The sequence below is a fragment of the Mirounga leonina genome, unplaced genomic scaffold (genome assembly GCF_011800145.1).
Source record: "Mirounga leonina isolate KUSES-001 unplaced genomic scaffold, KU_Mleo_1.0 Mir_418, whole genome shotgun sequence".
In the NCBI taxonomy this organism is placed as follows: Eukaryota; Metazoa; Chordata; class Mammalia; order Carnivora; family Phocidae; genus Mirounga; species Mirounga leonina.
In genome coordinates, this window is record NW_023270739.1 from 9,101,167 (window position 1) to 9,243,075 (window position 141,909).

Consider the following 141,909-nt stretch of genomic DNA (forward strand, 5'->3'; position numbering starts at 1 on the left):
TGAGATAGCACTACCCGCCTATTTGAATGGCTAAAAATAAAAGGACTGCCCCCACCCTGTTGTGACTGTAAAGCAACCAGAACTTTTACTTTCTGCTGGGGAGTCAGGAAAGGATCTGAACCTGATACCGTAGGGGTCAGAATATGCCACCTGGAAATATGCCACTTTGCATAAGGTTTATTTTGAGCTAAAGACAACTGAGAAACAGCAAATGCCAAAAAAAAGGCGATCTGCCTTCTGCCTTATTTGCCTAAAAGCAGGCTTAGACTCATAATCAGCCGAGATGAATCCAGACTCTTAACAGCTCAGAGATGGCACCCAGAGGAATCAAAACAATAAGCCTTCGTGTATTAACCCTTATCTTCCCTAAATTTCCCCCAAGTATTCACCTGCTTGCTGCCCCTAACAAATCAACCCCTTTTCCTTTGCTCACTTCTCTGCAAAGGTACTTCAAGGTTGACCCTTGAACCACATGGGTTGGAACTGTACAAGTCCACTTATATGGGGATTTTTTTTTCCTCATAAATACAGTACAGTACTGTAAATGTATTTTCTCTTCCTTATGGTTTTCTTTTTTTTTTTTAATATTTTATTTTTAAGTAATCTCTGCGCCCGATGTGGGGCTCGAACTTACACCCTGAGATCAAGAGTGGTACCCTCTACCGTCTGAGTGAGCCAGGCGCACCTTCCCTTTTTTTTTTTTTAAAGATTTTTATTTATTTATTTATTTATTTGACAGAGAGAGACAGCGAGAGAGGGAACACAAGCAGGGGGAGTGGGAGAGGGAGAAGCAGGCCTCCCGCTGAGCGGGGAGCCTGATGCCAGGTGCGATCCCAGGACCCTGGGATCATGACTTGAGCCGAAGGCAGACGCTTAACGACTAAGCCACCCAGGTGCCCCTGGGTGCCCCTTCCTTATGATTATTTTAATAACATTTTATTTTCTCTAGCTTACTTGAAGAATACAGTACAGAATACATAGAACATACAAAACATGTTCATTGATGGTTTGTGTTCTCAGTAAGGCTTCTGGTCACCAGTAGGCTATGAGTAGTTAAGTTTTTGGGGAGTCAAAAGTTATCACGGATTTTCAGCTGTGCGGGGTGTCCCCGTGCCTCAGCTGCATTATTCTTTGTTGAGATGCTATATAAGCCCCAGTTCCTGGACTCTTTTCAGTTACTCCTCACTGTTTCTCCCCTGTGTGTGTGTGCTCTATGTGTTAATCAACTGTTGCTTGTTAATTTGTCTTTGTCATTTTGATTTCTAGGGCCCTGGCTCCAGAACCTAGGAGGGTAGAGGAAACTACCTCTCCTACAGTACAGCCACTTTTGAAAAGAGTTGGCAATTCCTTTTTTTTTTCCCTTAAGATTTTTATTTATTTATTTAACACAGAGAGAGAGAGAGAGAGAGAGAGCACAAGTAGGCAGAGCGGCAGACAGAGGGAGAGGGAGAAGCAGGCTCTCCGCCGAGCAGAGAGCCCGATGCGGGGCTCTATCGCAGGACCCTGGGACCATGACCTGAGCCGAAGGCAGATGCCCAACCGACTGAGCCACTCAGCCGCCCCAAGAGTTGGCAATTTCTTAAGAGACCAAACAAACACCTGCCATACAACCCAGCCACTCCACCCCTGGGTATTTACCCACGAGAAATAAAAGCGTGTTTCATCACAAAGACTTGTATACCTATGTTCACAGTGGCTTTGTTGCTAATAGTCCCAAACTAGAAACAACCCATATGTCCATCAGCAGGTGAATGGAGAAACAGCTGTGATATAAACATACCCTGGATTCCCAGCAGTGAAGAGGAAGAACCACTGTTCCATGTAACAAGACACATGAATCTCGAAATAATAATACTGAGTAATGGAAGCCAGATTAAAAGAAAAAAATTCTTACTGTCTAATTACACTTATGTAAAATTACATATAAAACGAATACAGGATTTTACAAAATTCAGCGAAATGCAAGCTAATCTCATCAGATTGGTGGTTACCTAGTTGGAGGGGAGATTACAAAGATTACAAAGGACCGTGAGGTCGGGCTCAGTGCTCAGCGTGGAGTGGGCTTGAGATTCTTTCTCCTTCTGCTCCCCTTCCCCCCACTCATGTGCACGTGCACACAAACACACTCTCTCTTTCTCAATAAATAAAATCTTTATTTTAAAAAAAGTTTTTTTTGTTGTTGTTTGTTTTATTTATTTATTCATGAGAGTCAGAGAGAGAGATAGAGAGAGACAGCAGCAGAGGGAGAAGCAGGCTCCCCCGTTGAGCAAGGATCCCGACGTGGGACTCAATTCCAGGACCCTGGGATCATGACCTGAGCCGAAGGCAGACGTTTAACCGACTGAGCCACCCAGGCGACCCTGATATTTTTTTTTTTAATTTTTTTTTTTTAAGATTTTATTTATTTATTTGACAGAGAGAGAGATCACAAGTAGGCAGACAGGCAGACAGGCAGAGGGAGAGGGAGAAGCAGGCCCCCCGCTGAGCAGGGAGCCTGATGCGCGACTCGATCCCAGGACCCTGGGATCGTGACCTGAGCCGAAGGCAGACGCTTAACCATCTGAGCCACCCAGGCGCCCCAATAAATAAAATCTTTAAAAACAAAACCAAACAAAGGACCATGAGGAAACTTCTGGGAGAAGTGAATACAATCATTATCTTGATTGTGGAGATGGCGTCACAGGTATATTTAAGTCAAAACTCATCAAATTAAGGGGTGCCTGGGTGGCTCAGTCAGCTGGGCGTCTGCCTTCGGCTCGGGTCATGATCCCGGGATCCTGGGATCGAGCCCCGCATCGGGCTCCCGGCTCGGTGAGGAGCCTGCTTCTCCCTCTCCCTGCCGCTCCCCCTGCTTGTGCTCTCACACACACACCCTTTCTCTCAAATAAATAAATAAAATCTTTAAAGAAAAAAAAAACTCATCAAATTATATATTTTAAGTATGTAGGGTTTGTGTCAATTATATCTCAATAAGAAAAAGAATAAAGTTGAAAAACAGACTGAGTCCAGGCTTTCCTGAAGTTTCTCCCCCCCACCTTATAAGCCCCTCACTGAGCTTCCTGTGCCCCAGCCGCCCCCCATTCCAACCGTGAGCTCCACGAAGGCAGCAAGGACGGCACGGGACCCACTCTCTAGGCCCAGAGCCCAGCATATGGCAGGCAAGCACAACAGATTTAACCAATGAGGCTTGAACTCCCCACCTGCAGTCACATAGCTCACCTGGGACTTGAGGCCAGGTGTATCTGTCTCTTGTAGGGGAGAAAAACATTTACTTTCTTTCCTTCTAGGTTCTTAGGCTGATTTAATAATTACATGGACATAAAACAGATTAACTGGAGAAAAACAAATTTAATTTTGTACACATGAGAGCCTATAAAAATACGGGACTCAAAGAAATGACCAAATCAGGGACGCCTGGGCGGCACAGTCGGTTGAGTGGCCGGCTCTTGGTTTCGGCTCAGGTCGTGGTCTTGGGGTCATGGGCTCAAGCCCCACGCTGGGCTCTGTGCACGCGTAGCATGGAGTTGGCTTGGGACTCTCTCTCCCTCTGCCTCTCCCCCCGCCCCCCACTCTCATGCTCATGCTCTCTCTCTAAAATAAATAAATAAATCTTTAAAAAAAGGGGGGGGGGGGAAGAAATGACCAAATCAGGCAGCTTTTATAGCTTTCAGACAAAGAAACAATAAATTTGTGAACAATTGACAAGCCAAGGAAGTCCGGGTTTGGAGTAGTTACTTGGGGGAAGTAACAAGCTTTATTTATGCAGTCTTCTCTGCCTCGGATGCCCTATCTCTGGCAATAAGGATGCCTTCTACTTTCCTGGTACAGGGAGGGCACCTTTCACATGGGAGACTTATTTCCTGCTTTCAGGGGGGACAAAGGAGATTCAGAGCGTCCTTGGCACTGGCTGTTTCTTAAGTAACTTTAACTCAGAATAATCAATATGCCGAAGTGGCATATTTTGGGGTGGCATATTTTGCTCTCCTTCACCTTCAAGCACACTCAAGTTCTATAACAAGCCGCTGTCTGGAGACCCTGGGTCCGGGGCAGTGAAGGGAGTAGAAAGAGCAACATCTTTCTCAGGCATTGTCCAGCTTCCGTTTTCCCAGATCCATGTGACTGACGACCGGGGACCAGACCAGGCAGCCGTCTGGACTCTGGAGAGTTCAGGCTGTGAGGACAGCCTGGTCAATATGGAGCCTGACTCCAGCTCCAAGACTTGGTTCAATCTGGTTCAACAGGATCAAGGCACTTCTAGGTGATGTAGACGGGTTAAAGCAATGAACTCTAGAAGAGATTGCAAGCCCAGGATCCATGACTTACCACACGTGTGTACGTCAACTCCCTAAGCTTTATTTCCTCATATGACAAATCGATAAGTAATAACAGCATCAGCTCCAGGGAATGTGGTCAGGATTAAATTAGTTTTAACATATGTAAGAGGCTCACAATGGGGCCCAGGGAAGAGGAAGCCTTCGCTAAGCATTCCTCCTTCTGTTTGGTTAGAGAGTGGCATCCAGTTCCCCTTTCCGGATTCCGCCAGAGCCTTTTTCCTACCTAGAAACTTCTGGATGGCTCACTAAAATCTCACAAACCTTGCTCTCATTTGGGAGTTCAGAACCTCAGGGTCCTTGGGGGCGCCTGGGTGGCTCAGTCGGTTAAGCATCCGACTCTTGATTTCAGCTCAGGTCGTGCTCTCAGGGTCGTGAGATTGAGCCCCGCATGGGGCTCCATGCTCAGCTCCAATCTCAGCTCTGCCTGAGATTCTCCCTCTCCCTCTTCCTCCACCCCGACCTGCTGCTCGCTCTCTCAAAAAACAAACAAACAAAACCCCACCAGAACCTCAGGGTCCTCATCTTAATTTTTTTCTCAATAAGTAGACTTCCTTGAAATAATTTCAAATGTCCAGAAACGTTGCAGGGATAGTACATAGAATTCCTCACCTGGATTCACCGGGTGCTAACATTTTGTCACATTGTTTTTATCATTCACTCTCTCTCTCGATTATAGATAGACACACTCTCTTTTATATACATATATAAATATATTTCTGGTTTATTAGAGAGTGAGTTGCAGACATCATGCCCCTTTGCCCCAAATTCTTTAACATGTATTATGCCAGAGTACAGCCTCTTCTAACCACAGTACAATTAGTACGATTATAAACATCAGGGACCCTAACTTCAGCACAAATACATTATAAAAAGCCTACATTCAAAGTCATCAATTGGGCGCCTGGGTGGCTCAGTTGGTTAAGCGACTGCCTTCGGCTCAGGTCAGGATCCCGGAGTCCTGGGATCGAGTCCCGCATCGGGCTCCCTGCTCGGCAGGGGGTCTGCTTCTCCCTCTGACCCTCCCCCCTCTCATGCTCTCTCTCTCTCTCTCAAATAAATAAATAAATACTCTTAAAAAAAAAAAGTCATCAATTGCCCCCCAACTGTTCTCCCCGCTGTCTGGGTTCCAGTCCAGACCCCGCATTGCGTTGAGCCGCTCCGCTGCTCTGCTGTCCACAGCCCCCGAGCCTCTGCAGAGAGCAAGATGGAGTCACTCACGTCCAGCAGATGTCCTTGCAGCAGTGACGCAAGCCATTAAGGGTACGGCAGCTAAGAGATAGCCTGAGACCAGATCAGCTGACACCCCAGAACTGATAACAGGCAGAAGTACAGTGGGTCTGCGGGGGTCCGGGACTGCTGAAATCCCTCTAAAAAGGGAGGAGTTTGGCAGCACATGGTCAGACCCCTCAGACATGACCCCTCTAGGTCTGACCACTTAAAAAAAGCAGCTGCCACCAAAGGTTCCGCCGGATTGAGCAGGTGCCCAGGACTGACCCAGGCGCCACCCAGGTCTTATCTCCCCTGCGTGCCCACAGACTGACTTCACATTTGGTTCATTAACTTCCTACCCACTCTGTTATCTTGTTGACTGTGTGACTTGTCTCGTGTTCTGCTTTGCGGGCCGGTAAGAAGCCAAGTCAATCACGTCTTCCAATGCCACTGACTTTGGAATCCTGAACCTGCTTTATAATGATGTTAATCTTGCTTTATGCCTGAATAAAGCTGACCTCATGGAAGGACACAACTCGTGTCTTTCCCAGGTGCTGGTGACAACGAGCTTGTGGCTGGGAAGATAGGAAGGGGCTGCTTTTTGCACTGGACCCCCTGTTTGAGTAGATGCCCGCCGCTAGGTGGGATCACACGCCCACCTCGCTGGGCTGCCGGGTCTGCAGAGCCGGCCCTCGGAGGCGCTGAGCAGGTCGGGGTCCCTAACGTGAGGCTGGGGAGGCCGGCGAGGACCCGCGGAGCAGGTGGCGGGGGTGGAGGGAAGGACGCCGGCTCTGCGGGGACGCGGCCGCCTGCGCGACCTGGGGGCCCCGGGGAGTCGCCGCCTCCGCCGCCGCGGCGGCCCGGATTTCTCCCCAGGGGAGGGAGCCGGAGCACCTGAACCGTGACTCAGCGAGAGCGGCCCTCGGACCGTGACTCAGCGAAAACAGACCTCGGGACCGTGACTCAGCGAAAACAGACCTCGGGACCGTGACTCAGCGACAACAGACCTGAGATCGGGACTCCGCGCCGAGCCTGCCGGCGTGACTCAACAGGAAAGGGCGGCAGGGGTGCGGGGCAGAGGGTTCCTCAGCGGGAGGCCGTCCGCGCCCGACCCCTGCCCCCAGCGCCCGCCGAGCTCAGCAGCCACCAGCGCCCGCGGGGCCGGGCCTCGGGGAGCGCGGGAGTGGCAGGTACGCGGGCTACCTGAGCAGGTGACCTGGCGCAGGTAACTCAGCCCGTCCCAGCGTCGTGGGCAGCGTGGGGACGGCTGCGGCGGCCTGGGGGGTCCTCGGCCCCGTTGAGTGATCCCACCACTTCCTTCTGCCCAGCTCAGCCAACGCTTGGCTGCCTCAGTGTCCCCATCTTCAAACTGAGGGGCAGAGAGAAGCTCCCTTCCCCGGACGGCATTCCGTGGGTGTATGTTTATACTTTAAATAATCCATTTTTATCCCCTAGTTAGAAGACGCTGCCCGGCCACTGTACTGCACTGAAGTCTATGATCCCCAACCTGCAGACCACTGTTGCTAACGTTCTCGTGTATTTGTTAGGATTAAAAAAATAACCAACTCTATCATGCCCACAAAGGAGTATATTCTACAGTATGATTCTGTGCAAGGAACAGTGATAAGGGGAACATAGCTTATGAAGTAGCTCTTTCTCTTTTTTCTGTGCAAATTCTATATGATTGTGATCCTAATGTCTATGGTATACCTTTGTCTTCCTTTGTTTCATTAACACAACTGTTTTCCCAAATTGTAACAGGGCCCTTGTAAGCATTATCTCAAAGGCCTCACAAAAATCCATTCAGGAGACATTCATTCATTCAACACGGTATCCCGCCCGAGTGCCTGGGGCCTACTGTTAAACCTTTGGGTTGCTTCCTATTTATTTTTTTCCTATTGAAGGAGAAAGATAAGGAGTATTTAAAACAGTCTCTGGCTTTCACATACTAGGGGAAGGGCGTTTTTCATATCAGAGAATTGTCTTTTTTTATTTTTGAACATACGTTGCTTGCTTTCCCCTGCTCCCCAAGATCTGGATGGAAAGGTTAAAAACAAAGGAGGAAGAAGGGTGGGCTATGAGGGACTTCTGAGACCAGGACCTTCAACAGATGCTGGAAAGCAGGTAAACTGACTTCTCCCTGAGGCTTACCTAGGGTTCACCATACTTAAGGGGGCCACAGAAATGTTTTAATTTTAATTTCTTTTAAAATCAGAAGAAAACAGGGGTGGCCTGGACGGTTCAGTCAGTGCCCGTCAGAAACCTGACTCTTGGTTTCCGCTCAGGTCATGATCTCAGCGTCCTGGGATTGAGCCCCAAGTCGGGTTCCCTGCTCAGCAGGGAGTCTGCCTCTCCCTCTCCGTCTCCCTCTCCCCCTGTGTGCACGTGCCTCTCTCTCAAATAAATAAATAAAATCTTTTTAAAAAAAAAAATCAGAAGAAAACAAAAGAATACAATAATAATAAATATAGAATAACGAATCCAGTTGAGAGTGTATTCATCTCTATACTACTTCAGTCCTAAAATGCTATTTTTAATTTTAGTTATTTAGTTTTTTATTTTTTTAAATGGAGGAGAGGGTCCTCAAAGACAAAGGTGCCTTGGGCCCATGAAAGTCAGAATGCATCCTTGCTGGTAAGCTGGGGTCTAGGATGAGAAAGTGAGCAGTAAGAAATTGCCAGGGGTGAGAAATGGCCCGTGGGCTTGCCAGCAGAGGTGGCTGATTCTAGACTCCTAGTAGCTACCTGGGTGGTGCTCCCGGCAGTGGTCCTTCACTGCAAACCCTCCGTCAGATCTGCCATTCACCAGGGCTCCGATGGGGTTCTTTGTGGGAATGAAGGAAGAGGCCCCCAGAGAAGAGATGGAGGAGGGGTCCGAAACCGGCCAGGGGAACAAGGGGGGCTTGCAGGACAGTGAGCTCCCTGGAGGGTGGGTAGGGCTGGGACCTTGGCGTTTAATTTTCCTTTTCCTTTTTCCTAATTAAAGGGAACACCAAGAACTTGGGGGTACCATGGAAGCACACACTGGGTTACAAATCGTATAAAGAACAGCAAAAGGAACATCTTCAGGTGAAGCGTTTCCTGCATTTTTGACTATGGGTTTAGATGGAAAACCAAGAGCAGAATTACTGACTGGGCCAAGCATAGAACTAACTAATTTTAAGGCTTTTGGAGTCTTGGGGCGCCTGGCTGGCTCAGACAGCGGGGCATGTGACTCTTGATCTCGGGGTTGTGAGTTTGAGCCCTACGTTAGGGGTAGAGATTACTTATAAATAAGCTCTTTGAAAAAAAGACTTAAAAAAGATTTCTTTATTTATTTGAGGGGGGACAGAGAGTGTGGGGGGAGGGGCAGAGGGAGAGGGAGAGAGAGAAGCAGACTCCCCACTGAGCATGAAGCCTGAGGCAGAGCTCCATCCCAGGACCCTGAGATCATGACCTGAGCCGAAATCAAGAGTCGAATGCTCAGCCAACTGAGCCACCGAGGCACCACCTCCCCCAAAAAAGGCTTTTAAAGCACAAACAATGAATCATGGAACACTTCATCTAAAACTAATGATGTAATGTATGGGGATTAACATAAGAATAAAAAAAAAAGGCTTTTAGAGTCTTTTGCCTAATTATGGGTAAAAGTAAATGACTACTTTTTGTAACTTTATTTCTCATGTTTCTATAGTAAATACGACTTTTGCCACTGGGGCTCAGAGTCGGGGCAGTTTGCTTTTGTTTGAGTGACAGCCGGGAGGAAGGACCACCCCAGCACTCTGCGGGATGATGTGCTGTTTGGCTGCAAGTGAAGGCAGCGAGGGGTCTGGGACTCACCCCCTAAGGTAGGAAGAACAGGCACTGGGGCTTCAGGAAGAGGCCTTTTACCTTGTACCCAGGGCTGGGAGGAGCCCTATCACAGGTTGGTTGGCATGACTTTGCCCCTGAGCAGCTGACTGGGCAGTTGGGTGTCCGTGGCGTGTGTGCGTGGGATGGCGCGGGGTGGAGGAGGGTGGTGGGGAGAGGTGGCAGGAGTAGATGAGAAGGTTGGTGGTGGTCGAAGGTGAAGGAAACGCTCTCTCTCTGTCTCTCTCCTGGCAGGTGCCTGCAGCAGCCCCCTCCTGCCCGGAGCTCAGCCTCAGTGCTCCGATTTCCTGAAAAGCCCTCTTTATGCCCCTATGGAGTTTGGGGTGAAGCTCCAGGGAGCCTGAGGGTCTGTTATAGGCAGAACTGTGTCCCTCCCCAAATTCACCTGTGGAAGCCCTAACCCCCAGTACCTTTCAACGTGATTGTATTTGGAGATGAGCCTTTACAGAGGGGATGAAGTTAAAACCATGCTCTTCGGTTGGGCCCCGATCCGGTCGAACGGGTGTCCTTCTAGAAGAAAGACACCCGGGCGCATGCACAGGGGGAGGACCTGTGAGGACACGCCAGGAAAGCTGTTGGCAAGCCAAGCAGAGGCCTCGGAAGAAACCACACCTGCTGACATCTAGACCTTCGGCCTTCAGAAGTGTGAGAAGATGAGCTTGTGATCGTCTGAGCCACCCAGTCTGTGGCGTGGGGTCACGGCCCGTGGCTGGCACACGGACACTGGGCCCGAGACTCAAGCCCGGAAGGACCCCTGAAAGAGCAGCCTCGTTCAACTTCTCCTTCCTCTCCTCTTCTCTCTCCCTTTTTATTTTGAAAAAATGCCAGACCTACTAAAAGGCTCAGGACGCAAACAGGACACTGCATGCCGGTACACCCTTCCCTGGGATCATGCCTTGTCGGGAATTGGCTCTTTTTGTGTGTCTCTCTCCTTTTCTCTCTCTCTCTTTTTTTTTTAAGATTTTATTTATTTGACAGAGAGAGAGACACAGCGAGAGAGGGAACACAAGCAGGGGGAGGGGGAGAGGGAGAAGCAGGCTTCCCGCCGAGCAGGGAGCCCGACGCGGGGCTCGATCCCAGGACCCTGGGACTGTGACCTGAGCCAAAGGCAGATGCTTAATGACTGAGCCACCCAGGGGCCCCTCTCCTTTTCTCTTTTATTATTATTTTTCCAGAACCATCTGAGAGTACGTTGTGGACATCCTGACACTTCACCTGTAGGAACAAGGACACATCCGCATTGTTATCATCACAGTAAAGACATAAGGCTGACGCCTTAACGTCCTTTACTTTACTGTCACACTTTCCCAGGGATCCCCCAAAAACAGTCCATTGGAGGACCCCCAGAATCTAATCAAGGTTCATGCCCTCCTTTTTGCTGTCATGTCTTAGGTCTCTCGTGGCATTGACTCTGGAAGAATTGTTTGGAAGAGACAGGTTAGTTGCCTTGAAAATGTCCCATGTTTTGGATTTGTCTTTTTCCCTCACGGTGAGATTCTGGTGGAACATTCCTGGACAGAGTCCTATATGGTCATGTTGCGTCTCCTCATCGGGTGGAACCAAGGAAACTGAAACCCAGCTAGTTGGTGGCAGAGTTTAGATGCATTTCAGTACCAGATTATTATTATTTTTTAAAGATTTTACTCATTTATTTGAGAGAGAGAGAGAGCGCAAGCGGGGTGGGGAGGGGCACAGGGAGAGGGAGAAGCAGACTCCCTGCTGAGCAGGGAGCCCAAATGACACAGGGCTCAATCCCAGGACCCTGAGATCATGACCACAGCGGAGGGCAGAGGCTTAACGGACTGAGCCACCCAGGCGTGCCTTCAGTACCAGATTTTTTATTTGCCTTTATCAAGCCTGTGACTGATTGTGTAGAACAGGAAAAGCGTCTTTGTGTCAAGTGGGGGGTGTTCATTAAACAAAGGAAAACAGAATCTATTAATATAAGCAATGCTGTTCTTCCTTGTAAAGCCTGGTGGTTAAACACACACGTAGGACACAGCTTTGAATCTCATTTGTAATAAGCCATGTGACCTGAATAAGTCTTAACGTCTCTGGGCCTCGGTTTTCTTACCTGTGAAATGGGGATAATAATGGTACCTACCTCCCAGGCTTGTGGGACATGAAATTATCCATGTCAAATACTTAGCGTGGTGCCTGGCTTGTAATTAATTGCCCAATAAAAAGTAATTATTCTCATGGATGTGTTTTTATAATTATAATGATTGACAAATAAAAGTGCCCGGCCTTATCACTTCCGTGCTTCCCCACTCCCGGAAGCAAGTGAGCAGGAACTAGGTAGAGGCAGATAAGAGTGGGCAGGCCATAGCTTGAACTTGAGGGAGCCCCCGCTAGGAGGAAGGATGTGGCCTGAAGCCTGAGTGTCCCAGGATTCTCCGCGGGGCACAAGACTCTGGGCTGCACACTGTGGACCCTGTGAGTGGTGTCTGAGGAGCAGCCTCTTTCCCCAGAGCCCCTGGAGGGGGGTCATTCTCCATATACCCCTGGTGAAGGATGGGGTTGCACTTCCTGCCTCCCCTGGGGGAGGAGGAATCATGTCAAATTTCAGGCCTGAGCATCCTGTGGCCAGTGTCAGACCCTGCACGGCTCTTGTCCTCTGGCTTGGAACAGGCCATTCGGATGATGGCTTTTCCCCCTGCCTGGGTCCCCAGGTGTCTCTCCCTGCCAGCCCGCCATGGACACGCGTGTGCACAAAAGACCACCCTTTCCTGGGGATGTCGTGTCCAGCACGACTACAGTCAGTAACCCCGTCTTGTATGTTTGAAAGTCGCTAAGAGAGCAGATCTTAACAATTCTCATCACAGGGGCGCCTGGGTGGCTCAGTCGTTAAGCGTCTGCCTTCGGCTCAGGTCACGATCCCAGGGTCCTGGGATCGAGCCCCGCATCGGGCTCCCTGCTCGGCGGGAAGCCTGCTTCTCGCTCTCCCTCTGCCTGCCAGTCCCCCTACTTGTGCTTGCTCTCTCTCTCTCTGAAAAATAAATAAAAAAAAATTTTTTTTTAAGATTTTATTTATTTATCTGAGAGAGAGAGAGAGCATGAGAGGGGGGAGGGTCGGGAGGGTCAGAGGGAGAAGCAGACTCCCTGCCGAGCAGGGAGCCCGATGCGGGACTCGATCCCAGGACTCCAGGATCATGACCTGAGCCGAAGGCAGTCACTTAACCAACTGAGCCACCCAGGCGCCCAATAAATAAAATCTTTAAAAAAAATTCTCAACACAAGAAATAAAAAAGATAACTCTGTGAGGTGATGAATGTTAACTACATTTGTGGTGATCATTTCGCAAGGTATGCATATATGAAATCATCGCATCGCGCCCCTTAAACTAGTATAAAGTTCTAGGTCAATTACATCTCAATAAAACTGGGAGGGAAAAAAAAGAAACGCTTTGTTATTGGAGCAGTAGAGGGGGGAGGCTTGTTTATGACCTCAGCATCACCCAGCCCACCCGCCTGCAGCCCCTCAACCATGCTGCTCCCTTCCCAGCTTCCCCCCTTCCCTTCCCTTCCCCCCAGCCCCGCCCCCCCCGCCCCCCCCCCCCCATGCCTCTCACCTTGCCCACCTGGCCACCCAGCAGTCCGCCTGGTGCTTCCAAACCTATCTGGGAGGGGCCTCGGTTCTGCCCGCCGCAGCGGGACCCCCCCCCATCTTACAGATGAAGAACCAGGGCCCACAGAGCGGACAGGGAGAGACGTGGGGTCAGGATTAGACCAGGGGAGACAGGATGTTGGCGAAGGATGGAGCCCGTGGCTCACTGTGTGTCTTCCCCCGACCCCCCCAGAGGGGAGCGGGTCTGTGGCTGACCGGGGTCCCCCCTGACCCCCCAGCCTGCCTGGCCCGGCTGGCTCCTCAGGTTTCCCAGCGAGCCACACGGGTGAGCCCACCTTGCCGCCCATGGCAGGGCTCCTTCAGAGGTTCTCTGGAGGATTGGAGTGGGTGCTGGGTGGCCCCCCGAGAGTCCAGACCTTTTTGGTCCCCGATGAGTTACTGGGGAAAGTCCCTCACCCTCTGGGCCACCTCCAGGTCCTCTGTCAGGAGGGCCGCGTCGGAGGCCTCCAGGGGCCCGACGGGCAGCGTGAGTGAGGGAAGCCAGTGGGGCCCACGTGCCCCAAGTCAGGGGCAGTTGGAACTCAGCTCCAGCCAACTCTTGGCCACGTGAGACATCCCCTTTTATTTCTTTTTTCTTTTTTAAAAAGAGATATGAGAAATGTCACGTTGGTTTTCAAACACTGGCAATAAACTCCATTAGAAAAAAAAACGCTCCATGGGCGTCTGGGTGGCTCAGTCGTTAAGCGTCTGCCTTTGGCTCAGGTCACGATCCCGGGGTCCTGGGATCGAGTCCCAAATCGGGCTCCCTGCTCGGCAGGGAGTCTGCTTCTCCCTCTCCCACTCCCCGTTTGTGTTCCCTCTCTTGCTGTGTCTTTCTCTGTCAAATAAATAAATAAAATCTTTAAAAAAAGAAAAAAGAAAAAAAACCGCTCCAGGACTTGAAATGGCCTCCGGCGGCCAGTTTGAGGCCTCTGGGGTTTGGGTTCCCCCAGCTCTCCGGCTGCTTTGATTGCTTGGTCTGTGATTCCTGGGGGGGGGGGGGGGGGGGGGGGGGGGGGGGGCCCCCGGGGGGGTGGGGGGGGGTGGTTCCTGCCCCCCCGTTTTTTGGCGCCCCCCCCGGGCGCCCCGGGGCCCCCCGGGCGCGGGGGGGGGGGGGGGGGGGGCACAGACTTCATCCTGCCAACGCTGTGTGTGCCGAGCGCTCGGGGGACCAGTGTCATCTGCGCTGTTGTCATCATTCCAGCCGAGTGAAGTCTTCAGGGACGGGTCATCATGGTCCAGTCCCTTGGGAGTTTAGTGGCTGGTCTGGGTTTCATGGCGACTGGAGCCCTGCTTCGACTAAAGAAGAAAAGGAAAGAAAAATCTGCTCATTCCTTGGGTGTCTGGGAAGACAAGGGCTGTGGCTTGCTCCTCGCTGAGTCCTCAGAGCCTAGCACAGAGCAGGGCAGGGTCACAGCGACGGCAGCCCCTGCGGGGACAAGGCCGGACGGACGCTGGGAATACTGAGCCCGGCCTTCTGAGCTGGGGGAACAAGACTGAAGAAGGCAAATCAGGATCAAAGAGGGTGGGGTGTGTCTGTTTGCCCTAACCACCAGTTCGATTTTTTTTTTTTTAAAGATTTTATTTATTTGAGAGAGAGAGAAAAAGAGAGAGCGAGTACATGAGAGGGGGGAGGGTCAGAGGGAGAAGCAGGCTCCCTGCCGAGCAGGGAGCCCGATGCGGGACTCGATCCAGGGACTCCAGGATCATGACCTGAGCCGAAGGCAGTCGCTTAACCGACTGAGCCACCCAGGCGCCCTCGATTTTTTTTTTAAGTGACCTTTAAAAAGGTTACTTAAGTAATCCAAGCCACACAGCTTGTAGGTTGTGAAGCCCAGAGGTGGTGGTTTTTTTGTTTTTTGTTTTCATTGTGGTAAAATACACATAACACAAAATTCACCATTTTAACCATTTTCAAGCATGTAGTTCAGTGGCGTTAAAGACATTCATACAATTGTGTGACCAGCACCACCATCAGGCTCCTGTACTTTTCCCATCATCCCAAACTGAGACAAAGTACACATTGAACAGTATGTCAGTTAGAGTTTATGGCTTCATTGATGGGTTGGCGTTGGTGAAAAGGGTTCCCATAGGAGGTGGTGAGTGTCCCATCACTGGAGGCACGCAAGCCAAGACTGACTTAACTAGCAGAATGGCACCACCAGTCTATGACTGTGAACTTGTCCTTACCAGGTTTCTCTTGGAGGGTGAGACAAAAAGCCTTACCTGTTGCTGAGGTGAGAAGTTTTGCCAAGTGGGGGGTTTTTGTGTCCCAGGGGACATGATTTGACCTGCACTTTATCTGCATTACAAACAAGCTGCCCAATAATGAGGCTCCGTTATATCTCACACATCCCCCAGTCACACATCAGACCAGTCTGGGTCCAGCGCCCAGATGTGGCAAGTTCATTCATGCTCCTTGCCCATGCCTCGCCTTCCAGAAACGTCGAATAGCCCCCTCCACTTCTGCAAGGAGTAGGAGAATATGTAGTGTATGGTAATCTGAGGGATAATGTTGGTTTTCTACTCCACAGCCTCCCCCCTTCCCCTTGATGACAAGACTCCCAAGTTGTTCAGGATTCAGATGAAAACATGCTCAGGGAAGGTGGGCCCAGGGCCAGGGCATGAATCAGGATTGGTCTAAGGTGTGGACGCTAAGCTATCTTGTGGTTTATGCCATTCCTCTTTGCCAGCACAGTCATGGAGGTGAATTCCCAGATGGAGGAATGACATGGTCAGGAGGTTTGAAGTGACTTGTCTTGAGCTGAATCCTGAAGGGTGAGTTAGTTAACTGGGGGCCGGTAGGGCAGTTCTAGAGGGCACAGCACGTGCAAGGGCTCTGTGGTCAGGGTGTGAACTGTCTGAGGTGTGAAAGCCAGCCTCTGTGTGTAGAGTGCAGAGACCTGGAATGTGGCAGGGCGTAGACACCCCCTGACCCCCACCCCAGGGCCTGGGAGGCCAGGCTAGGAAGTGGGTCTCTAACCTGAGAGCAAGTGAAGGGTTTTAGGTGTGTGAGTGTGTTGGGGTTTGGTGTGGGGGTTTTGTGAAACCCGGTCAGATTAGCCTTTTGACATTTATTCTGGCTGCGTGTAAGGAAGGCGTTGTGGGGAGGGCAGAGTTGATGCTTTAATCCCCTTGCTTCACGCCAAGTCCAAGTCTGAAGCCCTCTGAAGATCTCTCAGAGCCTGGATGCTGACGTTTTCACCACTTCCCCTGCCCCCACGGCTCCTGCTTCTTCCTCAGTGATTCTGCTGGTCCTGTGCTGACTCAGATGTGAAACTTCACCCCTTCTCCATTTACACAATCCTACTCTTGACAAATACTTGTGAGCAGAGGATTTACTAAAGATCCTGAGGTCACAGAGACACTTTCACATGGCAACTGCGATAGGTCTGTTCTTCCGGACCTTTTGGGGATACCCTGTTCCCTCCCCTCCCCGGGTCTTCCCTGCATCCTCGGCTCCTCCTCCCCTCTCGCAGGTGGTTTTGGAAACCTGGGATTCCCTGTCACAGGCAAAGTGGTTCCAGTCCCCCCAGCCTCCCATCCCCACGCTTACACATCCGAGTCATCGTTCACAAACCTGAAGGTGACAGACAGCGGTTCACTTTCTCCCACCGCTGCCTTCATCCAGGCCCAGCCTCCTGTCCGCAGCCTTTGTGATGCCTCAGGCAGTTTTGCTAACTTTCTCGTCACTCACAAACTTGACAAATTCCCTTCCCAAGCTCATCCTCCTCTGGTTTGACCCCGCCCACCTACCTGCCCCTCAGTACTTTGGGGCCTTGCTGGAGGGACATGGGGGGTCGAGTGCCTGCTCCTTCGCCCGCCTTGGCTCTGTCCTCCTCCGGGTCCCTTTCTTGTCTGGTGGGCTGTGGCAGGGAGGAGGGAGACGGAGGGGCCTCTCATCAGCAGGGGCCACCCTGGTTCTTGCTGCGTGACACCCCTCTCTGGCGGGCCCTTGATGTCTTCTGTGTGGCCGGTGTCCATGCAGGCTCTGGATGGACGGGGGTGGGGGCGGTGGGGGAGTGGAAGAAGGGATGGTTCCATCTGCGTCTGTGCTGGTTGAATGGACCGCAGGGCAGGATGAACGAGGGAGGGAGGTGGGGCTGGAACAGATGCTCTGGCTGGCTCAGCCTAGGGGGCTCGACCACCCCCTCCTGGCCCCCCAGCTCTGCTGCAGCATCGGGAGACAGCCCAACGCTGTCTGCTCTTGACCCTCAGCTGGTCAGCCACGGCCAGGGCCACGGCCACGGCTGAAGGGCTGGTGGGACAATAACTGGGGGGCGAGGGAGGGAGAGGGGCTTCCTGCTGGAAGTTGGGAGGCTAAAAGCCAAGATCCCCAAGTGCCGGGGAGGGCAGGGCCAAGGGGAGGGAACCAGTAGCTCATCTGAGAGTCAAGGTGCCCAACCTAGAGCCAAGTTTGCAGAGTGGAGGGACCAGTGCAGAGGCCAGGGTGGTCCGGACAGGTGGTGTGCGATGAAGAGTAAGGCCAAGGCCTGTGGCAGCCATGGTGGTGCCCCGGCCAGGGTGAGCCCAGCTGTCCTCAGCTCCTGCCAGTGTGGGTCGGGGTTCTGGGTGGGTGGGCCCAGTGGGGCTGGACGAACGTCCCTAGTTCCCAGGGACAAGGCGGCCTGGAATGTTCTGGCTGGAAGGAGAAACTGCCCGGCGAGCCACGCAGGACACAGAGTCCAATGACGATGCATACTGGAAAAGAAAAATATATTAATGCCTCCATGCATTGTAAAATGTTTTACAGACAACAAACCAAAACGGACAAGAAAACTTCCAAATCCAGGGTCCTTGGTGGAGAAGTCTACGCCCCGCTGGGCCAGTTGGTCTCTGGGCTGTAACATTCTGGAGGAATCTGGTGCAGGGGGAGGTGCCAAGGAGGGTTTCTGCACAGCAACTTCCAGTGCCCTTAGCCCCCCTTCTTGCTAGGCGGGTCCGGTGGGAGGTCTGCACTCTAGTCCCCCCTCCCTGCAGGTGACCAGGAAGCTTCTCCAGACTCCATGGTGCAGTCCCGCTCCCCAGCTTAGGACCCCACCTGCATTTGCCCGTGCAAGCATGCGCACACACACACACACACACACACACACACGCTCACACACATTGTGCCTTTGCTGGCTCCCAAGCAGCCCCAGCCCTGGAATAAACTGCACCTCACCCCTACTCCCGCAAGGACCCTTTCTCCCCAGAAGAGAGCATTCAACAAGGCCTGTCCACTCCCCAAGCTGTGTGACCTTGCTCTGGTCGGCTGACCCTCCCGAGCCTTACTTTTCTCCCCTTTAAAATGAAGAGTCCTTTTCTTTCCGTCTCAGGAGCCTCAGGAGCGGCAAGGGCAGGGTCCCACTGCCTCAAGTGCATCCCAAGGGCAGGGAGCATCAACAGCCCCCTGGCCCTCCTCCTCAGTGGACCAGCTGCTTCCGCTTTCTGGGGGCTAGCTTGGGGTGGGGCCGGGGGTTGGGTGCCAGCGTGTTCCCAGCTTGGGTTTCACTTCCCTCCTGCCTCTGAGAGAGCGGGCCAAGCTCCCCAGTGGGCACCCAGCATGCTAGCGAGGGGGGATTGCCCGGGGACCTTGTCACTCAGAGCCACCCCGCCTCCCACGCCTGCTGCTGACCTGCCCGGCAGGTGGTTCCCCAGCCTGACTCAGGAGCCCCAGGCCAGGCTGGAACAAGGTAGCCTCCAGCCACCTTGCCCTGGGTGGGGAGGCAGCGCGGTGCCAAGGCAGGCCCCTCCCTTCCCTGGGCCTCTGTTTCCCTGTCTGAGGCCCTATCACAGTGGCCCCGCCGGCTGTGACTCTTATTATCAGGGATTTGTGGCCTGGGTAGGTATGGACTTCTTCCCGGTATCAGCCAAGTCCAGAGGTGCCGCGTGAACATGGGGCCAGACTGGACAGTGGGGGAAAGAGGAGTGGGGTGTGGAGTGGCCTAGGGCGGGGGCAGGAAGAGGCCACAGCCCTGAGTCAGAGGAGAGGGGAGAGGATGCTTCCCCAAGTGGGGTCCTGTCCCGGGCTAGGCAGGAGCGAACCCTGCAAACTCACGGTCTTGGGTCTGCTCTAAGACATATACTGGGTGGCGTGGGGACAAGGACAGCCCATAGCCCAGGCTCCATGTGGGCACCTGTGACCTCCTTTCCTCTACTCTCCCAACCCTAGTCTGCCCTTGGCCCCACTGGCGGCTCCTTCCTGGGCTCTCAAGGCCAGTCTGGCTCAAGGATGGCCCTTCGAGCCACCCCCACTCCTGTCCCAGGGGAGGGGGGCAGGGGAGTGGTGGGTGTTCCGCAGGGTCACCCTTCTGCAGAGCCCGTGTCCCCGTGCCGAGCAGGTGGGCCTGGGAGAATGGCCCGGGCCTGGAGGGCTCGGGTATATCTGACCTTGCTGGGCTGAGTGTGTCCCACCCCTGATTTAGTCTGTGAAGTCCTAGCCCCCAGGCCCTCAGAATGTGACTGTATCTGGCGATGGGCCTTGAAAGAGGGGATTACGGTTAACTGAGGTCATGAGGGTGGGCCCTGACCCGACCTGGCCAGACATTAGGACACTGCACACATAGGGACCGTGGGATCGCAGGGAGGCGGCGGCCCCCAGGGCGGACACGCACACCTTTGCTGTGGTTGAAGCTCCTCAGCCTGTTGTCCTTTGTGAGGACGACCCTACTTAACACGCCGCCAACGCAGGGCTTTGGGGGGCTTTCTGACACAGGAGGTAGGCAGAGGCAGTTTGGGGGCGGAAATTCCAGAACCGCACAAACGTTCGGATGGTTTGTGGAGACAGTGGGGACGTGGACGTCACTTCAGAGAGGCTTACTCGGACCATCCTTCTTAGAAGCAAACGTCCTCGTCGTTCTCCTCCTGCTCCTGACCCAACAGTGGGTTGGAAGCCAGTAGATGGGGATGGGGCCCAGCAAGGCAGGCGGGGTGCGGGGTTGGCTGCCGCAGCCCGGAGTGGGGTGCCGGGGCCTGTGCAGGGTGAGGAGGGGTCTGAGCAGGGGCTCTGGGGGGTCCAAGCAGGGTGAGGAGGACGCCTGCGGGGCAGGGCAGTGGGGGCAGTGGGGGCAGCGGGGGTGGGGGGCCAGGTTCCGCTCCGTTGAAGGAAGCAACAGACAGGGAAGGGAAGGCCGGGAGGAATCCCGCGTGGCTGGATTGTAATCGGAGAGGCCGGTGTGAACGCGTGCGTTTCTGCGCGCACAGGCAGAACCGGGCACACACCATCTGAGCTGCACGCCCCGTCCGGTGGGAAGCGCGGGGCCAGAGCGCCCCGTGCTTTGTGGGAGGCACCGGCAGCTTCTGTGGGCTCAGAGAGGACAGGGCTATTTGCTGCCCCCCCCCCCCCATTGGTCTCATCCAATCCTTCCCATAACCCTGTGAGTCGGACGGAAGGAAAGGGCTGAGGTCCCTTGTCCAGACCCACAGAGGATCCTTCGCACTGGAGCTCCCAGCCCCGCACCAGTCAGAGACAGTGTCCTGGGGCCGGAGGCAGAGGGCAAGGGAGTTTGCGTGGTTTGGATTCGGGGACAAGGACCCTTGTGCGGTGGCGCTGAGGGCGGGGAGGGGGCAGTGCTGGAACTGGCAGCCACCTCGCCCCTCTCGGGGTCAACACCGGGATGGAGGAGGGCCGCCCGGGCGGTGGTGGACCCTGTCCCCACTTGCGGCTGCAGGCCCGGTGCATGCGGCGCTGCTGCCATCTCGTGGTCACCCTGGGACACCTCCCTGAGCCCCCGAAACAGGCGGGGGGCGGCGGGGTGGGCTCTGCAAACCACCCACCGTCCGCTGAGCACGCACGGCCACCTGGGGTGGCAGCCCAGGCCCGTGAGTGGCACAAAGGCACCGTCGCAGGAACTGGGCTTGTCCTGGAGGCAGCGAGCGCCCTGGAGAGCTGGGGTCCCTGGAATGACCCGGGAGCCCGAGGCCCAGTGCCCCTGGCGGGGTGTCGGGAGCAGAGGCTGTTCCGGAAGGAAGGGGTACCCCCGTGGCAGTACGTAGGGGGTACTTGGACAGGGGCTGGGCTACTTGTCGTCTCAGTGAATCCTTACCACAGCCCCCCGAAAGAGCAGCGGCCACAGTCCGTTTTACAAGCGAGGCAACGGAGGCACAGAGAGGCTACTAATTTGCCTAAGATCACAGAGCTCAGGAGCAGCCCGGCCTGGATCTGCGGTGAGGACGGTTGGCGAGGCTGGATGCCGACACTGCGCTGAGGGACAGGTAGGGAGGTCAGTGTCGAAGCCCAGGGTGGGGTTCTGGAGGCCCCGGGAGGCCGGGAGGGAGCGCGGCGGGTGGAGGCTCTGCCGCAGCTCTGGGGTGTGCTTGCCACAGCCCCCAGGGGCCGCCTCCTGGGAGCCCCTTCCCCTGCCAGCGGGCTGGGCTCCATTCAACTTCCCCGTGTCCCTGGCCTGGTGCCACCTTCCGAGGCAGCTGGGCCCAGCAGGAGCGGCTGCTGCCTCATTAATCCTGTCCCACCGCCCCCGTGGCCCCCGCCGGCCGCTGGTCCTCTTTCCTGGGGGGCCGCGCGACTTCCGGCCGCTGCCGAGTGACGGCCCGGAGCCTGGGCCTGGGCCTCAGACACAGCCTGCTGCGGCAGCAGCGGGCTCTTGGGGGGAGGCTGCCCTTGGGGGGGTCCCCCCAGTGCTGCCCCCTGCAGGGGGAGCCCAGAGACCTTCCTGCCGGGCCCTGCCACCCGCCCCGGCTCACCTGTGCAGCCTCAGGCCGTCCCTGGCCTCCCAGCCCTGTCACTGCATCAGTCTCCTTCCTGCATGCAGAGCAGCACGTGGTGCTTTTGTATTTGTCTTTGTTGCCCCCTTCCCTGCCGAGTGACCCACCGGCCTGCCACCAGGCCGGTCACCTCATGCTCCCAGCGCTTAGAACCACGCCCGGTGTGCAGCCGGCGCTCGGGGGATCCCACACACAGGAAAGAACCAACAACTTGGCCGCTCTAGCCATTAACTGGGCCACGAGCCCCTGGCGCCAGCCACAGAAGGTCCCCTGGGCTTCGGGGCCTGGATCCCCATAAAATCACCATTCCCCACAGGGGACCCCTGAAACGGTGCTGTCACTCACCTGGGGGACAGATGAGGGAGGAGGCAGGCAGTGGGGGGTGAGTCGGGCAGGGAGGAGAGGCAGCAGTGCAGAGGACTCTTCCATTACTTAGTGGGTGACTAGGCAAGTCCTTGCTTCCCTGAGCCTCAGTTTCCCCACCTGTAAGCAGCGATCAAAACCATCGACCACACAGGGCTGTCGTGACTGTGGAAAGGCCCAGGCTCCGCTGAATGAGGTGGGGAGTGCTGGGGGAGCTGCAGGGGAGAGGGAGGGAGGTCAGGCCTGGGGACAGAGGTCTGCGAGCAGCACAAGGATCGTGTGTCCCCCGTGCCCTGCCACGTGAGCGGGCATGCGTCTGTGTAAGTGTGTGTGGCCGTCAGCGGTCCAGCCAAGCCAGGAGCAGGGCAGTGGTCCTCTATGGTTGCCATAGGACTCTTGTCTGACCCGCAGCTGCCGCCGACCTCGGCCACGCAGGGGCCAGCCGGAGAAGGTTCGTATGCCGCTGGAGGTGAACTTCTCCCCGCGCGTGGAATCAAGCACACAGCTCAGCTCAGTGCCCGACGCCGGTGGCCTGCCGTGTTGTTGCTGGCCGCCAGCAAGGAGGGGGCCTCTGGAGACCATGTGCTGGCGCGAGCGCGGACCCAAGGGGGCAGCGGGGCTAGCGACATAAAGCCGTCCGGGGCCATTCGGAGGAGGCCAAAGTCGCCAACACCTGGTCCCCTCTGAGTGCTGGGGCAGGCTAGGATGGAGGGGGTGCTGATGCCCGAGGGGAAGCAGGGAGAAGTGGCCAAGCCAAGCCACTCTGGCTTCCTCCCAGCTGTGAGTCAGAGCAGCCTAGCCAGGGCTGGCAGGGCTCCACACCTTGGCCTGGGGGACACGTGCCCGAGGACTAGCCCGTGTCCAGGAGCCCCTTAACACCTTGTTTAAAACCAGAGCCTTCCCGTTGCCCAAGCTCACGCGCAGCTCAGATGTGCAGGAGGCAGGAGGGCAGCTCGAGTCTGGACCAGCTGAGCCTGGTATGAGTGGATGGCGAGGGCCCAGGGGGCCTCTAGCTCACCGAAGCCATCCGACCAGGCTGATGGCTGGCTGCCCGGGGCAGTGGCATAGCTGCTCCCCCCTCGCCCCCAAAAAGAGGTGGTTTAGGTTGGAGAAAGAAATCAGATGTAGGGTGCGGCTGCCACCCGCCTCCAGGCTTGGCTTCTCTGCAAGCTCTGAAGCCTCGCCCAGACAAGGAGACCCCCGCCTCCCCTGCTCAGGGGATGGACAGGCCTAGGGCTGTCCCTGGAGTTCCTCGCCCCACCTCCACCTGGAGGGCTGGCAGGGCCCGGTCTCCTGCTTGCTCAGCTCCAGGCCACCCCTCACATCATAGGTGCTGCCTCCCTGTCACAGATGGGAGCCCGTGGGCTGCTCAGAGGCAGACCCGGGCCACACCCAGGCCCCCCTGGACCCCGGCATTCTGACTTGTGCTCTCTCCCACAGGCTGACCTTTCAGGCAGGTCAATTGCTCCACCAGAGGGCTGGGCTATGAGGGTCCAGCACACGCCTTAAGCACTGACTCTCGGGGAGCCTGGCGTGGAGATTCCAGACTGGGAAAGGTGGTTCCCCAAGACCTGGAGCTCTCAAGCTGCCATGTTGCATGACCGAGTAAGAACGGACACCCTACGCCTGGCCTGTGGCTCAGCTCCCCGAGCTGTGTGCCAAGTCACCCAAACTGAGCCTCAGTGCTGCCATCTGGAAATTGGTGACAAGGTACTGATGCACGAGGAAACGCCCAGTACACGATCAACGACTGCATCTCCGCCATGTTTTCTGGGCCGGGGCAGCTCACGTGACCCACTGAGTCAGACTCAGCATCTGTAAGATGAGATGCTAACTTTACTTCCCCCGGCGTTTCGTGACACCTCCACGAGCCCACGTGGATGCCCGCACTGTCTACACCTGCTCCCACGTGCCTCTTGTTGCTAGGCAGGAGCTGGCCTGAGGGGGCATGGCAGGGTGGAGGTGCCCTTGGGATGGAGGGATGCCACTCAGAGAGCGGTGCGGCCTCCTGGCAGGGCAAATCGTGGCTGACCTGCCCGTACCCGGTGACAGGTGTTGCTGGATGCCCCGTCCTGCTGCTCGTCCTGTACCATCTGCAGGTGCCCGTCTCCTGGACGGCCCCCAGCCCAGCCCAAAGCAGTCCCCGCAAGCCACTTCCCAGCTGGAGATGAACAGAGTCACTAGCAGGGTGCTTTTCTACCTTTAATTGGGGATACAAAAGGCACCTCTCCCAGTACGAGGATCGATCAACAGGTGGGTGGGCCCAGTGCCCGGTGGAGCCCTGCCCGGGAGGAAGAGAGGAAGGTTGCAGGAAAAGGCAGTGGAGGTCGTGGGGGGTCACAGGTGCTCCAGGCAGCCCCAGACGCCTCCCCTTTGCGGCCTGGGGAGGTCTCACCCCCACCATATGCAGCTTCGTACCTGGACAGCGTGCAGCTTGGCAGCCCCCTCAACAGCTAGCCAGAGCCCTTGGGCTCCACGAGGCGGGTGCCGGGGAATGGCCCAGGGCCTGTGACAGAAGCTTCTGCTGTCCCCAGCCCCCAGCCGAAGCCTCGGCTGACAGTGTGGGCCCCTCTGGGGATGGGTCCAGGGAGGGGATCACCCAGGGCAAGGAGTCACACCGGGGCGACCAAGCAGTCAGCCTGTCACAGGACCTCCCACTTCTCAGCAAAGTAGTGGTCGGTCGGGGTAGGGAAGGAGGCAGGAGTCGGCCGAGATTCCAACGTGGAACTGACCCGTTACCCCAGTTCATCCAGCTGCCTCTCCACAGCCCAGGCAGCGTGGCCCAGCCACAGCTGGGTCAGCCCATACTTGAGGAGAGAAGGGGATAACAAGCCATCCTCAAAGCAGCCTTAACACCGAAGGAGGGAAAGAAGCCCCGGCCAAGAGGTGCGGGAGCAGCAGGGGCTTGAGCTGCAGGCGCCAGGCCCCACGCTCATAAGGCAAACAGCTTGTCCTCATCTTTCTCTTGGGTCTTCTTTCGAGGGGCAGTGCCACGAGGGGGCCCCGGGGGCCCTGGGGGCCCCTCGGCCGAGGGGCTGGAGAGGTTGGGCAACCGATCAGCTGCTTTGGCCCGTTCTTCCAGGAACTTGTCAAATTCTAGAGGAACAAGAGAGGGGCTGAGGGTGGGTTCTGAGGCCCCGGGGTGGGGGGAGGAGGGGCAGGGGGCTGGGGCCTTCTACCTTCGCTGGTGACGCCCTTGGGCTCCTCTGCGTCATTCCCCTGAGAATGCAGAAGGAGGCAGAGGTTAGCCAGGGTGGTCCTCCGAGGCAGGCACAGGCTGCTGAACCCCAGTGGGCCAGGCTCAGGCTCTGGCTGGGCCCAGAACCTGAACCTCAGCCCACCCCTTCCTGAGCTGCAGTCTTAGGTTTTGCCTGACTGCTCTGTGCCTCAGTTTCCTGCGTGGCAAAATTGGTTGTCGGGAAGCTAAAATGGAATATTACACAGAACGCCAAGCCCAGTGTGTGGGGTGCCATGGGTCCTCAATAAACACCAGTTCCTTTCCTTCCAGTGTGTAGAGGGTGGACAGACTTTGCCTTGTGGTGGGAAGGGACCCAGAAGCGGAGACCACGCAGGCTAAAGTTGGGTGGGGGTGCCTTGTGCCACCACCCGACATGGACCCTTGCCTGACCTCAGGCAGAAACACGGTCTTGGCCGCCGGCAAAAGGCAGCCTCTGGGCCTGGGAGCGCTTTGGTCTTTGCTGCCCAAAGGTGAGGCGGCAGATGCGGGGGAAGGAGCCCTGGACGGGAGGGCTGAGGCTGGTCACCCCTTCTGATCCCTGGGGGCCGCAAGGCTCTGCAGACAGCCTGGGCCCCTGCTTCCTCCTGGGCTCAGCAGGCCTCCTGGCTGCTCATCAGCCTCCTGATCTGTGATGGGGCTGCCGGTGGTTTCTCTCGGACAGGTGCTGGAGGGCTCCCCGGGCTGGTGCAGGCGCAGGGCGCAGCGTGCTCACGGTTACCCTCAGCCTGGCCTGCCTTCCCTCCAGCCTGCCGAGACTCCCGGGGACGCGCAGTGGTGGCACGCTCAGAAAGGGTCCGCTCCAGCAGCTGTGAGGCGTGCAGGGCCCAGGCCCTCCTCTGAAGGGAGTGCCCACCAGAGGGTGGGGGGAGGTGTCCCACGCTGATGCTCCCCTCCCCACCAGCTGTTCGCCCTGCCCCGTGACAGTTACTTCCTCGTGAGACGAACGGGAGCCCGCGGTCAGCTGGGTGAGGAATATGCCTGAGCCTCTGTTCCTGGGCTGGGCGGGCCCTGGCTTACCACGTCCGTGGACAGCCACTGCTCGATGTCCTCCATGAGGCAGGCCTGGGTGACAGGGATCTGGAAGGAAGGGCAGAGGGTGAGGCAGTGAGGGGCAGAGCACTGGGCGCCAAGATGGAAGGCCTCAGCAGCTTGGAGTCCACTGGCTGGCGGCTTACAGCTGTCACCCCCCCCCCCCCCCCCCATGAAATGGGGCCACACACCCTTCTGGGGAGGTCAAGATCCTGGTAGCCCCTCTACCATGGCTCCTGCCAGCTCCCTCCCCTGCTGGGCTGGGCTGTGGGCAAGGGGCTACAGGGCCACTAGGCTAGGCAGGGCACAGGGAGGGGGCTCCTAACAGCTGGAGCACGGACATGAGAAAAGAACGCCCCCCCCCCCCCCGCTGCCTCATGCCAAGGGCGCTGAGGTGGTGCCGGGCATCAGGGCCGGGCCTAAGCACAGCTGCTCAGGAGCATCCGATGGAAGAGTATCTGAAGCCCGGGGAGGGGCCGGCCATCAGGGGTGGGGTAGGAACGGCTGCGGGGCTGGAGCAGCCAGCCTCTGTCCCCGCGGCCCCTCTGCAGACTCAGAGCTCCCGTGTGAAGGGGCGGAGAAGCACCAGAGCGCAGGGATGTGCCCAAATGACCAGACCAGGCCAGGCTGGTGCGCTCAGGTGCTGGGGCTACTCACGGGGCCTTTCGCTTTGTGCTGCCGACGCACGGGCTCTGCCACAGAGCCTCGCACACAGCGGCGGGGGGCTTCCGTCTACACTGGGAGAACCCAGTGGGGGGGGGGTTTGGGGACAGAGTCAGAGACCGCAGTCTGGCTCGGTCCGTGACGCGGAACCTACCTGCCAGGCCGCTGCGGGGATGAAAGGAGGGGATGGAGAGAAGGGCTCGCACAGAGGGGGTGCTCGAGAAGCCCTAGTTACTATCCCCCTCCTTCAGGCAAGAGAGGGAGACTGACAGTCCTTCCCCAGCCAGGCGGGCTCTGTCCCCAAGCTCTGTCCCCGGCACCCGAGGAGAGCCCGGAGCGGAGCAGAAGCCCCCTTCCCAGCAGCGGCAGCGGCGGCGCGTGCTCTGGGCTGCCCACACCAGCCCCCTCTCCCCCTCAGCTCTCTGCTGCCACTCAGCCCAGCACCGGCGAGCCCCAGTCACCTCCCGGCTGCCAGACGGGCCACCTGGGCCTGGCTTCTGAGGCAGGAGCCGGAAGGGGGCACCGAGGGGCCGTGGAAGCAGGAGCAGAGGGGGTGGGACAGTGCCGATGCTGGGTGGGGGGGCACCCACAGCACCCCTTGTTCTTCTCTGCGTCTCACGGTCCTGCCCCCGCCAATGGCACCACTAGGTGGGACCCCTGCCAGTGGCAGCCTCCGCTCTCTGGGCTGGCCGGCCTGGCCTCTCCTCACCATGCCTTGTCTCCTCATCCAGGCACTGAGGCTCTTCTCACTGCTGCCTCCCATCTGGGTGAGGAAAGGTCACGCCGAGGGTGGTGGGAAGGGCAGGGCCAGGGCCGCTGTGTGCTGGCAGCCTTCTCCACCACGGACGCCCCTCTCGGGTCGGCAGGCCGATCACTGCCTTAGGAGGCCGTGCGCGCAAGTGTCTGGGTGTGGGCGTGCACGTGCGTACGCACACCTGTGCAGCTGCTGGGGCTGTGGTGGCAGTTGGCGGGGTGGGGGTGGGGGGGGGCAGGAAGCAGCAGAGGGTGTCTCACTGTGGGATGAACCACAACGGCCCTGGGACCCCAGGGTCCTGAATACGCTGGGCAAAGCTTCTCCTCCCTTTCCAGAACGATCCTGGGGGCGGGCCTGTGCAAGCCCAGAAGGGTGGAGTAGGCAGCTGTCAGCCCGTCTGGTGGTTCTGCAGTGATGCTGATGGGTGTCCCAGGATTAGAACATGGGCTTACCCAGTCCCCTCATGTGTATCGATGGGCAACCGGGATTCTCGAGGACCCCAGAGATGACTGGTGCAGAGACAGGCTAGAGTCCTGCCTCCCCGACCCTGGACAGACCGGCCTGGAGCCAGGCACTCGCTGTCCAACACCCCCGCGACTTGTGGAGCCCGGGGGCAAACCCTGGCTGCCCCCAGAGCTGGAACTGGATGCCACGCTGCACCTGGCTGCTTGGAATCACAGCCTGACAGCTTGGTGGGAGAAAGCCTTACCAGCACCCAGCCAGACGTACCCACGTCGGGAGCAGGTGTGTAGGGACAGTTTTAAGAACACCATACCCTGATCTAATGGAAGCCGCTTAAATCTCTCGAGGGATCAGCGAGGAATAAGCAATCATTTAGCAGCTTCTGCTCTTGTGCAAGTGGAGCTGTGTGTATGTGACCTCTTTGGGGCCGTGAGGCCGTGTTGGAGCTAGGAGACCTGGGCTCTAGTTCTTGTCATGCCCCCGACACGTGTGCCCCTGAGTCGCTGTGTGCCCTGGGCCAGGGACATCTGTCCTGGGCAGCAGCTCCTTCATCTGCCACTGGAAGGGGTTGGCTATGGAGTTAGCCTCTGCGCATGAGAGGCCAGGTGGCCCGAGAGGGAAGAGCTTCTAACAGGCTTCCAGAGTGTTTGGATTCATCTGGATTCCGGGCGCCAGATTTTCTGGAGTGTTCCCCCCTGTTCCTTAGAACTCTGCAGGCCATCTGGGGCTCTTACTACCAGCTCCAGCCATGGAGCCAGAAAGACCAATGGCCGTGAGATCTTGGCAAAGGACCTCGCCATGCTAAGCCTCGGTTTTCCCAAACGTAGGTGGGGGTAACCACCCAGCAGCGCTGGGAAGATCAAACGCCTCCCTACGTGCCAGGTACCACGCTAAAAATGTTACACCTGCTGCCTCCCCTGACCTGTCTCTGGATCTCAGTCTTCTCACCTGTCAAAGGGGATAATAACACACCCTAAGGGTTTGTGTGAGGACTCAGAAAGGGGGATACGTAGAGGGTCTGGCACAGGGCACCGGCTGGACAGATGCCCGCTTACAAAGGAAAATCACGGAGGCTCTGAGACACGGGTGTGAATGCGCTCTGCTTGGAGCTAGCCACACAGCACGCTCGGGGGACGTGTCACGTTCTAGCTGCTCCTGCCTCCACAGAGTACCACGTCTTGCTCTGCTCTCACTTGGGAAGGCCTCCTGAGATGCTGGGGACGCCTTTGGTGAGGCTCTGGGACGCCCCACCCACTGGCATACTGGGCAGCTTCCGCCTCCTAGCTGCTCTCCCAGCCTCCCACGCTGGATCCTTCTAAAATGGACAGATAAACCTTCCCTCTGCTCAAGACTGACCATGGCCTCCACCTCACACAGTGCTCCTGGCTGTCAGAGGCCCTCTGGTCCCTGCTGCCTCTCAGGCTCTGTCTCCCGTCACCTAGTCCCACCCTGGCCTCAGAAACCTGTGCTGTGCCCGGGCCTCTCCTCTGCCAGCCCTTCACCCCTGCCTCTCCGATTCCTGGGCCCTGCCATTTCTAGCTGCCTCCCAAGAAGCCACTCTGTCCACTTACTGGAATAGGAACTCTCGCCGCCCCAAAGGCATCCAGAGACAAATTCAAAGGGACGAGAACCGGACCTGGAGTTCTTGCCAAGGGGGAGGGGCCACCCAGAGAGCGCGCTCAGTGCCGGGCACGTGGCTCTCACTCTGTACGTGGCCAAGCACTTCGAGGGAACTAAAATGGTGCCCCTGGATGCCTCCCTACAGTTTTAGGGTCTGTCCTCTGGTCCTCTGTGTCCACACTCCTGCCAACAGCGGGGCTCTAGAGAGGCGGTGAGGTAGAGTGTTGACGGAGCTCAAACTCTGCCAAGCACCTTACACACTCCCTGTCACACATCCTTCTGTAAGCCACTGTACAGGTTAGCCGCGTGCCTCAGGACACACAGCCAGCAAGCCATGGCGCTGGGACGGGAACCCAGGCTGTGGGAGTCCAGCTTCCCGGCCCAGACCCAGGTGCATCCGAGTCCTTGCTCCAACCCTTCCTTGCTGGGTGAACTTGGGCAGATGACTTAACCTCTCGGAGCGTTGCCTCCGCTGTGTGATGGCAATTACCACATAAGCGGCAAAGGGCCCAGCACACGGGGCAGGGACACCGGTGGGCAAGCATTCCTTGGCTTCCCTTCTGGAAAAAGTGGCCGCAGGACCCTCTGCTTACCGCTCCAGTGTTCTGCTGTCGGGCATCCAGGGCTCCCGCCAGACTATCTGCTGCTTGGGGGGCTTCGTATTTCACCCTGAAACACAGAAGCCACCGCCACCATGAACACTGCCCTTGCTGTTCCAGGTATGGCGGGATCCAGCTGGGGCCTAAGGGAGGGACTCCGAAGCAGGACAAAGCAAAGAGGAAGTCGACGCTAGGGCACTCTCCTCTCTGTGGGCTGTCTTCTGCTGTGCTGGAAGCCAGTCCCCAGGGAGGGCGTGCAGGAGAACCCATGACCCGAGGACGTACAGGATGTGCCCTCCCCCCAGCATCTCATGCTCTCCTTGCCTCCGAGCCTTTGCACACACTGTTCCTATAGCCTGAAACGGCCTTCCTGCCTCTCATCCCCGAGATCCAGCCCTGAGCACCCTCTGCAGAGTTGCCAGCCACCACGCATGCGTCCACAGTGCCTGGCACACCCCTCCAGGATAGCGGTTAGCACTGCACGGTCTCCCCATGAGACCGCAGGCTCTGGAGAGCAGGCACCGGGTATGCTTTTCTCTGCCCCACCCAGGGCCCTGCTTCCGAAAGGAGCGATGGCACAACAGCGAGCCTCAGCCAGGCTGGTGGGCCAGGCCAAGTGCCAGGGGCTCTCTGGCACGGCCCGTGTGCTGCCTGCTGGGGCCCGGCGGGCAGGCCACCCTTCTGGCTGCAAATCCCACTGGACTCATTAGCTTCCACCCACACAGCGGCCTCACAGTGCCCCAAACTCCATGGCAACCGTGAGCTGCTGGTCCCTGAGCACCGGAGCTTGGGAGTGCAGACTGCTCAGACTAAAGACGCAGCTCATAGCCCAGGCTGCCTCTGGTCAGTGGGCAGGGCTGAGCAACCTCACTGAGCCAGGCCAGCCTCTCAGATCTGACCTGGCTGTGGTGTGCAGAGGGCATCCCTGGGCCCTCGGAGGCCCACTGACAGTTCCCAAAGACAGGGCAAGGTGGGGAGGCCAAAGGTCATTCAAATGACCAGAATGACCACTGGGGAGCCACGGGCAACTGCTGAGGGGATCCCTTAATCCAGAGCTTCCCTTGGCTGTAAATCCTGGCTGCCCAGAACTCAGTCCTGGGTCCTGAGCAAAGGGCTGAGAATACCAAGCAAACTGCTTCCCCTGACAAGCCTGTATGGGGCCAGTCTTGAGAAGCTGAGGCAAGGGGCTGGTTTGGGCTGCTGAAAGCACCTCCCTGAAAACACTGTCCCCAGGAAAGGACAGAACCCCAGCTCTGGTGCAGAGGGGTCAGATCTGAGTAGAGCAACAGGGACCTCTGGGGGAAAGTTAAGGGTGGCGAGTGATCACAAGAAATGACAAGTCCCTGAGGTTTTATCAGGGATCTTCCCTGCCTGCCTTGGAGGGCTTGGTGTGTGGCCTACAGTGTAGTGGGGAGGTGGGTCGGGCTGGAGACGGTTCTGGAACCAGCAGCCTTGGGCTCTCAACCTAGTGCTGCCACGTATCAATGGCCTGACTTGGGGCAAATGACCCAGCCCCTCAATGCCAAGGCTTCCTCCTCTGATCAGATCATGTAAGACTCTGGCACACAGTTGCTCATCAAACCACAGGGGTCCCTTCCCCCTCCCAGGCCTGCCTGTGGGGCATGAAGTCTACCTCTTGGCCACAGGACTGTCCGGGCCACGAGGACTGATCTAGGGAGTAGGAACTCTGCCGTCCTGAGGGGTACAGGCAGGGGGCTGTGTGTCCTTCCACGTGGCGTGCCCAACAACTGGGTTCAGGGGCCCAGAGAGGCTCTGCCCTGACAGAGGGCAGCCCAAACTGTGGAGGATGGGGTGGGGCGGGGGCAGGCCACTCACTCTTTCCGTTGGTCAGCCAGAGAGCTGCCCCGGGTCAGCGCAAACATGTCAAACTCGCCTTCCAGTTGGCCAGAGGCCTCCAGAGACTGCAGGCCAGCCCTCACGCTGCTGGAGCCCAGGTCTGCAAGGACAGAAAGGCACGTGAAGGGCCCGCCACCTATTCCTGCACACTGAGCAGGGGCTGAGCTGCCAGGCCCAGGGATGATTCTGGAGAAGCAGCAGGGTGGGGGGTGGGGACAGTGCGGGCGTAGGAGGGGGCAGGCCGCCTGCTGGCTGAGGGACCGTGGGCACGTGACTTGCTCTCCCTAAGGAGGAGACCCAGGCCCCCTCCCAGGGCAGCTGTGCGGACAGCAGGTAAAACGCGGCCCAGCGCATCTGGCGCAGTACATGGCTGAGCAGGGGGTGGGAGGTGAGACGTGCGGCTAAGTTTTCAAACAGCCTAGCAGCAGTGCTTCTGGGCTCTTGACTACTTCCTAGGGCTTGGCACAAGCACGCAGCCAGCTGTAGGGACACTAGTCACAGCGATGGTGATGGCGACTGCTGGCGTGCTGGGGGCGCGCACCCCGGGCCCGGCGCCGGTCTAAGCCCCCTTTGCGCGTGTGCTTACCCGGTCCTCACGGCGACCCTGCCTGTTACACGGCAGCGAGAGGGACACAGGGCGTTCAAGTGACTAGCCCAAGCTCGCCTGGATGGCTCGGGCCACAGAGAATTCAGTGTTGAGGGGCGACCACAGAGCACTGGGCTTCTGAGGTCTGAGGGCGCTTGGGAGTTGGCGGGCTGGGAGGGAGAGCTCCACGTGTTCGGTCCTGGGCACCCAACCTTGCAGTGGGGGTCCGGCCCAGCGAGGTGAGGTCAGGGCCGACCTTCTGCTGCTGGCACTCCAGCTCCAACAGTCTAACAGGAGGGCACCCCCAAACTGCAGCGGTGCCCACAGCACCATAATGTGCCCTCGGCCAGAACCCCCCACACGGCACTTACTCATTCCCGCCAGCTGGGACGAGAGGCTGCCGGTGGCCGCCTGGTCAGGGCCCATGTCGATCAGGTCAGCTGCCGCCTCGACCTCTTGTGGGGCCTGGGGAGAAGGGAGATGCCACCGTTGCTCGAGGATGTGCCACGAGGGCCCCAGCAGCTACGACTGGGAATCAGCCCCACTCTGCCTCTAGCTCAGCAGCACCCCTGGGAGGCTGGGAAGACCCTGGGGCATCAGCTGGTGGCAGAGCCTTAGTTACCTTAAAGGAACAGTGACAGAAAAAGTGAGAAGGGGACTTCTCTCTGGGCCTGGATAAGAAGGCACATCCTATGCAGGATGTCCAGGGAGGGAGGTGAGCACAGCCCTCCTCTTCCTTCCCATCAACACGGGCATGATCTGGTCCCAGAAAAGCGCCTTTACCTTGCCGGTCTGGCCTGTTCGGAACCGTTCAAACCTACGAAGACAGAAACAAGGCGGGTCAGAGAGACAGAGAGGCCCCTCAGCACAGCCCAGCTCTTCACGCTGCTGGCCACCAAATCCACGGCAGTGAGTCACGATTAGGGGGACCGATCCAATTTATGCCTGCTGTCCCCAGGGAACTGTTAACAACATTGCCCCTTGTTCACTTGCCAGACTGTCCCACTTTGAATGATCAATCATCTGGCCCCTTGTCATGACCAGCAGTAAATGAACCAACAGGAGTAGGCTAGAAAAGAGGAAAATGGGGATGCACAGCCCATGGCAAAGCTGAGTGCTGTTTTATCAAACATGTTCGGGGATTCGCTTACACACGTGTTCCTGTGTCACTGGCTCTCCGAAGTGGTGTCGGAAGACATGCATCTCTTATGCTGCTTCCTGGAGCCACTGGGACTAGCCTCCAGGCTGCCGAGGTGGCTGCAGAAGGCCGTGGTCTGCTGAGGCCTGGCCTGTCACTTACTGAGTGACCGTGGGTACGTCCTTTCTGAACCTCAGCCTCCTCATCTATTACAAGGGGACAGCGGAAGCTCCCTCCCAGATGTGAGGATCCAGTGAAGACCCTGACTTTAGGTAGGACCGTGAACTAGGAGGCAGCAGCCATATGTCAGGCCTGACGCCTGTGCGTGTCAAGGGGCCCTAGTCATCCCCAGATCGGGCCCTTGGGCCACCTCAGCCTACACCTCAAAATGGCAGAAAGTGACTCTTCTATTCCACTGGGCCAGGGAGCAGGAAGGGCTGGGCAGACGTGGCCCCCAGCAGGCCACCCCCCCTTCCCCTACTCTCCACTGACTCAGAATCACTCGGGGTCTGTTGCTGCAGAAAGACAGGAAATGAACGAAGGCTGGAGAAGGCAGGATAACTGTGTCTTGACCCAGACATCCCTGGTTGCTAAGTGCTTACAGGTATCACTGCACGGACTCTTCGTCACCCCACGGGGCAGATACAGAGAGCCCGGCACCCCCTTCTCCCTTCTTTGGTAATAGCACCCGAGTGCCGTCTGGGGAGTAGCTCTTCCCCCATTTCCTAGGGTCCTGGTACAACCACCTGCAAGGAGCCCTCTTCCCTTCACCAACTGGTGGGTACAACAAAGCTGAGCAAATCCATTTCTCCTGGGGAGCTGACTCTTGAACAGAATGACAGAAAGTGGGCAAGTGTCTGGGGCCCATTTCCTGATGGCCACACCCTAGGAACATGGTCTGGGAGTTTCTGCCCTGAGACCTCCGAGCCAGCCTGGGATCTCTCTTTCCTGCTCTGCTGGTGGGACTCGCTGTTTGACTCTTCTTTGGACTCTGAAAGCTCTCCTGTCCGTAAAGGCTATTCTCCTCATGAACTCTTTTTCCTGCTGAAGTGAGTTCGTGTAGCGTGCAAAGAGCCAAAGTCAAGTACGTAGCGGGCCCACGGCAAGGACAGAGCAGCCGCGCGCAGGGACGCAGCGGCAGGGCACGCTCGGGCCTGGAGAGCAGCGGTGGCAGGCTGCGTGGAGCTCATGCCCACCGGGGAGGGAGAGAGCTGACGGCACGCATGTCTGAGAGGGCGGCGGGAGGAGGCCAGACGGTGCAGACAGGCCGGCCGGGGAGGGAGCGGGCTGGGGCACTGCCGGCCAGAGGCCGGGGGAGGTGGCAGGCTACCGTTCATGGCGCAGGAACACATTGTTGAGGTTGTCATTGACGATGAGCAGCTCCTCGGTGAGCTGCTCATTGGCGATTCGGGGGATGAGCTCCAGGACCCGCTGCTGCATGGCTCGGCACGTCCGGTTGAGCTCCTGCGGAGGGAGGGGGAGAGATGGCCTCAGCCCCTGGGCCCAGAACGCGGCCGTCGCCGGGGGCCGGGCCCCACAAACGCGCTTCTGGATCCCGCCGCCAGTGTCCTACGCCAACAATGAGCACAGGGGAGACAAGCTACAGGCGAGACGGTGCGTGCAGACTTCCCGCTGCCGCCTTTGCTCGGGTGAAAACCAACAGTGCCAGTGGTCGGGGGGACGCACCGCAACTTTTCTGGGTGATTGGGATCTTTTCGTAACCGAGACATAAAAACACCAAACCAGACCTCTCCAGCTATTATCTGCAAACCCTGATTTTGAATTTTCCCTAATTTTTTTAAAAAAGATTTTATTTATTTGAGAGAGCGAGAGAGAGAGCATGCACGTGTGTGCAGGAGGCAGAACACGAGCTGTGGGGAGGGCAGAGGCAGAGGGAGAAGCAGACTCCCAGCGGAGCATGGAGCCCAACACGGGGCTCAATCCCAGGACCCTGAGATCATGACCTGAGCCGAAGGCAGGCGCTTAACTGACTGAGCCACCCAGGTACCCCTTCCCTAATTTCTTTTTAAATACTTTTTACTTTGGACTAATTTTAGATTTGCAAAAAAGTGGCCAAGACAGTAGAGCTCTCCACTCAGCTTCTCCTCAGGTTGGCGTTTGTCAAGACGAAGACATTAACACCGACCCAATGCTACGAACTCAACTCCAGGCTTTCTTCAGTCTCGCTGTTCTCCGACTAATGTCCTTCTGGCTCCAGGATCCCACACTGCACTCGGTCGCCGTGTCACTGACTGACTTTTAACTGGTAAATTATATATTTAAACTCTCTTTGGGAAAGAGAAAAAAACTAAACGCCACAGCTGTGTAAGTTTCTCATTTGTAAGACGGACTCTTTCTTCAGGTACCAGCCACTAGGCGGCCGGGTGCCTGGGTCACGGTCTCAAGGTGCAAGGAAGCGGTCGGCTCTTTTCTCCCACAAGCACCGTGAAGACCAGACGCTGCCCCACTACTGACTTCGGTTCTCTTTTGGACCGTTACCCCCCCTCCTAGAATTTCCTCATCTGCCTTTATCGTGGGGCAGGGCGGGCCCGAGTGACTTTCAACACCCTATGGGCCTCCCTTCTCTTCCTCCTGTGACCAAGCACACTTGTGGCTTTGTCCCCACTTCCTCACCCTCCTCGGAGCAGAACAGCAGTGGCCGGACCCAGGCTCCTGGGTTCGAATTCCAGCTCTGCTGCTTACGAGCCATGTGACCCCGGGCACATTACGTGCCCTCTCTTCGCCTCAGTTTGCTGACCTGGGCAACGGGGATGATGACAGTACCCACCTCCTGTGGGGGGTGGTGAAGATTAGGTGAATGACTGTACATCAAGTGTCTACATCAGAGCCCGGTGCACGGGAAGTGCTCATTACTTGTGAGCTGTTACCATGAAAACGTAATCACTCACACCTGGTGGCTCCTGGGCCTTAGGGTCCCCCAGCTTTCTTGGTAGCGCTATGAACTGACCTCCACAGGTAGGGTAGGGCCTTCAGTGGTCCCCAGCTGGGGATGGGACGGTGGGAATACTGTGTGACACGTGGAGCGAAAACCCGTGGCTCCCACTGGCCCCGGGGGCCGGAGACCAGCTGCCCTCTCCTCCCCAAGCTGGCGCTGCTCTCACACCAGCCTGCTAAGCTCCGTACTCTGAAAGGGGGAAATCAGAACAATCTTACAGATGAGGATACTGAGGCAAGAGAAGCTATTCTGTTCAAACCAGAAAATGCTAGAGCCCTGAATTCCAATGCAATGGAGCCCAAAGTCTCTGCCCGGTTTTGATCTCTCCCACTGTGACCACGAAGTTCTGAGTAAGCTGTGAGAACTGTAGCGTGGCTGGGGAAGAAATGTGTGTGGGCAAATGCTGGAGAAGTCACCTGGGGGCGGAAGGGTGCCTGCTCACCTGTAGCAGCTCCAGGTCTGCAGGCTCTGCCTGGGTGGGCACCAGCTCCGTCAGCATCTCCGACATCACCCTCACGTTCCCACTCACCATCTCGAGCTCGCTGCGCAGCTTCGCGATCTGAAATACACCGGCGGCCCTGGTGAGCTAAGCCAGGGGTCCAGAGCCACTGTCGCTAGCGAGGAGAGCCTGGCACCACGAGCTGGGGTGGGGTGGGGGGGTACCCAGAGGAACCGACCTGCCAGTACGCTCTAGGCTCTTGAGCCACAGTCCTCGGTGGGTTGCTCCCACCACCCTGAGACCCCCTTACAGAGGTGCTACCAACCGTTACCATCTCCAAACTGGGGAGCCTGGTTCAGGGAAGGCCAAAAGCAGCGGAGCTGAGAGTAAATGCACAGAGTACGGCTGGAGGCCGCCAGCATTCCCTGGGCCCCAGGCAGCAGCTAACAAGGCCCTGGAGGGCAGCTCCCTGCCACGGGGAGAGGGGACAATCAGCAGGCCTGCTTCCCTCCCTAGGGTGACAGGATCTCACTCTGTCTCCTAGGACAGCAGGATTTTACTCCCCCGTCCTGTCCTGTGAGGACGGGATTTTGTCTTGCTCCTGGCCTGCTCCTCCTGGTCTGTTTCGGTGTCCCGGGCTCTTCCAAGCAGGAGTCCCAGTGCCACCCGCCCTCTTGAGTATGACACTGAGATTTAGCACTGGTTAAAAAGACGGTAGCAAGTTTTCAGAGACCAAAGGGTTCCAAGGTCTTGGCTTGGGGAATCAGTGTAAATCAAGTTGCAGAGTCTCCACACAGGGGAGGTGGTGAAGGGTCTTATGCTGTGGGGCTCTGTGGGAAGTGAGGTCTCCTCAGGAGCACTATGGACACTGTGAATGTCCAGGAAGCAAGCAGTATGGAAGTTCTGAAATTAATCTGGACGAAGAACCCTTTGCCATGGAATACCGCATGGGTCTAGGATTAAGTGGCCTACATTTTGAGAAATGCATGTGACCCCGCTGATTCCAGAACAGGAGTGTCACTAGATAAATTCGCGATGCCTGTGCGAGCAGTGACCATTCACTGACTGCCTACTAAGTGCCAAGCATTTAACTTTTATTGCTAATTAAACTTCACCCCAGTCTTAGGAGGCACATATCATTATCCCAGCCTCTGCAGGTGAAGAAATGGGGGTGCAGACACTGCGGCTCACGGACACCTTCCAAACCCCGCAAACTGTTTGGTGTGTTTGGCCTATCTAATGAACACTCTCGGTATACATAAGTGGAAAGACTACTGACCACAAGCCCAGTGTGTCTGGGTCAGATGGGACCTAATTACAACGGAGTCTGGGAGTGATATCACTGCATGCCTGAAAGCCTTAACATGCCCCAGGAGACAAAAGGGAAGCTGGACATTAACTCCTACTCAGTTGGGTTTTGCAAACTGAGCAGGCACTGGATGTAATCAGTCTTAATCCACACAGATGCTAGACTTCAGGCAAATTGGTTAAAATCATAACCTGGTGACATAAAATTTAGATCACAGGGTGATTTTACAATTTTTTTTTTTTAAAGATTTTATTTATTTATTTAAGAGAGAGATTGAGAGACAGAGAGCACGAGAGGGAAGAGGGTCAGAGGGAGAAGCAGACCCCCCGCTGAGCAGGGAGCCCGATGTGGGACTCGATCCCGGGACTCCAGGATCATGACCTGAGCCGAAGGCAGTCGCTTAACCAACTGAGCCACCCAGGCACCCCTGATTTTACAATTTTTATATACCTTTAATTGTCCGGTCAGGAAAACTTTTCTAGTAATACTTGTGAGTCTGGGAGGTGATTTTATAACTTGCTATAAGGTATCAAATACGGAAGTCTCTCTTCAGATAGGCTGGGGTGGGAAGGGCTGCTGGGAGGCTTGTTCATAAATCCAAATGAGACAGTGCAGATCAGCAGGTGCGCTTTGGAAGGTCAAGTTTCACTTTGTTTCTGTCACACACCTGTGTCTCTCTCCCAAGTACCTTTAGCAGCTGAGCTTTCACACTTAGCGGGTATGATGGCTCTGAAGTTCTTAACACGCCTCAAAAGTGGGCACCCCAACCACGCAAGGCCTCCACCTGCATCCCAACAGCCACGGCTAAAATGAGAGCGCACTAGGGTGCTGAGCGTGCAACTCTTGATCTCAGGGTTGTGAGTTCGAGCCCCGTGTTGGGTGTAGAGATAGATAGATAGATGATAGATAGATAGATAGATAGATAAATAAATAAATAAATAAAATGAGCACACACCCAGCGCATGCTGGCCATGGCAGCAGACACCCCTTGTTGGGGCGAGCAGTCTCAGCAGGTGGCCTTGCCCCCCTGTTCCCGGTGGAGGAAAATGAGGGACAGAAGCTAGTCAGTGGCCGAGAGTCTCTGGTGGGTAAGCCTGCAAAGCTACTCACAGAGCCCTAGACTCCGGCCCCTGGAATCTCACACTACACCTCAAACCTTCTTCTTGGGGCTTGGTGGGAAGCATCATGGTGCAAAGGAAGGGTTTAAAAATTTTTCTGTGTGCAGATGGTTTAAAACTGTTTTTAGCCAGAACCTCTGTTCAAATGGAATCTTATTTGAGCACATAAACAAACCCCAAAAGAAAATGGAGATGCTGTTGTTGAGGAGGCCGCCTGCTGGGCACTCCCCACCCCCACCCCCTCAGGGGTCCTGCCTGAAGGGCTCCGCGCACAACACAGCTTGGCAAAGGGCTGGCCTGGCCGAGGTGCAGGACAGAGCCTGCTGGGAGTCAGGCAGACCTGAGCTTGAGTCCCACCACCATCTCTGATGAGCTGTGTGTGGCTCTGGGCAAGTGAGTTTATGTAAGCCTCATCTTTGAAACATGGGGCTGCTACGAGGACAGTACTTTTCAGACTGAGAGGGGCGCTCCCTGACCCGTGTGGCTCTCACTCAGGCTTGTTTACCTGCTCAGGGGTGGGTGTGATGGGTGTGTCACTGGGGAGTGTGGCCGGCACAGGCAGAGGGGTGGTGTGCGGGGTGGAGTCTCCTCCATGGCTGGTGTCCGTGCCCACTGAATTCGGCCCTGATGGCTCCTCTGAGCTGAACACGGTCTAGACGGCGGAAAACGGGATCAGTGAGGCCTGTAAGGGAGGAGGCAGCTCCCCCACCCCCGGCTCCCCTTCCCACTGCCCCCACTGGCTGTGTCTCCTCACCCTCTGGGGCGTGTGGATGGGTGACAGCATGTCCAAGTCGGTCATCGGGAATTCCAGGCCCTTCCTCCGCAGGTCCTCATAAACGGCCACCACACCTGTCAAGTCGGGCGAGCTGCGGAACGCGTCAGCCCAGGACTGAGAGGGGACAAGGGGACACGGCCAGTAACTACTGCTCACAGTCTCCCCTGCGAGCCCGCCTCCCTGCCCCCCCCGCCGCCCCGCCACTGGAGAGCAGAAATTCCCTCGCTGACTTGCTGGTCCTTGGACTATTGTGCCCAGGCCTCCCCACATGCAGAGCCCTCCAGTCAGCGGACGACCAAGACGGCCCCGCACGAGAAACAGATGGAAGCAAAGGGACACAGAGCAGCAATGGCAGGGGGCACCAGCTCTCCACCGGCAGGAAGCTGGCCCGGAGCTCGGTCCGGTGCACCTGCCCACCCGCCCGCGCTCACCTGGATGAGGTGGAGCACCTTGTCGTGCACGACGGTGGGCGGGTTGTTCTTGGGCAGGATGGTCCTCACCAGCACGCCCTCCACGAAGTCCTGGCTGGCTACCAGCAGGTGGAAACGGTGCCCGCAGTTCTTGACACAGGTTTCTAAAACCTGGAGGCCGGGAGGTGCCCGTGAGCACTCATCCGCGGACGGGGGGGAAGGGGGTGTCCAGGACTCCCACCCTGGCACTCCGCCTCCATCCCAGAGGACAGGCTTAGTCCAGGCGGGGCTCCCTCAAGTGAGATCCTGGAACATGGAGAAGGGGGGACAGTGCCCTGATTTGGGGGCTGGTGTGCTGGCTAGCGGCCCCCCTGCGGGGTGGCCTCCGTGCCTAGAGAAGCCTGCTCGGATGCCGTTTCCGAGGGGGCCACAGCCTAGAGGGAAGGTAGCTCTCTGAGTAGAAACCAAAGTGAACTTTCATAATCCTGTGGTGACCCCACAGGCCCAGAAAAAAAGGCACTGAACTTCCCTCCCCATTTCTGCTCCCACTTCCTGGCAGGAGGTGCCTTGCTCTTCCGGGGAGCTGGATTCACCAGCTGTAAGCCCTTCTCTCATCTCCACCCCAGCCAAGCCCCTCTGGCAGCCAGGATGCCCACTCTCGCCTGGCTTGTCCTCAGCTGCTGGCATTTGCTTTATGTTCATTTCTCAGGGCACCAAGTGCCAGTCAGCAGCACCCAGTGTGGCCTGCCAGGCTTTCTGCCCCGCCAACGCCTGGCTTCGCTGAGCTTCTGTGTCACCTGGCAGGTCCTCCAGCGCAAGCTCTCCGTGTCTGGTTCTGGAGGGATGTGGGCCTCAGTGCGTCTGCTCCCCATGCCCGCGGGCTGGAGAGAACTTTTCCAAATGGTCTCTCTTGCCGCTCCGTATCTGCTGGCACTGTAGATAGGACAGCGCTCTGCCCACAGACCTTTCCTTCCCAGCCCTTGGAAGAGGAGCCGCAGGGTGGCTGGAGTCCTGCTGGGCCTGGGGGACGTGTGGTTCTACCATGGATGGACAGACGGATGGATGGGGCACTCACCGTGAGAGCCAGCATCACCTCGTGGAAGTTCTTATTCCCTACGATTCTCTTCTTCACTGCTCGGAAGGCATCTTTGGGACTGGGCAGAAGAACAAAAGGAAGGATGCGCTGAGGAATGGAACCTTCTTATCCAACATGCGGGGCTGCCTACCTAAGATCAGGACTACTGGAACACGGGGATGGCTTTTACTTATCTGTCTTCCCTGTGTCCCGTTTCCTGTTGAACACACGAGTTCTAATCACAACACAAACTACTTGTACCAAAGTCCTCAGTAGATCATAAATACTTGGCAGAGATTCTCTGCGTGGACCCTGGACCCCCTGCACCAGAATCCCCTTCGGGGGGGAAGTGTGAGGATGTGTTAAAAATGCAAAACCCTGGGCTCCCACCCTAGACCCCTGAAGCAAGCTCTCAGGGAGGCCCCCAGGGGCGCTGTGTACATACTGAGGTTTAAGAACCAATCAGCTGCCAACATAGAGTCCCAACGCCCCATCCTGGCCACCTCCTCTCTCCACCCATCCTTCTACTTGGCTAAGTAGCCACACGTGCCAGCACTGTGAGGGGTGACGCATTCCCGGGAGACCCACACCAACGTGGGAAAGAAGAGGGGCCTGCAGTCGGAGTGAGTGGCGGCCGGGGAGGGCGGCTCAGGGCAGTCGTCTCTGAGGAGGTGGCATCACAGCTGGGTGTGAAGGACGAGATGGAGCCAGCTGCGGGGAGCAGGGGAAGGGGTTCAGGCAGAGGAGGGAGGGACTGAATGGAGGCCGTGCAGGGAGGCAGAGGGAGAGGCTGAAGAGGCCCAGTGGTCACGGTAGGGAGGGTGGATACACCTAAGTGCAGGGGGAGCCCTGAAGGCCTTGGCGGCCGCCTGCTCCCCCTGCCCCCCCTGCTGCTCGTACCCCCTCGCCCTTGCATCCTGCCCTTCAGCACCGTGCAGGTGAAATCAATGTTGCCCCGACGGCTCTGGCCTAAAAGCCTTTGTGGCCCCCGACTTCCACGTCTAGCTGGTGAAGGCACAGCTAAAATCCGCCTTGCGCATGACTCTTTCCCAGTCCCCCATTTCCCTGGTGCGCACTGCCACACGGCCGCCACACGGCCCCCACACGGCCCCCACCGGCGCTGCCCGGCTAAAGAAGCCACCTCCCAGAGGGCGGGGATGGGGTCCCCTTTTGACACTCTGCCTCCCCAGAGGAGCACTCTCCACCCACAGGAGCATAAGCAGCATTTCCTAGGCTGGTGAGTGGCCCCTGGGGCCTGTCCTGCTGTCTGCCAGGCATCTGTCTGTACCGTGCTGACCCCGTCAGGGGCAGGTGAGGGAAGGCGGGCGGCAAGCAAGGTGGGGAAGCGCCATGGAGGCCTATCAAGGCTGTGACAGAGAGGACACGCACCGTGGTCCCTGACGGGTTGGCCCCTGTCCCCGAAGTGTGAGGGCAGTTTGCAACCCAATGCCCTGGGGCCCCTCCTCACCCTCGGGACTCCTCGCCTGTGGCCACTTCAGCTAAAAGGACTTGTCCCCGCCTCTCAAAGCGTGGCCCAGAGAAAGGGCATGGCATTGGGAATCAGAGGTCCCGGCTTAGGTGCCCCTCTCCCCACAAAGCACTATCAGGCTGAGGGGGACCTCGCTGGCCAACTGGGTTATCCCAGTGAGAAATGGAGACGGAAGTGAGGTCTACTCTGGCTGTAGATTCTGATTTTCCGGAACACAGGCCTTATCAGGCAGTCTTTCCCGATCACCTTGGCCTTCACACCACATCCCACCCTTCCTGGGTTTTCCTGAGGACAGTGACCCTGCTTTGCCTCTCTGCTCCCCTTAGGACCTTGGGCTTATTGCTGGAAGAATCTAAAAGAGCTTTATGTCTGAGGATAAAGACCCAGGGAGGTACGGTGCCTTGCCCAAGGTCACACAGCTGGTCAATGACAGCTAGTCAGAGACCAAGAGCCCAGGGCCAGGATGCCTCTTCCACAGCACGTGCCCTGGTGTGACCTGCAGACGGGAAATGTTCAGCAAAGGCTAACGCTGATGGGCTCTCAGTTTGCTTTACTGTCACTGCCTTCTCAGTGGCCCCTGACCCAAATCTTAGGGAAATAAAAGTCTATTCTTGCTCACAGAGAAAGCTGGGAGTCCCCCTGCCCATTCCAGCTCACAGAATGCAGAACGGTGCTTGGGGCCACGTCCCAGTGCCGGGGCTGCCAGCTGGCCTTGTCCCAGGAGGATGTGGCCCAGGTGACATTCTAAAAGATCCAGTTGGCCAGGCTGCCGCTGAGACACACGCGTGGGCTGGCAGCCTCCTGGGGCGTCTCTCTCTCGTCTAACTCATGACAGGGCTGTGTGGAATCTTGGTTCCCAAATACCTAAAATGCCACACTGTTGCCTAGGGTGGGATTCAGACAACATCTGTAGCCCTCCTGGCACCAAGGACCGCCAGCGGGGTCTACCTGAGCACCACAGCAGGGGTGGATGGGAGCGCTCCGTAGCAGAGGGCAGGCTGGGTCCCCACCCCCAGCCTCCCCTGCGGGCCTCACCCTTCCTCCGTCTCGTTGATGATGTCGCAGATCTCCATGTTGAGGGCCCAGTCCTCGCTCTGCAGGGAGCCATCTGTCGCCTTCTCTGTGGAGGAGAAACCACAAGTCACAGTGTGGGGGCGCCCAGACGGATAAACTTAGCTGTGTGCAGGTGTGTGGTGCGGGGCCAGGGCAGGAAAGAGCCAGGGAGGAGGAAGACGACAGATGCTTTCTGGGCACCCAAGAAGGAAGGGCCGGGCAGTACAAACGGCTACCTACCTTGTCCTGTTTTGTCATTTAATGTGTTTTTTGGCTGTACTTTATCTCTGTATTATTTTTACTTTTCAAATTGTGTTAAAATGCACCTAATGTTTGCCATCTCAACCATTTTTTAGCGTACAGATCACTGGCATCAAATGTACTCAGTGTTGTGCAGCCACGCCCACCACCCTCTCCATCTTCTAAATCTGCAGCTCCCCCTTCCCCTCCTCCCCTCCGGCAGCCCTGGTAACGACCACTTTTTTTTTTTTAAGATTTATTTATCCGACAGAGCACAAGCAGAGGGAGGGAGAAGCAGGCTCCCTGCTGAGCAGCGAGCCCGATGTGGGGCTCGATCCCAGGACCCCGGGATCATGACCTGCGCCGAAGGCAGACGCTTAACCGACTGAGCCACCCCGGCGTCCCAGCACTACACTGTCTTTGCAGTTCTGACTCCCTAGAGACCTCATTATGTAGAATCGTACAGGACATGGCCATCTGCATGTTCTTGCCAAAACACAGGTGCTCGGTAAGGCGGTTCTTTTATTTTTACATTGAGGTGAAGGTCGCCTCTCATAAAATTAGCCATTTTCAAGTGTACCATCCAGTGGCACTTAGTGCACTCACAGTGCTGTACAATCATGACCTCTACCTCGGTCAGGTTGGGCTGAATCAGGATAAGATTTCCAGGCCGGAGTCAGCTAGGACATTCTCGAGGCTGTCAAGGCCAGGGTCACTCCAAGTAGGCTCTACGCCCAGTGTGGAGCCCCACGTGGGGCTTGAACTCACAACCCTGAGATCAGAGCTGAGCTGAGATCAAGCGTCGAATGCTTGACTGACTGAGCCACCCAGGCGCCCCACTAAATAAGCTCCACCACAGCACAAAGACAGTCTGATCCCCCGCTTTTTGGAGCCGACACTCAACCACACAAATTACCCCTGGCTGGCATGCGCTGTACCCTAGTTAGGACTCTGGGACTAGCCAGGGCTGGTCAATGTTTTTTTTTTTAAAGATTTTATTTATTTATTTGAAAGAGAGAGAAACAGCATGAGAGGGGAGAGGGCCAGAGGGAGAAGCAGGCTCCCCGCCAAGCCGGGAGCCCGATGTGGGACTCGATCCCAGGATTCCGGGATCATGACCTGAGCTGAAGGCAGTCGCCTAACCAACTGAGCCACCCAGGCACCCCAGGGCTGGTCAATGTTTTAAGGTTCAGGGAGTAAAACCCTTGGTGTCCTGACCCTGGGCTCTATCCAAGTCCCCCTCCATCACGGCCCTCTCCTCTGGCTCCCACACCTGGCCCTGCCGGCACAGTGTCCCCACCGGCCATCTGTCACATACCAATAGCACCTGTGGGACCAGGCACGTGCAGCTCATTATCCCCCGTGACTATACAGCCGTCCCGCACGGGAGGCCCCCTCGCTCTCTTCACACCGACAGCTGCCCCCTCACTGGCTGTATAACTGGTGCCCAGAGGGGCTGAGGCATCTTCTGAGCCCAGGCCCTGTGACCAGGCAGGGCCCGTCCTGCAGGACAATGCCTGGGCTGGGCTGGCGGTCAGCTCCCTAGAACTGTGGCTTCTGTGATGTCGGTTTTGAAACTGGCCTGACCTCAGCTCCGCCTTAGGTCCTGCGGACAGATGGATGCTAGGGGAGCTGAGGGCACAAGCCCGGCAGCTGGGGCGTCCAGGGAGGGACCCAGCAGCAGGGCGGGGTGCTTTTCTCCCTAGACTGTGGCTGCGGGAGGGGAAGAAGAAGGCTTCCTTTAAAAGGGTTGAAAGGTGGGCTGTTTCATCCCACAATGATGTCCTGAGTGTGGCTTCTTTGTGTCACACTCCCCACCCTTGGGGACTTACACACTTACTGACCACGTGGGAAGAACTAAAGAGAGCTGGACAAGTGCCACTCTGGGCAGAGGGAGCCACGCTCCATTTTGGAGGGTCTGGGGGGACAGTGCTAATCAAACATGCGGGACCTGCTGCTCCTTCAGGAACCACACCTCGGCGACCCCCAGTCACGTGGGCCAGACTTCCGGCCACAATATTCTGCCACCTCCAGCTCCTGACTCTCCACCCTACCTGATCCTTCTCACCTTGCCGTCTGCCTCTGCGGGCCTCTTCCCCGCAGACCACGGCCTCCGCCCCTCCGGCCTCGCTCCTACCCCTCCACGCCCCCTGCTGCCCCAGACTGAACTTTCTGAACCCTGGAAGCGACCCCGCTCCCCTCGTGGCCCCAGTGCTCCACAGGCTCCACGGCCCTCGGCCCGGCCCACATGCCCGTCCTCAGCAGCAGGGCACTCACTCCCCAGTTACAGACCAAGCGCCGTGAGCTGTTGACACGCGGACACAGCTGAATCCTCCCAGCCCCGTGCAGTGTGCCTCCCTGCCCTCACCCAAGTGGTGAGGGAATGGGGACGCGGGGAGGTCACACAGTGGTCACCAGGGGCCAGGGAGCTCTGCCATCCCCAAAGCGTCCTCCTGCCCCCTCCTCCCGGATCCCTGGCTCCAGCAGCAGGCCTTTCGATGCTTCCTCAACGGACCCTCCCAGTGACCCCCGAAAAGGAGGGGCACCTCGCTTCTCCCGGGGGAGGATCCTTACCGTTTTAGAAGGGATTCAGGGCATTCTGGAAAGGCAAGCGGGCTGGTAAGGGGCAGCTGGGGCATTTATAAGCCAGAGGAAGGCAGTGGCCGGGAATTGGGCGGGTGCAGGAGGACCCAGAGCACAGGAATCTGGGGACATCGGTTTTGTTTTTGTTTGGAACCGCAGAAGTAACTCAGCTTTGCAGTTTTGGAAAGGAGGGAGAAAAACACTGGCACTGGTCATCAGTTCCAGGAGAATGATAACCGGCTTCCCGCCCTCTGGGCTGGGGGGGTTGTAACCTCCCAAGGTCCCGGGCAGCTGCTCTGCTCTCGTCCCTAGCTCCTGAGGCCGCCAGACCCTGCACCGCCCAACCCCCCCCCCCCCCGCCCGCCTGGGTTCAGGCTGCAGGGCGGCTGTCTGGGGCTGGCAGTCCGGTGGCCATGGCCATGGATCACGGCCCTCCCCTCCCCGCCCCGCCCCACCCCCGCTCCGGTCTGCCTGTCCTCTCTGTGTCAGGCTGGGTGCAGACACCACCTTTCCGGAAGGCTCCAGAGAGTCTGCCTGGTGCGGTGGCAGGCCCAGTCAGGCTGGGCAGTGGCAGAGGCTTTCGAGTGGGATGAGTCTAGCCCCTTGTCCTAACTCGGGGACCGTTCTCTCCTCCGTGAAACGGAGATAAGACGGCCTGCCTCACAGGCCCTGCGACTTTCCGGGTAAAGAGCAGTCCTGAGTAACTGCTAATTATCCTGACTGTGACCCGGGCCGAGAGCAGGCAAAAGTGGCCCCCAAAGATGCGCCAGCTCCAGGCCCCTGGTCCCAGCCTGCTCATTCTTGGGGGGGCTCTGAACAGCTAGCTGGAGGACAGTGGCCTTCTGGCTCCTTCCACTGCTTTGGAGAAGTCCATGTCTGCAGGTGCTCCGCCCCACGCACTCAAACCCCACTGACCATGTGCTCCCACGTCAGCCTTGGGGGCAGCAGCCTAGAGCCTTCTCCCCACCACCCTGCATGTTCAAACAGCCACCAAGTCTGTGAATTCCAGCTGGTCAACGCACCTCTGAGTTGTCCCCAGTTCTGTCATCACTGTGGCGGCTCTCAGTCAGGCCCTGTCACCTCCCCCAGGCCTGGACGTCACCTCCACACTCTTCTCTTCAAACATAAATCCAACTAGTACTTTCTTCCATCTAAAAATTGTCCCTTCACCCCCTCAACTGCCTGAGGGTCAAAAACCTGAACTCTGCAGGGCGGAGAGGGACATGTGGGACTGACCTCGGCCACAGCTGGCTGTCTTCCCCTCCCTCTGGGGCCTTGTTCTTGCCTGCCTCTGGGCTTCTGCCTGGCATGCCTTTCTTCCCTTTGCTACGGCGCCGGCGTCACAGATGATGATGACAACCCCCACCACCAGTATACCCACCCGACACTCAGTAAGCACCAAGTATGGGACTCAGCACTTCGCACTAACCCCTCACCACACCCTTAAGCAAGAGGATGAATAAACTGAGGAGCACAGAGGGGTCCATGCCTTGCCCACAGTCACACAGCTCACACACTGCAGAGCAGAGATTCAGACTCAGTGAGGTCTGGTTACCAAATCTCTACTCTTACCACTACCTTCTGTTCCTGGACGACAACAAACACTGAGTGTGTTCAGGAGGCACAGAAGGTAGTGGAGATCGCATGTGCCGACACAGAGAAGGAAATGAGCCGGCTAATCCCGGCTCATCTTTTAAGGCCCTAACCCCAGTGCCAGCTCCTCAGTGTATCTGCCAACCGGGAGGACTGGGTCACTGTGACCTACACTGTCATCCTGCATGGTGACAGTAACACCGGGAGGAACAGTGGCAAAATGACTGGCATCCACTGACTGTCCACTTGTGCAAGGTGCTCAGTAGACCTCCTCTCGGGTCACCTCCCCCCGTCCCTACCATGGAGGGGGGCAGCTGAGGTCCACCACCTGGAAGCGCAGGAGTGTGTGGCTCTGAACCCCTGCACCTCTCACTCTGCTCGGGCCCTTCAAGGACGTCTCTACCCAACTAGGGTGGGCCCTGAGCTCTCGGGGGCCTCTCTCTCTCACCAGGGCCCTACCTCTGCTGGGACGGAGAGGAGAGGCTCATTCAGTGTTTGTGGAAGGCGAACAGCCCTCAGACTGCTTTGATGCTCTGGTTCCGCTCTGAGTACCTGCCCCCTCCCTCCCCGCCCCACCTGCCCCGATGCCACACACGGTGTTTCTATGATTGTAAGCTCCCTTCCCCCTTTCCATTTTGAACTCCTCTCATATTGGGGTGGCTCTTACAAACGATGACCTGCCAGAGCTCAGTTGCCAGTTTTTTTCTTTTCATTCTCCATGGTGTCTTAGGTTGAACGAAATGTGGCTTGTAAGCAGTGAGGGATGGCCTTAAAGGACACGGACAACCTGCAGACCTGGTCCCACCCTAGGCTCTGACCCAGTCTAGGGCAGGTTCCAGACCCAGGGCAGAGAGATGCAAATAGGAGTCAGCTGACCGTGATAAGGAAAACAATGACATGGCAGATCAGCTCGAGTGGCTCCCATAGGCCCTCTTCGAGACCTTAGCCCAGCAAGGGCGTAGGCAGCCATGTTCCGTTTAGACCACATTTACTGAACACCATCTTTCCATCGGGAACACCACCCTCTCATGTCACTCAAAGGAACCACAGTGATCCCTCCGGGGACTTCCTTCTAGGCTTTACTGTTTGGGGTTGTTTTTTTTTTTTTTAAAGATTTTTATTTTATTGAGAGAGAGAGAATGATAGAGAGAGAACATGAGAGGGTGGAGGGTCAGAGGGAGAAGCAGACTCCCTGCTGAGCAGGGAGCCCGATGAGGGACTCGATCCTGGGACTCCAGGATCATGACCTGAGCCGAAGGCAGTTGCTTAACCAACTGAGCCACCCAGGCGCCCATGTTTGGGGGTTTTAAAAAACATTTATATACTTTTATACACTGGTACTGTGGCTAAGGCTTGTTTGTTTGTTTGTAAATAAGAATCCGATTCCTTACCTTTTAGAGATACACTGAAATATTTATGAGTGAAATGATACGATGTTTGGAATTTGCTGTAAGTAATACCCGCCCTCTGTTCGCTTCCCTGCTCCCTACCCATCTGCCATCTGCCTCCATCCCCTGCCTAGTGCCCCTTATCCCACCACCCATCCTTCTACTTGCTTTCTGTACACCTTCTTCCCGCCCATCTCCCTTGCATCCTTCTCTCTGCCCTCCCACAACATTCTCGGAGCCGTATTATTCGTCCAGCCCTGTGGCAGGTGCTAGAGAGGCAAAGATGAAGAACAGAATCCTGGTCCTAAAGTGGTCAGGGATGGCAGCTAGACAAACATTTTCAGAGCAGAGTGACATGACTGAGGCCAGCTCAGGGTGCTGGAGAGCCAGGAGGCAGGGGTGAACACCTGCAGAGGGAATAGGAAAGGTCTGAGCTGAGCACAGAGCACAAGGCATCGGGCTGGGCGGCGGGGGTGGGGGGGTGGGGGGGTAGAGAAGGAGGTTCTTGGGAGAGGAATGGCATTTGCTGAATGAATGAATCAATGATGAGTCATGGAGGATGCCGGGAAGAAGAGGAGAGAAGAGGGGCTTGCAGGTCAGTCTCAGGCACTGGGGAGAAGTGACCTGAGGGAGGGAGAAAATCCCAGGGGGAGTGAGGCAGCCAGAGGAGAAAGGTGAGGCTGCTGAGGTAGAGGGAAATATGCCAGCAGCCCAGAATGGCCCATCCTCAAAGCTGGCATGGACCCGTGCCAAGACCCACAGCGGCAGACACTGTTCAGTCTACCCAGCAGCCATCCTCCCTGCCCCGCCCAGAGCGCCAATACCGTTCCCCTTCGCAGCACCTGCTCCAGAAGTGGGCAAGAGACCCTGTTCTGGTTCCTGGGGGGAAGAGGGCTGTCTGCTGGGCGGTGGTGGGGAGAGGCATCCCTTCTGGAACACAGAGGCACTCAGGGAGGAGCAAGCCTTTTCTCCCCCTTCTCCTTTTTCCCTCTCTTCTCGGAGGCCAGCCAGGGTGGTGCCTGCAGCTTGAGCCCAGGAGGTGACAAGCTCAGGACAAACACCTTGGTATTTATTTTTTAAAAAGATTTTATTTATTTATTTGACAGAGAGAAAGACAGCGAGAGAGGGAACACAAGCAGGGGGAGAAGGAGGAGAAGCAGGCTTCCCGCTGAGCAGGGAGCCCGATGCGGGGCTCGATCCCAGGACCCTGGGATCATGACCTGAGCTGAAGGCAGACGCTTAACGACTGAGGCACCCAGGTGCCCCACCCTGGGTGTTTAAAGACACTGTTGAACAAACCAACCCTGCAACTTCAGACCAGACTCAGCTGTGGGACCTGAGCTACGCTGGGCTGCACCGGGGCTTGGCAGGCAGGACTTGGGGTGGAGACCCAACTCAGGCCTTCTGTCCACACCCCCGGGTCCTGCTCCTTCAGGGCTCTGTGCTGTGAGCTTGTCCCCCTTCCAGGAATGTGCTCCTGCCTGCCTCCCCACCTTAAATCATGCTCCTAAGCCCAGCTCAAGGTCAGGTCACCATGCGGAGCCTGCCCTGACCCCCTAGAGGGCCTGCTCCTTCCCTCCTGGGGCCAACAGCATTTTGCACAGGCCCCAACTGTTAAGTTCTGCTTGGCGGGGCTGTTAAAATAACTACAGAATTGATTTCTTTGTTTCTGTCTCTCCCATTAGGCTGTGAGCTCAAGGGTGGAGATTATTATGGCTCAGGAATTGGGTACAGCAGACGGGACCTGGCCCCTGATAAACCTGTGGTACGTGTTTGCTAAATAACTGAATGAAGGATGAGGTCATACACACCAGGATAATAAACCTTTTTAACATTTTAATTTAAATGACATACTCCCACCCTTCGGCCTCCATTGATCCCTTAGTAGATATTGTGTAGAATCTTAATCTTCTCCCAACTGGCAGTCCTCTGAGTATTTTTTTTAAAGATTTATTTGTTTTAGAGAGAGAGTGAGCGCACATGTGCTTGAGCAGGGGCAGGGGCAGAGGGAAGGAGAGGGAGAATCTCCAGCAAACTCTGCGAGGAGCCCAACATGGGGCTCGATCTCACGACCCCAAGATCATGACCTGAGCCAAAATCAAGAGCCAGTGGCTTAACCGACCTAGCCACTGAGGCGCCCCTCCTTTGAATATTTTTAAAAAGTGCCATGTGCCCCCTTAATCTGTCCTCTACACTAATGTCCTCAGTCCCTGCAACCATGCCACCCTAGACGTGATCTCTAGAGCCTTGCCATTCTGACTGATCCACTGGGGTGCAGGCCAGCTCAGCAGTCCTTCTGGAAATGCAGCATGGGAACTCACCCACCTGCCCACACTGGATACTGTATTTGTATTAACGCACTCTGTGACTATGTGAGATATTTATTAATTCCACCTTGTGGAGCTGACTCCTACAGAATTTGTCCTTGTGAAAGGCACTCATTCTCCACTGGCCACAGCACTTAGCTTTTCTAGTCTCCCCCGCAGCTAGAAGTGGCCAGGTAACGCAGGTCTGACAGCTCCTGAGGAAGGTTCTGCTCCCCTGATAAGAGGGGCAGGGTAGCTGGCCCCTCCACCTGCGCCTCCTGCCACACAGGGACAAGTGACAAGCATGAGGATGAAAGCAATATCCTAATGATGGGGTGGGGGAGAACTATAGAAAGAGCCATTACAAACAAAATCATTCCAGATGGACGCAGACATTTTCACTCAAAAGGAAACCCAGCACCCTCCTTCCAATTCTAAGGGGAAGCAATGAGGCGAAAAAGTTAGAAGAGTGGGATCTGGACAAAGACAAATCCCACTTTAAGTCCCGATTCACTGGCTGTGGGACCCTGAATGAATTCCCCTTTCTTAAAAAAAAAAAAAAAAAAATATATATATATATATATATATATATATTTGTTCACTTATTTACTTATTTGAGTAAACTCTCCACCTAACGTGGGGCTTGAACTCACGACCCCAAGATCAAGCATCGCATGCACTACCGACTGAGCCAGCCAGGAGCCCCCATCCTGAATGAATTCCTTAAACTCTCTGTACCTCAGTTTGTCCCCTGCAGAATGGGGATAAAGAAAACATTCACCTTCCAGGGTTGTGTGAGGAGGAAATGAGAGAATGCATTTCAAGTGCTTTGCATCCTAGCACACAGTGATCATGAAAACAAACGTTATCGACTACAAAAATGTCAATAAAAAAGTGTTTGGGGGCGCCTGGGTGGCTCAGTTGGTTAAGCGACTGCCTTTGGCTCAGGTCATGATCCTGGAGTCCCGGGATGGAGTCCCGCATTGGGCTCCCTGCTCAGCAGGGAGTCTGCTTCTCCCTCTGACCCTCCTCCCTCTCATGCTCTCTGTCTCTCATTCTCTCCCTCTCAAATAAATAAATAAAATCTTAAAAAAAAAAAAAGTTTGAAAGTTTCAAGCGCTCCACAAAATGGATTTTTATTTTTATTTTTTTTAAAGTAGGCTCCACATCCAGCATGGAGCCCATCATGGGGCTTGAACTCATGACCCTGAGAGCAAGACCGGAGTGGAGATCAAGAGGATGCTTATCCAACTGAGCCACCCAGGCGCCCCATACAAATTAGATTTTTAAATCACATACATGCAGAAGCCATTTTTTCTCGGCCAGCAAACCGTCTTGAGGCCTACACTCCAAATGAACAAGTCTCTCCAGACCCAGCATGGAAAGTTCTACCAGTTTCCTAAGTTGCTGAGCCGTCCTTCCTCAAAACCCTGGCTCCCTCTCTCCTGCCACTCTAACCACAGGCCACAAGAGGAACTCTAAAATACCTTGAGAGGGCATTACTTCTGCAACCCACACTTTTAAAGTTGATGTAGCTAACTACAGTAGCTAACTGAAGAACAGTTTCGGTTACGAGGAGGAGGGTTTGGTAAAACTGTCGGGGTAAGAGGAGCCAAGGCCGTGAAAGCAGAGGCTTGACGTGGCTGGCCAAAGTGCCTGTGACATTCTTTTTCCCTCCTCCAACTTGTGAGTGTAAAAGACGTTACTGACGACACCCTCTCCCCTCCCTCAGTCCTTCTTTTTCTCATCTCTCTTTACCTACTGAGAGAAATTAATTTTATTGGATTGGCTCCTGTGAGTGTGGAGGCTTGGTACATTCAAAGTCTGCAGGGCAGGCCAGCAGGCTGGACACCCGGGGAACAGAGGCAGCTTGAGTCCAAAGGCTGTCTGCTGGTGGAATTCCCTCACCTGGGGAAGGCGCCTTTCTTCTATCAAAACCGTCACTTAATTAGACAAAGCGCACCCACACTATGGAGAATCATCTGCTTTACTCAAAGTCTACTGAACTCATTTGAAAAATACCTTCACAGAAACATCTAGAATAATGTTTGACCAAATAGCTGTGGATATCATGGCCCGGCCAAGTTGACACATAAAGTTAACCACCCCAGGTTTATACTGCCTCAACGCCAACAAGTTCCCACTGAACAGGGGACACCTCTGTTTGTTCTGAGATTCTGCAGGTCTCAGCCTCACGCAGTCTGGAGGGCTCTGTTCTCTTCTCCTCTCGCCCTTGTCCCTGGCTCTTCCCTTCCCTCCTCCACCTTCCCCGTTTGAGGAGGCAGGGGTCTCTCAGAGGTTTTGTCACTTGCCTGGGGGGCACAGAAAGGGCCAGGAAAGGGCAGAGTTGGTGCTGACACCAGATCTTCTGATGCAGGATCCAAGCTCTGACCCTATTCACACTGCTGTCATCGGAGTGACCAGAAGGTGCTACGCAGGATCACATCAGGTGGGCTCACGGGCCAACTTGGACATTGTTAGAGTTGTGCATTTACTTGAACGTGGAAGAGAAAAACACGAATTCCTTCATGATTTCATGGATATAATTACACAGGATGAGGTCATATTAACAATGGTGAGCCAATAAAAGGAAAACCCTATGAAAATAAAATGAAAGGTGGCACAGGGCAGATATAAACCACAAAGGTGGTGCATGAGGGACAAAAGTCTGCAGAGTGCTAGCCTAGAGAGAGACCTCCTTGGTAAGAAGGTAAAGAGTTAACTTGTCCTGAATCCCTGTTTCTCACGGGGGCGGGGGGGGGGGATGGTCCCAAGCTAATTAGAAGACACTGAAGGTTTTGTTTTTCGTTTTTTTCTAAAACCAGAAGAGCGGAAATCCGGCACTTTATTCTTATTTCTTTGAGCTCAGCGAGGGAACAAAACCTATTCACCAGTTCTATCCGCAGGGTCAGGCAAAGGCTTTAATTCCCAAGGAAGAATGGGATCCACCCCACAGCCTGAAACCTGACCTGTCTATGAATGTGGCTGCCACCAGCCAGTGACTGCTCATCACCCAGGGAGAGCAAGACCAACACCAGAGCCACAGTCCCAGGTTGATACCTTGGCTCTGTCATAATTTAGACTATGCCCTAGCAACAAGGATAACACCAGTAAAGAAATTGCAGCGGCTGACAGCTACGGACACTTACTGCCTGGCAGGCCCTGGGCTGCATGCTGCCCAACACAGGAAAATGGCAACCCCAAGTGATAACGTGTAAAAAATTCTTATTTTACAGATGTGAAACTGAAGAACAGGGAGGTTATGTAACTCGCCCCAGTAACAAAGCCGGTGGAGGCTGAACCAGGACTCAGACCATCTGGTGTGGCTCAAGAGCTCATCCTGGATGCCTTACTATGTAGCCCCAGTTGACCCAAAGCCCTTTCTAGACATCATTCCCTGTTGTCCTCAAAACAGAGACTTGGGCTCTCAGCTGGTTCTAGCACTTAGAGAGCAGGGACCCAGAGCTTTAAGACATGAGCCCTCTACCCCCCACACCCCGAAGGGCACACTCTGGGAAGTAGGAGGGATTTAGACTTGGGAGGCCCAGTGCTGGAGCATCCTCAGGCATCTGTGACGTGGGGTTCTCTGGGATCCCACTCTGAGGAACACTGCCTCCCATCATTCTGCATCTGGCCAGCTGGTCTGATCCAGGGCAGCGAACTATGAATGCACGTGCCAGTTAAGTCTGCTTTTGTATGGCCCAAAGGCTAAGAATGGTTTTCACATTTTTAAATGGCTGAAAACAAATCCAAATAATATTATTTCATGACATGTGAAAATGATATGAAATTCACATTTTAGTACCCACAAACAGTCGGACTGGAACACAGTCTTGCCCATTCACCTACACACGGTCTATGCTGCTTTTCCGGTAGAGCGGCAGAGCTGAGCAATCACAACAGACTCCACAGGCCCACGGAGCTGTGAACATTTACTTTCTGGCCCCTTCCAGAACGTTTGCAAATCCTGGTCTAGTCCTTCTTGGCAGCCACTGTGGGAATCCTCCTTACAGCCTCCCTCCCTCCAGCCTCTACCTTCGCCCCTCCAGCGGTGGAGAGCAAGCAACACCGATGCAAAGGGCTGGGGCTGTGTGTGCTGACCCTGAGCTCCCCTCTGGTGACGTCGCTCTCTGCCCTCCAAGTCCGTGGAGTCGCTCTACCACTCCTCTTGAGGCCATTAGTTCCTTTCTTCTCTCTAGGGCCCACCCTTCCCCGTCCTCCTCCGTCCCCTCGGCTGTTCCTCCTCAGTGCTCTGGAAGGAAAGGGAGCACGGCAGCACATTGCAGGCAGGCTACGGGCAACGGCGAGGGGGATGTGCCATAGGTAGGAGCAGAACTGGAGCTGGGCCCAAAGGCAGCTCTGCCTGACTTCTTCCCCTCTCCCGTCCACCCCAGGGCTTGGCCTTAGGCGCAGAGCTCTCCCGTCATCCAGCATCCAGCAGCCACCACCTCCAGCCCAAGCCCTGGGAGCTGGTCCTCGGGGACTGCCCATGTTGACAGCATCTGTCGCGTGCAGTGTGCTTTCTGAGTCAGTCGGGTCTCTGACTCAAAGCGCCAGGGCTGAGCTGGCAGTCAGAAACGGGCCATGCGCTTCTTGGGTTGCCTTCTGATGTCTGTCTATAAAAGAACCCTTAGGATCTGTCCTCAGAGGATACTGGAAAGGGTTTTGAAATCCTTGCAAGGAGAGAGCTGTGTCAATACCACCTCATACTAATGATCTGGCATCCTTTCAGCCACAGGCTGCTGCACTTGGGAAGCTCTCCTACTGAACGATAAGGCTGAATGACCTGGCAGTGGCATGGACTCACGTGCACGTGATCATCAGCAAAGCTAATCTGTGGGTAGAGCAGAGACTGTGGAACTTGGAGGGCTGGACTAATGTGAATTCCAAATAGGCACTGATCAGCCAGATACAGCGTGGTGAGGGGTAGGAGAGGACAGGGGCTCTGAGCCAGAGAAACCTGGGTCTGGATCCCGACCCCAAGTAACTGTGAAATGATATGTTCCCTCACACTTATTTTTGGTGAAATGGAAAAAACAGCAAAACCTTGCAGCGTCACCGTGAATATTAATAACTATGCATGGTCCGTGGCCATGGTATTTGCTCCCAGGATGTTACTTTCTTTTTCTCCTTTCTTCCCTCCTATTATGGGCCCGGGACCATGCCAGGTGCCGAGGGTCCTGACCAGTGGGGTCCAGTCCCTGTTCTCAGGAAGTCTAGTCTAGCTGGGGAGACACACATGCACAAGTACTAACAGAACGGGACAGTGCTCTGTTAGCGTGCGATGGTGGAAATAATAAAAACAATGGTGAGGACAGCAAAAGCTAATGTTTCCTGCACACTCACAATGTGCCAGGCACTCCTGGGGAGGGTGGGGGGCGGCTTGCTTCATTCTCACCACCACCCGGAGAGGTGGTGGATGCTCTTGTAAGCCACTGTTCCAGCCAGGAGGAAGTGGAGGCTCAGGGCCCAAAGGCAGAGAGTGAAGAAGCCTGAGGAGCGGGGGAGATGCAAGGGCACGAAAGCAATGGCTGGATCTGAAGGGGTCAGGAAAGGGGTCAGGGAAGGCCTCAGGGAGGAGGTGACAGTGCCTGAGCTTTGAAGGATGCACACTGGAGCAGGCACGCCGGGGAGAGGGAGCAGCAAACAGAAAGGTGCTTGGGTGTGTGGGAAGATGTGGGCTTTGTGAGTTGAGTGACACTCACCCCTGATGAACATCACTGGAACTCTCTGTGCTCAGGGAGGCCAACTCTACAGGGCCCTACTTGCAATAAAGGGGATGGAGTCGGCAGCCTGGAGATTCTTTTACTCCTACAGCTTATAAAAATACTAGGTCATCAATAATCACAGCCAATCAGCAGTCCTTCCATCTCTTTGTCTAAAACATATGGACTACTGAAGGCAAGGCGCCTAGGTGGCTCAGTCAGTTAAACGTCTGCCCTTCGGCTCAGGTCATGATCCCAGGGTCCTGGGATCGAGTCCTACGTTGGGCTGCCTGCTCAGCAGGAAGTCTACTTCTCCCTCTGACCCTACCCCCTCTTGTGCTCTATCTCTCTCACTCTCTGAAACAAAATCTTAAAAAAAAAAGACTCACCTCCTTTAAAAAAAAAAAAAAAAGAATACTGATGGCATTTACTCAAATGGCAGCTATTCTTCACTTAATTCTACTTTTAGAGCCTCTTCAGCTTTGGTTCAAATTTCATAATTTCATGGGTTCTGGGGAGTTCATCACAGCTTCACTACCAATTCACTGGGGGCTTGGGTGAGTCAGAGTCTTCTCCTGCGTAAAATGAAGGGGATGGGCTAGAATGGAGCTTTTCAACATGTGGTTTCCAATTCAGTGGCATTAGTCTCTCCTGGGAATTTGTTAGTAATGCATAGTCTAGGGCTCACTCCAGAACCTAGAGTCAGAAACTCTGGGGGTGGGGCCCAGCCATCTGTCTTTAACAAGTCTTCCAGGGAATTCTGAGGAGAACTCTGAGTTGGAAGACCCCTAGGGTAAAGACCCCTTCAGTAGTAAAATTTGGTTTGGGATCTAAGCTATTATAACTTAGTAGCATTTTCTCTGGGCAGAGTACTTCTTGTGACAGACAGGCAACCCTCAGGATAAGAAGAGAAGCTGTTTTCTTTGACAAACTAAGGCCCAGAGCTCAGGTGAGCTTTTCTAGAAAGGTTCAGAAAATGTGGCTGACTTTGAAGGTAAGAAATAAGAAGTCTCCAACTTGGCATGTGATGAAAGAGCAGTATCTGTTGTTGGAGAAATAAAGATGAGGGAAGAGCCGCTTTCTCTTTTCAGCTCCAATACAATGACTCATTGCGGGGTGTGGGTGGCCAGGAGCCATCAAGAGGATGAAGAATTTCACAGTAATGGCCACAGTCTCCTAATTGGAGGAGGCACATCCAGACTGCCCCTGGGGAAGTGTTAGCTGTTTGGGCCAGGGCCTGTGGTTCTTCCCTCTGTTGGTGCACAACAAGGAGTACCTATGAAACCCTCCGCCCAGCTATTTCCAGGGATTCCTGACCCTCACTTGGTGGTATCTCAGTAACAGTGCGGATAAATATTACCACTTTCTTTTATATAGCAGGGCCATGTGCCAGGCACGGTTCTGAGTACTTTACAATTATTAGCGAGCTGAACCTTCACAACCACCCCACGGAAGCAGGGACCATTAATATACCCCTAATGACAGTGAGGAAACAGGGAGGAGGCAACGTCACAGAGCTAGTAAGTCTCCCATCAACAGGGGGCAGGAGAGCCAGGAGACCCGGGCTCTCAGTGAGTCTGTGCCTCCCGCCAGGGTGCTTGGCCCACCCGTCTACTGAGAAACGAGGGAGGCGGAATCAGGTGGTTCCTGAGATCACTTCCAGCTCGAGGAGTCTGCGACCGTGCGGTTGACCTGCTGCTGGTCTGGCAGGTTCGCCAGCGTCCGGCCGGGCCCCGGGAGTAGCAGGGTTGCCTGTCCCCGTCCCCACAAGTCGCCGGCCCAGACGCCAAGCCCCGGTCTCCTGGTCCTGAGAGAAGGGACCTTATAGCCCTTCTCCGGTATCCGTGTCCCGAGAGCGCGGCGAGCCAGGAGGGAGTAGGCAAGAGCCCAGGCGCCAAGCCCCGGGCTGGGGAGGCGACGAAGGAGACAGGCCAGGGGCCCCAAAACGGTAAAACCACGCAGCCCCTTCCTCCCCCAAAACTTTCTCCCTGGATTCACCGACCCCAGCAGCCACACATTGGCTGAGCCGCAACAGCCCGGACCCGCCCTCTCTCTTTAGCTATTGGCTGGCGTAGGCATCCATCACAAGTCGAGGCTTCCTAATGGACCACAGCTTTTGTCCATCAAGGTAGGCGGGAGGCTGGGCGGGGCCAGGTCGGGGAGAGACACGCCAGCCTCGTTCCCCTCCCAGCCTGCCTCCAGAGGGTGGCTTGGGATCATGGAGGGGCCCCGGGAGACTGAGGCCGGGTGCAGGGCCCTGCAGCGGGGCTAGGTGGGGCTCCGGGGACTCACCGATGCGCTGTCCCACCGGAGAGCTGAACGGATTTCCCAGGAGAAAGTCCATCGCCGCGGCTGCCCCAGCCACCAACCCGGGGAATCAGCTGACAGCAACCGCCAGCAACGCCGACCTGTCACGTGACGTGCCGGAAGGTCCGCGAGGAGGCGTCCGTGGAGGCGGGGCGTAGGGAGTCGAGCGCAGCCACAGGCCCCACCCCTGACGTGGAGGGTCGGGTGCCCGGAGTCGGAGGGCGATGACCTCACTGCCACTCACTCGGCGTCTGCGGACATCGCGCACAACGTAGGGCTGGGCGGATCTGGGGGCGTGGCCTCTCCAAGTCACGCCCCAGTGTTTTTTTTTTTTTAAAGGGCGCTGCTGTCAAACAGAGTCGTAGAGCGGGGAAATGACTTGGGTAAGGTTACACAGCAAGCTCAGATCAGTTCTCACTCTAGTGACCTCACTAGACTACGCCCCCATCGCTGGGGTTGACAGCATCTCTGGCCTGTTGTCTCCCTGCCCTGGTAGAGCTCTTCCTATCTGATGTCCAGGCCTCCGGTGGCAAGATGCACGCTGCTTGCAGCCCGCATTCGCTTATCTCAAATTGGAAGCCAGCACCAGGGGATTGCTATCCCTTGACAGAACCAACTCAGTGACCTGCAGCGAGGAATGGGCTAGAGCCCGGAGTGGCAGAAAGCACCCAGATGTAGTCGTAAGTGGGGCCTGGGACTCATCTCTACCATTTACTGTGTGATTCAGACAGCGAGCTTCCATTTTTTCCGGATGCTGGAATTCGATCAAGGACTGTACACCTTTCTTTTTTTTTTTTTTTTAAGGTCACAGGCTCCTTTGAGAACTTGAAGAAAACCACCAACCTTTCTGAAGAAAAAAGGGCAGAGATACAATTTAACTTCAGGGACTTTCTGGGGTCCCCGAAGTACAGCAGTAGACCCCAAGTTAAAAATTTTAAGACTCTCGGGCGCCTGGGTGGCTCAGTCGTTAAGCGTCTGCCTTCAGCTCAGGTCATGATCCCAGGGTCCTGGGATCGAGTCCCACATCGGGCTCCCTGTTCCGCGGGAAGCCTGTTTCTCCCTCTCCCACTCCCCCTGCTTGTGTTCCTGCTCTTGCTATGTCTCTGTCAAATAAATAAATAAAATCTTTAAGAAAAAAAAAATTTAAGACTCTCAAAGGCCTTTCCTAGTTCTAGGATTCTAATATCTTCTTCAACCTTCCTATGTACCAGGTTTTAGATATTTCACCCACGCATTAGATCAGATCTGACCTATTATGTTTTTTTTTTTTTTTTTTTGATCATATGTAGTCCAAAAGATACAATAACCACTGCTTTGGTAGTCTGGGCTACTGCAGGGTGCTTTCATATTTAATTGATCACAGTTAATTGTGATTTTAATTAGAAAGGCTAGTAAATTGTACAAAGTTAGGATGAAGGAGAACCTAAATTAAAACTTAATCACTTCCTTATGTTACCTTGTTTGAGCAGCCACAGGGGCTGATGACTTTACTGTACAGTATAAGAACTTTATGGAAGTCTTGTACTCCTGTGCTTTTTAAGTGTTTTAATAATGCTCATGAGACCTATTCATAAATACCCTTCTCCCCACTAGTCTAGCTACTCTGGGAGGGCTGGGATACTATCTACTTTGCTCACCACTGTTATCTAGCATGGTGACTAATATATGAAAATTTATTTATTTTCAAAGATTTTATTTGAGAGACAGAACACGAGTGGGGGGGGGAGGGGTAGAGGGAGAGGGACAAGCAGATCCCCTGCTGAGCAGGGCTAGATCCTAGATCTAGGACCCTGAGATCATGACCTGAACCGAAGTCAGATGCTTAACTGACTGAGCCACCCAGGTGCCCCTGAAATTTAAATCAATCTACCAAATAATGGTATTTGGACTATAAAGGGGGGGATGTACATTTAAGATGACTTCCATATCAGGTACCCACCATGCTTTTTTTCATTAAGCATATTGCTAGGTTGTATGGAGGATATTTTAGCATAAACTTCTTTTGGATTCTTCCATTAGCAACCTTTAACATGCTCATGTTGGTGGTGATTTACCTGAATGAGATTCTTGCCTCCTTGCACCACTCTGGTTTAAAGTGATTATGGGCAGATCTTGGCTTTATTGACAAGAATAAAACAGCCACAAGTTATATCCTTCATGGTGAAAAAGCAGAAACAATCCACATACTCCCAAACAGGGAGTGGAATCATATCAACTCCATGCAAACAGAATACAATATAGCTCTTAAATTAGAAGTGGAAGTATGTGGATTTGTCAACACAACAGATAGGAATGTAAATGGCAAACATTAAGTGTAGATAAAACTGATTAAAACTAGTGATTGCTGGGGCACCTGGGTGGCTCCGATGGTTAATCATCTGCCTTCGGCTCAGGTCATGATCCCAGGATCCTGGGATCGAGTCCCGCATTGGGCTCCCTGCTATCCGGGGAGCCTGCTTCTCCCTCTGCTTCGGCCTCTCTCTCTCTCTCTCTGGCTTTCATGAATAAATAAGTAAAACATTTAAAAAAACACAAAAAACTAGTGATTGCGAAGGGGCACCTGGCTGGCTCAGTTGGTAGAGCATGTGACTCTTGTTCTCAGGGTCCTGAGAACCTATTTTTTTTTTTTTAAGATTTTATTTATTTATTTGACATAGAGCACAAGCAGAGGGGAAGGGCAGAGGGAGAGGGAGAAGCAGACTCCCCGCTGAGCGGGGATCCCGATGTGGGACTTGATCCCAGGACCCTGGGATCATGACCTGAGCCAAAGGCAGACGCTTAACTGACTGAGCCACCCAGCTGTTCCCAGCCTATTTTTTTTAAGTGTTTGCTAACAAGGAATAAACTCATTTAATAAACAGTGTTTTAATTTTTTAAGTATTTTAGTAATATTGATATAAAATGCCTTCTTGAGGGCAAATATGTCCCTAAGACTGACATATTGCATAAATGGGATGTAATCGGTTATATCTGTCAAGTCCTTTTAGACAAAAATCAAGATCCTCTACCTCCAAAGTTGAAAGACAATAGTATGACAAGAAAAGTGAGGCCTGTCTAGCAAAAGCCAGCCAGGACAAGCAGACATTTGAACAATGGAAAAGTCTTGGGTAGTCTTCCTATGATCTCATTTGCTCAGGACTGTCGACAACAGAGAAGGATTCTGATGGATTCCATACATGATCCGACTGTGAATGTGGTTTGGGGCAGAAGAGAGCCTGGCCCTGGGTCAGCTGTGCCAGCGTGCTGCTTCCGGCTTTGCCATTTACTAGCTGTGCGACCCAAGGAAGAGCACTTTTCTGCATCTGTCTCATTTGTAAAGGGGGTAACACTCATAAGGCTCGTGGGAGGATTAAGAGAGAGAAAACATGCAAATCGCTCTTTCCTAGTCACTCAGCAGTCTTGGTCTCTTTCTTGTAGCCTCTCCGTAAGAGGTCAGCCTTCCTATTGATCGAATATTCCACCATTTCTGACTAGTACCACCTTGGGTTTGCATTGAAATTTTTACCTTGAGAGGTCGGGTCTCCATATATTAAATGTTCACAGTGTTACTAGACACTCATGTCAGGCTGGCTGGCCGCAGGCTTGGGGGTGGGAGTGACCTGAACACTATTTTACTGGTGGGACTTCAGATGCCCATAAGGACTAAGTGACCTATCCAACATCACTCATTTAGTCAGGAGAGGACTGAAACGGCATGAAATATATCATGTCTAAGCACATGGTTCAGATGTGACCCTTAATACACGACTGCTATTTTCTTGTGTTAGGCCAACACTGTGGTGTACATACAATTTCATTTATCAGTGAATAGAGCTTCTCTTATCAGAGTCACTGGTTTTTAGTTTGCAAGAGAGAGAACACGAGACTCTACAATGTAAAAGTGAACAGAGACAGCAAGATGTATGTTAGGAAAATGGCTAAGATCAGAAACTTGGCCTCTAGTCCGGACAGGTTTTTCTTTTTAAGAAACTCATGGTGGGATATAGGTGGAAAATGACAGGTTTTAGAATTTCATAGCAACTTGGTCAGGAACAGGGAAAAGATACCAGAGACCGGACTACAAATATTAAAAATGTGATTTTTAATAATATAAGTACAAAATTTTATTTCTTTATACAACTGTAATGGGATTTGGATCAAACAGCTAGAATTTATTTAAAAAACAAAATAAAACAATGATATAAAAACTGCAAGAAGGTCTGAATCCAAAGTTTTTCCTCTAGTAGTACCAAATACCACAAGGTACAGATTATTATACAAATGTGTACAAATTTAAATACAAATACAATAGGGTCGGGTTTTAAAGGAAAACAAACAAACAAAAAGCAGGTCCTCATCAGGATTTCATTAATGTGCACAAATGACAAGCGTAGGATTGACTTCTTCCGTACTAATCTGTGTCTTCAAGGCCCCTTGTTGATAGACCCTGTGTCAAACAGGAAACTTCCATGGGTACGGATGAGGCGTGGCACAGGGTCTAACACACGAAATCAAACCCAGATTTCTGCTCTTCTTGATTTTGGTTCCCAAACATACCCGTTTCCTTCTGTTTCCCCAATTAAACTTCACAACTGCTCTGAGCTGAGGGCTGATCAGCAGCCAGAGTACCATCAGGAAACAAAGCCCTGTGACCACACTGGTGGGGAGAAGGGAAGGGATTAAGTCAGATGCAGGCTGGCTGCACGGTCCTCAAAGATCTACTCTGATGCTGTAGTGCTCCGTCTAGGCCGGGGGAAGAAAGCACAGTTACCCCGGAGCTTGGTTTTGGCAGGGAATCTCACACCAGATTGAATAACAACCCTGAAGTGCTCAACTGTCTTCTTTGGAACTGGGAAGCAAAAGTCTGGTTCTTTGGAAAAGTGGGCAGCTAGGAATGGTAACATTCCTTTTAATTTTGCTTTCTTGACATTATTGAATTATGAAGAATTAGAATCCTGACATAATGATTCCTTTTTGAGGCACAATACCTTAAAATGTAGATGATTTGAAGTTCTCAGAGGAGACCAGAGGAAAAGAAGGAGGGAAGAAATGACAAATCTGTATCTTCCACATGCTGTTGCTGGTGGAGGCTTTTGTTATTAAATTATATATACAGAAATTTACAGGATAAATTAAAATCTAAGAGATTTTGAAGAGTTAAATACACATAATTAAAACACATTCACACGCGCACATAAATAAACCTACATGAGAATCGAGTACTTTCTTTTGCAATTCACTTATGTGTGGAATGCAGAACACTGGGTATCTATCTGCCCACCAGGGGAGCCAACAGGATGAACCCAAGAATCATGCTGGGCAAAGTTCATCTTCCCCAACCATCAAGCAACTAAGCAGCAAAACCTCTGAGGACTCAGTGACTGAGCTAATGCTGCCGATGGAAGATATCAGCAGTTAGTTCTGTAGATGGAATATTCTGGGTCAGCTCACAATATATGCAATTCAACTTGTGCAATAACAGCTTTACCCTCTCCAAGCTGTTTTATGCTGCTGGGGCTCATGTAACTCCTTGGCCCCTGCTGAGGCTGCTAATGGTACCAATGATTACAAGAAATTTTGAGACACGGACACCTGTATAGCAGGAATGGGAATGAACCCCCTACGAAGTTCACCTAAGCCACTGTAGTAACTGTAAGATGGGAACGATTTCATCACTTCCTATCTAGGTCACTTAAGTTGAAAGGCTTTGTACGTTCAGTCAACTGGCATCTTCCCATAATCTTTCCTATTACATTTCTGACTGTAAGACAGGTAAGGCAAATGGTCAGTGATGGGTCTGGAGGTACAACTGAGTTTGGAAAAAATCACATTTTAGCTGTCCATAAAGAGATGCCCTTGGCACCCAGAACAAGCCCCCAGCCCCCAAGTTACACTGATTTTTAAGGCAGATTTATCCACCACAGGAGAAAAAAGAATCCCAAGCCCATATTCATGCCAAGGTTTCTTCTTGGCTAAACCTTTGCCATTTCATAAAATTATTAAAAGCAAAGTAGTTGCAGTCCTATGTATATATTGTACATTATATATATATATATATATGTATATATATAAAAATTTAAAACCTACACCTGGAGGCCAGTGAAGGGATCTGGAACAGTCATATATACACAAACCAGCAATGGGGGGAGGATAAGGTCTCTGTCCCGGGACTCCTTGCTGTCACAGTCCAGGCATGATGTAAGCAATGTTGTCTAGTGTGTTTGACTGCAAAACAAGGGAAAAGGTTCAGCTGAAGAGTACTTTACCCTAGTTCCCCGAGACCTATTTCTTTGTTCAGAGGCAAGAGATGAGAAAGGAAACCGAGTGTTCGAGAAAGCAGCGGGAGCTGCACCCTGCCGTCTGCTCTGCTAGGAGCCTCTCTGCTGGCTCTTCCCATTGATCCTCGGAGAAAAGGCAGAAGACTCCTGGTACTTTCTTTGTGTGTAGAAGAGCAACTAGGCCACAGAGGTGTTGCAGCCCCTCGAGGGCGAGAAGGCTTCCCTCCAAAGGACTGTTTAGGGAAATGGCAGGATTTCTAGCTGCCCTGAAGGCATGGTCTGCGCTCAGCAATACCGTACGTGTTTGTGGGCCAAGAGACAGAGGGAGCACCATCTGCCAGGAAGCCTATGAGCCTGTGCCCGACAGAGCTCATTAAGGCAGGACCTCTGTGGCTCCCGAGGGGTCTGGTTGAAAAAATCCAAGGAAAACTCACCAAGACCTGCTTGGGACAGCCGTTCAGTTCAGGTAGTTGTGTGGTCAGACAGGCCAAGGGGCCAAGCGCACAGATAATGGAATCCAGAAGCACTGACAAGCTGCCGGACACAGCCACCATACCCTGAAAGGAGAGCAGTAAGGGAGAGCGGGTTGTAACTCGAGTCCCACTCCTGACACACCCTCCATGTTCTGGCTGCTTTCCTCACATTGTTCTTGAAGTCTTGCCACTTCTCTGCAACTTGCAGCAGAAATGGGAAGGTATCTGCTTTGAAAACTCTGTAAGTTGTTTAAAAAGAAAACTTTTACAGTACGTTCGCAGGTTCCTTTTCTATATTCCCAACCCCCTTACCCTCTGTGCGACCTAAGGTCAGTCACTTAGACTAACCTACTCCGGAGAGCTCCTGGGAAGATTTGTGGAGGTCATGTGTGCAAAAGTACTTTTCTTATGAACTCCACGAGCATAGCTCAAATGTGATAACTATGAGAGTTCTACAGCCCTACCCAACTATCATGTGACACACACATACGTGTACTTCTCCACCTACGTGGCTTTTTAATAGCTGACGATACCACTTTTCTGGGTTGAGCTGTTAACTCTCAGAAAGAAGTGAATTGAGTTCATGTCAAATTTTAACATCTTGCACAATTCATAATGTCTCTCTCTGTGATTCAAATAGATAAGAAATAAGACTGCTTGCTGCCAGTGCGCCTGCCCAGCTCTGGTATCATCTGCTTTATCTAGAAGCACTGGGGTACTATGCCATCTAGGGAGGCAGCACAGCACAGTCCTTCAGAGAATGAGCTCTGGGCTCAGGACTGCTGGGTCCCCAACTCCCTGCTTCTGTCCTGGGGCAAGATGCTTCCTATGCTGTCAACGAGCCTATGCAGAAGGGATTAAGGGAAATAAAAGGTATGAGGTATTTGGGATGGTCCCAGTTACATGGTAAGTGCTCAGAAAGTATCAGTAGTTCTTCTTATTATTACCAAAATCTTTGTCTCCCAAACTGCATTTCTGTCTGCCTGCTAGGTCTCTCACTGTGTTTCCAGATCTCAACATGCTGTAAAGAGAAATCACCTCCTCTTCTCCTAGAATCCCTTCTCTGCTGAAGTCACCACCACTCACACGACTATCCAGTCTCAAGGCCTTGCCATTACTGACTCTTTTTTCCCCCTGTCCTAAGGAGGCTTCCCTCTCCTCCTCCCAAGGGAGGTTGTGCAGCAAGGGGTTAAGATTAGCCTGGACCTCAAGGTCGTGCCACCAAATTCAAGCCTCTGTTTTAGCACTTGGGGCTGAACTCCAGAGCAAGTTACTTAGTCTCTCTAAGTCTGTTTTTTTCTTCTGTAGAAGAGGGGGAACACAAATTCTGCCCCACGAAGCTGCGGTATGAATTACATGAAAGAATCCACATGAGGCACCTGAACCAAAGCTGGCTGAGAAAGCAGTCAACCAGTTAGCAATTAATAGTATTATTCCATTACTTTTGCCCTATAGTTAATTATAGCTAATATTTTATATCTGACTCTCCTAATGAATTATAAACAACTTGAGGGCAGGAATCATGTCCTATTCCTTTTTATATCCTCTCAAGAACTACTAGTGTTCTGCACACAGTAAGCCCTCAATAAATATTTGTTGAATTAATTCAAATCTTTGTCATTTCTGGACTGCATTACTGTTAACATAATGTCTCCCCGGTTCTGGTCTCTTTTCACTCCCAATCTGAAATAGAAGATATTTCCAGAGAAAACCAAATGCAAGCTCTGATCACATCCCTCCCTACTCAAAAAAAAAAAAAAAAAAAAATCCCCGTAGTTCCTCCAAAGCAGAGTATAAACATTTGAGAGCATCCAAGGCCTTCTGTAATTTGGGCTACGGCCTTAATTTTCCGCCTTCCTCCACCTTACACGTTGGATGTTCTAGATTTTCATCATTTTAGTGGTAAAACCCTTTTTTCAAATAAAGCCTGATGTTGAAGAAACAAAACAAACGAGCAATGGGAAAACAAAAAGAGAGAGATGGGGCGCCTGGGTGGCTCAGTTGGTTGAATGTCCAACTCTTGGTTTTGGCTCAGGTTGAGATCTCAGGGTCCTGAGGTTGAGCCCCATGTCGGGGCACCACACTCAGTGTGGAGTCTGCTTGAGATTCTCTCTCCCTCTCCCTCTGCCCCTCTCGCTCGTGCTCTCTCAAATAAATGAAATCCTTAAAAAAAAAAGAGAGAGAGAGAGAGAGAGACGCAAACCAAGAAACAGACTCTTAACTATAGAGAACTGATGGTCACCAAAAGGGAGGTGGGCAGGGGGATGGGTGAAATAGGTGATGGGGATCCAGGAGTGCATTTGTTGTGATGAGTACCAAGTGATGTATGAAGTGCTGAATCACTATATGGTACACTTGAAACTTCTATTACACTGTATGGTAACTAACTGGAATTTTAAAAAAATTTTAATTGTTTTAAAAGGTTTTATTTGTCAGAGAGAGAGAGAGAGAGCGAGCATAAGCAGGGGGAGCGACAGGCACAGGGAGAAGCAGGCTCCCTGCTGAGCAAGGAGCCCAATGCAGGGCTTGATCCCAGGACCCTGGGTCATGACCTGAGCCGAAGGCAGATGCTTAACCAACTGAGCCACCCAGGCGTCCCAACTAACTGGAATTAAAAAAAAAAAAAACACTTAAAAGAAACCCTGATATGGAATCCCAATATATAAAACAGCTGGAAGATCTGGTTAAAGTGGGAGTGGGGTCTACGGCTCCAGTGGGGCTCCTTTCATCCATCTCTGCAGAAGACCACAAGGTCGAGAAACAGAGATGTGCACCATTTTCTGGTTTTGGAAGGTCTCTCTCCAAAGTCTCCATGAGACAAAACCCTCCAGATCCTTTCAGGCCCTGTTAGAAGAGTACCTCCCTTTGACAAAACCTCTCCTGACTCCCCCTAACTCTCTTTGTTCTCTAGCTACTCTCACTGCATCAGTGAGCATAGAGCAAAGAGGGAGACAGGGTTAGGAGCAACGCATGCTGGGCTCTGCCACAGTGTGTCAACTTGTAATAGTCACTTAATTTTAGTAGGCTCCTGGTATCCAATCTATAAATGAGTGACTTGTAGAAATTAATGTTCCTTAAAGCATAGTATGCAATTTCAGGTGGCATATAGGTGTACATTAATTATTCTGACATACCGATTGTGATGTACTATATTAGAAAAATATTAGAATCTCAGATTTGTGACATCAAGGATATCATTGTGAAAGATGGATAGATTTATTCAAATAAAAATATAAGGTAAATAACAGTGTGAGTGGTGCAAGGAAATTGCAAAATCGTGAGGATATACACAAGTGACTGAAGTCTGGGAAAAAGTGGCCTGGAGGGGGATGGGGAATTATGCTAATTGGGACAGAGTTTCTTTTGGGAGTAACGAAATGTTCTGGAATTAGGTAGTGATGGGGCCATGATTCTGTGAATATACTGAAAACCACTAAATCCTAGAGTTTGAAAAGGTGAACTTTACGGTGTGTGAATTAGATCTCGGTAAGACCATTTGTTACATAAAATAAAGTGGCTGGAAAACCTGTGCAAGTCTTTCCCTCTTCTGGTCACATGTATGTGTAACTCTCTCCAAGCAGCTGCTCATAGAGGCTGGCTTGTTTTTTTTTTAAATATTTTATTTATTTATTTGACAGAGAAAGACAGCAAGAGAGGGAACACAAGCAGGAGGAGTGGGACAGGGAGAAGCAGGCTTCCCGCCGAGCAGGGAGCCGGATGTGGGGCTCGATCCCAGAACCCTGGGATCATGACCCGAGCCAAAGGCAGACGCTTAACGACTGAGCCACCCAGGCGCCCCGAGGCTGGCTTGTTTTAATTGCAGATTATGTATATGCTCTACCTTTCCAATGAGACTCTAAGTTTCCTAATGATATGATCAGGAAACCATCAGGAAGAGCATCAGATTTTCTACTCCCCCAAGTTTTGGAATAATGTCTAGGTACTCAACCATTATTTGCTAAACTAAATGGAAATATCAGGGGAAGTGTGGAATATGGAAGGGGCATAAAACAAATCATTTTAACTTCTAACTTCTTAGGAAACTAAGAATCACTAAATATGAAAAATAAATAAGGATCCCAGAATATTTTACTCTGGAAATATCTATATCTATTTAAATATCTGAGTCTATATGAAAATACCCTAGTTGTTCTGAAATCTGCTAAGTTACTGAAATTAGTCAAGAAACCTGGATAACCTTCATCTTTTGTGGCTTTTGCCATTTTATTTGTTGAATAATAATTCGACTTCCACAGAGAAGCAAGTGAATAGTTTTATATTCCTACACTGATTTCTCAGCTTAGAAATGGCTTTAGCAGCTGAGACTGATTTCCTTGCTGGAATGTCCTATTAGGACCCAGTGGAAAACTGAAATACTACACTATTGTGTTAGCCAGGGGGGCAATATGATTAGAAACTGAATATGGTAATAGAAATGGAACATGACAGCTTTGCAGGTTAAGTGATTTTGAAACTGAAGCTTAAAAGGACAAAGATCTCCCTAGGGCACACAGTGCTGTATAATTCAATGTGGAGTAATGAAGAGCTTGAGAACCTCAATTTCCCTATTTGCTACCTATTTTCTTTTCTTTCTTTTTTTTTTTTTTTTAAAGATTTATTTATTTATTTTAGAGAGCATGAGAGACAGCATGTGGGCCGGGGGGGCGGGAGAAGGGGCAGAGGGAGAAGGAGAGAAAGTTTTAAGCAGAATCTGCATTCAGCGCGGAGTCCGATGTGGGGCTCGATTTCAGACCCTGAGATCACAACCTGAGCCGAAACCAAGAGTCAGACGCTTAACCAACTGTGCTACCCAGGTGCCCCTTGCTACCTATTTTCAAAGAAGCAGAGGCACCCTTAATCCCCTATACAGTTTACTCCGTCTCTCCGAGACCTTACTGGAAATGTGCAGAAAAATTCAAACCATCTTAGAAGTACAAGTGATTAAAACTTCCATGGGATTTGTATTCATTTTTCCCATGTCATTTAAAAAAAAAATCAAAATGAGTTACAGGATCATATGTCGATTGTATCTCAATAAAAACCGGGAAAAAAAGTTATAGGAGATTCTAACTCCTTTTTGTGCCATTGTTCAGTAGGATGGTGTAAGTGTAAACTTTGAGAGCCAATAGGAAGATTCCAAATCTCTAGACGTTTTTACTAGCATGTATCTTCTTTGTGACTGTCTCCTGAGCACCTGGCATATTCTAGCACACAGCAGTAGTTGCTCAATGGATGCACGTGGAGGGAGTACACGGACTCACATCCTATCAGAAACAAGCTACACTGACAGTCATACTCACCTCAGTTTCCTGCAGGCGGTGTCCGATGAGGCTTAGGGACTCTCCCAGCAGCTGTAAATGAGCAGCGACATCAATGGGCTCTGTCTCAGGGGCTTTGGCTGGAGAGGACGGCAACAGCACGGTAGTGGGCGGGGATTTTTTTTGGGGTGACAGTACTCCTGCAGAGGAAGCTGAGAACAGATGAAATAGAGAGATAAAGCTTGCCTATGGCCTGGAACACCACAAAAATGTTCTTCCCGCCTTTTCCCCCTTTTATGAGCTATACCAGGCATTAGCAAAACTATGGACTGTGGGTCATATCTGGCCCATGACTTGTTTTTGTATAGCCCGTGAGCTAAGAATGGTTTTACATTTTTATTTTTTATTTTTCTTTTTTAAAGATTTCATTCATTTATTTGACAGAGAGAGAGAGAGCACAAGCAGGCAGAGAGGCAGGCAGAGAGAGAGAGGGAGAAGCAGGCTCTCCACTGAGCAGGGAGCCTGATGCGGGACTCGACCCCAGGACCCTGGGATCATGACCTGAGCCGAAGGCAGATGCTTTAACCAACTGAGCCACCCAGGCACCCCTGGCTTTATATTTTTATTTATTTTATTTTAATTTATTTTTTTTTAAAAGATTTTATTTATTTATTTGACAGAGAGAGAGAGATAGCGAGAGCAGGAACACAAGCAGGGGGAGTGGGAGAGGGAGAAGCAGGCTTCCTGCTGAGCAGGGAGCCCGATGTGGGACTCGATCCCAGGACTCTGGGATCATGACCTGAGCCGAAGGCAGACGCTTAAACCCAGGCACCCCGGCTTTATATTTTTAAATGGTTGTAAAAAAAAAAATAAAGAATATGTGACACAGAGTGCAGTATGGACCACAAGACCTAAAGTATTTACTCTGGCCCTTTACACAAAGTTTGCTGACTTCTGATTTACATTTTCTAAATTTTTTTTTGCAACCTCTAATATTCGGTAATAACATCTGGGTATCAAGATCCGCTTCTGAACAGACTGTTCTCCCGATTCCTAGTAAGGAACAAGATTCACAGCGCTCTAGGGAAGAGAGGGTCGCAGTCACTACCTTTCACTTTCACGGGAACTTCTGAGCAGGATGCTTTTCTTTTCACAGTTGTAGCTTCTGCTTTGTTCTGTTTGTGTTGCAGATACTGAGCTTTTTGCTTCCAAATCTGCAGTCAGATCAGGACCAAACAAATTATGATAAATGAAACGACAAGACATAAAAGGGAAAGCAGTTATGGGAGAGGAGAGTGAAGGAAAAAAAAGGGAAGCCTGGAGGGGGGAGGGCAGGGGCTGGACGGCAACTTAGAAGCTGAAGGTTACTGAACAGGCAGGCCTCAGATGCTGACTACCGTGATATCTTAGTGGAGACTCTAAACGTTCCTCTGTGCTAACAGGCAGGTCTCGGCATGGATTTGAGATCACTCGAAGGTCGAAATGTAAAATCATGGGGTAAACATGTGGCTCAGTACGCTGTCCATGGGGTTCCAACAGTTCTTTTGACCTGCTGATTGGCCACGCCAATCGCAGGATGACAATGACACGGAAATGGGAACAAAAAATAACCTAACCTGGGTGACAAATATTTTCGTTTCACCCAGATGAATTCCCAGACCACCTTCACATCACCTGATTGGAGAGTGACTGGGAATGATTCCGATAGGATTAGTTACCACTGCCTTCCTGGTTTGTTGATAGTGGGGTACATTATTTGGTAACAGCCGATGAGGATGATGACCTGCAACCAGCTCACCTAGTGAGTACAGCCCATACTTTTATGGTTGGCAGTAATCAGGAGGCAGGTGACCTTTCTCCATTCTCAGATCTGGTCTCACCAGTTGCTGTTTGCAGGAAAGGGCTGATTTTAGATTCTCTTTTCACCCTTAATCACTGCCCAAGTTAGGTCGTCTTTTGGCTCAAATGTAAGGTTGTGGAAAATAACTAGATGAGGCTAGAAAAGATAGCCTTCCTGTAGCTGAATCCTCACTAGAGTAAACTGGCACCAGCCAGTGTTAACGCCCTCTGCAAAATCATTTTCTATTGATTTGTGATTTTTTTCCCCCCCGCTGTCTTCACTGTTGGCTGGATGGGCTATAGGAGAATGACACATTTTGGAAGGCATAAAGCAATGAAAACTGTGTTCGTAAGGAAGTGTACTCACCAGTTTGTCCTTTTCTGGCAATTGCTTCCACACCTCAGCCAGTTTTTTACTAAGTTCCCCAAAGTCTGGCATAAAAGAGTAAAAAAACATAACACAGTAAAGGCTTGACTATAAACCAAACGGAATATTGGTAAGAGCAAAAACTAGAAAAAGGATTTTCCACTCAGATTTAAATAGCAGAAGGTTCTTTCAGAAAACCAAACTAAAACCCCATCACTTTTCTTGATTCTTTTCTCTAGGGAGGGAAGGGGCTATTTTAGTGGTCAAGAGACAGGCTCAAATGCTCACACATCTATTCTCCAGGGACTTATTATCCCTTAAACATCTTTCTGGTGTCTTTTAATTTGATCTCATTTTACAGAGCTTATCAACTTAGGCTAAAGAAAACATGTTCTGCTAGATTTTTCCTGAATTTTGAGAGCACAGAACCAAAGAATTTCCCTCGAGCAGTCCTCTAGATGAGCAATGTTGCCCTTCCATTTGTACGGCAAGGTCATGCTTTATAAAGCACTCAGATCTTTTATGGTACTTCATGGTGCCTCACAACAACCTTGATGTGCAGGTTGGGAAGTTATCGTACGCATTAGGCAAACGAGATTTGTAGAGGTGAAGTGACTTGTCAAGGTCTGTGGCGGAGTGTTTTTCTCACCTCACTAACTTCTGACACAGAGACAAATATGAGCAATATAAGTCCTCTTGCTGTAACTCACACCCAAGGGCCAGATTAAGGAAAAGGTCAGCTGTAGGATCTTGGAAAAAAACAACCGAGGATTTATGTGCTACGCTTCAGAACATTTAATTTTACTCAGTTTCCCATTTTATCAGTTTAAGAGATATAAACAGAAAGCTTATCTCTTTTATGGATGGGGTGGACGAAGACAAAATCTAAAGTGACTTCAGAACCGAGGGGAAAAATGAGATGTGTGTTATAAAGATAGGAAGAAGTTGCCTGCTGATTGGCTGAATTAACTGCACTGCTGCAGAGATACAAATGGGAAGTAACAAAACTGAAGATCGCAAATGTTCTTACCTATACCTGGATGGTCAGCCACGATGGTTACGCGATACTCTTTACAGAACACCTGGTAGGCTGACATGTTCTTCTTTTTTGGCTAGTGTGACAAAAATAGAACAGGGTAAGACTTCATTAGAATACAAGTCGGGTAACCCTGAATCCATGGTTACAAAACAGAAAAGAGACCTATACTTTTTCATCAAGGGAAGAGTTCTACACCCCTAGCCAGCTTCTTAAACAGGATAATTTTTAATTATATTTCATTTGTAATTATATTTACTTAATAAAATCACATGCTAAATGATTTTTAGATTTTTCAAGTTGCTGCAACTACTTGATAATTACTTGGAAAGCCATTCATTCTTCCTACATACAATCCCATGTTACATGTTTCTTTGAGAACTACATGCTGAGAAAACCTTATACCCTCTCCTGGGTTATTTTTCTTGTCTTTGAAAAGAAGAACCATGTAATTTCCCTTTACTTTGGGACCAGAAAGCCAAGAGCCAAATCTATGGTTTGTTTTGTTCCTCTGGTTTTGATTTCTAGTCTTCTAAGTTTCCTGATCTTGCTTTTCCTGTTACTTGTAGTTTATCATTATTTTATTACTCACATTCTTGTGGTCCAATGTGAGAAGTAAATAACTAACTGAAGACAATTCTTTGGTAGTCAGTGTAAGATGATCTTCTCTCACTTCAACAAACTGCTTTGCTACCTGAAGCATGTTTATTCTTCACTGTATTATGACACCTCCACAAGCAGGAAGGGAAGAGTGATAGGATTTAGCAAGGCAATATAGCAAAATGGAAAGAGCCTGGACTTTGGATGCCACAAGATCTAGGTTAGAATCCTGACCACACTACTTATTAGCAACACAAACTGCTTCATTTCCTTGAGCTTTAGTTTCCTGGTAAGTGAAACGTGGATAATACCATTTAACCCAGAGGTGGGAATTAATCAAACAGTATCTGGCACCTCAGTAGGTACTTGGTAACATTATTACAGTATTATTTCTCTGATAGGCAGAATTCCAAGATGGCTCCCAAGATTTCCGCCCCCTGGTGTACACACCCTGCATAATGCCCTCCCGGTGAGTGTGGGCAGGACTCGTGAATATGGTGGGATATCACTCCCGTGATTGTTGTTATATGGCAAAAGGGACTTTGCAGATGTAGTTAAGGTCCCCAGTGAGTTGACCTTTTTTCTTTTTTTAAGATTTAATTAATTAATTAGTTAATTAATTTGAGAGAGAGAGAGCATGCACGCATGTGAGTGGGCAGGGGAAGGGAGAGGGAGAGGGAGGGAGAATCTTAAGCAGACTCCACACTGAGTGCAGAGCCTGATGTGGGGCTCCATCTCACGACCCTGAGATCATGACCTGAGCCAAAATCAAGAGTTGGATGCTTAACCGACTGGGCCACCCAGGCACCCCACGTCCCCAGAGAGTTGAATGTGAGTTAATCAAAAGGGAGAGCATCCTGAGTAAGCCTGACTTATCCTGGTAAGTCAGATGAGCCCCTGAAAGAGATGAGACACAAAGCAGACACCCTCCTGCTGGCCTTGAACTTGAGGAAAACAGTTGCCAAGAGTTCTACAACTACAAGGAACCGAATGCTGCTGACAGCCTGAAGAAGACCTCTCGCCTCACAAGAGAACCCTACTCTGGCCAACACCTTGATACGGTCTTGTAAGAGTCCAAGCAGAGAACCCAGTTGAGCCCTGCCTGGACTTCTGATCTACAGAGCCGTGAGATAATAATGGATGTTGTTTTGAACTACCAAATTTGTGGTAATTTGTTAGGCTACAATGGAAAACTACTGTGAGTTCGTTTCTATTCCCTCCAAAAAGCCAATACAAGCCTTTTTTTTTTTTTTTTTTAATTTAAATAAGGAATGTTGGTGAAGGGTAATAGGGTAAAATCATTTGACCTCAACCAGATAAAGAAAACAGCAGCAAGGCCTTTACTTTAACCATTTCATCTAAATAGTGAAGGTCCTATTTTTGGTGTTCTGGTGAAACCAGTCCTGTTTTGAGATGCTACAGAAGTGAGTTCTGGGTGCTGCATCTTTGTTATTAATTTAGGAGCAGCTGCATATCCACAAATGTTCTAAGGGTTCTAACTAAGGTTTGATTATTTCAAGTCCCCTTTATTGGGCCCAGATACAATGGAGTGGCGCTGCACAGACGGGAGTTCACGTAAGTTCCACATTTGGCCATTTGCGAGAGAGAGGGATGGACTGATTAGTCTGGGTGATTCCACGAACCTATTTTTTGGAGGTAGTGTGACAAACAGCATAAATCTGCTTTCCCTAGATAGTTCCTATAGGTCTCTCTTAGTGTGTGCAACTCACTACTCAAATGTGATTCTGATATTTGTAGTTAACATAATTTAAAAAAGTAATTATTATGGCTCCTGAACCTACGCCAATGACTTCACCTGGTGCTAAGAAGAAACCAGCGGCACGGGGCTGACATTCTGTCCGACTCAGAGTCTGTCAGCCTTCGTTGTGAAGCCGGCCTTCCTAAGGGATTTTCAGGGAAACTTGGACTACTTAAAATCCTCACCTTATGTGCTGATCTTAGAACCTAACCACTGTGCAAAATGCAACTCCCCTCTGTGCACTGAAAGTTGGGAATTCAAACTGAAGGGTTCAACTTTCTCCAGGGCACAGTGATTTTTCTAAATGTGGTTTAGTAGTTAGAAATATACAAATAATGGATGATCTCTTTGCATATAAAACATTTCTACATGACTCCAAAGACAAGGCCCGTAATTCCACGCTAGACTTTCTAATGCAAGAAAACACACAGTATTGCAAGCGAATCACAGTGGTTACATCTGGAGTAACAGGACTCCCCTTAATACAAAGGTAATATTTCAAAAACTTGGATACTTTATTATTAGTAGCAAATGACTGCCAACAAATCCACTTACTAAGTGTGACTCACAATGTTGTAATTGTGCAGCCAGAAGCTCCTTTTAAGTGTTTGATGACATATACCACAATATCAAGACCGTTCAAACAGTAACTTCTTAATAATGCTCTTTATAAAGCAGTCATGCTTAAGTCTTGGAAAATAGAACTCTTTGACAATCTGATGAAAATCCCTCTTCAAGCCCACTCAAAACTCTAGTCTAAGAACATTTTTTAAAGGATAAAACATCTGGGGCCTAAGGCAAAACATAACTTGTAAATCTTAAAAATAAAACTTGGCTTGGGACATCTGGCTGCTGGCTCAGTTGGTTAAGACTCTTGGTTTTGGCTCAGCTTATGATCTCAGGGTCATGATACTGAGCCCTGTGTTGGGCTCCATGCTCAGTGCAGAGTCTGCTCAAGATTCTCTCTCCCTCCCCCTCTGTCCCTCCCCCAACCTCATGGCCACGCCCACAAGCTGTCTCTTGCTCTAAAATAAATAAATAAATAAAACCTTAAAACAAAAACAAAAACAAGGGGTTCCTGGGTGGCTCAGTTGGTTAAGCATCCAATTCTTGATTTCAGCTCAGGTCATGAACTCAGAGGGTCGTAAGACTGAGCCACGCATAGGGCTCCACACCTGGTGTGGAGCCTGCTTAAGATTCTTCCTCTCCCTCTGCACACCCCCCCCCAATAAAACAAAAAGAAAAGAAAAAAACCCCACAAAAAACTGGCTTTCTTCTGCTGATGACAAGAATCCAATTGCCTCATTGATATTAATACTATGTAGGAGATGCTATATAAAAGCATTATCTGTAGAAATTCATTTAAACCTTATAATAACCCTATGAGGTAAATTTCATTAGTACTGCCATTTTATCTTTCAAACTTAGAAATTTTTTTTTTTTAAAGATTTTGTTTATTTATTTGACAGAGAGAAACACAGCTAGAGAGGGAACACAAGCAGGGGGAGTGGGAGAGGGAGAAGCAGACTTCCCGTGGAGCAGGGAGCCTGATGCAGGGCTTGATCCCAGGACCCTGGGATCATGACCTGAGCCGAAGGCAGACGCTTAACGACTGAGCCACCCAGGCACCCCTCAAACTTATACATTTTTTAAAGTAACCTTTCTGCCCAACATGGGGCTCAAACTCACAACCCAGAGATCAAGAATTGTATGCTCTACTGACTGAGCCAGTCAGGCGCCCCATTACTGCCATTTTAAAGACGAGGCAACTGAGCTCCAGAGTCGTATGTATTAGGAGTGGCAGGGCTAGCATCTGAACGCAGGCGGTCTGGCTTCAGAGCCCGTACCTGTAACCATGATATCATCTGATGTTCTTCTGAACTAACCTGACTGAGATCCCTAAATCTGATCTGGCTAAAGGAAAGGGTACCAGAGAAGTAAGGTTTTCACACCAAAGCTTTTATTTGAACCATTCTGAATGGAAATCTTTCTAAAAACATACTCTATACTTCTGTTATCTCTCATAATACACCACTGAATATAATTTAAACAACCTTTCTGTACAGTGGAAAGTGCACAGATTGTGCAATCACAAAAACCTGGGTTCAGATTCCTGCTCTGCGCCTGAAACAGGAGGGTGCCCTGGGCAGGTTCTTTCACTTTTTCTTTTTTTTTTCCTTAAAGATTTTATTTATTTGAGAGAGAGAGAATGAGAGACAGAGAGCACGAGAGGGAAGAGGGCAGAGGGAGAAGCAGACCCCCCGCTGAGCAGGGAGCCCGATGTGGGACTCGATCCCGGGACTCCAGGATCATGACCTGAGCCGAAGGCAGTCGCTTAACCAACTGAGCCACCCAGGCGCCCCTCTTTCACTTTTTCGAGCTCATTTCTGTGAAATGGAGATGATACTGGCTTCACCTCATTGGGTTCCTATGAAAATTCACTGATGTACCACAGATAAAACACTTAGGGCAGTGCTTAGAACATATTGCAAACCACAGATATAGCCGTTCTTGTCGTAATGTACTAATTGTGACTCAGCTCCACAACCCTTTCCTAGAAGGCAGGCCTGCACAACTCTTCCTGCCTCTACGTGCTCACTCTAACCTTCTGCCGGCTTTACTTCAGTCGCTTGGACTTCCTGTGGTTCCCTGAACATCCTTTGCCTTCTGGCATCTCAGTACCTTCACACACACCTTTCATTCCTCAAATGAAGTATCTACTCTTCATTTCTACCCGATAGTTCCTATTTGGCCCTAAGATTCGGTTCAGATGATATGGCCCGCCTGAGGAAACCTCTGACAACCCAGGCTTCCCTTGTACTCCCTCGGCACTCCGCACATGCCTGCACTGAGGCTCGACTCACTGAAATACTTTCTGACCTCTCTTCCTACACCCAGAGTGCTCTTTGAGTTCACAGGATGCTGGCTGGCACGGCATCTTACTCATCTTTAATCCACAGCACCTGGCCAGTGCCTAGCACAACTTAAGTGCAGAAGAAATATGCACTAGATGGATAACAAAGTCTCAGAATTGTGTGTGAAAACGGCAGAGTGTGAATCCATAGGCTGGGTGCTAGTTCGCTCTTCTACGAAGAACAGAACAGGGGCAAGGAGGTCACGTGACTCATCTCTGGCCAGCATTCCTTTCCCCAGCGCCCAGGAAGCGCTCCTAAGAGCTGCAGGAAACTTGTTTTTGCTCCTTGCAGACCCTGTTTTCTTTCTAGATCTTCACGGTTGTCCAAACAGGTGAGATAACTGCAGAGTCTGCTTCCTACAAGGTAGGTGTTATATTATAAAGCAAGACAAAATAAAAACAAAACCATAAAAGCATAGTCTCCTTGCTTGCTCTAATATGCAAAATGACCAGATGAGAAAAAGGCTTTAAAAAGATGTTTTCAAGCATACTTTATGCTTTTGAAGAACTTGGGATAAAAAACAGTAATTGTAACCACGGCTATTTATGGGGCCAGGCCCTGTGTGGAGCATGTTCCGTGTATCTGCTATTAATCTAAAACAACTGTGTTTTACAAGTGAGCTGTGAGGAAGCATCAAAGAACAAAGCTGGTAGCAGCAGACTAGAACAAGGACCGAGTTGGTGGTACCTGAGCCCAAGCTGTCTGCACTTCATCATACTCTGCCTCTTCGACTTAGAAACAATGTCTGTATGTCTCAGTGGGACGGATCTCAGGCACTAGCACATGGCGTCGGTTTCCTTTGACCCAGAACCTACTTTTAGCTTTGACGAAGACACACGGCACTGGACGACCATCTCTCGAAGTTTTAGAAGGCCATGTGGTATAGTTGAAAGACTATGGGAGTGGGGTTCAAGAAACCTCTATTAAAATTCCAGCTCTGTGTCTTTTCTTCTCAGCTTCTTCCTCTGTCAAATGGGGCTACTGATACCTATCAGTGAAGACCGTTAGAGATGCCAAATGCCTAGGATGTCATATGCCTTAGGCACAGAGCAGGCACACATTAGATGGCAGCTACTAACTTTTACCATTTATCGCTATTGTCACTCAACTTTGGTTTTACCAGAGGGAGAACGTGTGTAATACCATCACAAGTCTAGCTATAGCTGAGACTTCAGGGTATCACTTGATCAACAACAATGTCTGAGTGTGCCAGATACGAGGCCACCTGGCTGGCCTCAGCTTGCTTAGAGGAAACATGAACGTTCTGGAAACATACAGATAATTGGAGGCATGCCTCTGAAGTGGCAACATCACAGATACTATTTTGAGTAGTAGTGAATGGGCTTTTATTGATTTAGTAAAACCCAAAGTAAGGTATCTTTGCAATGTTACTGGATCCTGCTCCTCCAATACACATAAAGACTCCCACGCCACTGGGATGATCTTAAAGGGGACATCATCAAGGTATTACCAGCTGATTGCTCTACTCCTTCTCAGAAAGCAGGATTCAACAACGAACCAACACACAAGCAAACAAATAAAACCACAAAAAGCCCCTCCCCAAACAAAACTCAGCACTGAGAGCATTACCTTTCCCCAGAGACAGAGCCCAGTCCCCTCGTCTGTATAGAGTCTCCAGTGAGAACTTCCGCCCCTGCTGCCTCCACTTCTCACTCCTGCATGGACTCGGCCAGGCTGGTTCCCATTCTCCCTGCTGCACTGGAGCTCCTCATCCTCTCTACTGGAGTCCAGTCTGTTCTCGAACCATCTGCTCCCTCACTTCTGTGACACTGGCCGTTCTCTGGTTTCTCCTCCCACACCACTGCACCCCCCCCTTCCTTCTCCGGTGCCCCAAGCTGCGTGCCCTACAGGATTCTGCTCTGGGCTCTCCTCCCTGGTCCCCGCTCACGGATTTCATCTGGTGCAAAGGAACACTCCAGCTCTCACCCCAGTTCCAACTGCTCTACTGAGTTCCAGGTCTTGCATTTCCATCGCTCTCTGGAACTTCTCCCGCGATGATGATTTTAACAACTAACTTTTACCGGATGCTCATGAATGTGCAAAGCCAGAGTTCCTGAACTCAGCTGGGTGCCCATGTGGGTTTTCATGTGATACATGTTTTCACCACAGCCATTACGGCAGACCAGCATTGAAAAGACAAGGCATTATCGAAAGGAGTGGAACAGGATAAGATGTTGCAACCATGAAGTACCTTGAGCTAGTGGTTCCTAAGGTGTCCGACCGATGCCACATACCGCTGTTTCTCTTGAAAACTTAATATATTTAAAATATCCAGTGGTGCCCCTGTGAGTTGGCTGTGGCCGCAGAGGGCCTTGGCACACTGTGGCCCTAAATAAACCCTTTTACATCTATTATCACCTCATTTAACCCTTAACAACCCCATCGGGTAGGCCTGTCGTCATCCACACTTTCTAGATGGAGAACTTAAGCAACTTGCCCAACAGCACATGGTTTGTGACTGGCACAGCCAGGATTTGAACTCAAGTGGTTTGGCTCCCCAGCCCACACACTTAACCTGAGAGATGCTGAATCTCCTGACACGTATATCTTAAAATCTAACCTGACTTATCTTCTCCGAAACCAGCCATCCTTCTTGCTTGTCTATTTTTGTTCCAGTCCTGGTCATAGGACCCAAAGTAGAAAGGGCGCACAGAGGCTTTCAGCGTTCCTACCAGTTGGCTTTCCCATCTCTACTCACTGTAGTTGGAGGAACGCTATTCCTGAAGCCTTCCCTTCTATCTTTTGGTGGACTTTTAGATAGTTCTTTTTTACTGAAATAAAACCAAGGGAAGGATTTTTTTTTTTTTTTTTTAAACTCCATAGGATGGGGCACCTAGGTGGCTCAGTTGGTTAAGTGTTCGACTCTTGATTTTGGCTCAGGTCATGATCTCAGGGTCATGAGACTGAGCCCTGCATTGGGCTCCGCGCTGGGCATGAAGCCTGCTTGAGATTCTCGCTCTCGCTCTGCACCAACCCCCAACCCCTGCTTGCACATATGCGTTTGTGCCCTCTCTAAAAAAACCCAAAAACCAAAAAACAAATGCCACAGGAAATTTTTATGTATAGGTCAGGTTTTAAAAAACATGGTATATGTTCCATAAATACTTGCAGGATAAATAAATGATTACATTCTGAGTATGACTACCTCAGGTTTGGACAGTCATGATCAAATACTGATTCCTAGTAAAATTTTCGCTATAAATCAAAGTATCTTTTTTTTTTTTTTTACTAGCAATTGCTAGCTACATGGGGGAATTATAAATAAGTCCTACACTGGAGGAGATTATAATTTTATTTTCCAAGGCGCCCAGGTTCAAAACCTTAAGCCATTTTTTAAAAAGATTTTATTTATTTATTTGAGACAGAAAGAGAGAGAGAGAGAGCGCATACAAGCGGGGAGGAGTGGCAGAGGGAGAAGGAGAAGTAGGCTCCTTGCTGAGCAGGTAGCCCGATGCGGGGCTCGATCCCATCCGGGGATCACAACCTGAGCTGAAGGCAGACGCTCAACTGATAAGCCACCCAGGTGCCCCTTTAAGGGCCATTTTTATACTCATTTATGCTTCTGCTTTCCCAGACCTAAGCCCTACTGCCAGATCTTGTCAGTTTTTCCTTCAGAGCCTCTCCTGAATGTCTCTTCAGCTGTTTCCATGAGGCTTTTATAGTGTTCAAAACCTCAGACTGTAATAAGCTCCTGGGTGGTCTGTTACAATCTCTCCTCAGTCTCACCCATCTGCTGCAGTGCTATCATTTTATTCTTAAACGATCACTGAAAGCACATCTACGAAGTCCTGCTCATAAGCCCAGAGTGCCTGCTGCCAAAGCCTTAATTCAGGATTCTTTGCAATTTGCACCTGACCTACCTGTTCAATACTTATGTTTGCATCCATATATTCATTCATTTGACATCTATGACAAAATGCCAAACAAGGACATTGAGGAGTTGAAGATAATAGTAAGGTGACTAAAACAGTCCCTAAGGAGCTTATAGTCTTTAATAGAGGAAACGGAATATGCACAAAGAAAACTCCAACATAAGGGACAATAAGTGCAGTGACTTCCCATAGCAAGGTGTTATGGGAAGTCAGAAGTTAATTCTGACTGGAGGGTCAGGATGTTTTGGAAGAGGCGGCATTTGATTAGGTCTTGAAGGGAAGGCAGAGCTTCAGTAGATGAAGGAGAACAAAGAAGATCACTATAAAAAACAAGCAAAGGAAGAGGTAAGACTGTAAGGGCTAAGTTTGGTTTCCATACAGTGTGTGTAATGTAGACTAAGAGGTAGAGCTGAGAAGGGAGGTTTAGGGCTAAATCCCAGACAATTATGAATGCTTGAAGAAGGGTTTGGACTTTGATATTTATTCATTCAACAAGTATTTATGGACTAACTATGACAGGCCAGACTGCGGGTTCAGTGCTAGGGATGAAGTGGAGAGCATGACAGACATGATTCTGGTCTTCTCAGAGCTTACGCTCTAACGTGAAGGAGGTAAGGATCCACTGAAGATGCTGAACCAGAGGACTGTCCACAACAAAGTCGTACTTAAGAACATTCTGGCATCAATGTATACTAATTACATTGGGGAAGAAACAGAAAGAAGGCCATTTATTACATTAAGTACAGGGAGGGATGAGGCCCAAGGTGGGGGAGTGGTAATGGAGGACATAAAGGCGTGGAAGTTATTAAGGAGGAAGAATATCAGGCTCAACACCTGAGTGGACATAGAGGAGAGGGCAAGCAGGGAAGAGGGAGATGTAAAAATGAGCTGTAAGACTGGGAAAAAATCAGAACAGTGAGGACTGACTGGGAAGGGGTATGAGAATGCTATTTTGGATGATGGTGATGTCTATATCCTGACAGAGGTTTGGTCACACAGGTATGTGCAACTGTCAAAACTCACACAAATGGTAAACATGTGTACACTTGTGCATAAGTAAATTCTACCAAAAAAACCACAAAAACCAAAAAACAAACCCTGAAAACAAATACTGAACTTAAGTTAATGATATGTAAGCTGAAGTGTTTGGGGGTGAAGTGTATGATATCTATAATTCACTTCAAAATACATTATAAAAGATGGACTGATGGATGGACAGATGTGTGATAAAGCAAACAGCAAAACAGTAATGATAGAATCTCATTGGGTGGCATATGGTGTTCACTGTACGATTTCAAAGCTTTTTGTTTGAAAAATTTCATAATGAAGTGTTGAGAAAAATGATTATAAGCATACAGTTTTGAGTTTGGGTTGACTGGAAGGACATGGGGGACACAGAAGCAGATGCAGGTTTGGGAGGCTGGATGATGAGCTTATTAATCAGTGACACATGGGTCTGAGGAATCCAAGGCATTAAGGTGGAAATATTTATCAGGCAGTTAGAAATGCAGGACTAGAGTTCATTTGTTCTGCTGTGCTACTTCCTAAACATCTTTCTGCCTTCTTGTATTCCCTTCCAGTGAAATCCTTTTTCTTCTGTAAGCTTTCTCTGACTACCCTGTCCTCCTGCATTCAACACTGTAAGATTAGTTCATGGCATTATCATACATTAATAGAATGGAAGTTCTCCGGATAAACAGAATCTTACACAGAATATATATGATTTCATGAAGCAATTTTCAAATAAATAAATGAATAAAACCTGACCTAGTATTTGACCATCCAGTTCTTTAGGCTCACACTCATTCTCGGCTCAGAAGGTATAGTTTTGTTTTTAATTTCTGAGATATACATACTTAAAGGGCACTCTTTGGGGTGCCTGGGGGGCTCAGTCAGTGAAGTGTCTGCCTCTTGGTCTTGGCTTAGGTCATGATTTCAGGGTTGTTGAAATCGAGCCCCTCGTCAGACAGAGCACCAGAGCCTGCTTAGAGTTTCTCTCTCCTCCTCCCTCTACCCCGTGTGTGCACGGGCACACACATACGTGCCCACTCTCTCTCAAATAAATAAATCTTAAAAAAAAAAAAAGGCACTCTTTGTAGTGGGAAACATGACTTGAACCTCAATTACAGACTGAAGTGAAACCGCCATTCCCAAATTCTTAGTACACTTGACTTTCTCCTTCTTAGTAGCGCCTCTTTCAGACTTTATCTGACATTTCCTTTTGCAGAACTCTAAACATGGGAAGAAAATGGTTGTCCTTAGGTGGTGAAACTAACCTTTTTGATCTTTTTCTTTCCATGACTCTGAATTTCTAAATTTCTATAAAATTAATGTATTACTTTGATAGCAGGGGGGAAAAAAGCTTTTTACAGAAAACCTTTAATGACATAGTCGTCAGCCCCTAAAGTACAAACTGCTAGAAGATTTCTCGAGTTGCAGGAAAAGAAGTTAAACTAAGGTGGCTGATTTCTCCCTCCTACCTCCTCAGCAATCAGCATGCTCCCTAAGGTCAGGAGCTATGTCCTCCTCAGCTCTGCACCTCTCTCCACCCACTGGAGCACTGGACCCAGCAAACAGTAAGCACTCACATAGTGAAAGAACACACATTTAACACTAAAAATACCAGAAAGTGGCCCACGAAGGGTAGTGGAAAGCCATTAGCTTATCCCATGAACTTGGTCATTATTTTCCTAATTTTGAAGATCTGTTTCTCAGAAGGAACTCAGAATACCTCTTCGTCTCTCTCAATTGCCCCAGGCAGACAGTGCTGCTCAGTGAAAGAAACCAGGTTTGGATCCTGTGAATTCCAAGTTCAACAGTATCCCTAAGCCTACACTTGGCACGATGGGAGAACAACTCTATTAAGAAAACCAAGGAAAAATTAAGATTGCTCCTGTTTTTGCACCAGAGAGACTTGGCCACTGGCCATATTTTACCTCCCGTCATCCCATCAGATTGGCCTCCACCACGCTCCCCGCCGTTCACCTCGGCTGCCTAATTCCAAGTCTGCTTACTACTATCGTCTCTTACCACCACACTTTAAAAAAATGGTTTACCTTTTCTCCTCTGTCTCTTTCTCTATCTTTCTCCTCTTTTTTCTTTTTTTTTTCACTATGCCCATCTGTGTGGAGGCCGGGCAGTGGCTGGGGAGGGGCAGCGGCTCCAGTGTGGGGGACGCTGGGAGGAGGGCCAGGTGCCACCGGGACCTCTCCCACGGCGGTAGCTGCAAGGCCTGAACTTCTCTTGGACTTGGAATGCCGCTTCTCTTTATGCTTCTCCTTGTCCTTCTTCTTTTTGCTCTTCTTGGACTTCTTTTTCTTCTTGATTTCCCGGTAAGAGTCGTCGATGACTAACTCCCCAGCCTCTAGCTCCCCACCAGAGGACGAGTCCGATTCTACTAGAATAGGTTCAAGTCCTGAAAGATCAAGGTTAGCACTGTGGGATTCTGGGAACTGGGAGCCATCCGCCCCACAGGCTTCAGGGCCGGGAGAGGAATGTGGGTCTGAGGAGGACTTGTGCTTCTTCCGGGCTGTTTTCAGAAAGCTCTGTAACTCGTGTCCTAGGAATAAAGCACCTTGCTCATCCCGAGCTGATTTCTTAGAGGATTTTTTCACAGTCGCTTGCTGAGAGGGGTACTGAAAAGGCTCCTCATCAACCGAGCTGCTTCCCTTCTCCTTTGGTGAGAGAATCAGTTTCATCTTTAAGCCATCGGGCTCGCGGAGGGTCAGTGTCTCTGTGTTCACATAGAGCGGTTTCATTTTTTTTGATTTGTGGGAACCACCATCCTCCAGGGACAGCTCCCCACTGCTTCCGCTTACTTTCTTCCTGTGGTGTTCCTTTTTACTCTCTGAATGACTTGAAGAACTAGAGGATTTCTCCCCCATCTTTTTGGAGGGCTTAGAGCCTGTTGCCAGCGGGGAAGTGATGGCTTTCAACAGGTCCATGGCTGTATCAGTAGACTGCGGGCTGGACTTTTTCTTTTTCTTCTGTGACGATTCCAAAGACGAAAGGTCTGGAAATAATCAAAAGAAGTAATGTCCAAACGACAAACCAACTTCCAACAAGTTTCCTCTCTCACCAAAAAACACTCAACTAACATGAGGAAGAGGCTAAGAGAAATGATTTGAGGGGAGGCCCTTCCACTGATTCCTGATGACGCCCGTGTGCTTCTTGGCTCGGTAAATGCTGCCTGACCCTGGACACAGTTCTTGCCACTAAAGTTGCTTCTCTTCACTGAGTCTTCACTAACCAGAGAGGGTAGACCCAGAAGAATGGACTAAGTTGTGGGATTACGAGCAGTTACAATTTAGGTTATGCTGTAGACAGAGTGTCATTTGCTTCTGTGTTCAGGACAAGCCCATTCTAGTAAAGGGTTAGTCTCATCAGCTATGCGCATAAGAGAGCTAAGAAAAACTGGTCTTGTGAGTGGCTATGCACTGGACTGAGAAGTAACCCACAGGTGCAGGCCAGAGGGCCCAGGACTACATATGGCAAAAGGGATGCTAGGTAACAATGGGCAGAAGATAAGTGGATGATTGGGGGGAGAAGGAACCTGGTACCTGGTGTATCACAAATGAAGACTGTTCTTCTATGCTGAATCCTCCAAAATACCAGCCCTCCACCTCTCTCCTCCTTCACACTGGTTTATCGGCACTCAGAACAAGAACCACTGTCCTGTTAAATAGGCCACTGAGTCAGCAACATCTGGATCCCTTTCCCCTACCCCGACTCCAAGAACCAGTGATGTGTTCATCCCACCTGCTGCCCTTTCCCCTCCTTACCTCCATAGTAGTAATCATCAGAGGAGTGCTTCCTCTTCTTCTTGTGCGTGTCCGTCCCCAAGAAATAAAGCTCACTATCCTGGAATTGAAGAGGAAGAAGAATTGACCAATGAATAAGATGATGAAGCAAAAGCAGTTTGGAACCAATTTTGTTCTCTGATTTCTGGCTTTGGAAAACAAAGTAAAACACGGGAAATATTAAAAATAGACAGCGAACGATGTTTATTTTTTTAAAGTTTTAAAAATACGCTTCTTTCTTCAAGTACTAGGAAACAGGACGTGAGATAGTTAAAAACTTTCCTAATTCACATGTTTAGAATTTACCTTTAACTTCTTCTTGGAAGAGTTTCTGACCTGAGCAGCGATTTCTTCCTCTTCCCTTAAAAAATCTTTGTAAGAACGTTTCTTTTCTCGTTGGCTTCGGCCAGCGGCTAGTCCTGTATCCTCAGAGCTGTGATCACCATCAAAGCAATCTGAAAGCCAGGTTCGTTTGGGAAAGGGAAGGAGAAAGGCAAGTAAGTGACAACCAAATCACCACATATGTAATGCAACAGTCCCTCCATTTCCAAGTTAATATAATGTTTCAATAAGTCCATTGGAATATAGGGCTAGATCCAGGGGGACAAGAGTATTTCTTGATGACCTGGCTGCAAATACAAGAACCAAACCTGAAGAAACAATGCTTCCACGCTATGCAAAGGCCCAGTGTGCATCCTCAGACATGGTTTCTTAGTTGTGATTTGGCAGGTGGACACAGACTTGCAGAGGTAAGGCTGAAAAGAATAAGGATTCACATGCTGTGCTGCTCTGTGGGAGTCCAAAATGTGATTCCTATCCCCAGACTCCTGCACACTGGAGCTGGCAAGGACCACGAGTGCTGCAGGGGATCACCCCAATAGACTACAAAGACTTATATTTCAGACTCTCATGTTGGAACCCTGTCCTGGTTTTCGCTTCCATGGGCCCAGTCTGGGGATGATGTGGAGGCTGAATGTCATAATACTGCTCTAGGCCATCACTTGGGAGTCCAGGCTGTGATGGCCAGTCCTGGTCTCTATGTCCATGGGCTGCAAGGACTGAAGAGGAAACCCCCTTTAGAATGCTTCTCAGATTAAGGGGTCATACCTTCTTTCTTCACGGAGTCATCATAAGCCATGGCGGTCCTGCAGGGCCTTTGTGAATGTGTCACTGTGTCCAGGCTCCTTCCCGTCTACAGGACCAGGTCTGAGAAACAAAGAAGGAAAACCCTCCTGTAATGCGAAATCACTGTGGAGAAGCAACCTTCCAGATGGAAATGCGTAGTGATCCAAGGGCAGACTGGAAGGGCAGCAAGAAATAAAGGAGTGTCTTGTCACCTCCTCATTCTGTTTGTAAACATACTGGGGTTGAAACTGCAGGAATTGTGCTGGGCTTAATTTGATTTGATTTATGAGTTAGAATTGTGGTTTGGTGAAGTATATAAAATACCCCCATATAATAAAAAATATCTCAAAATTAATGAGAATTTCTGAAATGCCAACAGGACTGACAACACTAAGATGGTAAATACTGACATCAAGTCAGAGGGATAAGTTCAATCACAGTTACAAAATGCACAGATAAAGCAGGATGCAGAGGAAGACAGATTACAGCAAACATTCCAGACCATAAAATCCTACCATGTGGATCAGTGACAGGCTAAAATCTATTGTATTGCAGTTTAAACAGAAATGATAAGATTAAAGGGATATTAAAGAGATTTAGTGTAATTTTTTGGTATGCATTTTGTTTATATGAATTTGCTCAAAACCACAGAAGTGTAAAAGCAAGGATACTTCTTATATTGGTCACATGACAGCTTTCAAGGCTATCAGGCCTTTCTTAAAGACTAGGTGAAAATAAGGAAGAATTATCATTTGTCCATTGGTGGTGAGTTTTTATGATTATTAAGATTTTCACTGATTTGAAGAATTACTGTAATTTAAATGTTCTAAATATTATTTTGTATTTGTTAAAAAATTTTTTTGGACATCCAAGTTTATGTCACTGACTTTGACAATGACAAGCCACAGATTGTACTCTAAGGTAAAGTTCTTCAAATACTTTAAGGACAGGCAATGTCACAAATCCTGTAGGAAGTCTTTGCAGGAAATTTAAGAATGACATTCTAAATATATTGAAAATGTTCTCATCCGGTTAGTGAAATGCTTACAAGGTGACTGGATTGGTTATTTATTTACATTTTATTTTACCTTCATCACTATATGGGGATTTAGAAATGCTGAAGGGCTCTTCAGTGAGACATTGCCAGTCCCTTCAGGTGGGTGTGGGTAATACTGAAGTATGTAATTCTTGTCAAAGAAAATTTGATTAACAAGGGAAACTCTCCTAAGAGTTACATTTAAAATAAATGAAAGGAAAAAAGACCTAACTGCACAAGTCAGATAAAATACAATGCGCAGACATGCCTAAGTTGAACAAAGAGAAAAAGCATTACCAAGAATGATTTACAAGGAACGTAAAGAAAAGTAACATAAAAAAGCATTTCTCCACTGCCCTGAGGAGGAGAAGGAAGAACGGACTTGGCCAAAGTTAAGAGAATCTAGAGTGAAGTAAAGAAACCAAATGGATTCAATTATTTTAGTGATAAACCAAAGAACTGCTTGCTCCCAGGGCTTTCAAAGGAAATGAAGGGGATATAAGGTCAGAGCTCATGTAGAAATACGAAGTAATGTACATCATGTAGCCAGTTTTTCATGCTCCAGCATTCTCAACTTTCTCAAATAGAAATTACTGCCCTCCCCTTTCCACACAAGTGGTGTTGACTCCAAAAGTAGTGAAGGAAGGGGGAATGTCATAGGGAATCACGTCCATTCATTTGAAAATTGTATGCCCTCTCACTAGCACTACAATATACTGACTTCATTAGAAAAAATATATAGGTCCCGTTGCCAAGAAATACAACTTGAGACCTCAAGTTAAATGTTTTCATGCCAAATGAATTTTGGCTAAGAATGTTTGACAAGGAAACAATCTTAAACAGTCATTGTCATAAATATGGCCGTCAATCTGTTGTCAACAAGAAAATTCACTTCTAAATGAAGCAAAGGCAGGCCCTGAGACTTACAGGCCAGCCTTCTTTTTAGTAACATCAAAACTAACATAAAACAGAGTTGAACAATCTAACAGAGTGGGAATAAGTACCTCCGGAGACAGTAAGAGAAAGAAAACCATGATTTGACTTCTGAACTATGAAAAAAATGTTCATGGTCTCGTAACTGACTGCTTTGAAAAACAACCAGTGGATTTAAAAAGTTGTGAAAGGGAACAGGAAATCAGTTGATCTTCAGAGGCACAGGCAACACAGAAAACACGTGCTGGTGTGAGCACTATGTATTGAAATTAGGCCTGCTGTTGTTTAAATTTTCATAAAAACACTGAAAAGCATTTTATAAATTACAGGATTAAATAACCTGTAGAGAAAAAAACTGAGTGGGGCCTGAAGGCAAGGCCGATTCGCTAAAGAACTGAATGAACAGTCAAGAGTTTAAAAAATAAAATTAAACACAATGGACTATGCCACTCACAGCCTGGGCAGACTGATGGACCTTGAATTTTTAGGTTCTTTAAAAATCAAGATATTATTGCAGCTCAGGGGTTAGTTTTGGTTGCTGACTCATAAAGGAAAGATGAAACCGGATAAAGAAGTCTCAAGCAACAGTGTGGAAGAAAGGTAGAGTTAGGACAACATTTATATAGGATCAGATGACCCATTGATATTCCTTCCAGGTCTTGCATATTATCCATGATAAACTCAGAGTTCAGGGTTAGGCAGCAGATTGTAGGATTAACGAAAGTAAAAAAATATTAGGTTTGATTTTCACATTAGAAAGCAGAGGCCATAATTACATTAAATGTTGGCAATAGTAAAACAGGTGTTAAATCCCATTCTCCTGAATTCCATCGAATTCAATGTTGTCAACTTCAAGAGGCAGGGATAGTTTTACAATTATGTTCCTCTCAGTGTGCTAAGAAATGACAACATAGTGAAAGTTCATTATTTAATGTTGCGTACGGAGGCCAGATACATGCCATCACAAAAAATGCGTACTTATGCAATGTGCAAAATGTTAAATGGCTCTTCTGGGACTCTTCAGGATATGAAAAAGGGGAAGTGGAGCTGCTGTTCCACGTGTAGAGAAGTGTCCACATTTTGTTCAGGCACAGCTTTCGGGATTACCAAAGTGATGAATGAAAAAGCAAAAATCATCAGGTATAGTATTTTTTTATCTTGCAGGTCCAAATGATAATTATTGGGGAAAAAAAAAGTTTCAGAAGGTGATTTGTTTGAAGTAATCTGAGCCCCAGCAATCGTTAACAAGCTTCTTCATTCCATGAGTGTTGAAAAAGAACAAATTAATCCCCCTGATCCGAGCAGTAAGCAAAATCCTGAATTCCGGGTCTAGTCCGGGATGAGAGCCTTGTTCAAGAGTCCGCGTTCTCTTCCAGCACTCCCTCCATGAACTGAAATCGCCTCTCCGTGGAGGAAAAAGAAGGAAGGTGCACATCCAGCTGCTGGCAGTTTTTAAATTGTTGCTGTTGTTGTTTACTTCTGGGATAGCGCAGGTGCTGTCGTGTCATTTTTGTAGGGATCGCCTCCAATCTCAGAACACAGATACTCCGAATTCCTGCCACTCCCTTCTCCAGAACCTACCTAAGCAGCACTCACAGCCCCTGCCAGCTCTGGAAACTGCAGAGATCCCGGCAGCCTGGGATGGGGATTGAATCCTATCACTGCATGGCAGCTACACGGAACCACGACCACCGCACAGATCGGCTGGCAACACACATTTCCAAAAAACCACCAGTACAAATTTTGACAAGCTTTGTCCAATCAACAAGCTCTCCTTTGAGTTTTTTATTTGTTCTGCTACAAGGGAATATAATCAGCCACCTGCTTAACCGGCAGAGAGAGGGGGAGATGGTGCACGATATAAAGTGAATCTACAAGTAATAGCCGTGGGGGGAAACGGGCCTGCACGGAGGAGATCGCACTACGAAGGCACGTTCCAACTGGGTCGCCCGCAAAAAGGCCACACAACACCGGGTTATTTACACAGAGAGCCCCCAGGACCACCGTTTTTGCGGTCCCCACGCAAACCAGTGGGAGTCTCTCCCGGCCGTTCTGCAGCAACAGCTAGTTCAACAAAGCTCTGTGAAGAGGACAAGAAGAACGCTCCTCGCATCCTCTCCCGCCGGCCGAGGGCCCTGCCCTCCCGCCGCCCCGACCCCGGGGCGCTTTCGCCTTGACAGCCCGGAGACCCCGCACCCCGGGTCCCGAGCCGCAGCGCGGCCCCGACCCGGTCCCCGCGTCCCCGGCGGCCTCCCGGCGCCCCCGAGGGCGGAGACGGCCCCGGCAGGGGGAGGGGCGGCCCCGGCCCGCAGGCCCCCGGGGCGGCCGCACGCCCCCTCCCGGCCCCGCAGCTTTCCCGCCTTCCCCATTTGAACAGCTCCCGCCCGCCTTCCTTCGGCGGCCCGCTCCAGCCCCTTCTCGGGGGCGGACTGCGGCCGCTACTCCAGTCCCCGGCTCGGCCTCTGGGCTAGGCCGCACCGGGCCTGACGCGCCCCCGCGGCGGTGTCGCGGGCCCAAGCGGCGGGTGGCGGCGGGGCGGGGCCGCTGCCGCCTCGGGGAGGGGGCCCAGGCCGGCCTCGTGGGGGCTCCGCTCGCCGCTACCTTCACTCGGCTCGCCCGGATCCCGCCTCAGCGCCGCCGACCGCCGCCATCTTGGAGAAGGAGAGAAAAGCGCGAGCGGCCAGGGAGCCTCAGTCGAGCCCAGAGCGCAGGCTCCGGCTCGGGGAAGGGGAATCCCGCTCCTGACAGAGCGCCGAGCGCATCGAAAGACGCGCGCAGCTTGCTGAGCCCGGGAACTGGAGTTGATTGAGAATTTGCGGTGGGGCCAGGCTTGGGCTGGAAGCTTATGAACATTATATCATTTAATCCTCGCTGCATCCCTGTGAGGTAGGTTTGATCACATTTTACAGATGAGAAACAGGCTCAGAGAGGTTAGGTGACTTGCACAACCGTACACGGGTAGTTGGAGAAGGCAGATACTACTCCAAGTCTTCTGATTCTTAATGAAGTGCTCTTTCCTCAAGACTATGCCATTTCCTTCGAGATGTTTTTGTACATAAATGCTCTTTCTGCGAAACCTGGATCATGCAGATTAATACCATCGGTGCTTATTTGGAATTTGGCATCTATGTTTGGGTGGTTGGCATATTTCGGATGAGGTGGAAGGACATAATTTTCTAACAAGGCACTATAACATAATTTGCATGGTGAATCCTCTGCATTTCTCCTCACAAATTATTCGCATTTAAAAGGTGGAAACAGTCCTCAGACAAACGAAGGGATGCCACACACAGGAGAAAGAGGGGTTTTTCTGATTTGCTCTGGAGAATTTGGACTCATAGGTAGAAATTACTGTTTGAACCTCTTGGTTCCATATGAAGACAAACTCATTTCTCTAGAGCAGTTCAGTCGTGTTTGGCTACCTTGTAAGGTAGTGAGCTCCCCATTACCAAAGGAATTCAAGAAGAAGCTAGTGCCTTCGTTACTGTAGAATGGAGAGGTTGGAGATCTAGATTGGTTTCTAGCATTGTGAACCCCATGAAACTCTGTGCAAAATTATGCTTTTGTGCAACTGTGTGTTTTTCTGGGGTTTAGATCCTATCAAAGATTAGGAATCCCTATTTTAGAGGGCTTTCCAGTCCAGAATTGGATGGGTGCTTTAAGGGGATGTAGTAACGCTGCTCATTTTGCAGACTTAGAAATCGAGACCAAGAGAAGCAGATGATTTGACTCAGAACACACTGCTAGATAGTGATCGGATAAGGATTAGAAACCAGATTATTGGACTCTTGATTCAGTGCTCTTTTCACCAAGATGGAGTGCTCTTTCTCTCCCTCTGCGCTGAGTGGAATATTGGATTCTGTTTAATCTGCTTTTATGGTTGTGAGATGCTGAGATGCTAAAAGAAACACTCAAAGTTGTTGAATTTATTCCCAAAATGTAACTGCGAACAGTAAATAAAATGACCACCATGGTCCCATCCTGCTCACCAGAAGTATAGTCAATACGTTTCACCAAAAGGTATGGGATTGCTCTTCTGGGACACCTTGCCTGACATTAGGCTTCCCTGTGAGGTATTGAAGAGCCGTGAGAACATATTTCCCCCCTGTTCTTCAGTATTGGTCAGGATGTTTTCAGTTGGGAATGACATAATCCCAATTCAGAATAGCTCACTGGAAAAGGAGAATTTATTGGCTGACATTACTGAAATGTTCCTGTGGGCGTGGCCGGATCCAGGGAGGGACTCAAATCTCTCAACAGAGGTGCTTTCCTCTGAGTTGGCTTTATTCTCAGGTTCCAGGTGATGATTCCACCTCCGGGCTTGACCATCCTTCCAACTACCAGTGTCCCCGGACAGGAAGTTTCTTTTACCAATTTGTTTTGGGAGACTCTCATTGCCTGAATTGGATCAGCAATCAGTATGAGCAAAGGTGTGGGGCATGCTGATGGGCTAAATCAGGTCACAGGCTCACCCCCCAAAGCAGGATAAACTCAAGGAAAATCAGGGGTTATTGTCAGATGGGTAAAGGAGTGTTAGGTAGGGAAGGTGTCCACCCAGCTCTACCACTAGCGTGGACCTGCCTGCCTCAGGGTCCTGTTTGTCCAGTCCCTTCCTTTATCCCACCTGAGGCATATCAAGTTATTGCCCATCTTAACCTCCTGAAGACCTGAAGTACATTGCTCCTTAGTCTGTTCCCTTCCTCCAGTCTTGTATCACTGTGTGTATGTTCATTCATTTAACAAATACTGATTGGAAACATGACATGGGTCAGGCACTGTCCTGGATGTTCAGAAGAGAACAATGAACAAAACTGAGAGTCTTTGACATCACTCCCCCCCCCCCCCCGAGCTTACATTCTAATTGGGGTGGGGAGCAGAAAATAAATAAATAGGGGCCATGTTAGGTGGTGATCAAAGGTGGAGAAAAATGCCAGGTAGGGTAAGGGATACCAGGAGGGAGTGGAGGTGGGGATTTTTATTAAAATGTGATCAGGGAGGCTCCTCTGATGGGGTGCACACTGGAGGCTGAGGCTGGTGGCTCAGTCAGACGTGGGCTGGTGGTGGGGGCTGGGAGGCCAAAGCCTTCTGGAATGGATGCAAGGCCTTCTTCTGAGCCCTGATGGAAAAATATTCTCGACTGAGTATCCTGCCCTGGTTCTTTTGTTTCTGCAACTTGCAAAGGGAGAAAGGAGGATGGCTTGGTAGCCCAGGTGGGGAGGGGCCTGGTCACGGTGGGCTTTGTGAGTAAGAACATCTTGTCCTGTGATGGCGTCTGAGATGTGTGAAGATTGGGTGCTCCCTGGGCCTGGGGCTGGTCTCTGGCCCGCTGGACCCCAGTAAGCTGTCCAGCACATGGTAGTAACAGGGGGCCATCAAGTTGTGCTTGATTTGGATGTTTTCTTCTTCGGATTGTTTTCCTGTGCTTTGCCCTCTGCAGCTGTGTTTGCAGCAGCTTTGTGGTGTCAGGCCCAATGGATATGCACATGACAAGGCCCTTTTGGCTGGGAGTGGTGGGACCTAATTAAAACTACCATAAGCAACAGGAAGTTTATGGCTCATGTGAAAAAACATTAAGAGTCGGAGAGAGGCTGGCTGTCTAGGCCTCCAGGTCCAGGGATTCAGATCCCTCCCTCCTAGCTCTGTTCTCTTAAGTTGGCCGTCCTCATGGGCCTGGAGTCATGGCCGCAGGTAGCCCAGGCTTCTGTGCTTACGGTCTCCTGACCAGAGAGGAAAGAGGGCTTCCCCACACCTGCTCCATGGGAAGGAATCTCAGGGAGGAACGACTGGTTGGCTTGGGGTCACTGGTCATTCCGTGTTGTGATGGACCGTTCCCAGCAGAACCATTAAGTTGGAACCGGGTGAGAGTTGATCCACAAAAGGATACAGGAATCTCTTCTGGGACCACAAATAGTAAATCCTCTGTGATGAGGGGCACCTGGGTGGCTCAGTTGTTAGGCGTCTGCCTTCAGCTCAGGTCATGATCTCAGGGTCCTGGGATCGAGTCCCGCGTCTTGCTCCCTGCTCAGTGGGGAGCCTGCTTCTCCCTCTCCCTCTGCCTGCCGCTGCCTCTGCTCATGCTCTCTCTCTCTCTGTCAAATAAATAAATAAAACCTTAAAAAAAATCCTCTGTGATGAGGCAATGGTGCTCTGTTCCTGCTTCTGAGTAGCCCCGATCTTGTGTGCAGCCTTGATTCGGCTCATCCCTTGATACCTGCCCCAGCCACACTGACCTTCTCCCGATTCCCTAAGCATGTGGTGCCCTGTCGTGCATCCATGCCATTGTGCACACATGTCCTTATGTGTAATGTGTCTCCCCCACTCCACTGCTTTTGCCATCTCGGCACCCAGAAAGCTCCTATGTATTCTTCAAGACATAGCTTGGATGCCCCCTCTCCAATCATGCTCTGTGTTCCCACACACCTGATTACATGCACTTCTCACCCTGCACTGCGGTCATCCTTTGACATACGTCCTTTCCCTGTTCCTCAAGTGTAGGATCTTTGTCCCTCCAACCACGTGGTTAGTGTTCAGTGAATCCTTTTGATTAAATGTTGTTGAGTGAAGAGTGGGACAGACCATTTTTCCTGGGACTGGGCAATAGAGGTGAAAGCTGCTTGGGAGAGTTACAGAAGGTGTGGCAGCATTGGGTTTGGTTTGCCCACACCCTCGCTCATCTTCTGCCCCAGACGTCAGTGTGCAGACCTCAGGGATGGCCATGTAACTCCAGCCTGGTAATCATAATCCACAGCTTGAGCTTTCCTGGGGCTAGATCAGGCTGTCTCCTGCCCCTTCCATGCTTTACTGTGCAAACCAGGGATTCCCCCCTCCCCCTCGGTGTGTGCTGGCTGGGGGCTTCTCTGTCCTTTGGAGTCCCTCTGGGCTCCCTAGTCCCTCCCTAGGCTTCAAGAAAGAGGAACCCCTTGAGCTGGTCCGTGTCTGTGGGGTATGGTTGGTGGGATAGGGTGGGAAGGCATTCCTGGTGGAAGAAACCGGGTAAAAGGAGGCAGGGAGGGGGCACCTGGGTGGCTCAGTCGGTTAAGCGTCTGCCTTCGGCTCAGGTCATGATCCCAGGGTCCTGGGATCAAGCCCCGCATCGGGCTCCCTGCTCAGTGGGGAGCCTGCTTCTCCCTCTCCCTCTGCTGCTCCCCCTGCTTGTGCACTCACTCTCTCTCTCTCAATGTCAAACAAATAAAATAAAACCTTTAAAAAAAAAAAAAAGGAGGCAGGGAGGCTCAGGGCCGTATCATATCCTCAGAATGACAAGCAGTGGGGTCAGCAGTGGGAATGCTGGGGGAGGTTGGGGCCACCCGGAGAGTTTGTACTTCATCTGAAAGGGCAGGGACCAGCACCCCACCTGTCTGTCTCTCTCCCCCACTGCACATTTCTAGCTGATGGCAGTGACCCTCTGTTTCTTCTTTCCTCCCCCCCTAACCCCCGCAGGAAAATAATTTTAAACTTATAAGTTCAAAGTACAAATATTCATGTACGCACTTCCTGGATGAAACAAATGTTAACATTATATATATATAAATTTTTAAAGATTGTTTATATAAATTTTTAAAGATTTTATTTATTTATTTGAGAGAGAGAGAGCCAGAGCGAAAGAGCAAGGGGGAGGGAGAAGCAGACTCCCCGCTGAGCAGGGATTCACACCATGGAGCTCGATCCCAGGACCCCAAGACCATGACTTGAGTGGAAGGCAGATGCTTAACTGACCACCATCCAGGTGCCCCTATTCTACTTATATTGGCTTGTTCTAAATTTTATTTAATTTAAAATTTTTTTAGGAAAGAAAACATAAATACAGTTTGAATCGCATCTCCGCCTCCAGTACCAATAGCTCACTCCTTTCCCTCTTTTCTCAGAGGAATTGAAATTGGTGCGTGTCCTTCCTGTCCATGTTCTGATCACGTATATGCATGGGAAGTGAGAGTAGCCTAATTAATGGTTCAGGGCATTAATTCAGGAGCCGGACTTACTAGGTTAAAGTCTAACCCCATTACTTTCTAGCTGTGTGATCTTGAGCAAGTTCTAGACATCTCTGGGCCCTAATGTCTATCTTCTCAAAATGGAAATAAGGAAAGTGAAGCCCTTACACAGCAGTGCCTGGTACCTGGAAGGTGCTGTATGTGTTAGTTACTATTATGCACGAATAATATATGGTGTTACGTTGTATCGCACTATACCATCATTGTTTCATAAAGCTAAGTAGTATAGAACCATCTGGGTAGCAATTTGTGTTTTTCACTCAACGTACCACATTTGGGAGACTTTGCTTCTAGCCAAATTGGAATGACAGGGACCAAATTTCTCTTGCTGCCCGAAACAATCGACAAAAAGATTCAGACCAAAATATAAGAGACAAGGGTTTTCAGACCTTGAATATCAGGCAGCACAGGACAACAATCCCTGAGATGTGGGGGGACAAACAAAGTGAGTCCTATGATTGCCTCGGTTTACCGCCTGAAGTGTCCAGACTTCAGCGTAGGGAAGGGTAACCCAGATGGCACCTGTGGTCTCCCTGAGCTGTGGAGATGGAACTGGGAGTTTGGAGAGGTCAGGGTGACGGATTCTCGGGCGGAGTATGAATGAGGAGAGCCCGGCCCAGAAAGAGTTCCGGAGCGCCATAGGAAGCCCCCCTTGAGGGCGGGCCCGTCTTCTGCTGAGGACGGATCAGTGCATGTATGTGAAGAAACTACCTAAAGCCAAGGAAAGAACTCAAAAGGATCAGAGAGGGCGATTCCTATAGTTCATGCAGGGCTGGGGATAGTTCAGGTTCTCATCAACCAGAGTGGAAAAACCTTGTAATTCATGGGATGTCTTGCAGAGCACTCAGTTGTGGGGGAAAGGTAGCCCAGAATAAAGGCTGCTCTGATCCCACCTAACAAAACTTAAAAACAAACCTTAGGAGGATCAAACTGTTTTCAAGTAACTTAATTGTATCACAGAGCAAACCCTGGGACTATCTATAGGAATACAAAATATCCAGTGCATGCCACGCTAAAATTCACAATCTCGGCTAAAATTCACAATCTCCGGCAGTCGGTAAAAATCACCAGGCATGCAAACAAGTAATGAACTATGACCCATAACAAGGAGAAAAATCAATCAATATAAACAGACCCATAAAAGACACAAATGATAGAATTAGTAGACAAGGACATTAAAACAGTAATCATAACTATATTCCATATGTTCAAGAGGAGAGAACAAAGATTAAGCATGTTAAGCAGAGACATGAAAGGTATAAAAGGGGTTCAGGAAGTCACCAGGTTCTGGGCAGATCCTCCCACTAAGTAAATAAAATCCCCCAAAACAGGGGCACCCGGGTAGCTCAATAGGTTAGGTATCTGCCTTTGGTTCAGGTCATGATCTTGGGGTCCTGGGATCAAGCCCTGCGGTCAGGCTCTGTGCTCAGCTGGGGGTCTGCTTCTCCCTTTCCCTCTGCCCCTCCCTCTGCTCCTGCTCTCTCTGTCTCCCTCTCGAATAAATAAAATCTTTTTTTTTTAATTTTTTTTTTAAAGATTTTATTTATTTATTTGAGACAGAGAGAATGAGAGAGAGCACATGAGAGGGGGGAGGGTCAGAGGCAGAAGCAGGCTTCCTGCCGAGCAGGGAGCCCGATGCGGGACTCGATCCAGGGACTCCAGGATCATGACCTGAGCCGAAGGCAGTCGCTTAACCAACTGAGCCACCCAGGCGCCCTCGAATAAATAAAATCTTAAAACAAAACAAAACAAAGCAAACAAATTAAGAAGACACTGAAAGGTGGGGAGAAGAATGTAGATTTCAGGACCTAAACAACGTGTCCTTCCTTTATCTTATACAAAAATCAACTCAAAATATAAAGATTTTATTTATTTATTTGACAGAGAGACACAGCGAGAGCAGGAACACAAGCAGGGGGAGTGGGAGAGGGAGAAGCGATGCGGGGCTCGATCCCAGGACCCTGGGATCATGACCTGAGCCAAAGGCAGACGCTTAACCGACTGAGCCACCCGGGCGCCCCAAAATACATTAAAGTCTTAACTGGAAGACTTGAAGCTATAAAACTGTCAGAGGAAAATACAGGGGGAGAGCTCCTTGACATTGGTCTTGGCAAGGATTTTTGGGTATATGACACTACGGGCAAAGGCACCAAAAGCAAAAATAAACAAGTAGGACTCCAAACTAAAAAGTTTCTGCACAGCAGAGCAAACAGTTAACAAAATGAAAAGGTACCCTATGGAATGGGAGAAGATAAATGGAAATCATAAACACACACATACATGTATTTTGGAGGGTGAAGGGCAGAGGATGAGGAAAAGAATCTTTTTTTTTTTTTAAAGATTTTATTTATTTATTTGAGAGCGAGAATGAGATAGAGAGAGAGCATGAGAGGGAGGAGGGTCAGAGGGAGAAGCAGACCCCCTGCCGAGCAGGGAGCCCGATGCGGGACTCGATCCCGGGACTTCAGGATCATGACCTGAGCCGAAGGCAGTGGCTTAACCAACTGAACCACCCAGGCGCCCGATGAGGAAAAGAATTTTAAACAGGCTCCACACCCAGCACAAAGCCCAGTGTGGGGCCTGGGCTCACAACCCTGAGATCATGACCTGTGCCGAAATCAAGAGTCCAACACTTAACTGACTGAGCCACCCAGGTACCCCTGCAAATCATATATTGGGTAAGGGTTTAATGTCTGAAATATATAAAGAATTCATTCAGGTCAATAGCATAAGAACAGATAAGCCACTTAAAAAATGGGCAAAGGACCTCGATAGATGTTTTTCCAAAGAAGACCCACGGATGGCCAACAGAAGCATGAAAACATGCTCGGTGTTACTAATCACCAGGGAAATGCGAATCAAAACCACAACGAGAGATCACCTTACACCCGTTAGAGATGGCTATCATCGAAAGTCAAAAGATAACCAGTGATGGGAGGATGTGGAGAAGAAACCCCTTGTGCACTGTTGGTGTGAATATAAACTGGTACAGCCACTGTGGAAAACAATGTGGAGGTTCCTCAAAAAATTAAAAATAGAACTACCATATGATCCAGAAATCCCACTTCTGGGTATATACCCAAAAGAAATCAAGTCACAGTCACCATCTCAAAGAGATACATGCATTTTCATGTCCACTGCAGTATTATTCACTATAGCCAAGATATGGAAACAACCTTAGTGTCTGTTGACAGATGAATAGATAAACGAAACGTGTATATAGATATATATATCAGGACATTATGTGAAGTGAAATAAGCCAGAAAGATTTATATGTGGAACCAAAAAAAACCCCCCAAAACCCCACTAAACCAAAAAACCAGTCCTCTCTCCCCCAAACCCAAACTCCTCAAACTTATAGTATTATTAGAGTGTGGTTAGCAGAGGCTAGAGGTGGGGCAAGGAAAAAGGAGGGATATTGATCAAAGGGTACAAATTTCCAGTGAAAAGATGGCTAAGTTCTGGAGACCTAGTGTAAGGAATGATGACTATAGTTAGTAACAGTGTATGGTGTACTTGAAATTTGCTGAGAGAGTAGATCTCAAGTATAGGAACACACACAGACACACATACACAATGACTATGGGAGGTGATGGATGTGTTAATTAGTTTGATTGTGTTCATTGTTTCACAATGTATACATATATCAAAACATCATGTTGCATACCTTAAATATATGTAATTTTTTAATCTGTCAAATAAAAGAAAGAGTCATAAACTTGCAAACGTATGTAGAGTTGTTCTTAATATTTTCTTATTCTTTTGGTGTCTGCAGGGTCTGTAGTGATACCCCATTTCATTCCTGATCCTGGCAATTTGTGTTTTCTCTCTCCCTGTGTCAGTTTTATTGATCTTTGTTTCACGGATTTCCTCCATTGTTTTTCTGTTTTCAATTTCACTGATTTCTGCTCTTTATCGTTTCCTTCTTTCTGCTGCCTTTGGGTTTGAATTTCTCTTCTTTTTCTAGGTCCTTGAGGCGGAAGTTTCAAGGACTGATTTTAGACATATCTTTCTTTCTGATGTATACATTTAGTGCTGTCAGTGTCCTTCTTAGCCCTGCTTAGCTGCTGTCCCGTGAATTTTGATATATTGTATTTGCATTCAGTTCAGTGCTTTTGTGCATTTCTTTGAAACTTCCTCTTTAACTAAAGGATTATTTAGAAGTGTGTTGCTGAGTTTTCAAGCATGTGGACATTCTTCTGTTATCTTTCTGTTCTTGATTTCTAGTTTGATTCCACTGTGGTCCACCAACACAATGGGTAGTATTTCATTCTCTCGACAGTGGTGATTGTTTCACTGGTGTTTACCTATGTCAAAACACCATCAAATATCACACTTTATTTTATTTTATTTTTTAAGATTTTTATTTATTTATGTGACAGAGAGTGAGATAGCGAGAGCAGAAACACAAGCAGGGGGAGTGGGAGAGGGTGCCCCAAATATCACACCCAGGCATCCTGGCCTGGACCTTGGAACAGTTTAAAACATGTCATTTAGGGGCGCCTGGGTGGCTCAGTTGGTTAAGTAACTGCCTTTGGCTCAGGTCATGATCCTGGAGTCCCGGGATCAAGTCCCACATCGGGCTCCCTGCTCAGCAGGGACTCTGCTTCTCCCTCTGACCCTCCCCCCTCTCATGTGCTCTCTCTCTCTCTCTCATTCTCGCTCTCTCAAATAAATAAATATATAAAATCTTAAAACATGTCAGTTATACTGACCTAAAGGTGTCAAAAATGTAAAAAAAAAAAAGACTCAGAATTTCTAGAAGTGAAATCTATAACATCTGGGATGAAAAACGTGAGAGATGGGGTTGATGACCAATTAGACACTCAAGAAGGGAAGGTGAATGAACTTTGAAGATAGAATGAGATGAACAATCCAAAATGAAGCACGGAGAAAAAAGACGCCCCAAAACGAAGAGTATCAGTAGTTCACTGAAAACTGTAAGCTTAATAGAAGTGTGATTTGAGTCTCTGAAAGAGGAGAGAGTGGATTAAAAAAATCCATATTTTATTATATATATATATATATATATTAGAAAAAATAATGAGAGAAAATTTTCTGAATTTCCAAACACACAAACATAAAGAAAAGGACATCAGTGCACATCATAATCTACTTGCTTAAAGCCAGGGATAGAGGAAAAACCTTAAAAGCATCCATAGAGGGGCACCTGGGTAGCTTAGTTGGTTAAGCGTCTGACTTCGGCTTAGATCATGATCTCAGGGTCCTGGGATCAAGTCCTGTATCGGGCTCCCTGCTCAGCGGGGAGCCTGCTTCTCCCTCTGCCTCTGTCACTCTCCCCGCTCATGCTGTCTCCCTCTCTCAAATAAATAAATAAAATCTTAAAAAAAAAAGCATCCATAGGAAAAAAACCATTATGTGCACACAGGGCTTACCTCTGTGGGCCCAAGGCTACTATCCCTAGAAAAGTCTACAAATGAGTTTGGCCCTTGGCTGATGTCTGGGAACTTGGCATTTGGTTGGGGGGGCGGGGGGGGGGGGGAGTTGGGGGGGAGTTGGGGGCAGGAGGCTTCTCAAATACCATGAGCTAAGAAGGACATTTCACCTTTGTGGCATTCTTCCCCAAACCCACAATCTTGGCCTAATCATGAGAAAATACACAGATATACCCTAAATTGAGGGACATGCTCCTCAAGACTGTCAAGGTCATGAGAAACAAGAAGACTGATAAACTGTCACAGATCAGAGGAGACTAACACAACTCAATGCAAAGTGGCATCCTGGCCTGGACCTTGGAACAGAAAAGGTCAGTGATAGAAAATGGGTAAATCCCAAAGTCTACAGTTTAGTTCACAGTAATGTACCAACATGGGTTTCTTGGACTTCACGGATTTACAACAGTCATGTGAAATAATAACATTAGGGAAAACCAAAACAACGTGAGTGGTGTATGAGAACTTTTGCTTCTGTCTGTGCAAGTTGTCTAAGTCAAAAATTATTGCAAATAAAAGGCTTATTTTATGGGCAGAAGACATGAACAGACATTTCTGCAAAGAAGACACCCAAATGGTCAACAGACATATGAAAAAGTGCTCAACATCACTCAGCATCAGGGAAATCCAAATCAAAACCTTAATGAGATACCACCTCACACCAGTCAGAATGGCTAAAATTAACAAGTCAGGAAACGACAGATGTTGGCGAGGATGCAGAGAAAGGGGAACCCTCCTACACTGTTGGTGGGAATGCAAGCTGGTGCAGCCACTCTGGAAAACAGTATGGAGGTTCCTCAAAAAATTGAAAATAGAGCTACCCTATGACCCAGCAATTCACTACTGGGTATTTACCCCAAAGATACAAATGTAGTGATCCAAAGGGGCACATGCACCCCAATGTTTATAGCAACAATGTCCACAATAGCCAAACTATGGAAAGAGCCTAGATGTCCATCAACAGATGAATGGATAAAGAAGATGTGGTATATATGTATATATATACACACATATATATGTGTATACACACACACACACAATGGAATATTATGCAACCATAAAAAATGAAGTCCTTTTTTTTTTAAAAAAAGATTTTATTTATTCATGCTTTTCATGATACATTAAACTCCATGTCTATCCACAAATATACTACATCTCTTGTATGGCAGAGATGGTCTGTTCTTCATTTCGACTCACTCAATAAAATGTTATTAGAAAAATTAATAAAACTGACCATGCCCTGGGCACTTCCTCATTAAAAAAAAAAAAAGATTTTATTTATTCATTTGAGAGAGAGAGAATGAGAGAGAGCACATGAGGGGGGGAGGGTCAGAGGAAGAAGCAGACTCCCCGCCGAGCAGGGAGCCCGATGCGGGACTCGATCCAGGGACTCCAGGATCATGACCCGAGCCGAAGGCAGTCGCCCAACCAACTGAGCCACCCAGGTGCCCTGAAATCTTATCATTTGCAATACATGGATGGAACTAGCGGGTATTATGCTAGGTGAAATAAGTCAATCAGAGAAAGACAATCATCATATGATCTCACTGATATGTGGAATTTGAGAAACAAGGCAGAGGATCAGAGGGGAAGGGAGGGAAAAATGAAACAAGACGAAACCAGAGAGGAGACAAACCATAAGAGACTCTTAATCTCAGGAAACAAACTGAGGGTTGCTGGAGTGGTGGGGGGTGGGAGGGATGGGGGTGCTGGGTGATGGACACTGGGGAGGGTATGTGCTATGGTGAGCGCTGTGAATTGTGTAAGACTGACGAATCACAGACCTTTACCCCTGAAACAAATAATACATTATATGTTAATAAAAAATACAATTAATAAAGGGCTTATTTTAAAAAGGTTGAGAAGACCAATACAGTTGATGAATCCCTAGTTGGAATGATCAGGAAAAAGAAAAGAAGGCATAAAATACCTCGATCAGAGATCAAGCTATAAAACGCACACGCACACAATTATCTTTGCTCTCAGTCTACGTTGGTGCAGGTATGTCCAGGTAATTAATTTTTGCAGCTGTATACTATTCTGTTTTTGCAGTCTGCCAGATTTGATTGATTCATTGTTGTTACTATTGGCATTTACATCGTATCCATTTAAATGATTATTAGAAGCAGTAGCACAATAATCTTGTTCAAGTCCCTTGTGCAATTGTGTGAGAATTTCCTTGAGGAGACTCCCGGGAATGGAAATGCTATATCCTAGGACATATATTTACCTTTGCCAGAGATTGTCAAGTTGCTTTCCAAAGTGGTTGAGTGGATTTCTGTATTTTTCCTACCCTTGGCTTCCTGAGGTCTGTTCTGCCTGATTTGGGGGCTTCCATCTCTCTCCCTCTGCTCCATTCCTCTTATCCATGATCAAGGCTGATCAAGGTTGATCCTAGGTGATAGAAACAATGTTGCCCCTCTCACCCAGACCTGAAATAACCTTAAATACCTCTTGAATTTCAGTCTTCCAAAACATTCTCAAAGCTGCAATTTCCTGGTCAAGTCCAGCATAAGAGAAATCAGCATGGTGTACGTATTTGCCCATTCCCCCGCTAACCAGGAAACTGAAAATCACGTTCATAGATACCAGTTAGTCCACTTGGTAGTTCGAGATACACATCTTATTCCCATAAGAACTCCTTTTGGTACCTGGCTGGTCTCATCCTGTTGGTTTCTCAGATGAGGAGAGTGACATTCGGAAAGGTTAAGTGATATATCCAAGGTCACATGATAAATTGATGGCACGATAAATTTTTGATGTTCTTACCGAAGATGCTTAACCCGAATCTAATTGTGAGCAAACATCAGACAAACTCAAAACGAAGGACATTCCACAATATGACTGGCCTGTATTGTTAAAAAATGTCCGTGCCAGGGGATATGAGGGAAACCTCCTTCTCAGTTTTGTTGTAAACCTAAATCTGCTTTAGAAAATAGTCTTAAAAAATGTCATGAAGCATGCATGTATGGATATGTGCATACACACACACACACACACAGCTGAAGAACTGTTGCAGGTTAACAGACTAAAAAGACGTAACAACTGAGCACAATCATGATCCTGGATTTTCTTTTGCATGAGTGACATTATTGGGACAGTGGGTGACATCTGAATGAGGTTCCTGCAGTAGATGATAGTATTGCTTTTATGTTAATTGCCTGATATTGACAATTGGGCTGTGGTTGTGTAAGAGAATGTCCTTGCTGAGAAACACGCCCTGAAGACTTGGGGGCAAAGGAGTATGACGCCTGCAACTTTCTCCAGATGGTTTGGAGACAGCACAGACACCCATCTATCAAGAGGGAGGGACGGAGAGACAGAGAAGGACTGTGTGATACAGTGCACGTGTAGGGAATTTGAGGGAAGGGCACGTGAGAATTCTTTGTGCTACATTCTTGCAACTTTTTTTCTCAATCTGAAATTATGTCACAATATGCCAAAAAAGAAAATGCTCCCGGGGCGCCTGGGTGGCTCAGTCGTTAAGCGTCTGCCTTCGGCTCAGGTCATGATTCCAGGTCCTGGGATCGAGCCCCGCATCGGGCTCCCTGCTCCGTGGGAAGCCTGCTTCTCCCTCTCCCACTCCCCCTGCTTGTGTTCCCTCTCTCGCTGTGTCTCTCTGTCAAATAAATAAATAAAATCTTTAAAAAAAAAAAAAAAAGAAAAGAAAATGCTCCCTTAGCCCCATCCATCTCACATTGTGTAGGGGACTTCCAGGCTTCTGTTCACGTGGTGTGTTTTTTTTTTTTAATAAGGATTTTATTTATTTGACATAGAGAGAGAGAACAAGCAGTGGGGAGTGGTGGAGGGGAAGGAGAAGCAGGCTCCCCCCTGAGCAGGGAGCCTGACACAGGGCTCGATCCCGGACCCCGGGATCATGACCCGAGCTGAAGGCAGGCCGCTTAACTGCTTAACCGACTGAGCCACCCAGGTGCCCCACGTGGTGGGTTTTTTCTAAAGCTTGTGATGGCCTGAGAGACAGGGACATGCTGGGGGGCAGGGGACCTCTGGAGAAGAGTCACCCCCCCCTTCTGGGGTCTGCAGAGTGATGCATGAGGTGGACACACACCATCTCTATCCTATGCAGTGTCACTGGGGCCTTGGGCGGGTTTTCTTGGGTGCATAGTACAGGAGATTTCTTCAGAAGTGTTGGTTGAGAGGCAAAAAAGTATGCCCATATCAGTACATTTTCCTTAAAACATAATTTACGGATCAAAATGCCCTTTGTATCAGGCAGCACTTACATGTGACTCATCTTACTGAATTCTTAGAACCACCCTCCGAAGTAGACAATCTTATTTATTTATTTATTTATTTAGATTTTATTTATTTATTTGACAGAGACAACAGCGAGAGAGGGAACACAAGCAGGGGGAGTGAGAGTAGGAGAAGCAGGCCTCCCGCCGAACAGGGAGTCCGATGGAACCCAGGACCCTGGGATCATGACCTGAGCCGAAGGCAGACGCTTAACGACCGAGCCACCCAGGCACCCCGACAACCTTATTTAGATGCATCTTAGTTATGGGAAAAGAAACCGAAGCTCAGAAGGGTAGTTCCTTGCTTCAGATCAAAGTACAAGTAACTGTATATCCAGATGCTGATCTCTGAGCCTCTGATGATGATGATACAGCTCTGGGGTTAGAGGGTGGGGCTACAAGCTGATGAGGAACGTGGAGGAAGCTGATGGCCAAATTGACCCGCCTGGCTTTGTGCTGGGCAGGTGCGGTGTCAGACAGGTTCTGGACTCCTTGAGGCTTTCCTCCATGTGTCCACCAGAGGGTGCTGCTGGCCCAGGTAAGAAATGCTTTCCCCTGCACCTTCGCTGTGGTCAGAGGAGGAATTGCTCTACAAGCCAGTAAAGCTGAAGCTTCAGGGTCCCTCCCCTGCACAGACCCCTTCTACTTTTTCACCCAATTTTGCATTCACAACGGGCCGTGTTTCCATGAGAGGGCTCTCTGAATAAGCTTCAGGTTCCCTAAATCTGTGTTCTGGTTCATGCAAACACTTTAGTAGCTCAGGGTTGGGAGGCTGGACACTTGATGCTCTTGAGCTGCACAGACAGATCTCCATGGTCTCAGTTGCTCAGCTTTACAGGTAGGGCGATGTTGGATAGAATTCACCTCTAAAGTTCCTTCTAGCCAGATATTTACTCTAGATTCTCTCCGTGTCCTCTCTTCTTCGGCCGCTCTGCCACCTTTCCTTTGATTTCCCCCTTCTGTTTCTGCCCTCCCTTCCAGCCCATGCCTTAGCATGGACAGAGTCTCCTTGGTTCTGCTAACAGCTTCGGGGGAGGTCTTGAGTCCTCATGGGGTGGAGTGTTCTGGGTTTCTGTGTCTGAGGAATCAGGGATAACACTGGGTGAACACAGTGGGCAGGGGGAGAGGGAGGAGGTGAGTTGAACTTTCCTCTACTATGAAACACCAGGGAGGACTCTGCTCCCTCCCTACCTGATCTTCCTCGCTTCCTCCACTGGCTTTTTCTTCCTTCTAGTCTGCAACCCTGGTTGCCAGGGCCACCGCAGCCAGGGAGAAGTCAAGACTTATACAATGGCTGTCTGCTCACTTCTTGGACACCGTTCCTGATTTCCCTTCCCCTGGCTCTGATAGTTCTTCGCAATCTCCTTCTTGAGCTTGTCCCTACCTCTTGAGGCTCTGCAGGGTTGCACCCTCCCTCTATGGCCCTCCTCGCCCTGTCCACTCTTCCTAGGTAACCTCCTCCACTCTCTGAGTGTCTATCATGGACATCCCGATGACCCCCACATCTCTCTGCAGCCCAGGTGCTTCTTCTGGGCTCCAGACCCATCTTCACCATCATATTCCACTGCATTCAACTCAAGGTGGTCCAACATTTTATCAGCTTTATCGGGGTATAATTTATATACAATGTGTTTGACTATTTCAAGCGGGCAATTTTAAGTTTGGACAAATGCATTCAGTAATGATACAGAACACTTCTATCATTCCCCCCTCCCCCCCAATTTCCTCGTGCCCTCTTGCCTCCCTCATTTCTGGGGCCCTGGCCACCATGGATCTGCTCTCTATCACCGTGTTTTGCCTTTTATCGAGCATGTATAAATGGAATTCGATAGAATGTAGTCTTTTGTGTGTGGTTTATTTTCACTTACTATGTTTTTGAGATTCACCCGTGTTCTGATATATCAGTATATGTATTTTTATTATTGAGTAGTATTCTCTTGTATGTGTGTACCATAATTTGTCTATCCACCTACCAGTCGATGACCAAGGCATCCAAAATTAATCTGCAAGTCGGACAGAGCCGCCTGGGTTTGAGTTTAGACCCTGCCACGTATTAGCTATATGACCCCGAGCCAACTATGTTACTTCTCTAGGCCTCATGGCTCTCAGCTGTGCTGTGGGGACAGTGATACCTTCCTTGGAAGGTGGCAAGGAGGAGTACGTGAGTTTACCTGTGAGAAGCCCCTGGCTCTGTGTCTGGTCGTCATATGGATGCACCGACCTTGTCAACCAGGTGGGGACATAATGTGACCCACCCCCTTCCCCTGATAGCACCACAGGCAGGTCCTAAAGCTCTTTGGTTATTTGCTGCTAAGAACCTCTGTTCCATGTGCCACTTAATGCTCTCCTCTCTCTCCAGTTCAGCCGGATCTGCAGCCCCAGGGACCTGCCCTGGGAGGGGGGTGGGGAAGGTTGAGAGCAAAGGGGCCCATGTGCGGGTTCCTCAGAGGACCCCATGCAGATGTGCTCACTGTCCTCTGACCACCCTCACCCCCTTTGCTGGCTGTGGGGCTCCCAGCATCCTGCCCCTCCACACTCTCTCCACTTCGGCTTTTCCCTCCTTGGTTAGACCTAGAGGGGAGGTCGAAAAGTCTGTGGCTTTGACACAGACTCGGTTTCCATCCTCTCAGGCAGCTGGGAGTAGAGGCTGGGGTGCCTTGCATTTCTTGACTCTACTAAAGTGCTCACCAGCTGCCTTCTCGGGCAGCTCCTGGCTCTCTTTGCCCTGGAGCTTTCCAGGGGCCCCTCAGCAGGCGTGGCTGCAGGAAGTGGGGAGAATCAGCCCCCAGCAGCAGCCGCTATCTCATGACTGATGAGTGTTGGTGGTTCCCTTGCCCCTTCAGGGGGCAGCTCTGGGGCTGCCGTTCCTGCTGGCTCCCAGCACCCCACAGCAGGGCGGACCTCCCGCTGCTCATGGGGCCACTTGCCCAATGACCACACCCTAGTCACTGCCTCCCTCCTTTCACTTTTAACACCCCTGCTGCTATTTTCTGGGGTTATCTCACAAATACACCTCTCGTCCTTGAATCCTTGCCTTAAGGGCTCTTTCTGGGGGAACCCAAGCTGAGGCAGAGCCCTGATCTTTGTCAGAGGCTTTCTTGCAGTTGGCTGGGGCAAGGTGGGGGGAAGGGGCAGAGGGAGAGGGAGAGAGAGAGAATCTCAAGCAGACTCTGCATTGAGCACAGAGCCCGACTCGGGGCTTGATCCCACCACCCCGGGGATCATGACCTGAGCTGAAACCAAGAGTCAGATGCTCAACCGACTGAGCCCCCCAGGGGCCCCAGTTCCGACTCCACTATTCCTTGTTTTGGGAAAGACACTCTTCATCCCTGATACCCTCCTTTCATATCCAATCAGACACCAAGTCTTATCAGTTCTACCTCCTAAGTGTCCCCACATTCTCCCCTGTCCCTCCACAGCCTCTCTAGGTCAGCCCTCCTCATCCGTATTGGTGAGAACGAGGACCAGACAGCTGTGCTGCGGTGGCTTAAAAGGGCAAAGGGCCAGAGGTGGGACAGAGCAGGGACTCTGGCTCCACCATCCTCAGACCTCATGGTCACAAAATAGCTGCCATTCTCTGAGCATTGTTTCCACGTTCCGGGCCATCACTCCCAGTTGAGAACCTTTGTCTTTTTAGTGGGGAAGAAGGCCTCTATAGGGTCTGCCTCTCTTTGGCCAGGACAGTGTCACATGATTTCGCAAGGGAGGCTGGGCAGGTGAGCATTTCACTTTCCAGCCTCGAAGTAGAGGCTGGCAGGGGCAAGCAGTGCTAACGGCAGATTGTATTAGGTGTGTAACTTGTCTGTTGAACACCCAGGACTTGTGAGGTATAATCCCCAAAGCCACTTTATTGTGGTCTCCATCCCTCCCCCACCCCCCATCCTTCTAATCCTGGCTCGAGGAGAGCTGTCTTCTCCCTGGCCCTGGATGGAAAGTCAGGTGGTCCCCATGGTTCTACTGGTCAGCTGAGGGAAGAGAAAGTTCTATGGTCACTTTAAGGGGCAAAACAGAACCTAGGTTCGGAAATCGGAATGTCCAATATATTAGTCGGGACTTTGGTGTTTTGCCAAGTAGTCTGCCTCCCTCCCCTCTCCAGCGGGGGCCAATGCAGACAGGGCGCTGGCTTTGAGAAGGGGGATAGTCCTCTCTTTTCCACTGAGAGCTGCTATTTCTGATCCTTCTGGGGATGTGGAACGCTGGGTAAGGAGGATGTGAGGGGAAAGGGGAAAAGGGGTCAGGAAAGTTCTTATTTGTCTGGTATTGTCATCATACGGCTTCCTCGACTTGGGTCTGGCAGATCGGAGCTGACTTGCTCTGCCAGACACTGCGTGGATCTTCTGGAGACCCTCCTGCTGTCCTCAGCTCCCATCCTATTTCCCTGGATACTTGCTGTCTGGTTGGCTCCTGGACTTCCCACAGCCCACTCACACAGACCGTCTCAGTTGGTGGAGGTCTCCTGATGGTAAACCTTGTGTCCTTCCCGGAGGGGGACCCTGAGATGAACATTCGTGTCCAAATGCTTTATTACGTTGGTGCTCCCAGGAAACACCTGTAAGCGAATTGGGGGAGGACAGGGAAGGGAAAGAAGCCAAGCAAACTCTCGACTTTAGGTGAGGCTCCAGCATCAGCCTGACTCCTTGTGGGATGCTCTGGAATGTATGTTAGACCTCAGAGCCTGTCCCCACTCTGAGCAAGGTCGCTGGGCTTTCATAGTCTCATGCTAGACCGTCACTGGCTAGGAGCTGCCCCCAGGGGGCTGCAAAGCTGCAAAGCCGCTCCAGTAGCCATTTTTACAACGGAGTATTACTCAGCCATCAGAAAGGATGAATACCCAACTTTTACATCAGCATGGATGGGACTGGAGGAGATTATGCTAAGTGAAATAAGTCAAGCAGAGAAAGTCAATTATCATATGGGTTCACTTATTTGTGGAACATAAGAATAGCATGGAGGACATTAGGAGAAGGAAGGGAAAAATGAAGGTGGGGGAAATCGGAGGGAGAGATGAACCATGAGAGACTATGGACTCTGAGAAACAAACAGGGTTTTAGAGGGGAGGGGGGAGGGGGGATTGGTTAGCCTGGTGATGGGTATTAAGGAGGGCACGTACTGCATGGAGCACTGGGTATTATACGAAAACAACGGATCGTGGATCACCACATCAAAAACTAATGATGTATTGTATGGTGACTAACATAACATAATAAAATTTAAGAAGTTAAAAAAGAGGCAGGCTTCCAAAGAGAGTTTGCAGGTGCAGCCTTTAGAAGCAAAGAACTGAGAAGCTGTGAGGTGCGCACAGGACTGGGAAGAGCCTCCGAGGGAATGTGGGTGGGTGGGGCACTGACAGTGTCCCCAGGACCATCCTTCCTGGCTGGTTTTATTTTGTTTCCCAAGCCCATTTTTTCTTGCGATCAGCCCCCTTGTTTATCCTCGTGGCTTTAACCTTCCTGGCGTTTCATCGATAAAACTCCCCTTTGAGAGGCTGCTCCACTTGCCTGGGGAGGGATGGCAGGCAGCAGAGTGTCTGTGCCTGACACCACCCCATCATCCCGCCATCCTCCCACCATCCATCACAGCTCGCCACCATTCGGGTAAACTTGGACACACTCTTTGTGTATTTCCATAATGTTGTCAGCTGCCCATATAGCATCGAGAATATATTTCCCCATTTTAGAGTGCTGGTAACTCAATTTATAGCAATTTATTCCACAAAAGCAGACAGTAACTCAACTGGCAAGAGGAAAAAAAATATCCTACCAACCCACCACTGTCTCTGTGCACTGGAAATCAAAATGGTAATGCATGGAATAGATTTCTGCAAGTAATAGGCTTGGTCGGCAGACGTGTGAGCTGAGTTAAATGCCTTTTAAGTAAATCTCAGTGTGAGTTATCTGTTCACTCAGACGTGCATGCATACAAACAGGGAGGCTGTGTGGACAGACCGCACACGCTGTCCCTTTCATCATCCCACACTGAGATGCGTTGTTCATAAGCACGGTCCAGGGGACTGCAGATTTTCCCATCATTGACAGGTGGCTACCAGTGTGATGTAGAGGTATTCATTCATTCATTCATTTGTTCATTCATTCCCCAAGCCTTTGTGAGACCCAAGGTGCACCAGGCATTGGAGGTGAAGAGACGCAGAGACAGAGCTGGGGGGAGGCAGAGGGACAGACAGGTTAGGTGGTAAAATATTAGCTGCTGTGAGAATGGGCAAAGTCGAGGGCTCTGGAGTCAGACTGCAAAGATTTGAATCTGGGCCCTGCCACTTACTTGGGCAAGATGCCCGACCTCAGGTTCTTCATCTGTAAGATGGGGCTAGAAATCTTGCCTCCCTAAGAGTGGATGGGAGGAGTAAGTGATAGATGCATAGCATGGTGCCTGATTGTAGGATATGCTCGGTAAATGGTTGTTGCTATCATGGTTACTGACATCTATCTGTACAGGGCTCCACGGAAGGAAGGTCAGGAAGTTTTTGTTTTTGTTTTTTTTTTAACATTTATTTATTTATTTGAGAGAGAGAGAAAGAGAGAGCGTGCACGAGTGGGGGGGAGGGGCAGAGGCAGAGGGAGAAGCAGACTGGGGCTCGATCCCAGGACCCTCAGATCATGACCTGAGCCAAAGACAGACACTTAACCAACTGAGCCACCCAAGTGCCCCGGGTCAGGAAGGTTTTGATGGAGGAGGTGATACATCTCCAGAGATTTGATGTTGCTGGCACATGTAAGCCAGGGAAGGGACTGAGTGAGGGGAAGGCGCTGGGGTTTGTATGAGTCGGCTCAGGCTTCCAGAACAAAGTACCACAGACTGGTGGCTTCACCAACAGACATTTATTTTCTCACAGTTCTGGAAGCTAGAAGTCCATGATCAGGATTCCGGCTGATTCGGTTGCTGGTGAGGGCTCTCTTCCTGGCCTGCAGATGGCCACTTCCTCTCTGTGTCCTCACATGGTCTTTTCTTTGTGTGGGTGCAGAGAGAGAGACAGAGACAGAGATCTCTTGTGTCTCTTCCTCTTACAAGGGCACTCGTCCTACTGGATGAGGGCCCCACCCTTATGACCTCATTTAATCTTAATTACCTCCCCCCCCAAGGCCCCATCTCCAAATATAGTCACATTGGGATTTAAGGCTTCCACATATGAATTTTGGAGGGACACAAGCATCCAGTCCATAACAGAGTGATCGGAATACGATCTAAGGCTCCCGTTTCCCTACTTACTAGCTGTGTGACCATGGGATTGGTAATATTTGATCAATAATATTTGTCTAACTCTGGGGACTTTTATATGGATTAATTCAGGTAATACTTTGTGTTGGAGAGACAGAAAGTATTGAAAACTATGGTATTTAGTGCAGTGATGGAGCAGGATATGGCTCACGACAGCAGGGAGAGGCAAGGAAAAGGCAAGAACGTTTTGGTGCCCAGCAGTAGAGAGGTCGTCCAATCCACTGGCTCATTGACCCACAGGAGAACTCTGGTGGCACATCTGTCTGAGACTTCCACTCCTGCTGCTTTGGACAACCCACACCGCAAGAGTGACTGGGCCTTTGGCATTGTGAGATGCTGCACCTGTCGTTGACCAATCAAAACTACGCAACAGACCTTCTCATTGGTCCTTTCTTGCCAGTGCATCTGGCCTCCTTCCTCAGCAGTGGCATGAATGAAGCACACATTGGACAAGCTAAAAGGACCAGACAACACACTGACTGTAGATCAATGAACCTCAGGAATGCCCTTCAGCAGCTCAGGTTTGCAATATGGCAAGCTAATTCTATGGAATAATCATCTTGGCAAGACTGGTGTGTCTTGCAGATATCATTGCCAATGGACTAAAGTTAGGGTCTCCTACGATGTTAAAAAAAATCACAACTTGTATAACTCATAGGCCACCTTGTGTCTAGTCTCAACATGAATCTCATGCAAAGAATTATAAGTCCAGAATCCAAAATAACTGAAAAGGTGATTACTTTTTTATTGCAATCCCCCTGTGAAAATGACAAAGGGAACGGACATTAAAAGGTGCAGCGAGACTTTTTGGAACTCCTTTACCCTTATTTTTTGTACTCTTCATGTCCCTCACATACACAGCGTCCCTCACCCCCATCCGCCCAGCTGTAACATCCCTCTTGTTTTTGTCCCCTGTCATCCACTTCAATTACTCATTTATTCAAATTTGTATTGAGTTCCGTACGTGCCAAGCTATCTGAATACAACAGCAGACCAGACACCCATGGATCTTGCTTCCTCAAATTTACATTCCTTTCCCTGTCTGCTTTGTTGAGATATGATTAAGTTTACATTCTTTGATCATGGACATCTAGGATCATCTGTGCCCTCCCTAGAAGATTCCTAGAAACCACGTGTCCTACATGAAATTGATAACTTCTAAAGGATCATTAGGACAAGAAAAACAGATCTTATATTTGGAAGGGACTTCAGAGATCATCTGGTCCAATGTCTAGGGGTCTAGGTTGGGGGGATCCCCCTCTGTAGTACTTTTGGAATCACCTGGTTTTACCTTGGCTTATCCAGCATATTGTGTCAAAGAGATGGTTACCTTTCTATATTGTTTACTGTAGCAACCCAGCCACTTGGAACAGTTGGTGCTTGATAAATAATTGTTGACTTTTGGGTGAATGGGGAACTCCTGAGTCTCTGAAGCTGGCTTTCCCACTACTGGACAACTCTAACTTTTAAAGAAAATTCTTGATATTGAGCCCAAATCTGCCTTCCTATCATGAAGGCTCTGTGTTCTGCCTGCACAGAATGGCAGTTGTCAACAAAGCTACCCTCAGACCAAGTCTAAGACAATTTCTGCAGCACCTCTTTAGTAAGTGTTTCTTGGTGCTTGTTGCTGAGCCACACAAGGGAATTGCGCTTGGTGCTTTGTCTTAATATCAGTGTCCTAGAGTCTTTTCTGTATTGGGATTTGCAGCGCTCCCCATATTTAGACCAGAGGAGACTCAGATGTCTGGGGAGGGCTTGTCTGGGTTGTGGAAATCACTAAGCTGAAGCTTTTATGGGACTCATCACTATCAGATCAATACGTTGAAATTGGGTGTCTAGATACTGTTTTTTTTTTTTTAAGATTTTATTTATTTATTTGAGACAGAGAGAATGAGAGAGACAGAGAGCACATGAGAGGGGGGAGGGTCAGAGGGAGAAGTAGGCTCCCTGCTGAGCAGGGAGCCCGATGTGGGACTCGATCCCGGGACTCCGGGATCATGACCTGAGCCGAAGGCAGTCGCTTAACTAACTGAGCCACCCAAGCGCCCCATAGATCGGGTGTCTAGATACTGTTGCTATGTGCTAGATATTTTCACTTATTTATCTATTCATTCAACCATTCATTTATTTATTCAACAAACATTTATTTAGCACTTACCATGTGCCAAGCCCTGTGTTAATCACTATGGAATCTGGGAAGAATGAGAAGCCTCTTTCTCAAGAAGCTCAGTCTGGTGGGGGAATCAGACCTGAAGATAAATAATGCAATATATTATGATACATTCTATAATAATCATCTGTATAAGGCACAATGGGAGCTCCAGAGATGGAGGGTCCATTCTACTTAGCAGATGGGGTCAGGAAACTCCTTGAAGAACTGACACTTGAGCTGAGTTTTGGAGGTGGACCAGATAGATGGCATTGAGGAAGGTGTTGGAAGAAATCTCTAGGTAAAGGTGCAGACAATGCAAACGCTTGGAGGGGGCAGAGTAGCACCATGTGTTTGGGGAGCCAGGCATGGTTTTGGATGGCAGGGCGAGGGCATGTGGGTAGGAGAGTAGCACACTGGAGAAGGAGGCAGGGACCTTTGAGGACAACCCCATCATCAGCTCAGAGCCACTCATGTCTGAACACACTTTCACTCAATCCTCTATGTTTCTTGTAGTTCTTGGTTTTAAGGAGATCATAAAAAGCTAGCCAGATTTTAAAAAATCATTAAAAAATTTGAACATGCTTGAAAGTTGAGATATACTACAGTGAATTCTCATATATTCATCACTCAGATTCAACAATTACCATGTTTTTGCATGTTTGCTCTACCTTTTTTTCCTTTTTCCTGGCCGAAATGTTTGAAAGCAAACTTCAGACATCATGGCATTTCATCCCAACATACTATACTGTATTATGTATTTCTAAAAAACAGCGTTTTTCTTATACAATCACAATGCCATTAGCACACTTAACAAAATTAACACGATTTTCATCATTTCATCTAATATATGGTTTATGTTAAAAATTTTTCAAGTGCCTCGAAAGTATTTTTTAGGAGGCGGGTTATTTGATCCAGGATCCAGGCAAAGTGGGTAGGAGGATTTTAATGTGAAGAGTTTGCTCGATAGATATTATCAATAAGGGCGTTGGTGGGTAGGCTATTGGGCTTGCTGTAATAATCCCCACCTCCTGGCACACATGCCCATGTATAATTCCTTCCATGTGAGTGGGTGGGACCTGTGACTGCATCTAACCAATGGAATAGGTAAAGGTGAAGGGACATCACCTTTGGGAATACATTCTGGAAGATTCTGACTTCCACTGTGCTGAAGGACTCCCTCTCACTGGTTTTGATGTAGCAGCTGCTGGGCTCTGAGCTGTCCCATGGAGCAGCCCCATTGGCAGGGAACGGAGGGCAGCTTACAGCCAATAGCCAGCAAGGACCCCAAATGTGTCACAACCAGAGTCCTTTCAGACAAGACCCCAGGCCCAGCGGATGCCTTGACCACAGCCTCTCAAAAGACCCTGAAGCAGAAGACCCAGCTGTGTTGTGCCTGGGTTCCTGGCCTCCAGAAACTGAGATGATAAATGTGTCTTGTTTTAAATGGTTAAGTTTGTGCTGATTTTATGCAGCAGTAGATAACTAACACAGATGCATCGGGCTGCTAATAATAGAAAGCCGAACTACTATAAGGAGATTAATTGTTTGCGTAACACGAAATTAGGGAGTTACAGGGCTGTTTCAACAACTCACTGCTGTGGTCATGGACCCAGATCTTTCTGTCTTCCTGCTCTGTCATTCTCAGTGTGTTGGGCGATGTCCCCTATCATGACTGAATTATGGTTGCACCAGCTTTGAGCATCCCATCCTGCCTGCCACTGATCAGGTAGTAAGGGAGAGGGTGTCCCTCACTTATTAAGGAGACATAGCTGTCCTAGAAGCACCTGGTAGACCTTCCCCAACATCCTAATTTCCAGAAGTGGGTTGATTGCCTGTACAGGGACTTAGTGCCTGGCAAAGGGAAATAAGACTGCATGACTAGTTTGGACCTATCAGTTATGGTTCCTCTCTTGAGCTAGGTACTTTGTCACCTGAAAAAAAAAATTGATGTTTTACTCACAGGGGAGAAGGAAGGAACAACACCTGGACAGGCCAGAGCAACACTGCATGCCAATGGGGGGCATGTATGACCTTTCCACACATTGAACCTGCACACCGGGCCTCTTCCCTCAGCCTGGCAGGAGCTAGACGGAACTTTCTCTCCTCTGGCTGACAGCACCAGCCATCACTGGGCTCCCGTCTCTTGTCTCCTGATGGATCTGATGATCATAGGAATCCAACCATCAGGGCTGGGCCCCTTTGGAACACATATCTGTTTGTTTTCCGAACTCAAGTGAAAAAAAATGCCCATGCATTGTTGAGGACCGAGCATCACCATCTACTGAGTCAATACATGTCAGACTCTGTCAAACTGCTATCATTATCTGTACTGTTAAATTAGGAAAATAAGTTCTGTGAGCTTCCATTGCCCAGTCTATAAAATGGAGATAATCATGTCTACCTCATTGGGTTGAGAGGAGTAATGCTAAGTGCCTAGCAGAAGGCTTGTACTGTAGGAAGTACTTCCTACCTCGGTTACTCCATCTGCCCATCAGGTGTCTGCTGAAATGATGCTGGGTAACAAGTATCTCCAGGCTCGCAGGCATGCAGCACCAAGCGTTTGGTCCTGTGAGAGCTGTGGTTCTGCTGGGCTTCTCTGGGCTTGGCCAGGCTTGGCTCCGGGTTCAGGGCTGCTCCACATAACTCCGTTCTGGGACCAGCATCTCCCGAGGGCATGCTCTTCCCAGGGCAGTGATGGAGCACAGGAAGCCAAGCCACACTGTGCAAGCACATTTGAAGTCTCTGCCCACTTCATGTCTCCTCTGGTCCCTCTGGCTAAGGCAAGTCATGTGATCAAGCCCAACATCAATGGAGTGGAGAAGTCTAAGAGATCTACTGGGAGGTGCTGGAGAATCACATGACAAAGGGCATGCATTTCTATTACAGAGAGGGAGTGAAGAATGGAGAATAATCCAACCCACCTCGGGAGAATGCCTGGAATACAAAGAGTAAGTGCTTGTTTTAAGATTCTGAGTATTGGAGTTAATTATGCAGCTTTATGGCTGTAGAAACATAGCTAATACATGTCCTTTCCTCCTTCCTATGGTATCAAGAGGACTTTGCACCCCTTATTTTCTTTGCTCGGAGCCCCATCCAAGGGGTGCTGCACCTTGGGTCCACCTGAGGGACCCCAGTTCACTGCAGCCCCTCACCAAGATGCTTTGCCTGGTGGGGTTTCCTTACAGTAACCAGTTGCATGTAATAGAAACCAAATTCAAACGACTTCAGGGGCACCTGGGTGGCTCAGTGGGTTAAGTGTCTGCCTTCGGCTCAGGTCATGATCCTGGAGTCCCAGGATCGAGCCCCACATCAGGCTCTCTGATCAGGGAGAGCCTGTTTTTCCCTCTTCCTCTCCCCCTCACCCTGCTCCTGCTCACTGTCCCTTGCTCTCTCTCTCTCTCTCTCAAAGAAATAAATGAAATCTTAAACAACAACAACAACAACTTCAAGCAAAAGGGGATGTTTTGGCTCAAGTGATCATGAAGAGGGGCACAGCTATGTTTCAGGGACAATAGGAATGGGGTCTCAAATGTTGCAAAGACTCTCTCCCCCTCCCACCTTTGCTTTATTTGGATGTTGGCTTCATTCTTTCAGGCTGGCTTTGTCCCCATACTGGGAAATGTGCTGACACTCCTTTCCTCACATAGCTCACATTCCCCACAAGAGAGGGACTGAGGTTCATTTTCTCTGCCCCGATTCCCAGGGAACTGGCCCAAATGGAATCAGGGCTTCTTCCTGAGCTCAGCACCGGTGGCCAGGAGCTCAGAGGCTGAGGAAGGTGGCAACTCCCATGGTTGGTAGAGTTGAAACATCCTCCTGAAGGTGGTTATGACTCCAGAGTAAGGGGAATGGAGTTCTTGAGATAAAATAGTATAAATCCACCCAATACCTCTTCAAGTCCCCAAGCTCAAGAATAAGTGCAGAAGTGGTGGGACTATTTATTTATGAGAGTAGTTTTAGGGGAAGGTAGGAGGTAGGAGGTAGGAGGTAGGAGACTGAAGTGGGCAGAGACTTCAAATGTGCTTGCACAGTGTGACTTGGCTTCCTGTGCTCCATCACTGCCCTGGGAAGAGCATGCCCTCGGGAGATGCTGGCCCCAGAACGGAGAAATTTCCCATACATCCCCTGCCCCCCACTCAACCTCCCCCATTATCAGCATCCCCCCACCATGGAGGTACATTTGTGACAACGGATGCACCAACCCTGACACACCATACCCACCCAAAGTTCGTAGTTTACATTAGGGTTCACTCCTGGTGTTTGATGGATCTGGACAAATGTGTACTGACATGAAGGAACTGTTTTTAATTTTTGATTTGCCAGCAGTACCTATATGACTTTTTAAGCACTAGGTGTTATACACACCTGATAAATTATTGAACACTACATCTGAAACTGATGATATCCTATACATTGGCTAATGGAATTTAAATAAAATAAATAAATAAATAAAAATTCTTCTGAAGCCAGGGTTTGAGGTTTTCTAAAGGACTCTGCAAGTGTTTTACCTGGGGACTCCTGGGGACTTTAATTGGGGTCCGTTGCCAAGGGCCTATGCACTGCACTTGGAAGCAGAGGCCTGACAACCCTCTTCCTGTTGCCAGTAATTCTTTTCCTTCTTTCCAAGAAGGACAATTCACATTTTTTTCAGGAGCTCATCTGGTATGTGGCTTCATGCCATGGTTCAGAGACAGTGGTGACTCTCTCAATGGAAGGGGGGGCAGGATGGACTTTTTAGCAAGTTCAGTCTGGATGAGGTTTGGCTGGGAAGGGATGGGAATGTCCATTTATGTATTGTGAATGAGGGCGCCAAACCTTACATATCCAAATGAGTGGAAACTCCTCCAGAATGCTCCCCTGGGGAGGGGCAGGGCTCAGGACCTCCTGGACTGTCTTGTTTAACTAGAGCAGCTGATAAACCAGAAGCCTGGAAGCAGAGCCCTGCTAAAGTAAAGGGTGTGCTGGATGGAAGGTCTGGCACAGCTGCGGGGGCTGGGAGGATGTCCAGGAGACCAGCAATTCTCAAATGCCCAGTGGAACCATTTGGCAAGTTTAGGAAAATCTGGATGCCCAGGCTGAACCCCATACCAGTTACATTAAAATCTCTGGGAGTAGAATCAGCAGCTTTTAAGACTCCAGATGATCCCAACGTACAGCCAAATTTGAAAGCCAGTGGTCATTCTAAGCCAGAGTCTCCAAACTTTTTTGGTAAAGTGCCAGATAGTAAATATTTTGGGTTTGCAGGCATGTGGTCTCTATTGCAACCACTCAACTCTGAAGCTGCAAAAACAGCCATAGACTATGTGTAAATAAATGAGTGAGGTGATGTTCTAATAAAACTTTATTTACAAAAACACACCCGCAGTGGCCTGGATTTGGCCTACAGGCCCTGGTTTGCTAAGCTCTGCTCTAGACCATGCTGTGTAGTTTGGGCTATAAGCCTCATCTGGGATCTTTTTGGAAATACAACTCTGGGCCCCTGGATCTGCATCTACATTTTAACGAGATTCTCCAAGTGAGTCATATGTACATTGAAGTTTAAAAAGCACTAATCTAGACCAGTGGTTCTCCAACTGTGGTTCCTGGATCAGCACCATCAGCATCCCCTGCGAACTTGTTAGAAATGCAAACCCTCAGGCCCCGCCCCAGATGTCCTGAATCAGAAACTCTGGGGATAGTTCTGATCTACCTTAAAGGCTGAGAACTGCTGGTATAGATAAGTGGTTCCCAGACATCAACTCATCTCAGGAGATTTAAATAATCCCCAGGTTCAGAATCTCTAGGATGGAGAGTGGGCATCAGTATTTAAAAAAATTTCACCAAGCCATCCCAAGATGCCCGTGAATTTGAGAACCAGCGCGACAGGTGGATATTGAGAATGTGGCCATTGGCTTGGGTGGTGCTTTAGTTAGGCTGTGGTGGGAAGGCCCACCCTGGGAAGCAGATGTGTGGAAGACACTGCCGATTGATCAGCCAAAATTTCCCCTACCTTGTTTCTTTGCTCAGAGAAACTATGTGCTTTTTAATTTTTTTATTTATTTTTTATTTATTTTTTAAAGATTTTATTTATTTATTCACAAGAGACAGAGACAGAGAGAGAGAGAAGCAGAGGGAGAAACAGGCTCCCAAGGAGCAGGGAGCCCGATGTGGGACTTGATCCCAGGACCCTGGGATCATGACCTGAGCCGAAGGCAGACGCTTAACCATCTGAGCCACCCAGGCGCCCACTATGTGCTTTTTTAGATGCTGGGCCCTTTCTCAGCCCCAGGGAGGGGATCATGATTGGCCTGACCAGTGAACAGCTCAGTCATGGGTGTATGGTCCAATCTTGGCCCAGGGGACCGAGAGCAAGTTGGTTATTTGTTGTTCTGGAAAGCTAAAAACAAAACAAAAACAAACAGAAAACCATGGTAGGAAACTCCTTTTTTCTCTGAATGTGTTGTGTGATGCCTGGAAGTGCTGCAGCCTTCTTGGGCCTATAAGGCATGCTAAAGATAGCAGAATAGAAAGCAAGCAAAGCACCTGGGGCCTTGAAGGTGGTACTGAACCAATGAATTGACCATTCTTAGACTTTTTTGGATTTCTTGTTATGGGAGATAATAAATTCCTTATCATCTAAGCCACTTTCAGTCAGGGCTTTTATTACCTGTAGGCTGGAGCATCCTAACAAATTTAGGGAAGTGATCACTGACTGATGATGTCAGGATCGTGGAGGTTTGTCTGCAGATTTGACACAGTCATCTATGGAGGGGCATGGCAGTAGAACTAACATTTATTGAACACCTATCTTGGGCCAATGGCTTTCTATTCTGTGATCTATGAAACACTCCTAAAAATCCTGCATTGGAGGTTTCTTGCTTTCATCGTACAGGTAGGACTTAGAGAGTTTGCAGTTTACTTTAAGTTAAATAGTAGATTCAGGATTCAAACCCATGCCTTTCTAATTCCAAAATTTATCTGTGATCTACAGGCATACAGGATCATACTTTCTCTTCTGGCAAGACTGCAAAATTTTAGACTGGGGCTCCCAGTGGAGAGCCTGGGGTTGGTAGGCAGGGATCCCCTCCCAAAACAGTTACAGGGAGCAATGCTAGTAACAAGGGATACCATTGTCATAAGTGGAATGTAGTTAGGAATCTCTCTTGGAGGCAAGGCACACTCTAATTTCAGAAGAGTTAGGCTAGGAGCACGGGCAACCCTAAGCTGTATCCTAAAAGAAGGTTTGAGGTTTCTGTCACTCCCGTTGAGTCCCCTGGGCATCTCCTCAAAATGCAGATTTGGACTCAGTCAATCTAGGGTGGGGCCTGGGATTCTGCATTTCTTTTTTTAAAAGTGATTTCATGTATTTAAAAAAATTTTTATTTTTTCCAAATTTTTATTTAAATTCTAGTTAGTTAACATACAGTTTAATATTGGTTTCAGGAGTAGAATTTAGTGATTTATCACTTACATATAACACCCAGTGCTCATCATAACAAGTGCCCTCTGTAGTACCCGTCACCTGCTTAGCCCATCCCCCACCCACCTCGCTCCATCAACCCTCAGTTTGTTCTCTATCGTTAGGAGTTCCTTATGGTTTGCCTTCCCCTTTCTCCTTCTTTCTCTTTCTTCCCCCTTCCCACACGTTCATCTATTTTGTTTCCTAAACACCACATATGAGTGAAATCATATGGTATTTGTCTTTCTCTGACTTATTTTACTTAGCATAACACACGCAAGTTACAGCCACATCGCTGCAAATGGCAAGATTTCTTTTTGATGGCTGAGTAATATTCCATTGTATATACACCACATCTTCTTTATCCATTCATCAGTTGGGGATTCTGCATTTCTACCAAGCTCCCAGGTGATGCTGATGCTGTGTGTCTGGGGACCCCAGTCTGAGTGTTAAGAGCTTAAATCCATCCTTCTGAGGCTCAGTCCTCACTTTGTGTCTGACCAAGAGCAGGGACAGACTTGCTAAATGGCATTGGTTGTGGGGAGAGGAGGGTTCTAGGGATCGAGGTCCAGGAGGGACCTGTTGTAGGGCTTCTGGGTGAATCTAGTGCCATTGTCAAAATAGTTTCTGGAATTCTGTCAGAGAATCACCTTCAGTCCAGTTTTGCCGTCTTAGCAAGGTGAGCAACAATGTGAGAAGGACATTCAGAGGAGAGGTCTTTGGGGAAGTTCTTAGAAGTAGCATTTGTCCTGGGGACAGTGTGATGAGGCAAAACATGTAAGGGTTTGGAGTCATTCATTTACCTCTCCACCCATCCATCCATTCATTCATGCATGCATGCATTCATTTGTGCAATAGCGACTAGCCAGAATTGTTCTAGGTCTCCTTCTGGCTCCATCCTTTGGCAAACCACTCTATTTCTCTGATTCTTAAAATTCTCATCCATAACATGGGATGAGCATAACAGGTCACCTCACAGGCCTGTTGTAAGGATTAGATGAGACAGTCTAAAGGGAAACTGTTTCTTAAGTCATGAAAGGCACCACGGACGTGGGGGAAGGTTATGTTTTCTCATTCACCATGTCCTTCACCAGGTGCTCCTAGACGCAGCACTGGTGTGAGAAGCTCTCTGAACTTCTGCCTTGTGACTGGGACGGGGAACTATATTATCATATGACACGGCACCTCCGCCTCCCCACCTAGGCTGCCCAGGGGGCTCTGTCTTTGTCAGGTCGATCCCTGGGCCCTTGTGCAGGGCTGAGATGATGAGTCTGGGCAGGAGCAGTCACTCAGGCTGGCTGGACTGATTAATGCCGGGAAGAGAAGGAAGTGCAGAGAGATACAGCTGGAAGCCAGAAGAGTCTGGAAGGTGCTAGAAGATCGAAGGGAGACGAGGCAGCCGGATTGAGCTGGGGCAAGAGTTGGGGGAGTCTGGCGAAGGTGAGAAGAGGCTTTGGGGGCGGTTTGTTAGATACTGAGGGTGTTGGGGCAGATGGGCATGAGAGCTTGCTATGTGCTACGAACACAAGTTGCTTCTTCGGAGGTTTTGTGAGACTTCGTGTAGGATTTACGTTGCCTTTCAAAAGAAAAAGACGGTGCAGAGACCACTTGGAATACAGTGCAGGCTCGCATGCAATACGGTGTTTAGGCAGGACCCAGGCGGCTGGGTTTTACAGGGGTTACATTTATAGGGGCAATGAAAGTAATGATGTGGCCAAGAACTAGGTGTATATGGGGGAGAGGGGGTGGAGAGGGAGGGAGAGACAGGGAGAGGGAGCGATTTCAGGCGCTCCCAAGGTAAGGGGTCTTCTACATAAGGACCGCTCCTTGGAGAGATGCCGGGACTTGGGGGCCCAGCACATGAACCTGGTGACGTTAGCGCCCTCTCGGCCACGCCTCCCTCACGAGGCCTTTGTGAGGGGCACAGGAGAGTGACAGGCAGTATGGCGCTGGGAACACCGAGTCAGAGACAGCACTTGAAAGGGAGGCCTCCCAGTGGTCATTTCCGCCCCACCTCCCGTCTTCCTAAGGAGTCCAGCTCCGTTCAGCTCCCGGCCCCTCCCCAGCTTGGGGGGCGGTGCTGAATGCTGATTGGTGTGACGGAACACGTCACCCCATTCTCCTGGCCAGCGACGGGCGGCGGCATAGGCACGTGATGCCAATTGCCCAATGAGGCTGCTCGGGGCTTCTGGGAAATTTTTCCTCCTCCTTCAAAAGGGGGGGGGCGGAGGGGGAGGGGAGGACTCGCTCCTTCTTGTCTTTGGTAGTTGCCCTTTGGGGTTGAGATGCTTTGAGCGGGGTGGCCGTGTTGCAAGCGTGACGGGAAAGCCGGGGGAACCCATGAGAAACTAGCTGGCTCCCTCCTGTCGTGGAGGTGCCAATGTGTCCAACCCAGGAGCAGTTTGCGCCTGCGCTTTTTGTGATGTAAAATAAGAGTCTCACGTTCTGTGTTGGGTCAGGGCAGAGGGAGGTGGGGTCTTGCCAGGAGCCCGTGTGCTCCTGGCCGCTCTTTACTTGCGCGTGGGGATCTGTACACCGAGGCAGGGGTGTTGACACGACCATGCAGAGCTCCTGAGCTTCCTCTTGGCTCCTGAAGGCACCCCAAGTGACACTGCATCCTCACGAGAAGCGTCCCTGTCTCCACCTCGGAGCCGAGTGTGGCCTGGCCGTGGGCCTGCTTGTGGGGCTTAAGGGGAGGCTCGCGGGGCCACCATATTTGGCAGGAGAATCTGCACGCTGCACAGCTGTAAGCGGTAGCCCCGAAGAGTCAGGCTTCCAGAATTCGTCAGACCAGTGTGTTGGGTTTTTATCTTCTGGGAAGCTATGGCTATCACCCAATTTGCCTTCTGTAGGAACTGAGAGTCCTAGAGGGGGACTGTGAGGCTCAAAGTCTCCCCCTCTGCACCGCATCGCTGCCCAAACTGAGTCCCAGAATAGCCACCGAAGTAGAGGTTGATCTGTGCTGTTAGTCAACCTCCAGCCTTGACACAGCTCTTCCAACACCCTTACCTTCCACAGGACCCCCCAGAGGAGCAAAATCCACTCAGGACGTCCCTCCCAGGCTATTACTGACAAGGCACATTCCAGAGTTAGCCAAGCAGGTTCAGCATGGACTGGTTTTCTGGAATCTTCCATACTGGCAGGGCTTATACAGAACAGCTCCAAAGGCAAGGAGCCTCCCAGAGGCTTTTTCCTGGACACGCTCCTGCACAGAACGGCATCAGGGCAAGAGCGTGACCCACAGCGAGTGCTCTGTTCTGATTCGACCTCCAGCCGGTCACTTTAGGTCATGTAATGTCTGGGAGACTCACTTATCTCATCTGTAAAAGAGGAGGACTGCATAGGGTTGCCAGGGGAATAAGGATAAGCAAGATAACGGATGGGTAGAGGATGGATAAATGTTAGGTTGTGCTAAGAAACTGGGCTCTTGGTAAGACTCCCTGGGTTTGTACACCAGCGCCTCCACTTCATAGCTGTGTGAAGTTGGACAAGGGCATGTCTTGAAGTCTCAGTTTACTCATCTATTGAATGGGTTATTAATAACACCTACATTATGGGATTGTTAGGATTTGAAAAGATGTCGATGTAGCTCTTAGCACAGTGTCTGGTGCATAGTAAAGTCTCGTTCGGTGTTCGACATTATTACTGCTACTATTAGTTTAGGTTATGTATCCTGGACACACCCAAACTCTTGGGGAATCAGCAGTATGGACAAGGAAAGGGAGCCCAGGGGTCTTGACCCTCCAGTCCCTCTGATCTCCCCATGGCCATAATTCTTTTCCTCTTAGACCAGGCTCTAGGGCCTCCAGTGCTTGGGGCTACAGTTTCAGAGTGGAGCAAGGAGCTGGGGATTATAGCCTGTTGCTTCTTTCTGTACCAGCCCCGGCTATTTCTGTAGAAGTAAAAACTGACTCATGTCAGAGCTATAGATCATCTGGTTCAGTGCTTCTCATTTTATAGATGAGGAAACTGAGTTCATAGACCCAGGTATGAGAAGATCCTGATCATCTGACTCCCAGGTCAGTGCTCTTTCTACTATCCTGCACTGTTAGCTCGTTTATCCAGCACCTCCTCCCAACATTTTCTCCCATTAGGACTAATCTAGAGTACAGCTAGGTGTGTGGGTGCGATCCTATTTAGTCAGAGAGATGTAAGTGTAAGTCTGCTGGGGGTGGGGTTGAGGTTTTCGAGAAAGCATTTGCTCTGTTGGTAAAAGGGATGGGTAGAGCTGTCCTTACTCTCCTCTGCCTTTCATCCTGACTAGAATGTGGGCATGATGCCTGGAGCTGTTGCAGCCATTTTATGACTGTGAGGGAAAGGACAAGAGAATCGCACAGACACTGCCCTCACATCATTGAGCCACTGAATCAATTCTGGTAGGCCCTTGTTTGTTTGTGTTCCTCAGGTGGTCTGTTACCAGCAGCAGAAAGCATCCCTAACTGAGAGAGCTCCTTTGCCTTTCCCCCTGTTGAGCTGCTCTTCTAAGTGAGGGCACCGAGACCTTCAGACAGGAGGGAGGGCCTGTGGACTAACCCTTTGGTCTAGCCATTTTTAGAAGCAGCTTTTGGATTTCACTAGCCTCAGGGGCCTCACTCCAGCCTGTGCCTTAGGGCTGCAAGCTCAGTTACCAGTTAATCATATGGGCTGTTGCAAGGTGATATTTGCAGGTGCTCCTTGCTGAACAGTGGTCTATGAATACACAGTGCTATTATTACTAACCCTCCCCTGGCGCCCTGAGCCTCCAGGAGCCAGTGGGAGTGAACCATTTCACTCGCCTGAGGAATAGCGAGAGAAATGTAATTTTGATTTAATTCTTGGTCCCTCTGGAAGGTGCCTGTCCACTGCTCAGAGATGGGAGGAGAGAGAGCACAGCGAGGACCCTTCTCATGGATGGGGAGAAGAGAGATGGCAGCGTGCAGGAGCATCGGCTGCCATTTAAAGGCCATTTTCCATGTGACACTTTATAAATTAGTTCAAATACAGTCTTGAATGTCACCAGCAGTCTGCCTTCTGCCTCCCTCCGTGCACTCCCACCTCCTCCCCCACCAGTCCTTGAAGGAAAAGATCTTGGGTAAGGCTGCTCTTCCACTGGACCCTCTGGAGTTGCGGAAAGCTAAAATTATGGCTTACATGACCTCTTAGCTTCAACGAGGGTAGGTAAAGCCTTGCCAACCACAGAGAGGCGACTGTAAGTTTGGCTTCTGTGGCCCAGAGTGGCCCCCATGCCCCCAGATGCAATGAATAGGTACTTAAGTAAATATTATGTGTGGGCACTCATTCTGTTTCATGTCTCTGGTCTACTCTCTGGGTGCAGAGACTCTGCCTTGCTTATTTCCACAAGGCACCATCTGTTTAATTTGTGGTGAAGCGATGGATGCTGGTGCCACACATCCTGGGGTCCATCCTTGGCTCTGCTACTTAGCTGTGTGACCTTGGGCAGGTTAATTTACCTCTCTGTGCCTCCTTTTCTTTTCTTTCTTTTTATTTTTTATTTATTTATTTATTTTTAAAAAGATTTTATTTATTTGAGAGAGAGAATGAGATAGAGAGAGAGAGCACGAGAGGGGCAGGGTCAGAGGGAGAAGCAGACTCCCTGCCGAGCAGGGAGCCCGATGCGGGACTCGATCCCGGGACTCCAGGATCACGACCTGAGCCAAAGGCAGTCGCCCAACCAACTGAGCCACCCAGGCGCCCTCTTTTCTTTCTTTTTAAAGATTTTATTTATTTATTTGAGAGAGAGAGAGAGAGCACAAGCTGGGGCGGAGGGAGAGGGAGAAGCAGACTCCCGATGCGGGGCTCGATCCCAGGACCCTGGGATCATGACCTGAGCCAAAGACAGACGCTTAACCGACTGAGCCACCCAGGTGCCCCTCTGTGCCTCCTTTTCTTATCTGTAAACTGGGGATAATACTAATATCTACCTCTGGATGTTGTGAAGCTTAAGTGAAATAATATGTGTAAAGCTCTTAGCTTTAGCTCTGAATGGGTTAGCTGTCACTGCTTCTGGCCCACAGCCAGGTGGCTAGCACTCAGGAGGAGTAGTTACCATGGAAGTGGTGGTAGAAAGAGCAGCTAACAGTGATCGAGTCCTTACCCTTACCTAGGCACTTTGTTAAGCCAGTTGCATCCATTGTCCCATCTAGTTCCCGTGCCAGCTTGGTTCGCTCACTGGTTCACTCACCATGGTTATTGGATACTGTGCTGTGCCAGGCATTGTGACCGTAGTGGGGAACCCAAGAAACAAGGTCCCTGCTCCAAGCGAGTTACATTTATTTGCATTCTCATGGGAGAGAGATGATAAGCTAACGAAAATGGAATCTAGAGGAAGTGTTATAAATTGATAGAATAGATGCTCTGCAGAGAAGCCACGTGGCCCGAGAAGCAGAGCATCATGGGAGGAGCTGTTTTAGACAGGGTGGTCAGGGGATGCCTCTCCATGGAGTCACCTGTGTGGAGACCCCAGTGATGGGAGGGAGGGAGCCATGCTCCTCACTGGATTGGAAGGGTGTGGGCAGATATCCAGTTCTCAGGGGGCTTCTGTTTTGGTGGGAGGGTCAGATATGACATCTGTGCCTTCAACAAGGGTGATAGAGTTGTTACAGGAAAAATTCAAGGCACTCTGAGGACACCAGACGGGGGCCAGATTGATCAGGTGTTTCTCTTGTGCAAGTGGCAGAAAACCACCTGGATTGATGAAAAGGGGGACTTGTTGGCTCAGGTGAGTGACAAGTGAATGACTTCAGGCATGGCTCGGTCCTGGATTTCTAATGGTGGCTTCAGGACAAAGTGTCTGCCTCATCTCTCAGCTCAGCCTCTGTGTGGGCTTTGTTCTCTCCAGGCTTCCAGAATGGCTCCCTCAGTCCCCACACTGATTGCCGTGGTCAGGATGGTCGGAATGCTCTGCTTGGCCAGGCTGAGTCATGCGCCTCCCCTGCCTACCCCCGGAGAACTGGCAGTAGGTTTCCAGAAGGAAACTAAGGCTGGTGATGCAGGAGAAGATCTGCCAGGCTGATGGAACTAACAGCCCCCACCTAGTCTAGGGGCACAGGGCAGGGCTCCTGGTGGAGTGCTGTTCGAACAAGTCCTATGGCTCAAGTGGGTGGGGAGAGGCTACAGGGTGGGGAAGAGAATCACAGACTCTCGGGGTCGAAAGAGGTCTTCAAGGTAGGGGTCCATATGACTCGTCATTCACTCTGGGGCACTTCTGGGAAGGAAGAGAGCACTGTTAATGACACTGGGACAGTTGTCCTAACAGGGACCACTGTGGGCGAACTGTAGTGCAGGGCCGGTCAGCCCAAACTGATCCTCAGTTCCCCTTCATATTCCTGCTAACTACTCACCTTACCTTGGCTTACATGCCTTCAGGGCCGGGACTCTCACTACTTGCATAAGCCAGTTTTTTTTTGGCTCAACTTTGCTTATTTACTTCTCTGTCCATTGCACCATCGCGAGGTTCCTCTGAAGCTTGCCTCCGTCATTCTAGGTCCTGAGTCAACACTTGGGAGTGCCACAGATTTTATTCCTCTTGTATGAGCCAATTAATTTTTTTTTTAAAGTAGGCTCCATTCCCAGCATGGAGCCCAACATGGGGCTTGAACTCACCTGAGCCGAGATCAAGAGTTAGACGCTCAACTGACTGAGCCACCCAGGTGCCCCAACCAATAAAATGTTTGAAGATGAAGACAAGGATTATGTATGTCCTGGAAATGTCTCTTCTTCAATCTAAACCTGTGAAGGTTCTTTGCCAGTAAACCCTGGATGGTGACAATTACTATTTTGGCTGATTCTTTAGCTCAGCCACATCCAACCTGGAGAATCAGAGACCATGTTCATGGTAGAGTCCTCTCTCCTTTTGCCTGCTCCAAATCCCACCCATCCTGCATAATGTGGGCAGAAGCTTGCTTTCCCCAGCAAATGTTCTCTGACTTGATTCATGCAAGCAGAGGCCTTATCTCACACCGCTCCCTTCCCTTACCCTGCTGCGGCCACACTGACCTTGTCTCTGACCTTGGGTACACTAAACTCATTCCAACCTCAAGGTCTTTGTACTTGCCTATCCCTCTGCCTGAAATGCTCTTCCCCCAGAACTCTGCTTGGCCCCTCCTTAACATACAGGGCACAGACTTATGGCCTTCTCTGCTTGTCCTCTCTATGTCTTCATGCACTCACCCAAGCCCTACTCTTCATCCCATGGCCCTGTTTTGTTTGCCACATAGCCATCATCACTCTCTGAAAGCATCCTGTTAATTTATTTACTTGCTGTGGCTGTCATCCCCACCAGAATATAAACATTGTGAGGGTAGGACCTTGTTCACTTCTGTTTCCACATTGTCTAGCTCAGTGCCTCCCACCTAGTAGTTGTTCAGTAAATATTGGCTGGATGAGAGATTGATGAGTTCCTATTCTTGCACAGTCTGAATTGTATGATACTTGCTGTGTGCTATGGATTCCCTCCTCCTGTACCTTCCCTTCCCTCCAGGACGAATAGCTGTTTAACTTTGAATGATACACATATGCATCGTATGTGGATGTGGATGACGTGGGCCCAAGTCCTGTCTTGGCCTTTACTCACCCTAAGAGCCTTGGGGATTTCATTCACTCTCTGTGCTTCATTCAGTTTCCTCATCTGCAAAATGACAATAAAAGTGCCTAAAGCACAGAGAGAGTGTGAGGATCACATGAGATCATGGGTGTGAAATCATTCTGCAAACTGGAAATGCTATGTGCATTTTAGAAAATGAGATTACTAGGAACAAACCTGCATCGTGAGTCATCATGTGGCACTGTAAGGAATCACCTGCATTCAGCCATTTTGATGTGCTAAAATGGTCATTTCATGTGGGTTCAACTTCATATAATTTTTTTCCACCTAAAAAGTAATTTTTCCCCCATAACTAGAGTACTCTGGTTAAGTTCTTTGCCAGTCTCCTCAAAGCTTAGTGGAGTGCTCTGCACACAGTCCGGGCTTGCGCTTGTGTGTTTAGATAATTATGCCTTCCCATAGAACAGTGAGGGGTTAATTCAAGAGGAAGTGCTTATCTCTGCTCAGAGGGCTCCAGGAAGCTTTTCCAGAGTGGGTCGCAGTGAGCTCGGTCTTGAAGGATGAGCAGAAGCTCAGCAGGAAGACAAGAGGGCAAGGGCATCCCAGGCAGAAGAGCAGCGTGGAGGTGAGAAAACAGGAGGCATTCTGGGAACTCCAGGTCAGTGTCTCTGGGCAGTCTACAACCTTTCCAGATGAAATCACGCTGTTAGTGCCCATCCTCCCCAGCCCCAGTCCTACTCACTATCTCTGCTGTTCCTTAACCCTTCACTCCTTCCTCTGTTGTGGTTACTGCTGGTTTTGACCTTCATCTGTGTGCTCTCTCCTGGACATGGGTGAGCATCTGAAGGCGAGGAGTCTGTCTCATGCCCTCTGAAATCACCCCAGAGTGTAATCACCCATCGCACCGTGCTTATGGTCGCCAGATAAATGGTGGTTCATTGGAGCACTGATCTCGTCCCTGGGAGATTTCCAATCTTAGATTAGATTAGCTTATGTTAGGAGGATCAAAGCCTTCTCCAGCTTGACCTCAGTCTGGCAAATAGGGAGAGAAGGGGACTTGCTTTTACTGAGCGTCCATGATGGCCCAGGCAGAGTACTAGGCAATTCATTCACTCGTCCATCCATCCCACTCATCCATCTATCCCATTCATTCATTCATTTTTCAAGCAAATTTCAATTATACAATACCATGTTATCAACTGTAGTCACCATGTTATACATCACAGAGCTTATTCATCATAAAGCTGCAAGTTTATACCCTTTTACCAACCTCTCCCTATTTCCCCCAGCCCCCCAGCCCCTGGCAACCACTTTTCTACTGTTTCTATGAGTTTGACTTCTTTAAAGTTTCCACGTATACGTGATATCATTACTTGTTTTTTTCTGTGGCTTATTTCACTTAGCATTATGCCCTCAAGGTCCATGCATGTTGTGGTGAATGGGAGGATTTCCTTCTTTTTCCTGGCTGAATGATATTCCATATATATTTACACCCCCCCCCCCCCATCTTCTTTATCCATTCATCTGTTGACACACACTTAGGTTGTTTCCATGGTTTGGCTATTGTGAGTAATGCTGCAGTGGACGTGGGAGAGTAGCTGTCTCTTTGATATCCTGTTTCATTTCTTTTGGATATGTACCCAGAAGAGGGACTGCTGGATCATATGGTCATTCGATTTTCAATTTTTTGAGCAACCCATGTACTGTTTTCCACAGCGGCTGCACCCATTTATGTTCCCACCACCAGAACACAAGTGTTCTCTTTTTTCCACATCCTTGCCAACACTTACCTCTTGTTTGTTTCTTTTCTTTTTCTTTTTTTTAATGATAGCCATTCTAACAGGTGTGAGGTGGTATTCATTCATTTATTCTTAGAGCACTTCAAATGTGCCAGAACACTGTTCTAGACAGGGGGCCTACCACAGCGACCAAAGCCCCTGCTCACATGGGGTTATACTCTAATGAGGAAGAAAAGCAATGAAGGATGAAAAAGATACAGAATATCATATAATGTAACATGATATAATTTATAATATAATATGTAGGAATTTATCTAATACTCCTCACCCTGTAGTATGAGTTTGATTTTTTTTTTTTTTCATTTTAAAGATGAGTGAACCAGGGCTGAGAGAAGTTAGTAACTTGCCTAGAATAGCGTAGCTGGTGTTGTAAGTCGCCTCCTGGGCTTTGACGCAGAAAACGTGCATTTGCATCCCAGCCCCATATGGTCACCACGCACTTGGGCCCAGTGTTTCCCTTCTCTAAGCCTCAGTCTTCCCACCTGTAAAATGGGTTAATAGATGCGATCTCCAGGAGGGTTGTTGTGAGGATAGTGAGCGAAGAAGGCTGTTTGCAAAGTTCTATAATATCTTCTTTCATGATGTGCCTCAAATGGCTGGGACAGTGAGAAATTTGCCCCAGTACCAAGCCTCAGTGTCCCTTTGTGCAACAGTTTGTTGGTCTGTTCCTGTTCCAGCTGAGAGAAACCAGCTCCAGAGAGGAAGGGCCAGGTGCTGGGTCTGGGTGTGTGTTAGAAGGGAGTGTTTCCCCAACCTTCTCTGCTAAAAACCTGCATACAGACTAGCCATTTCCCCCGCTATAAATAAAGGTGGCCCCACTGGCTCTGTGGTTGGTAGGAAATATCGATAACACGACTAATTATGGAAATTGCATAATGCATCATTAGTTAGTAATTACGACTTTGTCAAGTGCCTGTTAATTTTTATGTAAGAATCACTCAATGTGTGACATGGAAATATTAGCTTGTCATTGGGCTTTCCTTTCTGGTGGGGGAGAGTGATCTTGAAAGTTTAGGTTAATGATGTGTCAGGGTGAAGGAAGAGGTGGAGAGAGAGGAGGGGTGGCAAGAGGAGGGGAAGGAGGGGGGAAGGATCAGGGGCAGGAGAAGAGGAGGAGGCGGGGGGAGCCAAGGAGTGTGTTTTGGGACAGATGTCATGCATGGAGAGAGGCAGGTGGGAGGACTTCCGAGCTGGCCTAAGAAGGTGAATCATGTCAAACAGCTCTCCTGCTTCTTATCCCAGAACCAAAGGGATGCGTGGGGTGTCGACACATTTCTCTAATAAGACAGCATTATCATTTTACAGCCTCCCTGGAGATCCTTGGCATGTCTCATTTTGCTTGAATAAATTATTAATTTGGTCTAATTAGGCTCATCCAGCAGCTGGGAGGCAGGTTGAGCTAATTCGGGATTCCTGTGTGGGTCTGCATGCCTGCATGCCTTGGAGGGGGTTGGGGCAAGAGGGAGGGCAACGGAGGGGGGAGGTAAGGTTTTAAGCAGTTCCACCCACTTGGGACTATTTCTTCTCGGGCACCTGTTGCTGAGTGGCGAGTGGTAAGAACCCATGTCTTTCTTTGGGCCCCTGGATCCTAATTCCAGCTGCAGAGCTGCCTCTGTCAGGAGAGGACATGGTTCAGAAGAGTGGATGATGTCAAGTTGTCCCCCAGTCCAGTGTTCACGGAGCTCCATAATCAGGTGTGCGTCTACCAGGTTTATTCCCTTGGGGTTTTAGCACAGGCCTTAAAGCCAGATGGTTTTGGGTTCAGAACAGGGCTCACCTCTCCCCATGGTGCCCCCCACCACCCCGGCCGGGCCACAGCCCTTTGAACTCGGGAAGTTATGTCAACTCTCGGTGGGCTCAGTCACAGCGATATAGTAATGTCCAGCCCTTGGGTCGTCACTGTGAAGATGAATCGAGATGATAAATGTGTGTAAACTTCCTAGTGTGGAGTCTGGCACATTGTTGGTCTTTGGCGAACGGTGGCCGTGAAGTTCCCAGGAGAAGCAGGACAGAGGTGGTTACAGCTATTTGATTATACACAGGGAAATTAAGATCCACGGAAATGTTGTGACTTACTTAGGACAGATGAGACAAAGTCCCTATCCATTGTTCTTCCTGTCCCACCAGGCCACCTCTGAAAGCCCATATTGGCATTTAGCTATTAATTTCTTTTTCTTACTTTTTATTTATTTACCTATTTGAGAGCGAGAGAGGGCATGAGAGAGAGAGCACAAGCAGGGGGAGGGACAGAGAGAAAGGAAGAAGCAGGCTCCCCACTGAGCAGGGAGCCTAATGCAGAGCTTGATCCCAGGACCCTGAGATCATGACCTGAGCCGAAGGCAGACGCTTCACCGACTGAGCCACCCAGGCGACCCTATTAATTTCTTCTCCCACAAAAGTTAGTGTTTTCATAGGCAATGACAAAACCAATGTGCTTAAGAGCACCGATTATATTTTAATGGCATTCAAATCCCTCTGACATTTCTCCCCATGTAATAAGGTTTCAGGATTTAACTTGTTTTTGAGAGAGCCAAATCATCTTCATGGGTTTTCCTGTCTTCCGGTGATCAACAAGCTGTTTCTAGGCAGCAGCTCCAGCATCTGCCGAGCCCCCCGCGGAGCCCCCAGAGCTGGTGTGCGAGCTCAGGAGCGTGCCCGTGTGGGGTCATCACTGCTGCTTTATGTGTTTGTTTCCCAGGCTGGGCTTTGAACATCTGAAGGAGATGCTTCTTGCCCCAGGTTAGGGGCTGCAGACTGGGCGCCCTTCCAGGCCAGGAGCTGTCTCCCATCTCGGGGTCCCCTGCTCAGTGGATGGCACTTGGTAGCCTTTCCAAAACTTCTTGATGGATGATGAGAGGACACTCAACAACAGAGCTGAATGGCTGTCATTTCATCTTTCCTCGGTGCTCAGGAGGTGCCACAGCACCTGAAGGGCATCCGTTTAAATCAATCCACGTGCATAATAAACATCTCCCACCATTGCACCGCTGTTGTGCCCACGCTCCAGCCTGCACAATCAGGGGGTCAGAGACTGCTGACTCCCCTCTGGTGCAGACGGCGGGGGAGGGGAGAGAGGACTGGGGCCGAGGACAGAAGAAGGAAGCAACTTGTGCAAGGCCACTTATATTCAACTCGTCCCTCTCCATGGCCCCTCTCATCAAACTGGGCTGACAGGTTGACTCTTCCATTTACATATCTATATATATCTCTTTATATCTCTATATCTGTAAATGTTTTAAAAATGTTAATTCCGGTATAGTTAACATACGGTACAATTTATTATTGTATTCGTTTCAGGGGTGCAATATAGTGCTCCAACACTTCCATACATCACCCGGTGCTCATCACGACAGGGGCACTCCTTCACCCCCATCACCTATGTAACCTTCTTCCCCCCATCTCCCCTCTGGTAACCATCAGTTCTCCATTGTTAAGAGTCTGTTTCTTGGCTTGTCTCTCCGTCTCTCTCTCTTTTTTTCCTTTGCTCGTTTGTTTTGTTTCTTAAATTCCATGTATGAGTGAAATCATACAGTATGTGTCTTTCTCTGACTTATTTCGCTTAGCATAATACTCTCTAGCTCCATCCATGCTGCAAATGGCAAGATTTCATTCTTTTTATGGCTGATATTCCAGTGTGTGTGTGCGTGTGTGTGCGTGTGTGTGTGTGTATACACATATTTTTTTTTTAAGATTTTATTTATTTATTCATGAGAGACAGAGAGAGAGAGAAGCAGAGGGAGAAGCAGGCTCCCAAGGAGCAGGGAGCCCGATGTGAGACTCGATCCCAGGACCCTGGGATCATGACCTGAGCCGAAGGCAGGCGCTTAACGACTGAGCCACCCAGGCGCCCTGTCTGATTCCACTTCTTAAAGGAACTTGCTGTAGCTGTTTAATGCCTTCTCCTTATCTAAGGAAAAAAAAACCTGTACAACCTTGCTCAGGCAATGTGTGTGTGTGTGTGGGGGGGGCGGTTTACAGAATTTGTCCAATTGCTTAAAAAAGTGCCAGA

The 141,909-nt window shown here is 50.2% G+C and overlaps 2 protein-coding genes and 1 long non-coding RNA gene across 9 annotated transcripts; 1 reads left to right on the forward strand and 2 right to left on the reverse strand.

Annotated features, from left to right (window-relative positions):
* Positions 1–5,976: 5,976 nt before the first annotated feature.
* On the forward strand, positions 5,977–10,378 carry LOC117998753. Of its 4 annotated transcripts, XR_004676067.1 has the most exons (5): positions 5,977–6,768; positions 6,872–7,667; positions 8,529–8,611; positions 9,216–9,369; positions 9,626–10,378. It is a non-coding gene; the product is annotated as an uncharacterized LOC117998753 (long non-coding RNA). The 4 variants fall into 4 exon arrangements; XR_004676070.1 differs by having other exon boundaries at positions 6,004–6,959; XR_004676068.1 differs by lacking the exon at positions 6,872–7,667 and having other exon boundaries at positions 6,005–6,768.
* Positions 10,379–24,244: 13,866 nt separating this feature from the next.
* On the reverse strand, positions 24,245–60,863 carry TOM1 (target of myb1 membrane trafficking protein). The gene is made up of 15 exons (XM_034987627.1): positions 60,738–60,863; positions 44,613–44,697; positions 42,089–42,167; positions 41,035–41,184; positions 40,583–40,717; positions 40,334–40,480; positions 37,405–37,521; positions 35,337–35,470; positions 33,652–33,685; positions 33,240–33,333; positions 32,262–32,382; positions 30,420–30,495; positions 26,316–26,375; positions 25,240–25,279; positions 24,245–25,156 (listed from the first exon to the last, which is right to left on the reverse strand). Exons 1-15 carry the CDS (start codon positions 60,787–60,789, stop codon positions 24,993–24,995), a joined length of 1,488 nt encoding a protein of 495 aa, XP_034843518.1. The 5' UTR covers positions 60,790–60,863; the 3' UTR covers positions 24,245–24,992.
* A 4,853-nt stretch (positions 60,864–65,716) lies between these two features.
* HMGXB4 (HMG-box containing 4) lies at positions 65,717–95,744 on the reverse strand. Of its 4 annotated transcripts, XM_034987630.1 has the most exons (12): positions 91,056–95,228; positions 90,599–90,703; positions 90,255–90,403; positions 89,931–90,009; positions 89,709–89,823; positions 88,206–89,161; positions 75,977–76,058; positions 74,947–75,011; positions 73,849–73,954; positions 72,783–72,952; positions 67,444–67,566; positions 65,717–66,956 (listed from the first exon to the last, which is right to left on the reverse strand). In XM_034987630.1, the coding sequence occupies exons 6-12, from the start codon at positions 89,091–89,093 to the stop codon at positions 66,912–66,914; spliced, it is 1,479 nt and encodes a 492-aa protein (XP_034843521.1). In that variant the 5' UTR covers positions 89,094–89,161; positions 89,709–89,823; positions 89,931–90,009; positions 90,255–90,403; positions 90,599–90,703; positions 91,056–95,228; the 3' UTR covers positions 65,717–66,911. The 4 variants fall into 4 exon arrangements, with proteins under 4 accessions (XP_034843521.1, XP_034843519.1, XP_034843522.1 ...); XM_034987628.1 differs by lacking the exons at positions 89,709–89,823; positions 90,599–90,703 and adding an exon at positions 95,644–95,744 and having other exon boundaries at positions 91,056–91,154; XM_034987631.1 differs by lacking the exons at positions 89,709–89,823; positions 90,599–90,703; positions 91,056–95,228 and adding an exon at positions 95,644–95,699.
* Positions 95,745–141,909: the final 46,165 nt, after the last annotated feature.

Excerpts from the sequence above, each read along its gene's own strand:
- TOM1 (XM_034987627.1), bottom strand. The coding sequence starts at position 60,789 with ATGGACTTTCTCCTGGGAAATCCGTTCAGCTCTCCGGTGGGACAGCGC. Across the intron at positions 41,185-42,088 it reads AGGTGATGCTGGCTCTCACG|GTTTTAGAAACCTGTGTCAA; the intron begins GTGAGTGCCCCA and ends CCCGGCCTCCAG. Across the intron at positions 32,383-33,239 it reads GTCCCAGCTGGCGGGAATGA|ACCTGGGCTCCAGCAGCGTG; the intron begins GTAAGTGCCGTG and ends CTGTCCTTGCAG.
- HMGXB4 (XM_034987628.1), bottom strand. The coding sequence starts at position 91,086 with ATGGCTTATGATGACTCCGTGAAGAAAGAAG. Across the intron at positions 89,162-89,930 it reads TGATGATTACTACTATGGAG|ACCTTTCGTCTTTGGAATCG; the intron begins GTAAGGAGGGGA and ends GATTATTTCCAG. Across the intron at positions 73,955-74,946 it reads TGCCAGAAAAGGACAAACTG|ATTTGGAAGCAAAAAGCTCA; the intron begins GTGAGTACACTT and ends ATCTGACTGCAG.